Genomic DNA, 107,317 nt, shown 5'->3' with positions numbered 1-107,317 from the left:
CGATGTGAAAAATTGAAATTGAGTTTTTAAATATATACGTTTAGGGTCGAACTTCAAAATTTGGTATAGTTTTAGGCTGACTTGAAATGATATTTGGGCATTTGAAGTATACGAGAGCTTAATTACGTTTATTGCATTAAACGATATACAATTTTGGGTCACAGACTACAGAGGAATCTAAACGTTTCTTTTAAAACTTTTGCTTGTTTTGTTTGGTATATAGTAGAGCTTTGCATGTGAGACTTACCAATAAATATTACTAAGACTAAAAGAGATTTCGTAATTGTAGAACCTCCTGACCCATAAGTTTTCGAAACGACAATACTTGCTGATTTTATACAGATAAACTAATTTATCATAATCGTTTGCATGTTTATTCTTAGCTAATTCTTAGTCATCTTCGTTTGACATTATAAACCATTATTTTATAGCAATTTTACATAAATATATTTAGATATTGTACGCTATTTTAGATCATATTAAAAAAATGCATTCTATTTAAAAATAACCATACTTAAGATTATTTATATATACCGGTATTAATAATGTTCTATAACATCCTACGAAGCATTCAACGAAGATGATTAAGAATTGTGATAACCATGTTAGAAATTGCGAAAAGAACAAATCCGTACCAACCAGAAAAATAAAATAATCGATCGGTTTCTTATATTATGAGAGACCAAACGTTTCAAATTTGTCGGGGGCATATAATCGACTAAAAATTTTCAGGTGCCGCCTAAAAATGGGTAATATATTTATCTAGTCAACCGTTCAGTTTCTATACATGAATTTTAATCATAGTATATGCATTTCAATCTGTAAATTAGTCACGATTATGTTTGACAAAAACAATATTATGTACGTATGAGTATGTTAGCTTGGTTGGTTAGAACTCTCGTCTATAAAGATTTTTTTATTTATTAAATAGTTTATCGTTTTGTACCGATGAATAAAGTTTATAAAAATTATTTTGATTGGTTGTTCGACATCAAGTACCAAGTAATGTAACATTTGCATGTAAAATATCAAAACATATACTACATCATAAGTTTGCCATCGCAAACGCTGACAAAAAGTAGTTTCTTATTTTATTTTTAAATTTTTGTTAAGGGACAAAAAGAAGTTTTAATTTAAAGTATTTTATAGAGGTAAAATAATGTGAAGTGGTCTTTATGACTAAATTTAAACGCAGCAACCAAAATTCTTAGAAATGTTATGTTTTGTTCGGATCTAAACCAACTTTATTCACATGTTTTTAGTATTTGTTAACTCATGATTCTATAGAATAATCTATAACTATATTTTATAAATAAAGTTCTGAAGGCACAGTTGATGGACGCGGCCACACGTAGAATTTGCCTTTTAGATAAAGGTCATCATGCATAATGCGTTATCTCAGTGAATAGATTCGTTCGGTGCACTGAACAATTGGTTTGGTACAGATTAATTCTTCAGATATCGTGAACTACAGGAACACCAGTGTGGCCAAAAGCACTATATAACGTTCACGTACGTCAAAATAATTAACCGATGAAGTTTGGTATGTTAATAACTTAATATAATGAGATATATTATAGTCTATTTTCCGGGTGCTTTCCCCTTTATAATCTGAAAACAGAAAAAATATTACACATATATTTTAGAGTTTAAGCAAATTTTCTCACTTTGGCTGACTTCATTCACACAAATTGGTCTTTTTTTTTTTACTAACACTAATGGTTCTAATTTTTTTCGTGAACACACAATGCATCCAAAACATGGCGCCTTCCATTATTTTCAAAATTTTAACCATTATTATTGACGGGCACATAACACGAATTTGTTGAGTTGCGTTAGACCAAAGAATCCTACGTACCATAGGACTATGGCATTAAAGTAGCTAGTTTGGAGGATTCTGGTGGGTGAAAAAAAGTAAATAAGTGAATAAGAATTGGTTCATAGTGGAAAGAACAACCTATATGACTCATGCGTAGTGGAAAGATAGAGAACAACTTATATGACTCATGCGTAGACCATGATCGTACGATGAATAGATTCCATTGGTTATGATTATAAGTAAGCAAAATTCCAAAACGGAAAAAGAAAATGTGGACCGAACATGCCCAGTGACCACATCACATCCGTTCAATTCCATATTCTTCCATATAAAAAGATAAGGAAAAAGAGACCCAAAAAGAAAAGAACAACCTTATATGCATAATCAAACTTTCATTTGCATTTCTTTTTCATCTTCGTTTTCCTTCGAAATCAATTATATAGTATAGTGCCTTCTTTCTCCATCAAACCATTCTTGTTTTGTTTGGCAACGCTGACATCTCCACTTAAAATATTCGTTTTGGATCAAAGCTCATATATGTTCTTGTGTTGATGATATTTTGGATATCGATTTGTTTGTTAATTTTTGAGCATTTTATTAAGTATATACTAGTTATTAAATATTAAAAAGTACACGAAATTTTCTGATCATCTAACATTGTTGGTATGCTACAATCGCACATTTTAATATATGTTGCGATCAAAGTTTGAAAAGTTGAATAGAAATTTCTTAAAGAAACGATGTGATAATTCTTGTGGTCAGGCACTCACTTTTTTACCTCCAGAGGTTAAGATGATTTTATGAAGGATTAAAATAAAATCTCAAAGACAAATGCAGTTTTTCCCCTTGATCTTATACGAATGATCCATATAAAATCTCTAAAAGTATTTCTTGATTCAGTCAGCAATGTGTCCGAGATCACCAAACAAAATAGTCACAAGATAGTACTTATCTTCACCTGCCTAATATTCTTCATATTATGACCGTGACATATTACGACAAAGCTATCATTCCCTCTTGTTGTATTCATTTTTTTCTAAGTTAAACAAAGAATATGTACAATCGGATAAAAACAATTGATTTACTGGCATGTTCTACTATACCAGGTAAGTATACGCTAAAAAAAAAGAAAAAGAACAAAAAAAAACTATTTTCAGTATATTAACTAAAACCAAATCGAAAAAAACTATGCACTTTTTATAGAATTCTGAACTAGACCATGATTATGCACCAACAAATAATTACAAACAAAACAACACATAGGGAAGAAAAAAAAGATATACAACAATTTATTGGCTTTACAAAAAGAAAAAAGAAACCAGAATTTTATTAATAATTATTTATGTTTTTTCACATAAGCATTCACTTGGAAACTTGTTATTTATATCGTAGTCTAATGAGGAAATAAGAAGGTTATATCATAAATCATAATAATTAAATTATATAGTCAAATTACATGCAGTAACAAAATCTCAAGCATGAGTGATAATTTCAACTATAGTTTGGCTAAAAACATAATTACAAATTCAGTATCCTATAATTCCCTATGTCTCGGATTATAAAATTTTCTAGATAAAAGCACACAGTTTAAGAAACCATAAATGTTTTATGTTATTTTTATAATAGAAAAAAGATTGTAGAAATGATTATAACATTCTAATAAACATAAATTATGTATGTATATTTGCGAAAATCTGACTAAATAAGAAAAAGTCTAAAATATCTAATATAATGGGACATAATTAGGAGTATCATTTTTGAAATCTAATGGTAATTTCTAAAGTCAATATAAAAAAAAAATAGAGTAATATTTTATTTTTTCTACATACAGTAAAGTAACAGCTTTCAATTATTGCATATAAATTATATTCAAAATTTAGGGCCAAAGTTTGGAATTATACTTACTTTCTTTCTAATTTTAAGTATAAGTTATGGATATATATGACCAAAAAAGTTAATATATATCTAGAGAGAGAGCTGAATGCAACTTAGTTCCCTATCACACACTTCAATAACCCACAAAGATAAAAAAAAAAAAATGGGCATAGAGCTTCAGAATCACCAGAGCCACCATGAAGAAGCCAGTCCTGCAGAAGAGCCCATGTCACGGTGGCTGATAAATACGCCGGAACCACCAAGCATGTGGCAAGAGCTTATTGGGTACATAAGAACAAATGTCTTGGCCAAGAAGAAACATAAGAGGAACAAGACGAAGAACTCATCATCAAACCTTGTTTACTCTTGTCTTAAATCGGCTTTCCCTATACTTAGTTGGGGAAGACAATACAAACTCAACTTGTTCAAGAAAGATTTGATGGCAGGTCTCACTCTCGCTAGTCTTTGCATTCCTCAGGTAACTTTATCCACCAACTTTATCAAAAAAAGAAAAAAAACTTTACTCACCAATTGTAATCGGTATATGTCAATATTACCAATTAATGTTGGATTCTTAGTTATAGATACATTTTCAATTTCATGTTGCAGAGTATAGGATATGCTAATTTGGCTGGACTTGATCCAGAGTACGGTCTATGTAAGTCCAAAACTCTAATTGAAATTTGCATACTTCCTTATATTTTTGCAGCGAATATAATCAAAATAATATAAATAACAGATACAAGTGTGGTACCACCTCTGATATATTCGACGATGGGAACTTCGAGAGAGTTAGCCATTGGTCCTGTGGCTGTAGTTTCGCTTCTTCTGTCGTCAATGGTTCGTGACCTTCAAGATCCAGTCACCGACCCAATTGCTTACCGAAAAATTGTCTTCACTGTCACGTTTTTCGCTGGCGCGTTTCAAGCCATCTTTGGACTCTTCAGGCAAATAATTGCATAGAGATTCATATAATATTATAATGGTTGTTTTGGACCAACGACGACGACAAAGGTGTATTAATCTGATAAAAATATGTTATTATGATGTATCAGGTTAGGGTTTTTGGTGGACTTTTTGTCACATGCTGCACTTGTTGGGTTCATGGCTGGTGCTGCAATTGTCATTGGTTTACAACAACTTAAAGGTTTATTTGGTTTGACTCATTTTACCAATAAAACCGATGTAGTTTCGGTTTTATCTTCGGTTTTCCACTCGCTTCACCATCCGGTACGAACCGTTTTTTCTTATTTCTTTTTGTCTTCTTCTTTTCAAGTCTTTTTTTCGTTAAATATTTGTTTTAATTCTTAATTACTTTTTTTTCAGTGGCAACCTCTGAACTTTGTCATCGGTAGCTCATTCCTCATCTTCATCCTCCTAGCTAGATTTATCGTAAGTAAACCAAAATTTGCCGTGCATTTGTAATGTATATCCACTTCACAATAGTTTTACTTTTGAATTCAATTTTTTAATAATGATTTTTGTAAATACAGGGAAAAAGAAACAATAAGTTGTTTTGGATTCCAGCGATGGCACCGCTAATATCAGTTGTATTAGCAACACTAATAGTGTATTTATCCAATGCTGAGTCACGAGGGGTTAAGATTGTTAAACACATTAAACCAGGGTTTAACCAGCTTTCAGTTAACCAATTACAATTCAAAAGTCCACATCTTGGTCAAATCGCCAAAATTGGTCTTATTTCTGCAATCATCGCCCTAACGGTTAGTAATAAATATATGCTCTTACTTATAAATTATTAATCACTGATCAATCAGTAATTAATTGATTTAAAATGAATGAAATAATACAGGAAGCAATCGCAGTGGGAAGATCGTTTGCGACGATCAAAGGATATCGTTTGGATGGGAACAAAGAGATGATGGCTATGGGATTTATGAATATCGCTGGTTCTTTATCTTCTTGCTATGTAGCTACCGGTAAATTCACTTTTCTTTTCGATCTTCTTGTCTTTTTGCGTAACTTAACCCAGTTTAGTAATTAAAATTAGGCATGTCCATTTTTTATAAACGTTGTGTATTAACACTTATGGTGGAATTCGGACATATAAAATTCATTATTTGAAGCGTACATTTATCCTGGTGGTATGGATAATTCGGACATATAAAATTCATTATTTGAAGCGTACGCTATAAATTCTAGTCGGATATTTCATATATTCAAATCATAATCGAAATTTTCACTAAGTTACAACACGTGTTATTAAGTATTTCGGGTAATTATATGTAATTTATAGATAATTTTGGATAAAATATGAAAAAACAGGGTCTTTCTCAAGAACGGCGGTGAATTTCAGTGCTGGTTGCGAGACGGTGGTTTCAAACATTGTAATGGCGATTACAGTGATGATTTCACTAGAAGTTTTGACGAGGTTTCTCTACTTCACACCAACGGCGATTCTTGCCTCCATAATCCTCTCGGCGCTTCCAGGTCTCATTGATGTCTCTGGTGCTTTACACATTTGGAAACTCGATAAACTCGATTTTCTCGTCCTCATTGCCGCCTTCTTCGGCGTCCTCTTTGCCTCCGTCGAGATCGGTCTTCTTCTCGCCGTGAGTTTTTCCTTATCCCTCACTGCTTTTATTTTTCTTGCTTTATTAGATTTTTATCCATGCCAACGTATTACTACATTTTAAATATAATCTTATTTTTTGTAAATAATTACATAGGTATGCCATTAGAAATAAAATTTTAAAGAGTAAATTAATTCATTTCTTTAAAAATAAAAAAGTCAAATACTAATTTAATTCATTAAATTTAACTCAAAAACGAAATACATTATTAATTTCCAAAAAATTAACCAATTAAAATCAACAAATTAGATTTGATATCTAAATTATCATATTAATTTTTTATTAATTATTATAGTTCACCTCTCATCTTTATATGATTCTATTTTTGCGAAAAAATAATATCATCGTTATAAAAAAATAATTAGAATTTTTTCGCATATGCCACAATTTGAATTTTTAAAAACGAATATAAACTGTTCAATACATGAAAAATACTATAACGGGTCAAAAGTAGATTTAAGAATTTTTTTTACTGAGTACTGTGTCATAATTTGAATATTTATATTCAATTTCATACATATTATTTTAAAATTTATAATCTTATATACTACAATAATTAATAACATATTAGATTTTTTAATGTGTATGATGTGATTCAATTTTTAATACAAGCTGAAAAATCCTAGAATTGACGGGTTTAAATCAATATTAATACAAGATGGTATACTACAGGTGAAACTCTAAAATTAACAATCAAAATACAAGTATATAATTTTAAACACTAAACAATATAAATAATATCAACAAAACATATACAACTCGCAGTTTACTATACATTTAAAATCAAATAAAATAATATCATATATTTATAATCAACTTTACAATAAAAGTTTTTAGTTTAACTAAAATATAAGCCTACCTGCTGTATAATGCAAGTTAAAATTATAAATAAGCAGATTACCATCACGATGGATGTACCTTCTCACATACACACCTATCAAAAACTTAAAACCTTTCAAAACCTCTTGGTATATTCAAATTAGGATTCTTCATTCATGGAATCATTATTCCAAGGGTTTTGGGATGTCTTATGAAATGATTTTGGCAAAAGAGGATGTAAATTTTTTTGAATAAAAAGTAGTCAGCAAAACATATGTTTTATTGGGATTTTTTAGATAATTAAATCAGAGAATAGGGCTGGGCATATGAGTAACACATTCGAGTTCGGGTAGAACCCGTTCGGGTTTGGGATTAATGGGTATATGATTTACTACCTAATAGAATAATTCTAAATATTCGGTTCGGGTCGGTCCAGTTGGGTTTGAGTCAGTTTGGATAAAAAGTTTCAGGCCCTAAAAATACTCAAAAAAATAGAAACGGGTATTTTGTATGTAGATAGTGCGTCTCCAAACAAAAAAAACTTTTAAATTTATTAAGTTTTAATAAATTTAATTATATTTGAATATATTTTACTAAATTTTGACAAATATAACAAATAATTTTGACAAACATAACAAACATAACAAAATATACAATTTAATTTATACAAAATATTAATAGCACGGGTTATGATCTAGTTTATTAACTATATAATTGAAACTATTGTTTTTACTCAAGATTGATTGATGCCCTGAGGAAGTCAACAAAACTCTTTATATTCAATCATGTGAATTATTCCTATAGACAACAAAAGCGTCGATATCTCATATATTTTCTAACCAATAAAACTGCTATATAAAAATGCTACTAGGCCGACCAAATTCGCTGTGCATAGACAGACCCTGTACGACAAAACAATCAATAATGTATACTGTTTCATTCAAGTGGCAAATAAGTACACAAAAAATCAAATACATATGTTTAAAGTACCTTTGAAAAACTGGCTGTGAGAATGGATACTTGTGATCGATCTTTATCCTTTTGATCAGCTTAATCAGTTGTGATCTTACACTGTGAATTTTGATGGATAAGACTATGTATATAACAGAGTTATTTGTATATATGTAGGTGGGGATATCGTTTGCAAGAATAATGTTGAGTTCGATAAGACCAAGCATTGAGGCCTTAGGGAGGTTATCAAAAACAGATATCTTCGGTGACATAAATCAGTATCCAATGGCAAATAAGACTGCAGGATTATTGACTCTTCGAATCAGTTCTCCTTTGCTATGCTTTGCTAATGCCAATTTTATAAGAGACAGGTCATTAATCAATATTTATCTTCTTCTTTTTTTTTTTTTTTTGTTCAAACATCATTAGTTACTCTTGTGAAACTCTTATCAGTTTGACAAAAAAAATAAATATTTTTTCTTCTTTCAGAATATTGAATTCAGTTCAAGAAATAGAAGGAGAGGAGAATGAACAAGAAGTTCTAAAAGAAAATGGTCTTCAAGTAGTAATTCTCGACATGTCTTGTAAGCACATCCCACATTCTATCATGATATACTAATTTATAGAAAATGTTTTATTGTATATATAGTAGAGGTACTGAATCTTACATGTAACAAAATATTGGTGAAGGCGTGATGGGCGTAGATACATCAGGAGTATTTGCACTTGAAGAACTACATCAAGAGCTAGCTTCTAATGACATCCGGGTACATCTTTATTTCTCAATCAAATGTTATTCATTCACTATAGTTACATATGTGGGTTCATTGGATTTTCAAATTACCAATATTTGTTTTATGTTTGTGGGCTGCAGTTAGTCATCGCTAGTCCCAGATGGAGGGTACTTCACAAATTGAAGCGAGCAAAATTGGACGAGAAAATAAAGACAGAAAATATATATATGACAGTAGGAGAAGCCGTAGATATTTATGTAAGAGCAAGATCTACGTCCCACGAGTTGTGTTGATATATATATGTAAGAAACAGTACAACTCAAACATATAACCTAGTGATAATTTTATTGTTTTCTCATATAGCCTATAGTTTTTATTTAATGTACACCTGACTAAAAAGTACAAATTTCAATGCATAAGGCTACAAAATATTCTTCTTCTTTTTTTTCTTTTTTTCTTTTTATTTTCTTTTACATCTTTTGGTTTGGCTTACAATTTTTTTTTACATCTTTTGGTTTGGTTTACATTCCTAAGTGTTTTTTTAAGAAAAATAAATAAAATAATACAAGGATATATATAGCAGTGAATTGGAATCAGAACTTACATTGGTGTCTTGGTGAGTGAATAATCATATGAATCTTCCACTTTGAACATCATCACGAACAATTCACAATGTTTAAGCAAAAACACCTTGAGATAGTGTTTAACGGTCGGAAAATATAGCCGTTGAAGGAAAGTCAAATATTTGACCATTAAGTAGATATTGCCGAAGCCTCTCCATATGCTGAGAGAGTAGCCATTGCGAGGTAAAGAGGACTAGTTGACTTTTATGTTTTGTTTTTACAATTAATTATTGACAAAATAAACGATATATGCTGGTTAATCTGAACGTTATTAATTGATCCCAATACTCCTATATGAATTTTCTGTGGCAAAAAATAACATCATATTCTTAATTCGTTCAAAGAACAAAACCCTTTTAATCTCTCTTAATCTCTTCCATACATTTCTAACCAAATCTCTCTTATACCTAACCTCTCCTTCTTTCATGGTTCTCTTTTCTCTCGTCCGTACATCTCTCATATATATATAGGCACTTTTGCCTCCAATGATCAGATTTTCGCATTCCCTAAACCAAAATAAAGAAGAGTCTTTGAGTTTGTTGGTTGCATTGATCGGATATAAGAGACATGGGTCGAGTGAAATTGGAGATAAAACGAATAGAAAACACAACGAATCGACAAGTTACATTCTCCAAAAGACGAAATGGTCTTATAAAGAAAGCTTATGAATTGTCCATTCTTTGTGACATCGACATTGCTCTCCTCATGTTCTCTCCCTCTGATCGCCTTAGCCTCTTTTCGGGCAAAACAAGGTTTTTTGTTGTTGTTGTCTTATAACATTTTCTTTCGGTTAATTGTACAAAACATGGAAACATTCATTTGATCTATATTTATTCGTTAAACTCTTGTCAGGATTGAAGACGTTTTCTCTAGATACATCAATCTTTCTGATCAAGAACGAGAGAAGTAAGCTGACCTTTCAAGGCTTTAATAGATTCTCTAAAGATATTCCACTCATTTGTTCTTAATATTTCTCTTTCATTTTGTTTTAGTGCTCTAGTATTCCCCGATCAAAGTCGACGCCCGTATGTATCTTACTCTTATTCCGATAAATAATTAAACATATAATAACCGTATATTTATAATCATCAAAATCTAATTGAGTTTTTCATATTTTGACAACTCTATCTTGCAGAGATTTCCAGAGCAAAGAGGTATGTAATTAGATTAAGCATATTGTGCATGTGTCATGTGTGTATATATACCTAGCTCCTTTTCAATGAAGGACAATTATACATTTCAGATTATTGATCTCGAAATTTTCTTGTCACGTGACAGTATCTACTCCGGACTTTGCAGCAACTCAAGGCTGAGAATGATATTGCTCTTCAACTTACCAAGTCTCAAATTCTTTCTCTACTTTCATTATTATATAACTACGTTATTTGCAATAATTCGGAAGTTGATTTTCTTTATTTTTCTCTTATTGGATGATTTTAAAAAAGCCCTACAGCTATCAACTCCGACGTCGAGGTGAATCTTCTATTTTTTTCCTCTAGCTAATAACTTTACTTTATGTTATTTACTCTCTAATCATCAATTTTAGGAACTTGAGCATGAAGTTTATAAGTTACAACAACAACTTCTCATGGCAGAGGAAGAACTAAGGTCTTCTTTTTATAACCAAAAACACAGTGAATGTGATACAATGTATGAAAATTTATGTAACTAATACTTATATCCAAATTATATATATAATTAGGAAATACGAACCAGATCCAATCAGGTTTACAACAATGGAAGAGTACGAAACTTGTGAGAAGCAGCTCATGGACACCTTAACACGTGTCAATCAACGACGGGTCAATAATTTAAACTCCCCTTTATTTTTTTCTAAGCATAATGTATTCAACAATATCTATTAGTAACTAAATAATTTCTTGAGACGCAGGAACATATATTGAGTCAAGACCAATTATCTTCATATGAAGCATCTGCTTTACAACAACAGCAAAGCATGGGTGGGCCTTTTGGAAACGACGTCGTTGGAGGATGGCTGACTGAAAATGGGCCTAACGAAGCCCATTTATTCGACGCATCGGCACATTCAGCAATGTATGAAACTTTATTGCAAGGAAGTAGCTCAAGCTCGAACCAAAACAACATTATGGGTGAATCCAATGTGTCAAATCATAACGGTGACATGTTTCAAGAATGGGCCCAAGCCTATAATTCTACTACGGCCCATAACCCTTCGACTCTATTTCCTCCTATGCAGCATCAGGTTCTATATTTTCTCTTTTTCCGAAATAAATTAAAATTGTTTCACTAATTTTTTTTTTTGCTTTTAAATATGTTAGCATGGACTGGTGGTTGATCCCAATATAGAAGAAATTGAAATACCGGTTATGAAGAAGGATGCACAAGCAGACCACGAGGTCTCCGACTATGATATAAGAATGCCTCAGCTCAGTAGCCAATAATCTCAAGGAATTTCAATTTTACCATATATTATTGACATAATTTATACGTTTTTTCTTTTATTTTTTAGAAAAGTTAACAATATATATACGGTTTTATTTATCTATGAAGACAAGATATTACTATATATATGTTTATATAAAACACAACTTCCACACTTAAGAGTTAAGACCTTAACCTTTTATTGACTTGTATATTGTACATAACGTTTCTATTATAAAAAAAACATTTTACTGTTAAACAATGTATATACTATATATTATGTATATAAAACATGAAAAACATGTTTTGCTCTCAAATATGCATATGATTATGTCAATTTTGCTTGTCTAATTTTTTTAAAAGATCATTCAACTTTTGGTTGAGTGAAGATAATCATAATTTTGTTTGGACTTATTTAAGTATAAAACAGTTGAAAGAGAAATTTAACTTAAAACAAAAAAACAAAAAACGGAAAGAGTGATTTTTTAAAATTTTTAGTTTTTTTATTTGATATCACTAACGTACGCGGGTTTAAACGTTCTAGTGGAGACACTATGGTTAGTATTTAGAAAATTATTTTGATCTATCGAATTTTAGTGGGTGCAGTTGCTCAATACTTGTAATACATGCAAATGCATATACCTCTATATTAATCTTTTTTTTTTTTGGTAGAATAGGAGGAGACTATGTCTCTCACCAATTCATTAAAAGAGAATAAAACGCCATACGTATATACGAACATTCTATAAGTGCGCAGACCCACTAATATCCTTTAAAAAAATAAAACAAATAAAATCAGGACTAATAGTAACATATGCATTTTTCTATTTTAAAAAAAAAACACTGGTTTCCATAAATTTGTGTGATATCTGGGAAAAAAAACATAAAATATTAATTTAGGCTTTTTTCTTTTATTATAAATTTTCTAAGAACTTCAAACTCGTATGTGTTATCCACTAATTAAGATGCATTGACAAAAAAGTAGTATCTAATAAAGTCAATATATTCTATAAATAATGGACCAATCAAGAAATTTGTGAGACAATCTTATATATACTTGTGCCCCCAAAAAAAAAAAAAAAAAAAAAAAATCTTATATATACTCATAGAGATCAATTATATAACCTTACGTAGACGATGAAGTGGTATGACGTAAAAACTGTCCTCTATATATGAAAAAAAGAAAGGTTAGTAACTTAGTATGTAGAATTTGAGTTGTATGTGTTAAACAAATTCACAGAAATTTAATAGTGTGTATCAAATGTATTATTCACAATGACTACAAAATAGATTTTGCTCTTGAAGAAGGTAGTTTGAATTTGAATCTGTTATAGCTTAACGAAAAACCGTCAAAACGATGAAACGGATGATTTTTGCATTGAAAGCAATATTATTTTCAAATTTGTCCTCGAAAAAGTGGTCTTATTTCCAAATTTTATTATTTTAAGAGGATATGAGTGATGTAGAAACTTGGCAAAAGCCTTTTAATGAAACACATCCACAAAATCTAGAGAAAGCAATAGAGCTCTGACATTTGGGATTTTCACAATTCAGTGATGACTTATTTTGGTAGAATCCAATCAGAACAATGTACCAATCATTATCTCCAGATTTCTTTCCTCATATATCACACTAAATCTCATTATTTTAAAGAAAATTTAGATTAGACCTGTGAAATACCAAACAATGCTTTTATGTCTAAAGACTAAAATTAGTTATTAATTTCTCCATTTTTGGACTGCCTATTTAAGTTTTTTTTTTTGGTGAGGTAAAGTATAGTTTAAGTCTTAAATGATGATTATATTTTTCATTTTAACATATTTGTTTGATGAGCCTGGCTATTTCATATTTTTGGATGTGTAATACTTAAATAAAATTAAATAGTTAAAAACTAATATTATTTTATCTGAAAATTAATATATAAATTAGAAATATGTTATAATTTAAAAAATATGTATAAACTATAAATGTTTTTTTTCTTCCTCAAAATATAAAGTTTGAAAAACAAATATGAAAATAAGTATATTAATGGCATAACTGTAATATATTAATGGCATAACTGTAATATAGTAATGGTATAACTGTAATATATTTTAACATATAGACTATTTTCATATTTTTATTAGATGATTTATTTTATTCTCTCTAGTGTGTGACATCAGCATTTTATGTTTAGATTTTTCCACCTCATCTTTTAATTTATAAACGATGTCAATCTTCCAATTAGGATAACCTTGTGTTCCGGATATTCGATAAACATGTCTGGCGATATGTTCGATGACCAATCGCCGTTGTTGAGTCCTTTATGTTTTCTTGAATCACCGGAACCGTGTATTCCGTTATTGGTATGCTTCTCTTTTTATCTCTCATGGATTTCATTGTAATTTATTAATGATAAAACTGTTGGATTCGTACAATTTAATTTACAGGATTGCCTGCCGAATTCAACAGTAGAAACCGAAAAACCGTATGTTGACCCTTTTGGATTGGTACCCGTCTCTACAATAGACGAAACTAACCTCTTGTTATCCTCTCAACAATCAAATCTAGTCACATATCAAGAGACATCAACTCTGGTACCAAAACCACTTGAAATGGTATATTACTTACACTTTGACATAGAGCAAGACATCTAAACCAACTAGGCAAATACTGATAGTATACTAATGATATGATTTGTTGTATTTTGTGTTAAAAGCACCAGAATCAGAACCAGAACCAGCACCAACATCAAAACCAAAATCAACATCAACACCAACACCAATACCAGAACCAGCACCAACACCAATACCAGAACCAGCACCAGCACCGTGTTGTACAACAACAACAACAACAACAACTAATCAATTCGCATGAGACGTGGTTACAGGATAAGTTATCAAACATGTTGAATACTATTCAGCAGGAGTCGAGTGTTTTTACAAGGGTAGAAAACGTTCTTTGGAGTGGTTTAATTATTATTTTTTACTATATTATATTTTAAGGTTATTCTTTATTTACTTTTTTTCAGAACCAAACAGAGATTGGTCAACAAGTGAGGCAAGCAAATAATGGATTTGCACATCCAACTGTGACGAATTCTCCACTTCAACTTCAAAACCGTTTTCTTCCAGTACCTTTGTATGAGATTAATTGATTTACAAACACTTCTATCATATAATAGAAAACTCTATTTTTTTTACATAAACTCATACTAATAAAAAAAATGATGAATTGATGCAGGATACCTCAACACCGTTCTAATGCATTTGGATCACTTTTTCCTCAAACTATGGGATCCGCTAGGTACATTATCTAAAATTTATTCCATATTAGTATATCCGCTAAATATAGTAGTCACTACATATCTGAAATGGTTTATAGAGCCTCTGTTTATCAAATACCTTATTGCTTCTGATTGGGAATCTAATTATGGTGTCTGAGTCCAGAGCAATTATGTACCATATAGTCCCAAAAATCTCACTCCAAAATGAGACTAGTACTACTACTCAAATGTAACACTTTGTATGCTTATAACATTGATCTATAAAGTTTTCGTAAGAGTATCATTTTCATGAAATATAGGCCACAGAACTATATGCCATATCAGACGCCTCATCAACAAGTCAGTTCTTCCTTTGGCATGTATCCACAGCAACCGCGCCCACCAGTGTTTGTCCGTAGGCAAAATGAACCTCCCAATATAAGGATGGTTAACAATAATGCTCTGTAAGATCAAATATTCCTTTGACTCCATTTTTAATTTATTTACAAAACAATATAGTATATTTTTACAAGTATAATATATTGGATTCACGCAGGACCAGGATACATCCGTTACAAAATCAAACAAATATGATCCCTCCCTTTAATGCTGTTCCCCAACGTACCATACCCCGACCTCAAATGTCTTCTAGATTATTTACCAGGTAACAAGTTATAATCTAATCGACTTAGCACAAGAGAGAACTTAAGTTTCTGTGTTCTTATATATGTTTTTGATTGCTGCATTTGAAAACTCTAATTCTCTCTTTTTATACCTCATTGTTATAGGCAACATGGCGGTATGCAAACATCGGTGAATCAGTCTCCATTGAGGTTTAGGTTACCCAACATTAACAATCGTCAGGCCCCTGTACGTCCAAACGCAAACGCAATCATACCCCCACAGGTACTATTTCTTTTATGCAATGAATAATGTATTTATATGAAGTTTTCATCAATATTACACAAATGAATACACATGCACTACAAAAGCATTATTGTTAATATCAATGTTACAGGGTGAAATTTTAGGATGTCGACGAAGAAGTTACCCAAGTCGATTTGAATTTGGACAATCATCATCATCTTCGGCTCAACGAAGGGTACACAGTTTTTAGAGTCTCAAATTTTTTTAACGTAGAAAAAATTTCATGAAAAAGAAATTTAAACATGAGTTAAATCAAATAATGCAGAGAATTGTACCAGCAAGCGAAAATGTTGGCTCAACTTCAATCAATCATGGAAATGCTGAACAAAGGTTATTTTTTCTCCATTTTTTTCTATTGACTTATCACACATTTTTCAAATATTTGTTTCATATATATACTCTGCCTTTTTTTTATTTATTAATCTGATACAGTTAACTAGTTAAGTAATCATAGGTAATATATCTCAAAATTATTCTTAGGAACATAACAAGAGCATCCATTTTTCAGGGGCACAAATACTATATACGATCCAAGATACGAAAGCTTCGGTTTATGTATTGATCCACACTTGAGAAAGTATGCTATGACGCTATAACAGGTAATTCGTTCCTTTAAAACCAAAAATTGTTTGTTGATAGATTTAGTGAGTTTTAGTTGATTTTAAGACTATAATATTAATGGTTGTTCAAAAAAACTATAATATTAATTCGTGATTTGTTAATTTTTGAACTACAGGTTGCTGCAGATCTATCCTCAAACCTTAAATAAGTGAGCTTATGATGCTTAATGGTGCATGATGCTCCATCTTCTTTTCTTGTTTTCTCTCTTATGGTACCTGTGATTTCTCGTGGCAACGTTATGTGGACACCTTGTTTTACAGGTTATCTTGTACTTTTTCTTTTTCTTTTCCTCCATTGCTATAACATTTTTGAGCCAATGTAATATCATAGGCTCATAGCAACTCATATTCTGATTTCTTTTCATTTCAATTACCTCTTAAGACTTGAGTTACAAACTGCACAATCTGAAATATTATTATTTGCTATGATAATAAGCAGAAAATAAATTGAGACTTGTTTAAAGAAATAAGCCTCTAGCTAGTCAAACAGGTTTTCAAATCCAAATAAAAATCAACATTTCTGATCTCACTATGACCTATATTTTATATACTGGTTGAAAAAAAACGAATCCATAATGGTTCTAAACATTTTATCAGAAATTTATTGAGCAAGCAGAGTTTTTTAAAACATTGTACACAAAAACCATAATTTGAAAGAGAAGTCGTAGAAGCTTAGGTACATACCCATTTGTGAGATATCTCGTTTATTTTTGTCTTATAACATGCATTCTCTTGCCATCAGGGCTCGACGACGCCTTGCGATTCACCTAATATCATTTTGGATTTTGGTTCGAACTCGAATTACTCCTGCGTAAGAGTAAATCATAGCTGACAGACAAAAAAAAAAAATCAATTATAATTTAAAATAATTAAACCATAAATAAAAAGAAGGTTGAATTAAATTGACCTTGGCTGATTTGAATGATGGGCCGAATTAGCTATCATATGGGCTTGTTTGGGCTCGGGCTCAGGTCCCCAATCCTCGACGATGTCATTTAGAAGGATCCCGTCCATGCTTTGTTGGTTACTTTGTGCTTCGCAGGACTTTCTCAACAAATGTTCCTGCATTTATCAAATTACTCCTATCAATATTCCCTCTCTTACATTGCAATTACATAACAGACATTGTGTTAATATGCATCACCCTTCTCTGGACGACACGTGTCAACGTATTGATGAGGTTAGCTTCACATGCTTCAATCTCCTCCATTGATGTTAGCCTCATTGGATCTGGTTCGAATTTCCTATGTATATTTTATAATCTTAAATATACATATTGATTATAAAAGCGTATTGATTAAATAGGACTAATTGAAGGAAAATACCTGAGTTCTTCCTCTGATATCTGAAGCTGTTGTTGTAATCTACAAACTTCTTGCTCAAGTTCCTTTAAAAACTTAAATATAATTAGAAAAATCCTTGTGAAATTAGTAAAATTGAGGAATTATTGTGAAATTTATACCACCTCGACATTGGAGTTGGTGGCTTCTGGACTGTACCAGAGTGTCATGAGGTAAAGATTAGCTAGCAGATTTTGTTTCTTAAAACATATAAACAAGATGAAACAAATTTATTATAAGGATTAATGAGGAATAAACCGAGGTTCGTTGATTTGGAGAGCCATGTCATCCTCAATTTTGAGTTTTTCCAAAGTCCTTAACAAATACTGTCACACACGAAAAAAAAAAATGCTGATTAAACACTAAAATATTCAACTTTGTTCAAAAAAAAAAAACTTAAATATTCATATGTAATTAGAATATAATCATACACTTGGTAACAGCTTATGGACCCAATATACTAATATTTTTTTTATGGGATTAGTCTCACCTCTTTGTTTTGGATACCTCTGCAAAACAGAGAAGAAGAGTTGAGTAACACAACAATATATGAAATAAAGTATGTACTAGTATATTAAATTGAATTATATGATACTCACTGGCGCTTGCTCTGATCAGGGAAAACTATGGCGCTGAAATTTTATCAAAAAATACAAAAATAAATTACATGTGGATACAGAAATTAATAAACCAAGTACACTAATGCGATGATTATAGACATACTTTTCTCTTTCTTGATCAGGAAGATTGATGTACCTCGCCAAAACGTCCTCGATCCTGAAATCAACTCAAGACTAAGATTATGGAGATACAACATCGTGCATGTGTTTATTTACATATATTTTCATAGATGTTATGTATCGTTGAAGAAGACAGAGAACAAACCAAGTCTTATAGAGAAAACGGTGGGAGCAACCCGGTGAATGAAGGAAAGAAGAAGCTATGTATAAGTAGAATCGGTTGGTTTTCTTATTTTACAATTAATGAAGAAATTGTTTTTCAACTTTTAATTTCTAAAAAACCATATAATGATAAGTTTTATTTGATGGGCCTCACACTGAGTCATTGCATGTACCGATGTCACTGAAACACGACGTGTTTCGTTTTGGAGTGCCACATATAGTACGAACTTGATCGACTAGAGAGCAGAGCATGGCCATGTCGGAATAACAAATAATATACTATTGTAATAGCAAATGGTGAAAATTTATCAAAAAATCCTTCAAAATGTTTAACAAGTGGAAATTTTATATGTTAAATCGACTGGAAAGCTAATATAACACTTGATTTTGTGGTGTTTTCTAATGATTTTTTTTTGTTTATTTTGTAACAAATTGACAACAAAAATTAAAGATTGTTTGCGGACTGTTTCTTTATTTTTTAAGTTCCGGGGCTATTTACAAAGTATTTCGGAACTTTCTCTATTTACCGAAAACATCCGATACCTTTACTATTTACTAAATAACCCCGAACTCTGTTGTTATTTATAGAAAAGCGCAGCAGCGATTTTTTCTATTTACATAAGAAATCCTGAAACTCTTACTATTTTTGAAATGTTCTGCAACTTTTATATACTAAAATCTTCAGTAATATGTAAAAACGTGTCAACCCTCAGTTGCACCTCTAATACTGAATAACAAAGCAGTGGGGGAAAAAATCAAAATTACTACGTAGTACAAAAAATACAGATCCACTATTCGGTGGCTTCCACCAACAATTTTTTTTTTGATAAAAAGAATATATGGCTTGTCCGTTTTGTCTTTTAATCAAATGATATGGACAGTACATGTATATGCAAAACATGGTTACACTTTAATTAAGATGAAAAAGCCTAAGGAGAAGATTCTAGAAGAGCATGGAACGTTCTAGAAGAAGAAATGGACATACCTTGTTTGACCGGAAAAGAGACATAGTCGATCAGAGGGAGAGAACATGAGGAGGGCAAGATCGATGTCACAAAGTGTTGACAATTCATAAGCCTTTTTTATTAAACCTTTTTTACGTTTTGAGAACGTAATTTGTCGGTTCGTGCTCTTCTCTATACGCTTTAACTCCAATTTAACCCGACCCATATCCGATGGTCACTGCAAAATAATCAAAACACAATCTATTATTAGTTGGCACGAGAGAAATTGATCGAATGCAAAATTGTATATTTAAGTAAATGAGTCGACGAAAGGAGAGTTTTTAGGTTTGTGTTAAGAGAGAGAGAGAGAGAGAGAGAGAGAGAGAGAGAGAGAGTTACAAATGGTGAGCGGATAGAATTTTTGATCTTAATTTAGACGAATCTGCCATATGGCTAGGTACATCCCTTACATTTATACTCATTTTATATAATATTTGTAAAAATGTAGTTTACTCTTATTATATAACCAAGTGTTGTTACTTAAAACTTTAACCCAAAAAAAAGATGTATTTTATTCAATGTTCATATTTAACATTATAGGTTTCTTGGCACTTGCCTAAAGGCTCATATATACGTGGGTGCGTATGCGTATGGATAATATATATAGTAAATACATCAAACACATATATATTTCCTAGTCTGCCTCTAATTTTTATATATAGCTTGTTCTAGCTAGTGTGATTTGTACATTGTATATACACTGTGTGTTTTCTCTTCTGTGAAATTAAAGACTCAAACCTTATGTGTTTTCTCTTTTTGTCAATAACATGTACATGTGTTTGAATTTATTGGTAACCCAACAAAACAAGCACAATCCATTACACATTATAATGGTGTGTATGAGATATTAGATGGTGTAAGAGAGACATGATGGGTATACATATAGCGAGTGAAGTTGAAGCTTATAACGAAGGTGCCTCTCGATGAAGGAGCTTCAAAAGGAAGCAAATTAGGTTAGGGCTCTATGGAATAATTCTTGATGTTACCATATATTTTATAGAAATATTGTACATGACGACCACCTGGTCTCAGTTTACGACACGTGGGGGATTTGTTTGTTTGTGTTGTCTCGGTCGTTGTTGTTACGTGCCGACAAGGGGAATGATATTAACATAGAGGGGGAAAAAAGAGAGAGATCTTCAATGTGAAGTTTGCTCTGTGTATATAAATATTTTTACATCTTTCGACTTATTCTATTAATTCTTCAAATCATAATAAAAATTAAACCACTTTTGATTACTTGTTTCTTAATTTCCAAGATAATTAATTATAATTTATCTATTAATATTTGTCTACCAAAATCTAACACTTAAAATTAGCAATTTATCTTAATTAAATAAATATTGTTAAACTTTGTCTTTTGTCACACTAGTCATAACTGAGATTGATCAGTTCGTTCCATTTCTATAGAATTCAACTTATACGTTGAATCCGATAGAAAGAAAATAGAAAAGTAATTTGAATTTTTTTTCATCCACAAACAAAACTTGTTGAAACTTGAAACATTGAATAATCTAATAAAAGTATAAAAAAAAATATAAAAAATATATGTTTACCAATTATCCAATTTATTTCTGCATATTTTGTAAATTAAAAAGTAATTCAAATACGTTTCATGTCGACAAAATGTTGAATGTACAAGTGGTTTATGCTAATTTAATCACTGTCAATTCACTGAAACGAATAAATCGAGTAATTACTTTTTTAATTGACAAATTACAAAACTATAGAAACATTAAGGGCATAATTGAAATTTCCAATAAATTGAAGAGCAAAAACCCTAGAAAATTGACACGGACTATAAAAAGGTGACGAAGCGGCGCTTTTTCGGTTTGGTCATCGTGCTCCTCTTCTCCTCCACCGCACAGATCCAAGACATTTTGATTACACTCCATCGCCGGCGAAAATGGTGACGGAAAAGAAAACGGTGCGCCTTATTCTCTCCCATCAAAGTTTTATCCCTTTTCCTCATCATCTAGATATCGTTTACGATCTCAATGTACTAATATGTTTCTGGGTTTATTGCTTAATTGCAGAAGAAGTCTCATGAGGGTATCAACAGTAGGTTGGCTCTTGTTATGAAGAGTGGTAAATACACTCTTGGTTACAAGTCTGTTCTCAAATCCCTCCGTGGCTCCAAAGGTAATTGCGTCGAACACTTGGTCTGCATACCTAAATGTTTTAGCTTTTTGTAGTTTGTTATTGATTCTGGTTTTTGCTTATGTTCACAGGGAAACTGATTCTAATCTCCACCAATTGCCCACCGTTGAGAAGATCAGAGATTGAGTACTACGCAATGCTCGCTAAAGTTGGTGTCCACCATTACAATGGAAGTAAGTTCCTTTCTTCTTTAGCTCGTCCAGTTTTTAAAGATTCATTGTTCTCTTGTTTTTGTGAAGGTTTTCATTGTGTATAATAACTGAGAATGTATAATCTTAAGTAGATGAAAGTGTTAAAATCTGCTTCTATAGACCATTAAACTGATGATGGAAGTATGATCTCAAGTCGAAGAAACTGTAATGTATATTGACGTGAAGTCTTGATCTTTCGCAAGTTCACGATCGGTTTGAACTGCTGTTGGTGTCTCTGTATGTGGTTATTGCAAATATTGACATGGTTCATAATACCAAAGATTGCTCTGTTGGTCTATGATTTCGCATTGTTAGATTTTGACTCTTAGACAAAACTTGATCTTGCTCGATGATAATACTCGAAGGAGCGTTTTAATACATTATCTTGATGATTTCATCAAAGAAAGTAGATGAATGTTTATTCTATTGAACATAGTTTCATGTTTCAACGCTCATTCATCGGTTATTCCTCTTGTATCTACCACTTTGGCTTAACTGTGTTTTTCTTCTCTCCTTGTTAATGGCTTTCAGATAACGTTGATTTGGGAACAGCTTGCGGAAAGTACTTCCGTGTTTCTTGTCTGAGCATTGTTGATCCTGGTAAAAGAGCTAGCTACTTGCTTATATATTGCTGCTGGTTCTTCATTGATAGATCTACTAATGATTTTGTCTTTCGACTTGTTTCAGGTGATTCTGACATTATCAAGTCAATTCCTGGTGACCAGTGATACAATTTTCAGATTTTATTTTTCCCAGACTTTTTACCCGTCTTTGTATTCGAGTCTCTCAAAATTTTATGAGCAATAGACATTGTGTTTCTTCTTTGTCAAGTTTTCTTATATTGAGGACCGGAAAAGAAATTTCTTTAAAAGCAGCTTACAACACAAGTTTACGCATTTTCTCATCATGGTTCTTGAAAATAAGCCAATAAGTTTGTTTGACAGGAAGGTCGCTTACTACTGAAAACGATCAAATACAAATTACTCCTTTTTCTAAACCTAATACTGGTTTGATTGTAGTCACAATCATGTTAGTTTGAATCTGGATAGTAACGTAGTAGAGACATGTGTGTCATGGTTTTATTATAGTATTTGATTAGTACGGATATGATCATCCAAAAAAGGGGCATGTGTCAAAATACACATCTGACAAAAATGGAGACAAATAAACCATTGTTTTTGTTCAGTTGTTGTTGTCAAGGTGTATAGTTATTCATTTGGTGAAACAAAGTTATTCTTGTTTTGGTCATTTTATCCATTTAACTAATGGATAGATATTCACATGTGTTTCTGTATTTCTTTCCTCTTTTTACGTATTTCTTTCTCTGTATACATCGTTTAGTTTCTCATAAAGAAAACTTCCAAAATGTAAGTAAAAGAATGGATGAATCTAACTCCTATTTAACTCAACCTCACTAACTCGATCTATAGACACAGAGAGAGCTTTCAAAATTTGGTAACATCGCTCTCAGTTCTCACTACCAAGAAAACTCGACCATCGTGATGTCATCTCTCTCCTACAACGGAGGCTACATTGGAAAAGAGAGCTGCTTCAACGCTTTCTCCGACAAGACCGGTGATGTCAAGTTGCCATGTGAGAGAAGAGAGGAGAAAAAGACAGTGGCGCGTGAGATAATGTCACCTCCAATGTTGCCGTCGCACGTGCCGTCGGTGCTGAAGCGAGAGTACACGAGTGATGGTCGGCTTTTACTCAAGGAAGAGAAAGTGTGTCGCAACGAGTATTTTCGAGCTCACAGATCCAACGGTCGTCTCATGATCCAGCTCGTCTCTCTTGATGAAGATGATGATCGGGATTCGGATGTTAAGAATTGTTGATGATCATCACTATCTTGAATGGAGGCAACTTTCTTTCTTGGAAGGCAAGTTACGTTGAAGTTTGAAGCCTTCAACATGTTTAACCTATTCACTAAAATATCATCAATGTTCTGATTTCTCAATCACCGTTCTGTTTAGTTTTGGTGGTTTCTTTTATTTTCATGTTCCTATAATCTCCGAAACTGAAAGAAAGTGGTTGTAATTTACCGGCTGAAATGGCTATTTGCCCAAATTAAGGTTTATAATATGATAATTATATTAAAGATTTGGGTATATGCCCTACTCATTGTTGCTCCGTCTGATTTGCTCTGCTTAGGTCTTCTTGGTCATTGCAATTGATGTTTCTCTGTTCTGTTTCTCAGGATGTATGTATTGGTACTTGTCTTATTTTTAATAATGAACCGTGCAGTGAAGATCTTGTAAATTGTCAAATATGATTATCTACATGTATGTTTATACTACAAGAGAGACAGAGAGGGAGCAAGTACCATGTGCTTAATTACTTGAAGTAGCTATAGAAGCTTCCAAAATGTTTGGAATCTTACTTTGCTGCTTCTTCCTCTTCTGCTTCGGTATCAAGCTCGAGACCTTCTGCTGCTAATAGCTGAGTGATGAGCTTTTTCTTATCTTCCTCTGCTTTCTTTCGCATCAGATCTCTTTTCTTCAACACTAGCGTGTGTCGCTTTAAAGTGCTGTTGAATAACTCTCTCGATGCTTTCTTCTCCTTCTCCAATATCTTCCTTTCTTCTTCCGGATCCACCTTAATAAGTTTCAAGATTCACAACAGAGCAGAAGAAAGTTACTAAGTTGGAAGAACAAGCTCAAAAAGACACATTATTTCTTACTTTAGAACGAGAAAGACGACGAGCACGCAGGTTTATATCAAGCTGTTGTTGCTCAGCCCAAGCGGCAACCGCCATGTCGCCCCTTTGATCAAAAGCTTTACGCTTTTTCATCAACCATTCCATCCAAGCTTGAGATGCCTACACAAACCCAACACATGTCATCCTTAAAACAATTTCAGAGGGAAAAAAGAAAACTTCAAGTTTATGACTCTTATATATACATACCTTCATCGGATTAACTCGGTTATCCATATCATATTGTACTTTCTTTTCCGAGTCCATGAGCAGCTCGTATGCAGCCTGAATCTTAATGAATCTTGCTTCTGCTGTCTCTCCTTCTTCAAGAGTCCCCTTTCCATCATAAACTAGACAAACAAAATACAGAATCAGAAACAGAGTTACAACTTTGTGACGACAAAGTGCTCTAAAGATCCAGAAAAGTACCATCAGGATGATAGAATTTGGCTAATCTTCTGTATGCTACCTTAATCTGTTCTTCCTCTGCATTTCTATCCAACTCTGTTACTCAAATTCATACAACATAGAACCATATCAGAAACACGAAACACAACACAAAGACTTCTTGTCAAATTCTTCTGACACAAGTCACAAACAGTAACCAAAACAACAGAACCACTCCAATGAATCGAATAGAATCACAAACTTGTGAATCAACAACCACATCAAAGGAAACTGTAAGATACATAAAATTCCCGAATTGGTAGAAGAAGCTTACCGAGAGTATCGTAAGGAGATTTCTCTTGGCTCCAATTCGATGCTCTAACTAGAGTCTTCCTCTGATTCAAACGAAACCAAAGATTCGAATTTTTAGACCTAAACCAAGACGAATTCGAACTCTGGTTTCTAAAGGCGACGTTTTTAATCGAAACCCTAAAAAGTGATCGACTTTGATGTCTACTACAACACACAATCGAAGAGAACACAGAGTATGGTCTACAGATAGCTCGAAGATTGCTCATAACTTCAAGTTCCAACCCAGAAACCGATCAATTTCGTAAACCCAGAAATCAAAATTCATATAAATCAAATTCCACCTCTTTATATGAACGAACAAGTAAGCTCACGAAAATGAAATTCCTGAAAAATCCAACCGAACAAGAGACTTCTTCTTTACTCTTTTCTTCAATTGAATTTTCTCATTTTCCTCAGAAAATTCCAACGGAAGTTTTTTTGTGGACGACTGAAGCGCAACGATGGGAAAATTACAATAGTACCCTTTGATTTATTGAGTTTCACATTAGTCCCTTAATAATACATTAAATATACATTCAGTACACATATTATCAAATTGCTCAGATTTCAAACTTATTTGTTGTATCTAAATATATTACAAAGTTTCAACCCAAATTTACAATCTTCTCTGGAGAGATACTTCATAAAGCAAAAACCATAAAGTTCTAATCAAGAGAATCTCACTCTACTTAATTAACAAAGATCTTTTTTAAAACATCCTTCCAAGCTTTGTGATGAGTATGCTTCTTCAAGACTTTTGATTCTGCTGTTTCTTGTTTTTAAAGTTTTAATAAGTTCCTCTTTTAAGTTGGTTCTTGTGGACGAGCTGCCCAAAGAGAACTAAGAGCACGAAGTCTATGAAGATACTCTCCTAAAGCTAGTAAACCTCGAGCCGATTGTCTTGTCGTTAAGATCTTCGCCATTTGTTGCAAAGTTTGTTGCCTCAGATGATCTGCCTGTTATAATCAGGATAGAGATGTTTGAAATAGAATGACACAAACTTTACTTAATTTGTTTTGAGTTAATGTTTACTACTTACTTGATTCACAAATCCTTCTAATGCTTGAAGATTCTCTATAGCTGCAGCCATGTGAGTGGGATAATGCGTGGACTCGATAACCGCATCAATCACAATGCTTTCAGCTAAACTCTGTTGAAGTTTATCAATCCCTTGAGACAGAGCATCCTCTGCTTGTTGTGATGATTGTTGGAGGTTTCTCACTTCCAAGATTTGTTGATCCGTTAATGGTTGAAGATAAGGCATCACAACCTACAAGAAAAGGGAAGGAGAAAATATTACATTTTGAAAATGTTTTTGTTAGAGATTGTAACATTTTGGGTATTTTTACGTTTAAAAGTTCGGATGGACGAAACCCTCCAATCCATTGGAAGAATCTTTCGGTTGAAGTTCGCCACATTCCCGATATCAAGTAGAAAACATCGGCTTTTGCTGCATCGGATTTCATTTGGAAAAGATTAGCGTAATGGTTCAAGCAACTCTCTACTAGCATCTTGAGTTCTATGTCGCTTATATGAGATTGAAGCGCTGTTCGTAGTTCGCTAACTCTTCTGCTTTGTTCTTGTAGCCAGTGTGAATATTCCATCTCAAATGATGCAATCCCTGTGTTAATACTCCCAGATGGTCCTAAATGGCCCTTGAAAGAAAACATTTAGTACTGAGTCAATTACGAAACCAAAACTGATTTTCTTGATAGAGACTCAAAACAGAACATTTTAAACATATCTTTTGACCTAGCTCACCTGCTGCTTAACCTTTTCGAGTTCTTGCTCTAACTGCGATAACTTTAACCGGCTTTCCTCTAACTGCTGAACATAAGCCTAAAGATACAAAAAAAAAGAGGACTTAGTAGCAACTAACTAAACTATATGAGATTCAATAAAGGGACTTGCTTCTACCTTCTTTCTCAAACGACTTTTGCGAGCCGCTTCTCGGTTCTGCGCTAAACGCCGTTTCATCTATTGGCATATGACAAAAGAATATCAATCAATATCACAAAAACCACCATTTTCTATTATGCATGTATAAAAAAGAAAACATAATTAGCTTTGTTTTGATCTAAACCTTATCATGAATCCTGCCATCATCATCTTGATTATCATTACTAGAAGGTTGTTCTGCTTCGATCTGGTTATGAGAAGAATCATAATTTATCTGCACGTGATTTAAAAACCCATTAGTAAAAAAACAAGTAACAACAACTTTCAAAAATCAATGAATCTTGAAAGAAGAAAACTAGTTAACCTTGATGTTGTTGTTGTGATCATCAATTCTAGGATCAACCTGAATAATAGAGGAAGTAGCAGTATTGGGACTATGATCATTGATATCAGATTTGAAAACATTTCCCCAACCGACAATTTGTTGAAATGGCTCATAGATTCCCATGTCTCTTAAAGATGCAAGTTGTGTTGGAGAAGAAGAACTCATCATCTCTATATATATCCTCTACATATCAAACCAATCATAGTTGGTAATTTAGAATCTTTCAAAAACATGCACAAGAATAGATCAAAGCAGAAAGAAAAAAGAAAGTTTTGTGTTGCCTCACCTTCAGTTATAGATCCAATAGCTGGCTCTTAAAAATTGCATTTGCTCTCACTGATACAAACCATAAACAGAATAAACTCTTAATCATTTTTAAAACTAATATAAAGTTTGGAACTAAAAAAAACACACGAGAAACTCCAAATTCTCCAAGATCCAAACGTTTCAAGTGAAAAACAGAGAGGGAGGGAAAATTTAACAAACCTTGATCGATAAGCAGAGATATTCATGAAGAATTTGAGAGCTGAAGAGTTAAAGATGCTTATGAAACACGTTTCTGGTTAATACAGAGATATTTTTCATTCGGACCACAGACATCAAATGGAAGAAGAAGTGTATTTCGTTCCTTTGAACACTTCCTGTCACAAAAAAAAAAAACTTAAAGGTCAAGAGTTCCCATCATGTAAAAGAGAGGAAAAAAGGATTTTTTTTTTTTGTTTTGGTCTTTTTCTATTTCATTTATTTGTGACCATCACGGCATCACCATTAGAGTAATATTTAAGTTAAAGAATTAATAATAGTAATCAAGTTTATTAAGAAATAATCACAATCAATTTAAAGGAACGAAACGTTTAACGACAAACAAAACGCAAGAGAGAGATGCATCTTTGGCAAAGCCGAGAAGGTGACCTTATCGTGCGCTTTAATTTCTGAGGTACGCACGACGTGATGTCATCTACCAAGAGCTGAAATACCTTCCGATGTCGACACGTACCAAGTTCAGTCGATTATTCCGGTGGTGTATAATTTATTTGCATTCCAGAATTGGAAAGAGTCTTATGTTTTAGGGTTCAAATAATAAATAGTTTTAACAGAACAAATATACTTTTCCCCCGTTTCTTTAAATTTTGGTATCGTGGGAAACTTTTGATTTATTGGTTGATCAAAGATTTAGTGCTTTTGACAGCAGCAACAGATTTTCTTAAACTATAGACAAGTTCGAAGTTTATCATAAATGTAGTGTATATAGAACCGTACGTTTTGTAGTATATATATAAATTGAATTGTCATATATGTAAAATCGTTTCATATGTTTCTATGTATGTTACGGCGATTTAAACATGTCGTAAATGATAAAATGATCATGATTTATACTATAATTAGAATATCTAAAGTTGAAAAGATTCATCCTTTTAAATATAAATATATATTCATAATCATAGCCCGAATTATCGTCTAACTGATCATGACCAATCCATAATTTTCGAAACCATTTTCACATCTTTTTGGACATGCACGCTGATGGGTCTGCAAAAGAATCAATGTCTTTTTCCCTATAAGTTAGGTTCATATAGGTGGTACAAAGATGTAGGATTTTCTTTCTTCAAATTTTATTTTATCAACGTTATGTTTTTATTTTCTTTCTTTTACAACTTTAGGTTTATTTTGAGGGGACCATAAGGTTTATGCAGTGGCGTCTTTATGCTTAGTCTCCTTCCCTGACTTAGTGACAAATAATTGGAGCTTTAATGGCCTACCAAACACAAAAGATAACATTTTTAAATCTCTTTATTATTTTAAAATTAGGAATCTTAATTAGTTCGGAACCACTTGTGTAATAAAAATCTGTGTGTTCGACAAAGACAAGCATGTTTGTTTATTTTCTTATTCAGTTTTATTTCCTCTCTTGGTTTTACTTTAATAAAGAGTCCCTCTATATTGTTTTTCCAATCTATATACTATAATAAATATGAATCGGTGCGGTGATACGCAAATAAATAAATACAAGAAAAGCAACAATATTGTATGATCCTGTCAGAATATCAATTGGCATCGCGAAAGATCATATATAGTTTGGCTTGATTTATTGGTAAATCGAAGTTCTTAGAAACTTACCGAGCTAACTAAGCCTTGGTCAAGAACCTAGATAATTTTAAAACTATATGCATGCATTATAGATATCATTGTTACGTCTTATAGTTGATGAAGAAAAAGAAAGTATGATTACAAAAGTTACGTACACACAATTCTACTTTAATTCATCACGAAGACACCGATCTTCCACTATTTTCATTATCTTCTTTCTCCTTTTTTTCGTTATGACTACAAAAGTTATGCATTTTATTGCTTTTCTCGTTATCTTCTCCGTACCTTTTTTAATCTCTTATTTCTTACATTCTTCTCAAGTACACTTTAAAAAAATATATCTTTCAAGATTGATATGGATTGCATTCTACTATTTTCAGACTATATTTTGCACCAGAAATAGTTTCTGTTTGTTTCCCGTTTTCTTGAAAAAAATAGTGGTTAGAAAATACACTTGAAACCAATCTAGGTGAATAAAACATGAAAACTTGTTTTTAGGTTTAAACCGCCGTAGGAAGAATAATCAAAGATATATCGTAACTGAGCAAATCAAAATTTCGAATCTATCATGCCCTGATGAGATTCTTGTGCACGCGAATGATCGATCATCAGACGTTCAAAAAAGGAAAAATTAAAATTCGAATATTTGTAAAATTGCTTCATGAAGAATACATAGTAAATATTCTCCATAAATTACAAAACAAAGAAGGAATATAAGAAAATCTATTAAAGGAGGCATATATATAAATATATATTTATATACTATAGTTCCTTTTATATAAACCGCATGTCGTTCAAAGATTCGAACTTGAACTGAACTGAGATTGATTCTCTTATTTCGCATTCCGAAAAAATGAATACATATTCTTTCATGTTGGTTAAACATGCAGTACAACCACATGATTAGTAATAATAAACTTTTGCTACAAAATCTTAAAATGAACACAGAATTTAAGAGATTAATATCTAAACTCTTAATATTATCTCCTTTGACTTACCGGAAGAGAAGCAAAAATAAAAATAATAATTTTTTTTGTTTCTTTCATAAATTATGAATAATTTAAAAGCAAAGGAAGGTGATGGGCTTCTTTTATCATTGCTTTTGTTCCCATTGTGTGGTATGAAAAAAGGAGCTGATTTTATTTGTTTGGTGACTAAGAATAAAAGGAGTATTTTTTGTTTTCTAATTGATAATTGTTATTGTGGTGTCCTTTCCTTTTAAAGACCAAACAAGCCGGAGGATATTCTCACGTCACACAAGTGCACATGACCTTCCTTCATTGTTGTATCATCAAACTCCATTAGGCAGATCAGTGACTCATAATGTCACCATATTTACTCCATTGCCTGCTAATTTACATAATTATCTGTGTTTCATAATTACAGAAGAAGGTATCAAAGATTTAAATAATAAAGCTCCATATGTGGTTTTTCTAAGGTATCACTAGAATTGAGGATGCCTTGGGTATGAACAAATGACATATCGACAATCTGGGTTCCTGCCAAAATGTATTGTCCTGTTTTCGTGAATCACGGGTATTAAAATAAACGTGTCGATAGGAATTAAAGAAAAGTAGAACTTGTTTACCTTGAAAGGATCAATACTTGTTGGGATGATTAGGTTGACGTGAAGAATGAGGATACTCAACCAAATTCCATTCACCGATAGAGTTTTTATCCTTTTTAACATCAGGAAACTCCACCATGTAGCTTGGATCTCGATTCGGAACATTATAATAGCTACTGTTCCACTGCAAGCCAGTAGGGTTAAGATCAGGACTTCATTTGGAGTATATACTCCATAACTCTAGTGAGAACTAACTAAAAGTCATACCGTTGTTGGCTGAGTATGAGAACTGTTAAGCAAGGTGCTGGAACTTGAGGAGTTCAAATTCCACACGGATTTGTTCGGCTCGTGTCTTTGCTTGTTGGAACTGTAAACGTCAGAGGTGAAAGTATGAAGTGTCTAAATTCGGATACAAAGCTATAGTGGACAGGTAATCTAACTTTTTTTTCTCTGTATATGTCAGTCTCAAGCTGTATAGTCATATGAAACAATGTAATCTGCCGCTTTACCTTGACAGCCCAAGGGAAAGACCAGACTGAACCTCCTTGAGTGAAGATAATGTAGCCAGCAACTTTGCAAATGTTTCAAAAGTCGAGGTTCCGGAAGGAACTTCCAGAGACAGGGACCTGTATCCGTACACAGTCAAGTGAGCCACGCTTTGCTTGAGATGTGCAATTCCTTGCTGCAGATTTCTGAATGTTTCAACGGAATGAGGAGAGGCAGAAGAAAGGCTAACAACGTCAAGGTCAAGGTCATGATAATCTTCTTCTATACTTCCATCTGATTTCAACGAAGTGACACCAAAATTGGTTGTATCTCTACCCGTCCATGAACTTTTCTCTTCAAATGAGTAGTGATCATGGATTGGTACAAAAAGGGGATACCCATTGCTGGCAGAAAAACAAAACAAAAAGATCGTTTAAATCTCTAACTCTAATGGAGACACAAACAGTTCCTGTCATGTCAATGTTAAGATCAGTGATCCTATGTATCTTTATTACTCAATGAACAAAGTCGAGTCCCTACCTAAGACAAAAAGCTCCCAAATATCCACTAAAAAATGGCCAAAGATCTCTAATATCTTATCCTTCCTGTGTATTTTTTTATACTATTATAAGTGCTTATCAGTCAAATATGGTTTACCTTGGAGAAGATGGATAAGAGTTCCAATAAGAATCTCGTTCCCATATTCTTGAACAAGAACCCTGAGACAAAACAATACAGATTTTTTTTTGTAGTCAATCAATCAATTTCCAGATGAAAAGTAATATGTTGTCAATATTAACAAATTATCTCTCAATTTTATTTCCTATGCAAAGATTGCATGCAGGGAGTTTGTGTATGTATGTGCGATTTTCTCAGACTTAGTTACTGAGGCAACTGTTTTCAGCATAAAATTGAGTGAAAATGAGTTGGCATCTACCGCGAAACCCAAGTTATGAAGTGCAGGCACTGAGAGCTTATGGACAACAAGATTCAGAAGCTGCACCATGTACCTGATCCAACCACCAACCATGGGAATGTTAATTCATCAAATATAATAGATGATTATGAGTAAAATGATCTGCAGGAGTAGAAGATGCACTTAGGAGATTGATCTACAGTCTACATATATCTTAAATTATTTCTGTACAGCAAAATTACTGTAAAAAGACGGGGACATGTTACCCTAATGAGGCTGCGAGCTCTTTTGGCGGAACAGAGAGTGGGTTGAGACCTTGTGGTAAGAGAGCATTGCAGATTTGATCATATTGTACACTAGACCCATCTTTGTTCTGCCCCTCTACTGTCACCTGAACATAGTTAGATTCAGTAAAACCATCCTAGAAGATGTGTACAATAACACAGCAGTCTGAAGAGAAATTCCAAGATGGCCTCTGGAAGAAAGAAGATGTGTTTACCAACTTCTTTTTGGCATAGACTCTATACATTAACTATGAAACCTGTATTTTAATAATTGAAGAGATAAGAACCTAAAGTTGGATGTCCTTACCCGGGATAAAGGGAATAATTTGCATATCTGTTTCATAACCAAAGCCTGTTTATAAAGGCGTTCCGAAGTTAGATCGATCTGTACATATGAGATTGGATTTTTTAAAAAAGTGAGACACAGAAATGAGTATATGAGTCCTAGTAAAAGATCTAGTTCAAGCATAGTCATAGAGTTAAAGTATAATGAGATATAGATCTTACATATACCAAGTAGTGATTGCCAATAGTATCTGAATAGTGGTTCTCTAGTTGGTGAACACGGCTCTCCTCTAACTGCAAAAAATGAGACTATTTACATTAACCATAGCAAAATTAATATCATACAAATCCCTTTTTAAGAGAGAAAAAGCAGCAAATGAAAAAAGAAAGTATCACATTACAGCAACGTTAGTTGATTCAATAATGCCATATCTCTCTTTCAGATTGCGAGATAGACTCCGAAATGTGTTTTTGCCTGCATCATCATGAAGTAGGTCTATTTAGACTTATTGTTACGAAGGCGAAAGACGAATTACTTAAGGGCGTATGTTCAGACTTTGCTGCAATTTCTCCACTTGTAGCTGAAGCTTCTCCCGCAACTTAGCAAGCTTCTCATTCTGAAGCTCCTTCCAACAACGTTGACTAATTGCTTTCTCCTGGTCAATAGTGAAGATCACAAGCAAGAATAAGACATCATTTAACACAAGAAAAGCAAATGAATCTCAGATCAGACTTAAAACTCAACAATGAACCTTTGTGACAAGTAAGCCACTTAATCTGAAATACGAAACCTCCCGAAGACTCTTCAACGAGTCCAACTTGACCTTGTATTCGTTTAACCTGCACACAAAGTGCCATCAAATCCGAACTCGTAAGAATTTGAAAGATTCCAAGATCATATCAGATTGTATGAGAACCTGATTATACCCGCGATTAACACAATCTACACAGATTGAGGGACGAAACGACTTGTAGCAAACAGCACATTTGGTAGATTTCTCCATCGATCCTTCGCCGAAGCAGACCAAAATTCCCCAAATTCTTAGGGCTCAGTGACAAATCTAACGCAATGAATCTGTCAATTCAACAATATTCTCCCATCAGAACACCAATCTAAAAGTTCTAATCAAAAGATTGTTGAAATTCCAGGAGACAATGAGCATAAGAGTTTGATCGGAGAGAACTGACCGGTAGAATCCGCCGGCGCCGGGGAAACGTAGCGTCCGGATGACGTAGGAGGAGGATGAAGCGGGAAGAGAATAGAAGAGAAGAAGGAGGATTGAATTTGAAGGAGAGAGTCATTGCGTGAAGATTTAGCAAAGAGCTTAAGGAAGAAGGAGCAATGGACTTTTACGAATTCAAGTTACGTGCACAGAACCTTCCTCTTCTTTTCTTTTTTTCTTACACTTTTTGACCTTTTATTATTACTTTATTACTTTTTGCTCCTAAACTCTTTGTCTGTTTAGTTAATGGTCTTTTAACTCTTTAAATTGCTCAATTCCCCCTTGTTGACATACATTGTTAACTCACTTGACTGAATTGATATGTTTGGCTGATATAAAACAAGTCTGTATCAATTTTGACTACCTGCATACAATATACGATTTTGTTAAATCGGTAAAAATAAAAGCAATGTTATAAGATAAAACATCTAATATCATGATGCATGACACTATCTCAATATAACTAGATTAGATATGCCAACTTGTTACGAGAGAATATATATTTAAGGTAATTTTGTTGTCGTTTACTTTTGCTTTTTCTTCTTTTATTGTTGTTTTCGTGTGTTCTTTACTTTCGTTTAATTATTTTATAGTTAAAGGATTTTGTTTTGGTTGCTTTATTAATGAGTCAGTGGGTTAAATATTTCTTCAAACAAAGCTCGTAATGGATTCATTGAACTGAGACTCTGCCGCCAGTTTAGCTTGTATTTTTTGTGGAATGGTTTTTGAACGACGCAAATTTTAAACATAGATTTTGCCTGACTTTAACGTTAGGTCGTTAGCGTATGCTATGAAATCTAGTGAGATCCACTTAAAAGCTTTTTGATTGGCTGAAAAAACAAACCGTCACGAGCAGAACCTTCTCCTAATCACCCTCATAGATTATTTTTGTTTTGGTTTATTTTTCACTACTCAATATTTTGAACATCCACTAATTTTCTTTATATTCTTAAAACCCCACTACTTTTTCTTTTAAAAGTATTTTCCTATATATTTTATCTTGTTTTTGTGTCTTTGTATATATTTAATGTGTGTGATTTGTCGTGACATATAATAAGAGCGCCAAAATAGTTTGTTTTTATATTTGTATAGCGCCGAATTCATATTTGGATAAATATTGCTACAACCGAATTTAATGGTTTATGCAATATCATGGTTTAAATCTAGATATTCTTTTATGTGAGTTGCAGTTAAAAAAAGAAGAAGAAGATTAGTACAGTTAGTGATAGATTATTAAACTAAAACTATGTCAAAAGTGCCAAATGGTTAACCAACTAAAAACTAAATCTAGATATGTTTATTTTCATATGTTTGTATTTTTGTATATATATATATATATATATATATGGTTTAAAAAACACTAAAAAATAACAATTTTCGATTTTCTGAAATACGAAATATCGTGGCATACAAGTTTAGTTGGTTTGGCATAAAACTTATCAAACTAGCTGTGGTATTTAGGGAATACATCCATTCTACATACATATATAGATTTTCTCATATTTTTGTAGTTCATATTGTACAATGTTTACCGACTATTTATAAAATCACCCAATAAAGAAAAAGAGAAGACACTAGAAAAAGCCATTAAAAAAAGACCAATGAAAATAAAACAAAATAAAGAAAGAAAAAAAAAAAAGGCAAAGAAGAGAAAAGTTTTAATTTCTTCTTCATCACTCAATCGCCATGGGATCCGAAACTTTAGCAGAGCTTTTCTTCATTCCCGGCTTCCCAAAAAACCACCGTCCGAATCTTCTACACCCACCTGACTTCACCGGCGCCTCCTTGAAACTTCCTCCGCCAATCTTTTCATCTCCCTCGCCGGTAACCGTCTGTTTGGCCGGTTTCTTCATACTCTCTCTGTGAAACTTCCTCACCGTGTAAACTTCTGCGATAGCTAGCGACATCTTTTACCGGTTTAGAAAATAAGACAAAATTATGTTTTGAGGAAAGGCAAAACAAAAGTTGTTGTTTGGTAAAAACTTATATTGGGAAAGATGAGTGTTGTTGCATTTTTGGGGGAGAGGTTTGGGGACTTATTTATAGATAAATTTGGTGGGTTCCATTTTACTGAATTTAGTGGGTTTGTTTGCCACCATATGCTGTAGTACTACATCTCTTTTTCATAAATATAATATATCTTGTTATGATATATGTTATATTAAATGTGTATTTTTTAAACAATTTAATGATAATTTCGTTTAGGAAAACAATTGAAGATCTGAGAAAGAGTTAATGCTGTTAAGTAAAAAAAGTTGAAAGAAAAATCTTTGATTGTGTAAGGACAAAAGAAGAATCGAACTCCAAAGAATTTACTTACATGAAATTTTTTTAACATAACATTCGTTCATGGCTATGACATGAATTTAATTATCATCTACTTTATCGTTTACTAATTTGAAACTGAAATTCTCAGTATCCATCAAATTATTAAAAAGTGAAAACAAAATATTCACATACTAAACGACAGAAAAGTTAATGATGAAATTTTGATTATACTTTAGTCTTTTTTTACTGTATCTTATGCTCGCATGCTGTAGCTGTTATGACTTCTCTAAAAACTTTTATTTTCTTAATGGACCGATGACCGATCAATATTTCCTTTTGTCTACAGATCAATCCAAAATTATCTACTAAAAAGATGCAAACTAATCTCGAAGGGATAATCAAAATTGTGAAAAGGGGCACAACAATCAGCAATCGACGTAAAAATAGTTTCTTTAAAAACAACTACACTTTGTCTTAGAGATTTTGAAAGCGCATACACACTTGATTTTAGATTTTGGTTCAGTAATATAAAATAAAGTACAAAATAATTTTTATAATTTAACAAACGATATGGATTCATAACGGTAATTAACTAAAAATTATTTGATCGTAGTAAAGTATGATGGCTATTAGAAAGTTTCAAAACAATTAATAAACAAAAAGTGATCAAGATTCGAGTGATAATCCAAGAATGTATTGGAGAAGGCCTGAGAGGAATCTGACTCGGCCGCCAATTTAGCTTCCAAATGATAATCGAATCGACCACAATATCCATAAACGTGTCCAAATTAAGAAGCCAAGAACATATAGTTTTAATTTAAGTGTATACCTAAAATATATGCCAAATCTTTATTCTATTTTATATCTATCATATTTCCGATTGCTGGTAGTGGACTTCACACTCATCTAATATAAATAGCATTTCTCACTCTCTTTTTTTTTTTTTTTGTCTGAGATTTGTTTGTGTTTTTAGTCACGTTTCTTATTATGTGGTTCCATTTCTGGATAATGCAGACAATTTTGTTCTTGCATAATCTAATTATTTGAGCGGTTATATTAGATATTGTTCGATATATTCGTTATTCATTTTTTTTTTGAAAATGTCAAAGATCCGATACTAACTCCATTTTTGTCTTTCGGCAAAAGAGCAACATACAACAGTATTCGACATTTCGGTTTGTATTCACCACGTGTGTCAATGACAATTCATAATCATTTTGACGCTGAAAATAAAACACAAAACACTTCCACATACTTTTGTTGGTGTTACAAATTCCACATCGAAAATACGATGAGATTTTTGTGAAAAATCATGTGGAACGAAGTAAGTTGTTATCGATAAGAACAACATAAAGCAAATATTTCTGTAGATGTAGGAAAAAACGTAGTACAGTAAAAGGAAACATCAATATAAGAAACAACATTTTTAATTTGTAACACAAATATTATTAACGCTTTTGAATTAATTTGGCATCTTTGAAAATCGATTGAAGATCAATGGACGGTTGAAAAATGTATGTTATTAACGCTTTAAACTATGCAAATTACAACTTAGTTTATATTAGTATAGAAGGTACTCTCCAGCTTCCTTCAATGTATATATAAACATAAAATTAAAGGGTGAGGGAATAATATTGGCCTATAAAAGTTAAGTGTAGAATAACACGAGGACTCGAGGAGGCTGCCTGGCTGCGCCAAGATCTATATATAACAATTACAACGTTTTATTCTATTAGTAGAGAATCATTTTTAAGTCAAAAATAATCGTCCAAGTGAATCAGGCAACAACACACTAAACAACTTGCATTTATAATATTTTCGCAAATCATAACATTGATAGACAAAAAGGTAGTTTAATACTACTTTGTATTATTGTCGTTATTGCATCAACATTTAAATTCTAACAAGCATAGTACATGTTTATGATTGAATTAAAAGTACAAAAATATCTAACATGGGGTCACTTCTAATCATAGTGCTAATCTACTTTATTTATATAAGATCTTGAGTTGAATAGTACTAATCCTCAGTGTTTATAGAGTTAATATATATAGTCATCTAATTCGTTTTAGTTATGTCATCATTTATTAGGTTCCAAAATCCACTTTCGAATGAGCTACAGCCAGTTTTAATGCAAGTATTCGTTAACTATACTAGATTAGTATACAAAGAGAGTGATTATATAATTGTAGACCATTTCTTTAAAGTTATATAATGTGGGTGTTTAAACACGTAAGGCGTCGTGATGCAGAGGCAACTACGAGAAAAAAGAAAAGAAAACCAAACTTTAGGATCAAAAGAAGAGAATCCTTATCCCATCGTTCGTACCATATAACATATTTCACAATCTATTTAATATTCTCTATATATTTAAAAAGAGAAAAAAAAAACTAAAAAATCCGGAAAAAAATAGTTTATTTTTTATGATGTTTAATATCCAATTACTTTTTGGTTGAAAGAAAAATATATATAGTAATTAAAGTGTGCGATTTAATAGCTAAGAAATAAAATACAGTTATTTTTGTACTCATAATTTCATAACAAAAAACAAATTTCAATTTTACCTTTACAAATGAATTAACTATTAATTTTTAAATGATATAAAAAATTTTAGTAACATATTAAATTTAATAAAACTCTTTGGAAGTGAATTAAGAGAGTGGGCTTGAAATCACCAAAAAAAAAAAAGAGAGTGGGCTTGAATCAGTTAAAAGGCCCATTGAGAACCATCAGAATCCCCGAAATCTCGTTCTTCTCCAATTGTTTTTTTTTTCGTAAAAAGGCTTACGATTTAAATTAAATAAAAGAAAAGAATACAGGCCCAGCCCAATAGCATTTTACTGACCCAAATTGTTGAGATTAGCGAAATAGAAAAAAGCATTTGTCGGAGAAGAAGAACTGTGTTGGTCGGTGACTGCCAGAGGATCAAGTCGTCGGTGAAGATGAGGAAGAAGAAGAAGAAGATTGTGTTGAGTAGCACATCTGAAGCTGAAAAGGTTAGTATACCATATCTCCCAGACGATCTACTCTTGAATTGCTTAGCACGCATCTCTAGATTGTACTACCCAACTCTCTCGTTAGTCTCCAAGAGATTCCGCTCTCTTCTCGCTTCCACAGAGCTCTACGAGACCCGACGGCTTTTAGGTACCTCCGAGAGTTGTCTCTATTTCTTTATGACTGAGAGGCGCAACGACCATGAGGTTTATGGGAAAGTTGAGTGGTGTCATGTTGTGCATACGTTGCCCCTATTCAATTTGTCTCGAGCACTATCTTGTTACCACTGTTTGAGTCATTGCTTCCTCATGATCATATATATCATTTTGTTTTCTATATGATGTAGGATTTATGGTTTGAATATGATTGCATAATGCATACAATCGTTTCGAGAACTTGCCATAGCCAATTCTTGATTACATCATGTTGATTTACTGACTTGTGGTTACTAGTTTAACTAGGCTGGAAAAAACAGAGAATTAGGCACTTGAAGGACAAAAGCAAAAAAGGGGTCATTTTCAGAACTAGTCATCCATAATAAACTTAGTGTACTATATAGTCATCCATAATAATCTTAGTGTACTATATAGGTTGATTGAAAGCAACTCATGTTATATCATATTGTCATGTCATACCATCATTTTCCTCACCCATTAACTGATAGTGGACCTACTCTCCATCTTAAGGCCATAAAATGGTGTCCCTTTCTAATCAAAACTTACCCTACAACCTTCCACAATGCATGTGCTGATTTAGTAGATCTGTATAGTCAGACCAAGCTTCCAGATAAATATGCTTAAAGAAAAACACAGTAATTATTTTATCATCACTCAGTTTCTGAAACTCTTGCAGCTCTTTCTTGAAGCAAACATTGTGATGATGAAGTATAGAGCCATAAACAATCTAATTGAGGAAATGCTCAAGCTTGTGTGAAGATGTAGTGATCACAACAGATAAAAGTTGGAGCATTTGTTACTATGTGGATGGATATACATCTCTAAGTAAATATTGTAGTGCTCTAAAGTTATATATAACTAGTTATCTTCTTGTGTTATAACAGGTCCTTTCAAGCAACTCATATTTGCTTTTCACTCATATGAACAAATTTTTACATAATACCTCAATCTTCAACAACACAGTAATTTTTCTTAAGCCATTTTTGATAAACAATGAAGAAGAAAAGGAAGGAAGAAAAACCAAAATCATTCTGGTAATGAAGATCCATGTTGAAGACTTTAAGATATGGAAAGTTTTTTCCAATGGAATAAATTGTATAAAGGATCAAAAATCTCTAAGTGGAGCTACAAAATGCAGCATACACAGTGACTCTTCCTTGGAGGATCATTCTGCAGTTTCTCTGAAGAAACAAAAGAAAACATAAAAACAAAGCTTTGAGATATACAAAATACACACAAAAACACTCAAGAATTGAAGAGAAAATGTATAGAAATTACCTTTTTTCTTCTCAAAGAGAGGAGGACGAAGAACAACATGCATTGTAGTTACAATTCCAGGAAGTTCACCAATAGTTATTAAGGACCTTGCTTCAGAAAGTGTTTTGTTGTTCTCAAGTATCTTCCCACCATTGATGAGCTTAACCTCATTTATCATCTTTGGTGCGTTTTCTTTGTCTGTCCACAACAAGATTTTCAACTTCACCTTTAAACAAATAGCAAAACTTTTGAGAAGAAACATAGAAAATGATTTACCTTTAGGCCATTGAGCAATGATTTTCTCCTTGAGAGATGCAACAGTCATGAATTGACTATATTTGCTTGGACCAATGTCGGTACCATCTGCGAGTCTGAACTTCAATTCTATTAAATCTTCATCTCCCATCTTTAAATTATTACCTCAAGAAAAGATCTCTAGAAAGAAGAAAAGCAGAGAGTTCCGTTGTCTTTGAGCAGAGCCAAATTTAGAAAATAACAATAATTGGGTCTCTTACTCTCTTTCTCAACTTATATAATAACTACCAGAAATCTCAAGATACAGTCATCTCTCCATTTACATTTATACAAATCTGAATTTACCTTTTTGGTTGACTATATACGATAAATTTGCAACGTATATTTAGCATACTAAGTACTAACTATAAATGATTTGGATTATATGATGATATATTAACATAAGCTTTTATGATCACTTGTCATATTAGACGCCAACCAAAACCAACCGTCACGAATACATGAATCATTCCTTGCGTACATTCCACAAACACGATACATTCTTTGCTTGAAAATAGTAATTAATAATGGCTTAATGATACTAATCTTTTTATATGTTCACTGAATCTTTTTTTAATAAAAATAAAATACAGAATCAAATGCGTTGAAAAAATTAATCCAGCTATATCTTTTAAAATTTTGATTTGAGTTTAATACAAATGATAATGACGTGTATAGTAAGCGGTACACGCGCTCTAAATCAATTCCGAACCGGATCGTGAAACGGTTAGCGTTCGGTTTGCTCTCCAATAACATTTTCCCGCCAATTTCTACAAAGTATAAAACAACCCATTCGTCATCATCCCCTAATTTCTCGCTCACCTTCAACAATGGAGGTTCCTACAGAGTCAAAGACGACGCAGATCGATGAAATCTCTCACAATCTCTCGTTTACCACTTCTAACGCCGGCGATTCTAGCTGGGACAAGATCTCATTCTTCCGTCACCGTTCACGGCAAATCAAACGAGACACTTGGCTTGTCTCCGTCTTCGTTCTTCTTCAGATCGTCCTCTTCGCTGTAACTATGGGCGTCAACGATTGCTCCGGGAACTCTCACGGTCACTGCTCCGCTAAACTCCTTGGCCGATTCTCTTTCCAGTCTCTCTCCGAGAATCCTATGCTTGGTCCCTCCGCCTCAACGTAAGTAGCTCTCTCCGGCGGATTTCGCTTTTGGTCTCTGCTTGTAACTGATTTTGGAATCGATCTCTAATTGAATTGTTAGATCCTTTAGAGATGGATTTTGGATGCTTCGTTGCTTAGACCTGTAATTTTGGATGTTTCATTCTGCTCATCTTTTGGATCGGTAACGATAGGTTGCTGAAGTTTGTTGGATTTGGATGATACTAGTTTCCAAGATTGATGAGTTTCAGCTGATTCATAGTGTCTCAATCTCTGATTACAGTGACAACCGACAAGTTCTTGTTTACAATTCTGTGTTGTTCTAGTGTGTGTGTGTGTTTATTTGTGTGGCTCTTGGTGCTACATTCTGTTGATGAAGCAATCTAATTCAAGTGGTGGTTCTTGTGAGAGCTCTATGTTTCAGAAAATTAAGGGAAATAGGGGTAACTTGAGCTATCAAATGACTGATTATAAGCTATGGACTACTTATTTTCTTGTGAGTTTGCAGGTTAGAGCATATGGGAGGTCTTTCTTGGAAAGCTCTGACGGAGAATCATGAGATTTGGCGTATTTTGACATCTCCATGGCTGCACAGTGGATTATTTCATCTATTCATAAATCTTGGGAGTTTGATTTTCGTAGGGATATACATGGAGCAACAGTTTGGACCATGTAATTTAGACTACTTGACTTTTGATTAGTCTGTTTTGGATGGAATCTATCACCTTTCTAATCCACCTTTCTTCTGCTTTTGCTTTGGTTTTGTAGTGAGGATTGCAGTCATATACTTCCTCTCTGGCATTATGGGTAGTCTGTTTGCTGTGTTGTTTGTTCGGAACATCCCATCAATCTCTTCTGGTGCTGCTTTCTTTGGGTTGATTGGAGCCATGCTTTCTGCACTTGCAAAGAACTGGAATCTATATAACAGCAAGGTCAAGGATTTCTTGTGGTTCTGTTTTGTCTCTTGTTATCTTCTTCTCATAGCTTTTCTGATTGTATTTTCTTTTGCTTGGTACAGATTTCAGCCTTGGCGATAATATTCACTATCTTCACTGTGAATTTCCTGATAGGCTTTCTCCCTTTCATAGACAACTTTGCAAATATTGGTGGTTTCATATCAGGATTCCTCCTTGGATTTGTGCTATTGTTCAAACCACAACTGAGACAGATGCCTCCATCTCATAAGGGGAAATTGTTTGAAGATGATATGAACAGATCCACAAGGCTTAAAGAACAGTTTGACAGACCGGTATTAAGGATTATATGCCTGCTCGTGTTTTGTGGAATGTGAGAATTTACCTCAAATCTCTTTTTGGTCTAGTTTTTTTTGTTTTATCTACGCTCTTGTGACATGAAAAAGCTTTCCATCTCTGTTTAGACTTGCCGGGGTTCTATTAGCAGCATGCTGGGGAGTCAATCTCAACCGTCATTGCCATTGGTGTCGCTATGTTGACTGTGTTCCAACCAAAAAATGGAGCTGCAGCGACATGACTACTTCCTGCGAGGTATATTCATCTAAACCATAACCTTTGTTGTGACCCTGAAACTAGAATCTGAGTCTATATATATGCAAATTCTGAGTCTGATTAGTGATTACAACATTGTAAAAAACTATATGTGAATACGACAGGCAATGGTGAGTGATGCTCAGCTAACACTAACGTGCATGGCAAATGGAAAGTTCAGGATATTTCCTTTCACCAATATCTCACAAGCCAGGACAGAAGACCTCTGCACACTCGTATGCTCTTAAAGATGACCAAGGCTTCAACTCCTTCATAGATCTAATATACTCACTCCCACACTTGAATAATTGCATATACCAAAATCACAAATCTCGTAAGATTCTTTGGTCAATTCTGGTAACTTTTGTTTGTAGCCTATAGCCTTAACGGATAAGTGGTAAATGTTTTGTAATGAGACTAATGTTTTGGTTCTATGAATGTAAATACTAAAGTCTACGAAGTTTGGTCCCATATGAGAGGACCCAGTAGCCACATTAGTTTCTTACACAATCCACATCATATCTACGCACACATGACACACCAACAAGTAAGTATAATATTGAGCTTCTTCATTTTTTGTTCTTTCATTTATTTGCTTTAGGAGGAGTGATGATGATAAATAGGTGTGGCTTGTGGGTGTAGTAGAATGAGAAGAAAAGGGCCGGCCTTGACACAGAGATATATATAGATAGGGTCACTAAAATTAATTACTACTATTTTCTAAGGGAATTTTGAATAAATAGAATTGAGAAATGTGCTCATAAACTATATTAAAATATATCAGAAGAAGCCCATACTGTGGACCTAAACCTCATTAAGCTACTCAACTGCCTACGACATCTCTACTGGTTTCATTACTCTTAATGTCACTAAATATGCATTTTACTCAAATGTTTTTGTTGTTTGTTCTATACTAATATTCCTTTTATGTTGCTACAACATATTTAAGTCACTCAATTTATGTCAGTTTTTTCTTCAGTTAGCCATCTTTAATATGTAATTTCGCATAACAATTACAATTACTAAGAATTAGTCTAGATTTTTTCCAGAACTCGTTTTAAATTCAGTTAAGTGGTCTCTCTCTGGTGTATAAAAGCGAAGACCTACTCTGTTTTGTAATCAGTTGACTTTATAACTTTATCCGGTTAATAGGGATGTGAAGCCAGAATTAGAGCGGATGGTGGTTGGGGAAAATTTGGTTTGGCAGCTTTATATAAAGTGTTGTAGTATTTTGGAAATTACCCACAAACCAACACAAGTTTGGAACTCCATCTTCTTCAGATTTTTTTAGCATTTACATACAAAGTCAGTTGATCAAAATTCTTGCATTGTTGAAACAAAAAATTTTAAGTTATGTATGTCCAATATGTATATAAAAACACTTGTTGTGTTCAATGTATAAACAGTACAACTTTCTCCAATCGTTCTTTCTTTTAGTTCATACTATATGATTAAGATCGAGAATTTGGACCACATCAACAAGTAATTAAAAAACAAATTACAATTTTCATGTGCATCAATGATAAGTGGAATATTACAACCACAAATCTCTACCATTTAACGTTGATATGGCATATACCTTTGCATCCTAATTTCGGCTCAACACTTTTACTTTTCTATTTTAAAAAAATATTGAAATCAATCAAACGTATCTTAAGTAGCGGTTCTTGACCCTCTAAATAATCAACTCTTCCATGTATCTCCACCGTCCGATTAGATGATTAGTGGAGTGCTTATCAGTTATTAACTTATCAACTTTTCTTTTCACCCTTTAAAGGTTCTTTTGACCTTATAAACTTGATTACTAGTGTTGATCACATAGCTTTTGGTTTAGGTAAATCGGGTATACTACAATAAAAGTTACAAAACTTTTAACCGCTGTTATAATCTTGTTTTCCCAATCGAGTTTTAACAAAGTCGTAGACGACTCTATAAAGAAAACTACAGTCGTACATATTATTCTCTTTTCAAAATGACTTATCTTAGAGTTCAAAGTCTTGAACACTTACTACTATAAATATATATATATGAAAGACTAAAAGATATATATATATATATATATATATATAAACATTCTCAAATTTCAACTGGAATTCAATGGGAAAATGAAGTGAAGAGACTAATAATGTAATATGAAAATAGGAAGATCAATTTCAAAACGGCAGACGGAAAGAGAAGAGAGGGTATGGACCAAAAACAGTTGTTTCCTTATCTCAAGCCATTACTGAGAAAACGAAACATTCTCACAAATCTACTAGCACTCTTCTCTTTTGCTGGATTGATAGCTATTTTATACGTACATTGTAATTAATATACATATTATTACTTTACATTTGACCAAAACATGTAGATTTTTTGTGATTTACATTTTTAATATAAATATTCCTACCAATAATACAATATTCTAGACTTGCCGAGTTTTTTAAGAATATTATTCTGATTTATTGGGTTTTTAGTTCTCTGCTATCAATTCATAATACTTTTGTCTGTTTGATTTGTTGACAAAGAAATAATACTAATAAAATTGTGACCCAAAAAGATGTCTAAGAACAAAATAAACAAAGGTAATTAATGGCGAAACAAAAATTATTGAGTCGCCCGACGCTTCCATTAGATTTGATGGCCCCCTCTCTCCCACACACTTCACCACTCAATTTTTCACACACTAAATATACACACACATCCACAAAGAAACACATGCGTAATTAATATGGAGTCACTAATTGTTGACCAAATAATTTTGGATTCTTGTTTTATTGATTCGAATAGAAACAGTTTTTTCCTTGTCTACTAAGGGAACATTATATATATATATATATATATATATTATATATTTAAAATTGTTTTTGATTTTGTCCAAAACTATTTAAGGATTTGGCCCCGTGGTTGTTTTTCCCGATATGACGTATTTATTCTTGATCATCCTAACCGAAGAACCAAATTTGTATATTAGTGATAATTATTGGTGGTTAATGGAAAAAAAAAAAGGTTTCGAAATTTAAAAAATTTATAAATGAGTTGAGTATAGAATACGCGCCGGCTTGATAACGGGAATAAAGCAACTTATTTTCCTTTTGCATTAACTAATTTTAGTTTTGTTAAATATTCCACTGCGTCATTTATATGTTATATATATAATGTCTTTGACCAAAAAAAAAAAGTTTTTTTAAAATAGTACTACTTCTTTTCTTGGTATCCGCCGTCGAATGGGTCCGAAATACCACTTTGGAGGTATGAACTTGATTGATTTTTCATTCCTTGTATACTTTAGTTACAGTATTATAATATGAACGAATCTAAATGTTTATACAACATTATCTTATCTATCTCGATTCATTGAGCCATTAGTATATGAACTATTAATACAAATCATCACACAATCAAGTTTGCTTGATGGTTTCATTTGTTAGACTAAATTAGGTAATTATGGTTACAGAATATTTGTAACTTATACCTATGTACAAATTTATACATTCAACTTTTGTTTGTGCTTCAAACTATTTTTACACAAAGCTATACTAAAACACACACACACAAGGTTCAGAAGTTCTGAACTAAATGATAATTGTTATTCAATTTCTTTGTTTTCTGCAGCGAGTTATAACTCCTAAATCATGAAATGGTATTAGATGCCTTTGTACAAAATCTAAAAATGCTAAAGTCGTATACTAAATTACTAGTAATATTCGATTATTTATGTATTGAAAGCATGATCATTATTCGCTCTACTAATCATCAACTACTAGAGATTTTATTCGGACAAAGAATCTATCTAATAAATCCCAAGCAGAAAAAAAGAAAGATATGATATGAGTAACTTCTAGACAAAAAAAGAGTTAATATTCTAATTTCATTTATGTCTCCGATGTACCAGAAAATAGATGACAAATTTATATGGATTCCATGAAAAACCAGTACTTTTCCAATTCTCAACTCTTTTTTTCTGAATAACAATTTCTTTCCATAATAAAATTAAGTTAAAAAGATATGAAAAATTGAGATATTGGTATTAGCATATACCAATGATCATTTTCCTCCTCTATAGGAAACAACCATCATTGCTCCAAACAATCACTTTCATCCTTACATAATCTCTGCTTCTTCTCTTCTTCTTATTATTCTCTTTCTCTCTCACTCTCCTTTTCATCTATACATACACATCCAAATCTCTATATAACCTTTTAATTCTCTCCTTCCCAAATCTCTCTCCCTATAATCTCACCAATAATCAACCAAACAAACCAACAAACACCAAATATTTTTTAAGGGTCAATAATGGATCAGTCTTGTTCAAACTCAGTAAACGGATTCTACTCGTTTCTAAACAGATCAATGGAAGATCTCGAAAGGGTTTATATCTCCAACAACTTCATGTCCTTACAGTTCCTACAGAGAGTCATCTGTCTTCTAAGAACCTCTCACTCTCATCTCACACTTCTTGTCCAGAAACTTAACCTCCCTGTCGGTGACAAGTGGCTTGACGACTACATGGACGAAACTTCCAAGCTTTGGGACGTCTGCCACGTCATCAAATCCGCTATCTCCACCATCGAAAGCTTTTGCTCCTCCGCTATCTCCATCACCTCCACCCTCGACGGCCACTACCACCACCGTCGTCTCCTCTCCCCTCAGATTTCCCGGCAGGTATATACACGAAAAACAATGTTATTTTTTTGGACTGTCACAAATTATTTGTAAGTCCTAGTAACAAAAAATAATAATATATATTCAACATTATTTTGGTTTGTTAATAAAAAATCAAAGTTGAATTAATGAAATGTTTTTTTTTTTTTGTTATGTTCTTGAAAAGTTGGAATATTTTTGATATGGGACAGGTGATACGAGCGATATCTGGATGTAGGAGAGAAGCGGTGGGGATAGAAGAAGAAAACAGAGCATTAATGGAGAATCGTATTCAAAGGTTTCCTTTTTGGTCGGAGCAAGTTACTACGACGGGGATGGAGTCTTCCAAGATACAGAACGGTTTCAGCGGTTTCAGAGGAGTGATGAACACTATGAAGAACATAAACTCGTTACTTCTCGTGATCTTGATGCAAGGTCTTGTTTATTACATTCCCGGAGACACGACGGTTCCGACGGGGACGATGATGAGGTTAAAGCAGAGAGTGGCGGCGGAAATGGAGAGGATAGGGGTGAGGAAAGGAATGATGATGTACGAGTATAGGAGAAGCAAGACGGCGATGGAGGAGCTTAAGGTGGAGCTGGAACGGCGGTGTTGCGGCGGCGGAGGAGAGGAGGAGGCGGTGGAGAAGGGGTTGAGAGAGAGAATTGAGAATTTGAAAGGAAGTGTTGGGAGTTTGAGGAATGGAACAGAGAGTATTGTTGCTCAGATTGATGATTTCTTTGATGATATTGTTGATGGTAGGAAAATGCTTTTGGATTATTGTAGCCACAGGTGATGAATTAAAAATGAGTGTTATTAGGTTTTAATTAGAGATGAATCAGATTGTTAATTAATGGGAATCTCCTCTGGTTTTATTTGAAGTTTTAAAATATATCTAATCAAAATATATGTTTTATTACTATTGTTGTTGTTGTTGTTTAAATTCAGAACAGAGAGTAAATATGGACTAGTACTGTTTGTAGAAGTTAAAATGTGAAAGTTAAAAAGGTTTCTAAGTAAAAGTATTCCATTTGAATCTTCTATTACACTTTTTTGGCCGTTGTGGGTTGCTTTTTGAATAAAAATTGACTGCGAAAGAGAGTAGCTTGTGACAGTTGTCTTTTCTATACGGAAAAGAGTTGCAGGGGAGGTAATAAAATGAATTTGGTCAAGACAAAAAAAAAGAAGCAAATGATTAAAAACCTGAGGATTGGACTTGATTTGACTTAGATGCAAGACAGAGTGATCCACAGAGAGAGTGAGAAAGCATCTCGTGCTCTACTTTTTTTATGATGAGTTTTTTTTTTTGTTTGATTTTATTTCTCAAAATATTATTAGCAATTTTCTTGTTTTTTTCTTTCTCTCCAATATTTATCTTGTTTATTTAGTATTATTTGCTCTGTTTGATGCGTTTTCATTCATTTGTTTTGTCCAATCCACATCAAATTATAAGGATATGGGAGTCGGGAGATAGAGAGAGGACAGCATCATCAAATATCAATTAACAGGAAACCAAAAGTATGATAATAATAAAAAAAAAAAAAAAAAAATGCTATGTGGAAAGTGTTTTTTACTAGAAAACTTGAGTCAGGCTTTGCCTCTTCCGCAGAGGACACCACTCCTCTTCTCATGTTCTTCTTTCACACTTTTTACCATGCAGAAACTTCACCCACTTGCTTCTTTTTATTTTTATTTTGAAATTAACATTTTACATTTTTTTGCTCAAGTTGAAATAACATTTTGTAGATCAAATAATTACATTTAATAGTTTTTTGTCCTTATGTACTACTACTACTACTTCTTTTATGCAGAGAGTATGATTGAAGTCAGAACCAGGAATGATTTGTGTCTCCTCAACACATAACCATATTTCTGAAATTTTCTTATTTACTTTTGTTGTTGTTGTCCTTATTTACACTCTCAAGTTTGCGTTACAGGCTGTAACTTACAGCTAATTGTCCAAGAACATATACGTTTATATTTTTTCATACTATTACCACTTGAGGAAACTTAAATTAAGACCTGCAGGGCCACTCTTCCCAAGTACACATAAACATTGAAACAATCTGATGTTGATCTAGTTTTACCAAATTTATATAATGTAGTACTCCTATTACCGTGCAAAACAGTGAGAGACATGGAGCCAAGTCTCCTCCAATTGTTTAATGAGATCTTCAAATCTCAAATGTCTTTTTATGCATAATTCAAGTCGTCGTCTTAATTGCTAATCAAACCAACCTAATATATTTTGTCTCATTGGTAGCTATTAGCTAATCAAACCAACCCTAACTTACTGACAAATTGGAAATGCTATAGCTGATCCGTTAATGAATCACAGAGAACAGAACATAAAGGAGTCAGAAAAGTGTAGGAGGGACCTCCCTTGAGCTTCTTTTATTTATTAGGAGAATAAAAATGGTCCGATTTTATTATTGGCAGTCTTTTTATTTATTAGGAATATTAACTAAAAGCAAAAAACAGTTAGTAAAACTCTCTGGTTGGCGCCGTTAAGTTAGATCCATTGCATAGGGATTGAATAAAGCATTAAATTATTTGCTGTTTTCACTCTGCATAAACATCAGTCTTAAAACATGTTTAGGTAAGACAAATCCAGACATTTACCCCAATAAAAATAGTTAACGATTAGATGAGAGCGAGATGTTCATCAAATGTGTCTGAGAAATTGATAAAAAAAAAAGAAAGAAAGTAAAAAACGGAATCGTCACGTGGCAAAGAAAAGCCAGAGAAAAGTCAATTGCAGAAACAACAGAATTATATATAATAGTACTACTACTACTACTTAGGACTTGGAGATTCCAGCAAAGATCCACCACTTCTTTCACTTTTTAACCTGTCAAAACACACACAAACAGAAGAAAAGTACAAATCATTCCAAGCTTCAGGATCTTCCAACATTATAATCGTCTATAAGCAGCAGCTTCAAGCTTTCTGCAAATCAAATTTGTAATGGAACCACATAATTCTTCATCTACTTGTACAGTAATGTCTAGTTCAGATGGATAAAAGAGCCAATTCTGTGTCCTTATTACCGTTAACGAGACCCAAAAAAAATAGCAGGAATAGTAAATATCAGCAGTAATAAAAGCATACCAAGTATAGTGAAACATATATGATGAAACAGGAAAGCTTATGCTATTGAAAAGTTAAAATCCAAGTAATGTTCAAGTTCCAAATTCCAATTACCTCAAGGCGACTGATTACTGAAGAGATATATAGATAGTTTTCACAAGTATCATCATCAGTCAAGTCATATCAGAAATCATGATTGTGTTTCCTACTCTACATAATATAGTTCATGGGAAAGGAAGAGAAATTGCCTTGTGCAAAACAGTAATAAAAGCTTATAGCAACTGATTCAATTGATTATTGTACTTGAGAGAGATCGGAATATACCTTGGGAGCTAGAACCTGCGTTGCTGTTGGAATGTTTAGGCACGCTTGGAGGAGCATGTGATAAGGACAACTGTGTCTCATTGTCGCTGGACTCTTTGCTGCCATCCTCTTCACACAAGCCAGACTCTGCAGGACCGCTCTCAGAATGCTCCTCCACGGTAATGATCTTGCCAAACAACTGAATCGAGTTAACTTTCTTTGAAAGGGGGCCTCGGTTTCCAACCAGGTCATTTCCAGAGGACAGATTAGTGGTGTTGCTATTAGGCGATAAGTTATCTGATGGCGGACTGCCAAAGTTCATCATCTCAGTCGACACTTTTCCCAAATCAGGAAGCGGACTTAAGAAGTTATTGGTGAATAGCTGGGGAGGATTTCCTCCAATGAATCCGGTTGGATTGAAAGACCCAAAATCATATTGCCTGGCTCCCTGCATGCCAGCAGGAAATGTAGAATACGAGAACATAGAAGGACTTGGATCAGGTGCTGCTGCACTAGACAGTCCACTTTGAGGATAAAGGATTTCTCCATCATCTCCACTCAAGAACCCTCCTCCGGGTTGTGGATACTTCAACCTCTTTGCTGGAGGGAAAGGGGTATGCAGTTGAGTTGCATGTGCAGCAATTTCCACTTGCCATGGATTCACCCTCTTCACGTTTTGCAGAATCTCAGGTTCATCCCATGTGATCTACGCAAGTTAAAAACAAAGGAACTAATCAGAGGAAGTAGAATATATTGGCAAAAAAGGAGTATCTCATAAGACTAATCAGAGGAACTCTAGTTTAACAAACACAATGTACAATGCGTGGCCAAAGAAGGATAATGAAAAGCAACTCTACATCACGGACGCTCAACACAAACAATACTAAGCCAAATCTTCCAGTTTCAATTCCATCTTATAGAAGATGAATCTGAGAGAGAACATTCATTTTCGTATGAATTAACTTATCCTGTTTCCAATATTTACCTTCAAAACAACAACACAGCAATCAAAACAACATTCAAAACCCAATTGACATTTGAATAACCAGGATGAGACTTAAACTACTCATGAAAGGCTTGCACACAACAGATACAAGATCGATTCTGAATTGTTCCATTAACGCAACATTATAGAGATAAGAAGAGCAAAGACCATTTCAAAAACATCATATACCTGAAGCTGCTTCCATGGAGATCCACGCCATGGACCGGTCTCCTGATAAGTAGAGGAAACGATGCCTTGAAACCATGTGATCCGAGAAGAATCTTCAGTCTCCATAGCCATCTTGACTCGAGTCCCAGGAGTCCAATACATAGACATTGAAGACTCAACATCTTCAGCTCTCACAACAAACTCAGACCATCCAGCAGCCGGATAAAACACCACCTCAAATGGTAATCCCTGAGACGCTCTATTGATCGCATCCGTCACAGCCTCAGCAGTCAACTTACCATTCCCAGATCTCCTAAACGTCTTCTTCGGACTCCCATCATCTTCCTTGGCAACGCTACTCTGACTGTAGTAACCGTTATACTCATCTCCTCCGTAATAGCTACTTCCTCCGTCGCTGCTTGAGATCGGAGTTCTCCTAACGCCGATGAACATCTCATCTGCAGATTTTCTCATAAACACCACCGAATCTCCAGCGATGAGCTTCTTGCTATTGACGAACTTACTCCATCCCGTTGTTAGCAAGTGACGCCTCGGTGTACCGCGATAGATATGCCTGAAATCCCAAACAGCTCCATGGATATCAGTGACGTAGAGCTTCTGAACCGGTGGATCGATTTGAAAATTAAGCAGAGGGAAGACGGAATCAGCACAGAAACGAGGAACGGAGAAGCCACCTCCATTGTTAGCATCAGAAGGCGTGAGAATTTTGGCGAAGGTAGTCACCTTGTTGTTATCATCAACATCGCCATCGAATCTGCCGAATCGTGAATAATTAGTCGGAGTAAACTGCTGCTGCGTCATCGGTTGAAGAATAAGGTGAGCAAAGACCTCGTCGGTGACCGGATCGGCGAGCAACTGAATTGAAGTGATGATACATGGAACCGGCGAGGTGGAGGAAGGAAGAGTAGAGAGGAGAGGGCAACAGTGCTCAACGTGACCTTGTGGAAAGTAGTAAACCCTAGAGTGAAGGACAGGGATCTGGACGGAGGCTCCAGCACAAGCGCGCCAGATCGTCGGGTCTACTTCACGGTGGTTGATGTCACCGGCGGTTGCCGACGGCGGTGACATAGGTATTTGTTTTCAGTGTAAACGAAGTCAGCGAATGAAGAAGAAGAAGAAGAGGTAGGTACTGTTTTTATAGAGAGAGACCGTGATGTCTTAGAAGGAATTGAAACGGGCAGAGAAGGGAAGCGAAAGCGGAGGGTGAGGAGATAATAGCGAATTACTGTTACGATGCTACGGGATTTTGTGTTTGATTTTATTTTTTTTGTTTGTGAGAAGGAAATTATAGTTTTTGCCACACGACAACAAACTTTTAATATCTCTCTTCACTAACCTGATTCTATTAACCGTTCGATCTTTAGCGCGTGCATCTTACTCTCTATCTTTTTGGTTTTTCTTCTCATTATTTTTAGGTTCAATTAATGATGCTCTTTTTTTTATTATTGTTATTAAAACTCACTGAATTATGAAGAACTAAGAAATGCATTTAAGAAAGAAAAAACTGAAAAGGGAATATTCCTGTAGATTTTTAGAATGATTAGAGAAACATTAATCATGTTTTTGTGCTTATCCCTCGTTAGCTAGTATTTTTTGTCACAACAGAAAAGAACACTACGGAACTTATCATTATTCAAGACAAAAAAATTTGAAATAGGTTTGTTCAAGTTGGGATGAGTTATTGAATATATAATAGAAAGACAAAAAAACTAATTTATGTTATAATAAGACCATTTTCAGGTTTTGGCGAAAAAGATGTGTTGAAATTTTCAATGTCGATTTTTTTATAATCACATTAGTAGATAAAAGAAAAATACCACTTTATTTGTTTGTCATTATCACTTTTTATTTTTTATGTGTGTGTTTTTACGGTACATTTTTTGTTTTTATACAAAAGCAATTTGTCAATTTTTCTACAAAATCAAAGAAAATCCAAGTGGATCCGTTTCAAAATTATCTTGTTTGTTGCGGTTGCCATTAGCAAGCTGTCTTACTTTTAATCTTTTTTTCTGTTTTAATTTAAGAACAAGATAAATTCAGAAAAAGATCTAAATATCCAAATGGAAGAAAAAAAACAGGATATTGAAATAGATACATGATTCCTTTTTTCTGTTAATATATTTGTTTGTTGCAATTCGATAATCGAAAAAAGCTTTAAGTTGTTAACACTAAAAAAATACATTTTAAACCGGTTGAACCAACTTTATTAAGATGTCAGTAATTTTTATTTGGTTATCCATTCTACTTTTCACAACATATAAAACATACCGACAATTTAATAAGGAAAATAAAGTACAATTTCGTCTGCTTTTATTTTGTACAGATGTAAGAAAAGCTTTACATCTTTTTTGTTTTTGTTTTTCTTGGTGAAAACATGTTTTTTTGTTTGTCACAATATTTGTTTTTCTGTCCATTATGTTTTACCCAATTAAAGTGTAAATATTTCGATAAATTTAAGTGACAACCCTAAAAACTGGGACCATTTGTTTTTAAATTTGGATTGTTGTAAATCAGTAAATGGCAAGTTGTCTTCGGTTTACCTTTTCCACTTTAATCCCTTAAAATCTGTTAATCTTAACAATACACAAATTATCTATCAATAAATAAATGTAAAAATCAATTTCGCTATTATTATTATTTTCCTTGGCGCGTGGGAATAGCAGATAGATGGGTGGGTCAGTTAAGAATGTTTGTTGTGAATTTTTAAATATCAATATTATTTTCGACGGCACATCTATCAGTTAAAAAAAAAACCTAAAAACAAAAGACAGAGAATGCAATTTATTATGCTCCGTTGAAACGGGCCTCTGCTTCTGTTTTTCGCATGTTTGTTGATCTAAGGCCCACTATCACATCATGGTTACGATATAATATATAAAAGTCAATGACCAATGAAACCTTCTTAAACATAAATATTTCCCAAAGTCGTCAAAACCAAATCCAAACGAAGACAACTTTAATAGATGATGTTTCTTTATAAGAACACAGCAAAAAGATTTAAGAATTCTGAAAACTGACGAAGTATTATAAGAAATGCCGCAAAGAAAAGTTAGGAGGGAAGAAAAAAGTGACTCAATCCTCCTCTTCGGACTCAGACTCAGCGCTCTGAAGCCACTCCACAAAAGGCTTAACATTCTTCCAAACCGGCGAGCTTTTGTCAGCTCCGGTGAGACCCTTTTCGTACCAATCCAACACTACCTCTTCCTCAATGATGTCTTGGTCGTACAATGCTTTAAGAACCAGAGCCACCTCTTTCAAAGCTTCTTCGTTTCCATTCTTTCCACAGAATGTCCCAATCGAATTGAGCAGATGCATCTGTGATCCATCCTCTTGCATTGTTGCAGCAGCCGCTAAGTAATTCTTCTTCTTAGTCACTTCTTTGGCGAATCCCTTTCCCACACCATCAAAGAGAGCATTGAAGAGTGCGTCCATGATGTCTTGAGGAGGTTCAGAGAGAGACGAGATGAAACTTTTGAGCGCGCTTATTGGTGACCCTTTCTTCAGATACTCTTTCATATCCTGCACGAGATTCTTCTCTTGCGGAGGAGGATTCTCAGTTTTCACAACGTTCCCGTTAGATTTGCTTTTGGGCGCCTTTTTCTCTTCTACTTCCATTGCAGAGAGCATCACCATTTCGGCAGTTTTAGCACTCAACTGTTCCATCATTCTTTTCTCAGCAGCTTCTCGGGAAGTATCAGTTTGCCACTCGACACCATCATCATCATCTTCATCCTCATCCACCTCTAGAGCATTCTCATCATGCTTCGGGCTTATATCCTCATCAGAAGAATGGTTCTTAGACGTCTTAGAATCCTTGCCGTTAGACAATGCTTTCTTCTTAGCTTTCAGCTTTCTCTGCTCCTCATCAGCTAGCTCGCCTTCTTTAAGCCTCTCCTTCTCAGCTTTCCTCATTGCTTTCTTATCCTTTGACACCTTCTTCTGCTCAGGTGGGTTCTTGAGAATGAAATTAGTCAACTTATCCCTCATGTCGACCTCAGAGATAAACCCACAAGCAGCACACTTGAGATTCACCATCTGCGTCTTCGTAATAATAATCTCAGTCTCCGGGTTACCACATCCATAACACTGAACAAACTTCTTAATAAAATTCTCCAAAAGCCCAGCAAGCTTAGACGTGTTGTGAGCTCCATTCACAAGCGACGTCCCAGTCTTCTCATCAAACTTAGACTGCGCTCCAAGCTCACAACCAAAGTACTTGGTCGTATAAGAAGGCGGTCTAGCCAAGGCTTTGGCAATCTCAACATTGTTGATAATGTTGGTCTTAATGCCATTACCTTTGCCTTCGGTTTTGGTAACCATCTTAGGCATCTTGTACCTGTAGAAGGCATCGTTACGGTTGGAAGCACCAATGTTCTGCAGCGCCATTCTTCTTAGCTAAAAAAGTGGAGAGAAAGAGGAGGGATCTCCGGTTTGAAGATGCGAGACCCTAAAGTGATGGAGGAACTAGTAGTAGTCCTTAATTCTGGATGTAGGACTGTGTTTTCCAAGCAACCAGATTGACAACAAAACGGAGATATCTTGTCAGACATAAAAGAAAGCTTCAAAATTCGATTCGTCTCTTCCAACTCTAAACAAAAAACACACGCTGCAGAAACAAACAATGAACCCAGGAATCAGCAACGATATCGATATACCACAAAAAAACTGATTCAATCACCATTAACGTTACAAATACACATAAACAGGTACAAATTTCCGATTATATGTGAAAACCTAATCAATCTATAAGATTCACGAATCCTAAACGCAACACAGACTTGCGAAAATTCATCGTTACGAAATTTCAATCGTTAGCTCAAATCATATAATCAAATCAAACAAATCACAACAAGAGCAAATCTCAAAGAATAAAGCAAAATTCGTAAATACGACTACGGATCTGGAGAAATAAAAATACCTGTTTGATGAATCGAAGAAGACGAGGAAGCAAAAACTCTCAAGAGATTGACAAAGGAAGATATTGGGAGATTTCTTAAGAGAGGCGTTTGGTTTAAATAAGAGGAGAAATTAGGTTTAACTTATGAATGAATTTAGGCAAATACCCCAAATATTTATTTCTTTTTTGTTATTTCCTTTTCTTTTTTTTTGCCTTTACTTTTCTATTTTTCCGTTTCAAAGTGTATTTCCTTCTCCGCAAGTAATTTATGGGAAAACAAACTTTTGACACATGCCTTGTCATATTTATTTAAACCGTGTCAGTGGTCAATAATTTTATTAATTGTAAGACACTTAAATAATCTTAAACACAAAAAAAAACTGTGAAAAAAAAAATCTCAACACTTTTTATTTTGTTGACAAATGTAAAATAATAGTATAAAAAAATCTGTGACAAATGTAATACATAAGAATTAATTTTTGTCACTTAGATTGGTATATTATATATGCTGGTCATAATTTAGTTGATAGAATCATCAATCCAAGAGACAAGCAATTCATTCTATATCAACACTTTTTAGTTTTACTTTTTGTGATTAATCTAATTGAATTAAAAGATAAACAAATAATAAATTTATTACTTGTATATACTTTATTTATAATAATAGCTACAATGATTTATTATACTATTATATATAATTATTATTCTTTAGGAAAGTAATTAAACTTAGGCATGGCTATTATTATAAAAGGGCACAAAAAGAGTCAATTAGACTTGTATAGTTTGAACAAAAGAAAAAAAAAAAACAATAAGGAGAGTAATTATGAAATCTCTTCTCGGTAATCTCAGGCTTTACAAGTTTGATGTGCCTTGTGAGTCTGATGTCGGTGTTGTATTAGTAAGTTATGGAGGTACTAATGGTTGGCACACATGTGAACGGTTTCGATTGACGCGATACACAGGACAAGGACGAGGAAGAGGTTCAAAAGCTGGATTGTCCAAAGCATTCGTAGATTTGGTCGGTTGGTCTTTCATGATGCAACGCGAGTCCAACATAAGTAATCAGATCTTCGACTATATTGTCTCCAATTTTTCATTCAAGGATCTTGATATCGTACCTCCCGCGTGTCCTGTCCTCGTCTTTCACTTTCAAATTAGAGGGTTTGGTCAAGATCGTACAGACCTGTACCAATTGCTCCACCAACGACGGAGATCGTAGATTGTTACCAAAGTTCGGAATCTTGTTGTCTCTGTCAAAAAGGGTATCCGAAAGAAGACGAGATTGTTCATAAAACAAAATGCAATCATATTTTTTACGGAACTTGTATCTCTCGTTACTTGTTGCACACTCCTCGATGCCCTGTTTGCTCCGTTGAGTTGCCACCTGTCGACATCCGAACTTTTCTCTTCATCTAAGATTTAGGGTTTGTCTTTATTACAAAAAACAAAAAGATTTAGGGTTTGTATTGGAGATTTGTGGGGTTTTAATGAACTTTCAAGTATTTGCTAGTGGTGTAAAAGAGTTTTTTTTTTTTGGAGATTGGTGAGAGTGGGTAAGATTTTACTATTATAATTTTAAGTGTTTTGTGTAATGTCACTGTGGTAAACAGTTTGCGCAATGTCAATGTGGTAAACTATCAATTATATTATTGCACATGTTGTGGAATGAGCTTTATATTGTTTCTGTGATTAAGTTTTTTCTCTTATTATTTCTTCTTGTTGGCAGCCCTCTGTTCTTAGTAATTATTAGCATCAAGGAAACTGTAGTTTTCTTGTTTTGTTTCTTTCGTGCAATTTCAAGAGTTGATTCCAGCTGATATTGATTACTCTGCTATCAACAATCATTAAATTGTATTGCGGTCACCTGATCTCCACATGCAAGCTTCACGGCAAATTATGCCTCACTAGAGCATTCATGTGAAAGAAAGAAAAAAAGATATTTGATAGTTACAATACATGTTGCAACTTTTTACTCTCATTTAACCATATTGTCTGCTTAATTTAAGCTTTCCTTTTTCTGATCCTGTTTATGCCAACTAGAACTCTTCCCAATCATGATCACAAGTGTCAAGGAGATATCCAGCCGTTTTTTTGGAGGATAGAGTAAAATTAGAGTGGGCAGAACATATTCTATCGTTGGAAATTTTGAGTAGGAATTTCATATAATTAAGAAGCTAGAAAGACACACTACTTGTTCAAAGGAAAGTATTTAACCATTCAACTTCTCATTAGGATTCGGCTTTTGAGAAGCAAAGAGACTCTTGAGAGCATTCCTGCTCAATTTCCCCATTCGACTTATACCTGATTGTAAATATCCAGTGACTACCAATTGCCTTCTTTCCAGGTGGAAGATCAGTAATATCCCGAAAACATGTATTTAAAGGATAAATAGAGAAAAATGGAGTAAAAGTGTGGTGGGGATTGGGGATTCGAATTCAGGGTTGGGGAATATCAAAACCTTGGAAACTATCAATTGTGATGTGGATACTTAGATGGAATTTCATGCAACACAATTTTTGATATTTAGCTGTGGTCAAGTGACCCCCCTTGTTTATATAATACTAAACGACCAATCAAATTAAGTTTTAATTTCTAGACATGTGTTTTTAAGTAGAAATAAAATCTATAAGATAATAATTGAAGTAATTATGAAACTTCTTTGTGATCCGATTTTTAGGGAATTTGAAAAGTAGTTACAACTCTTCTCAGATGGAATATGAGTAGACCTTCGCTATTATAAAAAGGGTACAAACTAATTCAATTAGACTTAACTTTGGAAGAAAAAAAATAAAAAATTATTAGCAGAGTAATAATGAAATCGCCGGGTGAATACACTCTAGGGCAACTCGAGTATGTTGGAAAATATCGAGCTACATAAGTTCTCCACCGGCACCAATGGGATGGCGTAAAATAATATGATTGTTGAACCAAACTTCCCCAGGATTTGCCATAAACGAAACTATAGGATGACCAAGAATAAAAGAAATGTGGCAGATAATGACTCTGTTTGACCAAATAATGACTGATCCAAGAAAATCCAAAATTTTGGTATATAAAAAAAGGTAGTAAATTTCTCTTATATCTATCGTTTCAAAATTTAAAGAACACTCTATTAGACTAAAACAATATTTTCATAAAAATAAAATAAATTAAAAAGAATGATATAGGAAGATCAACAGTTCAATACATGTTTACCAAAGATTGTACTAAATTAAAATGTTCAAATTTGGAGGACTCTTAATAGTTTTAAGTGTGTTGATTTGGTTAATTGCTAAGCAAGTTGACCGTTGCTCTCTAACATGGCAGGAGTCACCCAAGGTGTGTTGATCTTGAGAGTTAAGATTTGTATTTACCACAAATAGTTTTTTTTCTTAATTATTGTTCCATGATCTCGAGAGCTAAGATTTGTATTTAACATGTTATCAAGATGAATAATATACTTGGAGTCATTTTTGTTGTGTTTTCGTGTTTATTCATAGGTTCTAGCTTCTTCATAAGAAAAAAAAAGTTTTACGGAGGCAAAATACTTGAAAATTTTAGTATAAATTTCAAATTTCTTATAAGATTTAAGGTGTTCAATCAGATTAATCCTTTTTTCCTATTGTTTACTTGCAATGATCATGTGAAAGAGAATGTTTTGGCAAAAATTAGCTGATTCGTTTAGAGCCTACAAAAATATACGAATTTGAATAAAATATCGAATAACATTCCTATTATTTATTAAAGTATCGATAACAGACAATAATCAAAACATGGCTAATCGATCTATGAACACTAGTTTTCTAGGGCTTGATCCATGTGTTCCTGAAGTTTTCGTTAAGTCTTTTGTTTGTTTGTATGTTGATCCCTAGATTATGAATCTATGATGATCTCATAGGTCATGATTCTCGTAGGTTCAATTCCATCTGCACTAGGACTCTAGGAGTTAATCAGCAAATCATTAATAGAACAAAGAAGCTATAATAATGTGTTTCGTGTTATATTAATGATTTTCTAAATAGATTAAATTGTGTTGAATTGGGCCTAATTGGATTGAATAAAGGCCTGAAAAATCCTATAAACCACACATCACGGCGTGCGACGTGAGTGTTGCGGTCAATGAACGACACGCATTCTTCCGCCTAACCATCTTTGACGGTCTCTAATTACTTTTCAATTCAAAATTCCTTATTGACAATTCGTCTCTAATTAAGACATTCGTTTAGACCTTGTTGTTACTAAAAAAATAGAAAAAAAGAAAGATTAAACTATAGTATTATATTTTATACCATCATTGTTCTATTTATTGACTCCTATCATTTTCATTAATTCATTTTGGTCGTTACTATACAATCTTTCTTTTTAAGTTAGCGTAACGAAAAAAAAAGTGAATATTATTAAGGTCCGTAAAATCACACGTTCTCACCATTTGTCGTAGATGTCGAAAAGATGCTTCTGGTCTGATTCTTCCACCTATCTTCTCGTGGTTTCCCAGCAACTCGTTGAAGTCTCCTAATATGAACCATGGTTGACCATTTCTGTTTACTGCTAATCTTTCAAGACGTTCCCATAGATTGTTACGATGACTTGGGTTTGGATGACCATATACAAAAGATAAGTTAAAACCCACTTCATTACTTTGAACATAACAATCTACAAGATTAGGAGAATTGAAAGAAACAGAAATATGAACAGAAGGCTTCCAAAGTACAACCAAACCCCCACTTAAACCCATTGATGGGACCATTACAAAGTTACTAAAACCCAACTCACAGCACGTGTCTCGCACATAGTCATTGCGTTGTTTTGTTTCGGAGAGGCAAATTACGTCCGGGAGATATTTCCGATTTATCTCCTTTAGGCGTCGAACCGTCAAGTCTATGCCGAGTCCTTGACAGTTCCAGCAGAGTGCTCTGGAGAGTGAAATTCAAGCGCTAATCATTTTAATGCAGCACTGTTGGAGTCATGGTTACAAACGGGTTTGCTTTGAAGGAGATAACAAGATGCTGTTTAACCTAATTAACGGATCCAAGGTACATTTTGGCGTTCACAACTGGATACGGGACATTCATTGGTGGTCAAGGAAGTTTGAATCAATCCATTTCAATTGGATAAAAAGACATCACAATACTCCAGCTGATATTCTTGCTAAAGCTCCTCTCCAAAACCAATCTTTATTTCTGAATCATTTATGGGTTCCTAATGTAATAACCTATGCTATACATTGTAACTACACTGCTGATTTATAAATCAATAAGAAGATGATGACAAAAAAAAAAAAAAGTGAATATTATTGTCAAATAAAAAAATTTAATGAAATTTCTTGTCTGTATAATTTGTTTCTATTTTGTTGTTTTCCCATTAATCATTAATTTGTTTTATGTAAAATTAATGACGTGGCATTTTCGACGGTGTGAATAACATTAAATAAAAGTCAAAAAGTTGTAATGAAAAGTTATGTTCGGAAACTTACTAATTTTAATATCTCACATCCCATGAATGAAATGTTCTTGATTGTGTTGTGTCTCTTTCCCCTTTAAATCTGGACATGTTCTAATCTCACACTCTCTTTCTTCTTTGAACCTCTCCACCACGATGAAGCACAAAGTCTCCAAACGAGTAATATCTCTGAAATGGGTTCCATTTCTCTGCATCTCTTTCTTCGCTCTCGGAGCAATCTTCACCTCCAGGTCTCTAACTTTTCATCTTTCTCTCTTTTACTATAATCTTTCAGACTCTATCCTTCTTCTTGTTCTGCCTTTTTTTTTTTTTGCTGTTTGATTTTTCTTAATGGGGTTTTGCTTTTGTTGCAATTGGTTGGAATTTGTGGATGTCAGGTCATGGGAGCCGTCGTCAGATTCCGGAAGTCAGCTAATTTCACAGCATCATCGTGATCATGAACTTCAGATTGTATCTGACGATTGTGCTCATAATAAAGTACGCTTCTTTATTCAATTTTGTAGAATTTCATAAATATTTGTTTTTTTTAGTGTTCGTTAAAACCAAGATTTGGGTTTTTACACTTATGTTTCTTCTTCTGATTTGGTCAAATGTAGAAAGCTACACAAGAAAAAGATGTAACTGGCGAAGTTTTGAGAACTCATGAAGCTATACAGTGAGTGAGACAATCTTGAGTTTGTTTTTTGTTTCTTGTAAATCAACTTGCTTTCTCTATTTATGTTGTAGCTTTTTTTCTATGTCTTTGGAGGGATGACAGGTCGTTGGATAAGTCAGTTTCTACACTTTCTTCTACAAGGAGCTCTCAAGAGATGGTTGATGGCTCGGAAACAAACCCGAGGAAGAAAGTGTTTATGGTAATGGGAATCAATACCGCATTTAGCAGTAGAAAACGGCGTGATTCAGTTAGAGAAACATGGATGCCTCAAGGTTTTGTTTTAAACTTAATGATCTTATATAACTACAGCTTCTTGCATCTAGTTAAGAGCTGTGGATTTTTCACAGGTGAGAAGCTTGAAAGACTGGAACAGGAGAAGGGGATTGTGATCAAGTTCATGATTGGACACAGGTGAAGCTTCCTCTCTTTCTCTCAGAGGTTCATGTATTCTATAAATTTCATGTATCTTAGATTGAGATTGACTAGTGTATACAAATGTGGTGGCAGTGCGACGTCAAATAGTATATTGGATAGAGCTATTGATTCAGAAGATGCTCAACACAAAGACTTCCTTAGGCTGGTGAGACGATTCTATATTTCTATGAAAGGATACAGTTTTTCACTTTTCTTCCTGTTTAAAATTCTTACTGGTTGCAGGAGCATGTTGAAGGATATCACGAACTCTCAGCAAAAACCAAGATATTCTTTTCCACTGCAGTAGCCAAATGGGATGCAGAGTTCTATATCAAGGTAGATGATGATGTTCACGTCAATCTCGGTAAGAAAACCTGCTTCTCGATTCTTTTGTTTGCATCAATCTCCTTCAATGGGAGCAATGAAAAACTTTGTCTTTCAGGTATGCTTGCTTCCACACTTGCCCGTCACCGCTCAAAGCCGAGGGTTTATATTGGTTGTATGAAGTCAGGGCCTGTTCTTGCTCAGAAGTAATTCCATTTGCTTGAGTCAAGCTTAAAGTTTCTCTGGTTTTACTGGTTAGATTATTGTTGAGTTAGTTTATTGAACTGTTTCAGGACAGTAAAGTACCATGAACCTGAGTATTGGAAATTTGGAGAGGATGGTAACAAATACTTTCGACATGCTACAGGACAGATCTATGCCATCTCCAAGGATCTTGCTAATTACATATCCATCAACCAGTACGTACTTCTGCATCCTTTTCATAAAGAGCCTTCCATCAAATGTTTGTCCTAAAAGGTTTACAACTTTGTATGCAGGCCAATTTTGCATAAGTATGCCAATGAAGATGTGTCTTTAGGGTCATGGTTTATCGGTCTTGAGGTTGAACATATTGATGACCGCAACTTCTGTTGTGGGACTCCTCCAGGTAAAGCTCAATAACATCACACAAAGCAATCTTCCTCTTATCTCTCTTGCTTCTAATGGTTATGTTCCATTGGATTCACATACTCACAGATTGTAGATGGAAGGCAGAGGCGGGCGATGTTTGTGTGGCCTCATTCGAATGGAGCTGTAGTGGGATTTGCAAGTCCGTAGAGAGAATGAAGATAGTGCATGAAGTTTGTAGTGAAGGAGAAGGAGCTGTTTGGAATACGCTTCTGTAAAAGATCATTTCAGTTCCCAATCAGCCAAGTGGTTCCAATACTAAACATAACTTTGATAGACTGCTACAAGAAAGGGAAAGAGAGAGCAAGAGAGGAGAAGGCAAATTTTGTAAAGAAGAACCAAAGGTATACAAATCATATACTTGAGAATATATTTGCTTAGTTGTTGTTGTGTGATTGGCTTTGTTGTTTCTTCTACTTGAGTTAGATCATGTTAGTATAATCTTGGACAAAAGGGCAAATGAGCTAAAAAATGCATAACTAAAGAATTTTCAGACAACTATTATTCCCTTGGTCAGATTTTAGACACAATTGATGAATATATACACTTATGCAACCCTTTTCTTTTTTTTCCGCTTCTTTATACAAACAGAATTACACGTGACCGATCCTTCTTTATATGGTAATAGGGAGCTTTTTTCTCACTTCCCTGAATCCAATCTGAAGCCTTTTTCCTATAGAGATGTTACCCTCAAATCTCAAACATTACCAATAGGCACAGTTTGTATCGAGTACCCAAAAGCTTCACAATAGCTTTTTTTAGCTGATTCTCAGTTGCAGCCACAGCTCTTTTGTAGCGCAATACCATCTGTTCTTTTGCTTTAAGCCAGTTGGTGAATCCTGGTTAGGGCGCAGAAGACAATGTCCACCAATAGCCAGTATCTAATTAAGGTAGGAGCAATGAGCCAAAATGTGTGTTCTCAGCTTTTACCCGTCGTCTTTACCTGACTGATCACCTGAAGATGTCTTCTGGTTCGCTGGCTTGTCAGATGAAGCCAGCTTCTGGTTTCCCGGTTTGTCTTCCTGAAGACAATCAACAGGAACATAGAAGTATCCCTTTGGGAGCCGCCGGTTCTTGAAAGAAGCTTCATCTGATGTCATCACCAGCTCTTTTGCAAATGTTTCTACATGCTGCTATTATCAGTTATCAAGACAAACAAGTGTAAGATCCTATGAATGTGCTGAGTTGGGGGCACAGAAAGAGTCGGAACTTAACAATCCATGTAACTTACGACAAAGTTAATCTTCTCACCTTCTTGGGCTTTGACCCGTTATCTCCATCCTCTGAAACACTAGGTGACACTATACAATGTTTGCGGGGAACAGTTTTCCCAGATAAGATCTGTCTTTCTGTTAGTTTACGGGAAAACCGACTCTTGGAAGTAGCACTGTCATCAGTTTTCTGATCCGTGTCCATTAATAAGGGACCTTTGCCTCTGCGCTTATCAGTGACTGTGCTGTCAATAGTGATATCATCTGACCTCTGTATTGCTTCACTGCCAGATATATTACTATCAGGATGGCCTTTTATTGATGTTGTAGCTGAGTCCGACGAAACTTCTGGAGGAGAAAATGGATTACGGACATGTAATGGCCGTGCAGCATGATCCCTTTTGGCAGCAAGTATTTCATGTGAGGAAATAGCCAACTCTCGCTGCAAATATACCAAACCAGTAACAGGTCAAACCCCCATGTGTTTCGTTCAATAAATGGAAAATTTTGGGTTTATTCTGTAGTTTAACATATACCTTTAATTTCTCCCTCTTGACTATCCGCTCGCACAGAAGGCGTAACCTCTCAAGTTCAACCTGGAGGAGATTTAGCAAAATTCCAAGAATTATAAATTACTTGATAAGAGATAGAAAGGAATACGCTTAACAAAGCAATGGCAAAAACATTTTGACTTCGCTAAGAACTCCTACCCTATAATGTTTGAGACTTTTCAGCTCCTCTGCACCATGTTTCTGAGATTCGGCCTGCAGAAATAGTCAGACAGATATAAGCAAGCTTATAATCTAAGTAGGCCATAATCAAGATGGCGAAAGAGATAAGAGATAAGACCTTTGCCTTCTGCTCCATGCTGTGCTTCTCACAGTACGCCTTATGCGGATGTTTACCACCACCAGTCATATGAAAACCCGCGCTTCTGGCACAGGAGGGGTGGAATGTCGTCTGGCAGTTACCATAACTGCACTGTAAAATGACAAAACATAAGCTTCTTGTTCAATCTTTGTCCCAACACTTGAAATAGATGTATTCAGATAAAAAAAAAAAAAAGTAAAGAAACGGTGACTACCTTAGTGCATGCACCATATATCCGTTGGCATACACAACAATTATCCGTTTTCTTGGCCAGAGACTCCTAATAAGGCACCATACATTGAGCTTTAGTACTTTTAAACAGCTTAAGCATCACAGTAATTCGGTATAATAATTATATAAACCCACCATTCCCTGCACAGGATTTATTTGTCCCCTTCTGAACGTTGACTCCAAGGACCACTGCCAGAAATTATACACCAAGTTATTTGCAATGTTCAATACTGAATATAGTACTCCAGATCCTGCTAATAACTGCTGCCGTAAAGGAAACTTCACCTCAGCACAAAACGCATGTACCCATTGCCCATTTGTGGTTTTCCTAAAAGCCCCAGTTGTGCCACCACACAGAGTACATTCTGTAGAAGAATTCGGTTTTTCCCCAAAATTGAAAGAAGGTTCTGAAGATGACTCCGCACATAGCTCACAGTACCAGGGACCAGTAGATTCTTTAGCACATTTGTAGCAATCAATGTGAACAGCAACCTGTAATTGGAGCCATATTATATACCGTACAGTGCATAAAAGTGGTCCCTAAAAGAGATGATCATGCCTTGATCAAACATTAGAAATAAATCACAGGAAATGTCTTTCACCTTGCAACTAGAGCACACTACAATCAGGTTCCATATAGTTTCGGAGCGCCTGCAGATGTCACAAGTTCGTGGATTTTCTACTAAAAAGTCTGGTGTGTGATGATCAGACCGCTTCTCGGATGGTGGCCCAGAAACAGCCATCTTTAAAAGTGATTCCTTTGTCTGTGGAACTAGGTGAGAGCTGCCAACAACTTTACGTCTAGAAGTGCTCATCTGTCCGATTTATAACCAGTAAGAATAATGGATAAGAAATATGGCACAACTAAAATAAATACATGGAGGCAAAAAATCAAAATGTAGCAACAACAACCTCTTGTTGTGCAGGTTCTTCTGACATATCTTTCCTAAGCGATGTATTCCTAGAAGATGTCGCCGCTGCAGCAGTAGCAGCAGCTAGAACAGCCTGGGCTTGTTTGTTTCTTTGCTCTTTCCTACCTTGCTTTCTTGCTTCCCTGACATCATGGAAATATTTGTTGACCAGAACATCATCCCATCTTCGTCCATGTTGTTCATCAATTTCCAGAGGCAGCTTTTTAGCAACTTCATAGACTAAATTGTCTGTTAAGGACCAACTATTAGAATACTATAACAGAAATAGTGTAGAAAACATGAAGAATCGGGACCATGCAATTAAAAATGGATCATCAAATCACCAGATAGTTGCTTTCTTGAAACTGCAGTGCCAAGTAACTGAAGCTGATAATATAGAAGTTCTCCTTCCAATTCATCTTCAGGAGACAGATCCAGTATGCCCAATTTCCTAGCTTTAGATAACTGAAGAAATGTCTCTGCACCCTGCAGATGTTTGTTTCCTTCTTCAGAGCCTGCCAAATGAGTTAATGTTACCAAATGTCCTAAAAGTTGTGGCATGAATCATTAAGTCTATACCATCAAAATTGGTTGTCATCCTAGCCACATCAGAATCCGTGCTGCTTTTCAGGGTTTGTTCCTTGCCAAGTTCTGACAATTCTTTGTGGATATAACGATGAGGATTGAAACCAGGATATGCTTCCTGATTGCTGCATGATCATATATTAAAAAAATGATTTAGAAGACAGGATATTTATGTTAGCCGAGAGAACAACAGAAACTGTCTAACAATTGCATTTCTGGCGCTTACAAGAGATCCAAGATAATGGGGTTTGGACAGTTCAAATTTCCACGATTCTGAGAACTATTTGGCCTCAAGGAAAAGGCATTCTCCATCATGACTCCAGAAGAACTGGAGTTTGATTGTTCTCCATGATCATCTACTCAAAAGATTAGAAACAAGTTCAGCAGCAGCTATCATCAACTAAGAAAGGAATAAAAAATATTAAATTAACTCTAATAAACATCGGACCAGAAGCTTATAGGACAACTATATGGGATATGGAAGAAAAAAAATTAGTGAAAAGTTAAAACATACCAGAAGGAATAACTGAACTTTTCCCATGATGAACTTTCTGATCAAGCACTATTGAATTCTGTATATGAGGAACAAGGCACAACAATCAAATATCTAATCCAGAGGTCCTTGTGCATAAAAGACTAACGACCACACTTGCGTTTGGCCAAACTTGATGTCAGATCTAACAAGCCTTTAAATAACTAACTAGTAACAACTATTTGTGATGCAGCTCATGGGAAAGCATCTAGAATTTAAGGAAAAATAATCACAACATAAGAGTTAAGATTTGGTGATTACCTTTTCTTCTGGAGAATGATCAGGTGCCAAACTAACACTTCCTTCTTTCTTCAAAACTGATCCATTAGCTTTAGCTTCCACAACCACAATACCATTACCAGTACAATTTTCAGTTAACGTACATCTTGTATTATTCGTCGTATTATTACAAATGTTGATTTCATGTGTTCGCTCTATAGAAAATGCCTTTGCTACAGCAGGATCTAAGATGTCAGAATCTAGCATCACTATGCCTTCAGTACAGATAGCTGCCCGACGCTCAGATTTAGTAGTGGTCTTACGTTTTAAATTTTTGCCTTTATCCGAAGAACCCATGTGTGCATGCTGGCTAAGCCATTTAACTACTTTGCCTAGTAAATCAGGTAACAAGTCTCCGTCCTACAACAGAAATTTTTGAAATCAATACACAGAAACTCACAATGAGAGCATAGAGGTTTGAAGCAGGTAGATGAGAAGTTTTATGCGTTACCGTAAGTTTAGCCCTCAAAGCATCAGGATTAATCCCAATCTCTGCAGCCACATCCTTCACATCCACTTTACCCAGGTCGATCAACTAAAAAATGTGAATCAGTGAGCACGAGATTCAACAGGTATAGACAATCCAGCTAATAAGAATATACAAACCTTTTTCAGAATCAATCCAAAACTAAGAGACTTGGACAGAGTTCTTTCATCTTCGTTGCTTCTCCCAGTCATCCCTGATTCTACATTGTCTGTTGCAGACAAGTTAAATTTTGAATGTGGTGATTCTAGCTCTTGTAAGTCACTGTTTCTCGAAATATCAGAACCTGTACCCGGTGTTCCTACATCAACTCCCATCTCATCATTACTTAGGTGACCTTCTCCAACAGATTCTGATGGAAGATGACATATAGGAGAACGACTTTCAGCTGCATTACTTTCTCCTCCCTCTACTGACTTTCCACTTTCTTGAATATCTGAATGCTTCGAGCAGAAAGCTCGCAGTTCAACCTACAAGGTTTTCTTAAATTATTTATAGAAAATTCAGCACTCACTACAATTGCATTCTGTAGATGAAACTTACAGTATCACACCCATGTTTTCCCCAGACCTCTAGCCTATTCCCTGCCTCCCTTGCACATATAGGATGGAAAGATGTTCGGCATGTTCCTATGATCAAGAGATTGTAATAACGTATCAATTACTAATCTTATATTCACCAACAAATGGAGACAATATAAATTGAATCAAAGAGAAGTGTGACAAGTAGTAAGAAAATGAAACACTGCCAAAAAGAAGAAGAAAATAAAAACACTGCATTGTGATAATAAATGCCAACAAAGCATTTTCCAGTGAAAATAATCCAGACAATTGGGTTATCTGGCATAGACAAAGTAAGGACAACGACTGTGAGCACAGCAGTAAAGCCAAATGAACCCCAATTTGAGGTGACAAACTACCCATGCTCAGAAGTAGACTGGATGCACAGAAAACAACAATACATACCATTACAACAGCGAATGCAAGCACCAGATTTCACCTTGCACAAGTTACACAATAACTTCCTCCGAGTTTCTTTTATCCCAGGAAAATTCAAGATGGGCTCCATTTTTTTCAAGTCTTCTATATACACCTCAGGCATCCACAGAGAACAAAACAGATGAGCAAACTCCGCCGGCCCACCATTCTCAGTTTTTGAGAGAACAGGTTTAAGGATGCCACCCTTTTTTGGACAAAGCAAGCATGGTCTTTCAGAATCAGCACGACCATTCTCCAGCTCACACCAAGAGCACAACCAAGGTTTACCTGAATCTTCAAGCAGGCCATAGCATTTTTTGTGAACTGTAGCTTTGCAGGAAGTGCAAACAATCAACTGATGATGACCAGTGCAGCAAAAATCACATAACAACGCATTCCCTTCACAAGGAGCCGCAACCATTAATTTCCCCAAACCTGCATCACTACCAAGAAGCTTCCGCTTTTTGGAGGGCCTTTCTGATGTCAACAAAATCCTATTTCTATTACCTAAAACCCATTCTAAACTACCAGAATAGTCTGACCCAGAGGAGATTCCATTCCCTACATTGTCAACACCCATTGGCTTAACAACATCCTCTTCTTTTCTTACTGTGCCTTCAGATATATCTTTAGTGAGAAGGTTCTTAATTTGTTCCAGAACAACGCCATCTCCACAAACAACATCCTCATTCTTTGCACTCGCATCAGTTTCCCTCTGTTGAATATCAATAGAATCGTATTCCACCGATGGAATGGAAAAGCAATTTCTAGAAGATAAAGATCGTAGAGATGCTAAATCAGACAAAGTTTCTAAATCAGGAAAATCTAAGCGCCTAAAGTAGTCCTCATGTTCAAGCCAGATACTCCCACTTCTCAACTTATCCCCTTGCCTAGAAGACTTCTTCTTCTTCTTATCCGCACCAGAATGAGACTTCTTATGCCGTTTCTTATTATCCGAATGGTTCTTCAGCAAATTAGCTAAAGCAATAGGTAGAGTAGGCACACTTAACACAGAAGTAGAACCATCTTCAGGAACATCAAAAGGAGACCTCTCAGATAGATTTTTGCTAGCTTGAGCTAAGAAATCGATTTCCAACGAACCCATATCCTCATACCCATTCTCCTTATCTAACGCAACCCTACGAAATGGTCGATAAGGCTTCTCTTCAGCACCACAACCTCCGTCCACTCCCCTACCCATCATCTTCTTCCGCCACTGGCATTGGTCAACGTTCATAACCGACACAAACCACCACCATAAACTCCCACACCTCCCATGAAAAAACGAGAAAACACTTAACCCTAACCCTAAAATCCCAAATCCTCCAATACAACTCCGCCTTTCAATTTCACCTCCCAAACCACAGGAGAAAGAAACAGCCAATAAAATCAAAACCCTAACCCTAATTTCCCGAGCCTAAAATCCTAACCCTAGCCTAGCTCCGCCCGTACCAATCTTGGCGCCTCTCAGATTAAGAACGAAGAAAGAAGAAGAAGAAGAAGATAGAATAAAAGCGAGGCTAAGATTAGGGTTTCTTCTTCAAATTTCTCTGGTTCATCTTCTTTCGGATCCTTCCCACGACTGGTTCGGTTTCTTTTATTTTATTTTTATTTTTTCTCAGAGAGATTTTCGCGTTATTTGCAGGCAACAGAGGAACGGTTCATTTTTGCCAGAATTTTTTTTTAATTATTTTTTCAGCTTTTTTATTCAAGAGAATATGATAGAGAGGTGTGAGGCGTAGGCTAGTACTCGTGCACCTCCTTTGTTACGACACGTGTTTTATTTTTACTCGTTGGATGACTCACGAGATACGACCACGTTAATTCATTCGTACGGATAATGCTTTTTTTACCTCTCGATTCTTTAATTATTTATTGATCCTTCTTTTTTGTAGTAATTGGAGATTAGGTCATTACTTTTTTCAGAAGTTCATTTAGATCCAAATTAGATTTTCTTTTATTTTAGTTTTTAACTTTCTGTTTTTTGGAGCCTTCTTATTGTTTATGATGATGATACCACTCTCTCTTTTTTATTGTTAGATTTGCTCTATATTAGTTTTTAAAAAAATATTGCTTTGATTATGATTGATTGGCAGAAAGAGAATGTATGTATTAATTACATGTGATGTACATGTTCTATATTATTATGAAAATGACTCTTTGTGCCCACCAATTAAACTAGAATCCGTTGTTTACAATGTTTTGGCTTTAAAACTATCGAGTAGCAAAAAAAAAAAAAACTAGATTAATTGATATAATTAAGGAGATCATGATGTTTGAATTATTTATGGATGTATTAATGTATAATGTTATTTCAAATGTTTTTTTGTGAAATGATAAAACTACCGCATTAATACCTAATGATTTACGAAGCTGGAACCTCAAAACTTGTGGAAATCAATTTGTAGAATGAAATTTTTGTCTTGATTTTTAATACCTAAGCATAACTCTTGCACAAAACGACAAATTAGTAAACAATTGAAATCTTGATCTAGTAAACAAATTAATAACTTGTTAACTTTCTTAATATATCGCCGATTGATAGAATGTATTTGAAGGTGATTAATTAAAACGTTTTTACCAAACAGTTCTTCATTTTTATAGGGGATGAACTTCACCTGTAACTTTTCTTCAGAGGTAATTACGTATTTATGCACACAATGTAAAAATAGTGAGTAAGTCCTATGATCTAAAGAGTTTTCGCAAACCACCAAAAGAGAAAACGTTTAACCCAACCCAAGTGGCATAATAATATGATGTTTTGGTAAACAAAAAAAAAATGGTTGATCATCCATTAATGACAAAGCTGTAGCACGAATTTGTATAGTTTATCAGTTGCAAAACTAGGTACACTTAAATTTCATTTAATGGATAAATAATTCATGCTTGAGAGCCTATTATTATTAGAGTAGTAATTACGCATGCTTCCTAAAAAAAAAAACCACCCTTAAATACATTCCACATTCACCAATATTAAGATCTTCAAACATACACAAACACAATAGAATAATCTCGTATCAATTCTCTCCTAAATAGTTCATTTACACGCACCATACATCAATGGATTCCAAACTAATCCGTTTCGCTGTTGTGATTATGCTCCTGTCCATCCAAATCTTTTGCACAGCGGGTAAAAACTGATTTATTGATTTATTTTGTTTTCATCACAATTAACCTCACAATAATAACAACAACAAAAACTCAACTTTATTTAATCAATCTATGTTTAAATTAATAAAAAGCATTATCTCATGGTTTGATTTTCTTTGGATGTAATCTGGTTCAGTCTAACTCCGTTTTTTGGAAACGATTAAATATTTTAAACCAAACAATAACCGAGTACGGTTTGATTACTATATTTTGTGTCCTTCTAGGTGTTGCAGGGGACATCACCGGAGATTGTTACGGCCGGAACGGCAACAATCTCCCAACGCCGGCAGATACAGTTGCTCTATACAAAAGCAACAACATCGACGCAATCCGTATGTACGAGCCCTTCGCAGACATGCTCGAAGCGCTTCGTGGCTCAGGTCTCTTAGTCGCGTTTGGTCCACGAAACGAAGATATCCAATCCCTAGCTCACGATCCAGCCGCCGCAACAAATTTCGTCTCCACCTGGATTACACCTTACCAAAACGACGTTGCAATTAAATGGATCACAATTGGTAACGAAGTCTTCCCCGGAGAAATCGCTCAATTTGTTGCCGCCGCGATAAAAAACGTCAACGTCGCGCTAACGAATTCCGGCGTCACAGGAATCTCTGTCACGACGGTTTTAGCTATGACCGCGTTGACCAATACATATCCACCTTCCGCTGCAACATTCCTCCCAGATCTAACCGAGATCATGACGGAGATTACATCGATACTCTCAGAGACGAATTCGCCTCTCATGACGAATATCTACCCGTACTTCGCATACGCGTCAGATCCATATCACATCTCACTCGATTACGCTAGTTTCAAATCCAATACACCGGTAGTGATAGACGGTGATTTGTATTACAACAATATGTTTGAGGCGATGGTTGACGGATTCAATGCGGCGTTGGAGAAGATCAACGCCGCAAACGTGGTGGTGATGGTGGCGGAGACGGGATGGCCGACGGAGGGAAATCCACCGCACACGAGTGTTGATAACGCGAAGGCCTATAATATGGGGATTCGAACATGTGGGAGATCTGCAGAACGGAAGCGGACGCCCCGCCGGCAAAACACGCCGGTTGACGTGTTTCTATTCGCAATGTTCAAAGAAAATCAGAAGGATGGTCCGGTGGAACAGAGTTTCGGAATCTTTGCACCTGATATGACTCCAGTCTACGATCTTTTTTGTAAATGGCGTTAATTAATTTTCCCGCTTAAATTTTTAAAAATACGTTTGTCCATTTTACTTATTTTTTTTTAGGTCTGAGCATGCAATAATTAAATTTATTTATTATTTACTTTCTGTAAGTAAAACTAAAGTGAAAATAATTAAAGTTAATCAATTGAGCGCATAGCAAGAGAGAAACAGAGGATCGAATCGTCTAATTCAAAGCACAAAGTTCAACTTAAAACCTAATTCAAAGCATAAAGTTCAACGTGGGGTTAACTGTCAGTAGCTCTGGACAAAGATACTAAAAGTAGCAATAATGGTGGTCTCTCTTATGAGAGTCCGTAAAAACCAAAATAATAATAATATTTTAATGTTGTTATTATATTTTAGTTTTTTAATAGAATTTGACTACTAAAAGAATTACACGTGTATATTTGGGGTTGAGATTGTCCCTTAAATAAGGGTTTTTAGAGCTCCTCTCTCCTCTGTCCCTTTCATTTTAATTATTTTTCTTTATTTTTATTATAAGAGACTCATAAGAGAGATCACCATTGCTGAGATCACCATTGCTGCTGCTCTAATGTCTTTATAACATGACGTGGGGTTAAAAGTTTTAACTTAACAGCAAAGCATGACAATAATTGCATATCATGGATTCGATTTTTTTGAAGGATCTAGTTTGAGTGTATGACGTGTGTTTGAGTCTCCCTAATGTATATTTCAAAAAGAAAAAATATTCAGAGATAATCTTAACATTGTGCAGATTTTAAAGATATTTTAAAAATAATTATTTTTTATCTTTTAGAACAAACAAATAAAAAAAAGAAAAGTATGAAAATTAAAACAAACTTTTGCAAGATTTCATCAGGGTATTGCAACTAAGCTTCTTACTGATGATAACATTTCAAAATTTGTTCATATAAGAGAAAATGTGCTAAAGATTTTCCAAAGTATTAACAGGTTTAGACACATCACACATGCATTAACCCACTTACATTTACCATTAATTGACATAAGATTGAGCAATACACACTTTCTAATATTACTTACAAATATAAGTAAAAAATATGTCTACATAAAACACAAAACCTATATACATGGAGAGACAAACACTTTGACCAGAAAAAAACAAAAGAGAGAGACAAATTAACTCTAACATATGCATGCGGACTCAAAACATGAGCAACTCGACAATGTTCCTCATAGCTACGCTTCTTTTTCTTTCAGCCAGATTAACCACCGCCGGAAATATGAATTCCTTCGCCGGAGTATGTTATGGAAGAAATGGAGACAATCTCCCATCTCCAGCCAAAACTGTGTCTCTATACAAGAAAATAAACGTCGGTGGGATAAGACTCTACGAGCCTTTCCCTGACCTCATCGTCTCATTACAAGGAACTGGTCTTCTTGTAGCCATCGGACCAAGAAACGAAGCAATCAAAACATTAGCCGAAGAATACCAATTTGCCTTAAATTGGGATAAAACATTTATAGCACCATACAAAAACGTAGCTTTCAATTGGATAACCGTGGGAAACGAAGTGATAGAAGGAGAGATCGGACGTTACGTGCCACAAGCCATGAAAAATATAAAAGCTGCGTTGACCGAAATCGGAAACTCAAAGATCCACGTCACCACTGTCATATCCACAGCCGCACTCGCTAACTCTTACCCACCATCAGCCGGAGTATTTAAACCGGCAATAACCGAACTTATAACCGAAATCGTATCGATTCTTAGCTCTACCGATTCACCGCTCATGGTCAACGTTTACCCTTATTTCGCTTACGCATCAGACCCTAGCCACGTGTCACTGGAATACGCAACGTTCCGTTCGACTTCACCGGTAGTGACCGACGGAAAATACCAATACACAAATATATTCGATGCAACGTTGGATGCTTTCAACGTGGCATTAGAGAAGATCAACCACGGAAGCGTGAAGGTCTACGTAGCGGAGACCGGTTGGCCTACTAGAGGGAATGATCCATACACAAGCGTGGAGAACGCTCGTGCTTATAACCAGGGGTTGCTTAAGAAACTAACCACAGGTAAGGGTACGCCAAGGCGGCCCAATGTTCCAGTGATAACTTTTTTCTTCGAAATGTTCAATGAAGATTTGAAACAAGGAGCGGTTGAACAAAGCTTCGGATTCTTCGATCCTAATATGGCTCCTGTCTACGATATGTGGAATATAGCTAGGACAAGTAACGCTAGTCCTAGTTGGGTTATTTGGACTAATTGGGTTATTTGGACTATGCTCATAACTAGATTGTTTTATTAATTTTGTTTTATTTAATATATTAATTAATGTGCAATTAGTTTTTTTAATTGGTGATTATCCAGTAAAAAATATAAATGTGTTTCAATTCAAATATACAGAACATATATTGTTATATTATATCATTCTGTCGTTCCATTTTTTATTTTATTTATTTTTACATATAAAACGAATGTGTAATTTCGTCTCTCTCTAGTCTCTACAAAATCTGAATTTATTCTAACAAACTAAATGGGCTTACGGCCCATTATAATAAACAGCAGTCATATCGTATGCGCGAGATATCACCATCGATAGGAGAATTTGGATGAGAAAAACGGTTGCGTCAAAATGACGACATATAGGAATCCAACCGCAAGTTTAAAATCAAAAAGAAAAGAGTCTTCTTCTTTGGCTTTCTTTGCGTACGTCAATTTGTAGAAGCAATCTCACTTTTTCCCTTTCTCTGTACATCATCATCCTTCAAGCTCGGAGCTCTCTCTTCCCGCCGGCGATCTCCTCCGCTTCTCTCCGGTACTGTTTTCCGCGCCTTCTTCCGCATCGTTTAATCTCTTATCCTGTTGAAATTCGTCATCTCCTTCTCTCCAAATTTGAGATTCGCTAAAGGTCTCCGATTCTTAAGTTTCCGTATAGAGATCTATCTTAGATTCTCGATTAGGTTTCCGTTTAAGCGAGATCTCAGGTCATTGTTTTTTGTGTTATCAAACATTGAATTGTATGATTCGTGGATCGATAAAATCGTTGCTTACTTTTGCATGAATTTTGGATTTAATTTGCCAGAATTTCTTCACAGATCTGGAATTTTGCATCGTCTTTGGATCTGTAATTGTGAATTTGCTTGCGATTGCCATTTGCGGATCCGGTTAATACTCACTCTATTGGTTAAAATTAGAACTGTATAGTGTAGTTTATCTGGTAGCTTATGGATAGTTTCCTGAATCAGAGATTTGGATCAGAGATTTGGTAGCTTATCTGTAGTCGGAGATTTGGATCCATGGTCAATGGACATCAAAGAGCTTTGCTTTTGTTTGTTTTTATGAATTGACATTTTTCCAATCTGTGGTCAAACTGGTCATTGAGAGTGGTGATTTTGCTTGGTGGTTACTACTTTGCATGAATCTTACAATTGAGTTTTTTTTTGTGAATAGATTTTAAGTCGATCGAATGGGGAAAATCAAGAAAGTGAATCAAAGGGGTCATATTGCTACACCGTATCCATCACCATGTTGTAAGAAAGAATGGGCTGGCTCAACCTGTCCAGTATGCTTGGAGTCTCCACACAATGCGGTTCTTCTCCTGTGTTCGTCTTATCACAAAGGATGCCGTCCTTACATGTGTGCTACAAGCAGCCGTTTTGCCAACTGCCTTGATCAATACAGGAAATCCTACGGTAACGAAAACTCAGGACAACCCGAGCTTTTGTGTCCACTGTGTAGAGGTCAAGTGAAAGGCTGGACTGTTGTGAAAGATGCTCGGATGCATTTTAACTCCAAGAGAAGGACTTGTATGCAGGATAACTGTTCCTTTTTAGGAAATTTCCGAAAGCTCAAGAAACACATGAAGGAAAAACACCCACATGCTTGCCCAAGAGCCATTGATCCAGCTTTAGAAACTAAATGGAAGAGGCTTGAGAGGGAAAGAGACAGAAGAGACGTGATAAGCACGATAATGTCATCGACACCAGGTGCTGTTGTGTTGGGAGATTATGTGATAGAGCCGCATAACCGAGGTGTTTATGATGAAGAAGACGAAGAAGAAGATTACAGCTCAGATGACTCTCTAAGCAACGGGATACTGGATCTAGAATCATCATGGCAAGGACAAAGCCATCATATTCGGTTTCTTGATATGGAATCAAGTGACTTCGCATCCTCTTCCAGCTCCCCTGCTTCTCCAAGCCGTTCGCTTCACCGTTTGCTCTTTCCAAGGAACCAGAGAGGCGGCAATAGAGGTCGGTAACTTTAATTTAACCGAAGCAAATTCATGATCAATGTCCTCTGCATATTTCTCAACCTCTTTCCACGATTATAGTTGACTTAAAAATTGCAGGAGCAGTATAAAAAGGCTAACATGACTAGCCAATTAGCCATACACAGGGAATTGGAAAAAAAAAACTCGCAGTCGTCCCTTTCTTTTATTTATTTTCATGTAAATTATTGTATTCTGTGTAATTGTATTATTGTTTCTGCATTGTTGTACTTTAATGAGGAATGATCTCTTATGCCTCATTTCATAATTTCTCTTTTATTTCCACTTTTTTTCCTCTGTATTGATATGATCTTCATCTTCCTCAAGTTCTGGAAGAACAATAAAAAGGTTATGTGAAAAGAAAAGAAAAGAAAAAAAGCTTTTCTCACTTCTTAACGAAATTCAGACAACATTCGATTTCTTGATTCTTGTTTAGTTCATCACGAATCTCTTCTACTTCGTCCGCAGCCGCGTGATAATCCTCCAACCATATGTTTTAGCTTATTCTTCATTCAGAAAAACATAGAACAATCTTTAGTAAGAAAAGTATAAATTAGAAAAACAGAAAGAAAAAGATGAAGTACCCAAATATCTGAGTTGTGTTTAGCTTTGCTCCTTGCATCTCCTTCTTCTTCATCTGGATCAAAATGTCTGTATCTCCACGTTCTATTTTTCCGGCGAAATGGCCGAAGAAACGGTAACCGGAACTTACTCATCATTCTTCTTATCCACCTTCTTTTCTTCTTCTGCCATTTTTATCAACACAGACAAAGTTCAAATTAATTAAGACATTCGAATTTTGCTGGTTTAAAAGAATAATATACTTTTTTTTTTTTTATAACAATAATATACTTATTATTACAAAGAAAAATACTCTGTTTATTAGAAAAGATAAGGTTTAGTCGTAAAGCTACTCTTAGCCGATATCATAGTCAACGACTCAACATCACTAATCAGATTATTCAGACGCAACTGCTTACTTGCTCTTTAATCTTTGCGTAAACTAAAAACGCAAGTCAAGATGAACGATAAGTCATGGCCCATATCTGGCCCAATTAAATTGTAATATCTCATTAAGAAAACCAGAGAAACGTTACCTTCGGACTCGGACTCAGCCGTTCAGGCTTGTTGTCACTCTCTACGACGTCGCATTTCGAATCTCCGGTGAGACTCTCGGCCCTCTTCTGACGAATATAAGCTAACAGATTCGCTCTCCGATCATAACCGCGTATCTTTCCGATCCCACGCTTCCACGTCCGTTCAATGAATCTCTCCCCTTCATCATTCTTCTGTCTCCCTTGAAATGATCGGACGGTCGTCGTTTGACGATCAACGTACACGGTGATGATCACACCGTACATAGTCCTTGGATTTTCATATCCCATTTGCATTTCTTTGATAATTTTTTTTTTTTTGGAGTTTGGCTTCTTCAAACTCGACTCAAGATTTTGATGTTAATTAAGAGGAAACAAGCAAGAGAAGATTTCTTACTTAATCGGAATGAAACGTGTCATCATCTCATTCGGCTCTTTCATTTGTAAATCTAACTACTCCACAGTCAACGATCAAAATGCTGACTTCCCCATTTACATGTAAATCAAAAATGTGTCTAATGGGCCTGTGGGCTTATGATAACAAATCTTCTCTTGAACTATTTTGGGCCTAAAATAGATACATACTATTTTTGTTTGTTGCCAACCAATAATACACTTATGAAACATAATCAATTACTAATGACTAAATTTTGCACTTTGTTTGATTTTCTATAGTTTAAGATATATGTACTACTAGATTTTAACCCGTGGTACACCGCGGGGACAATTAATTTTTTAATATATATAAAAGTTTGCAAATTGTATCTATATATAAAATATTTTTATTTTAAAGTTTACAATTGTTATTAAGTAACGTCCTGCCAAACCCGTCCCGTAAAAAAAACTATTTATTTATTAATGTTGATCTTATTTATGATATGTTTATAAATTATTGTATAAATATTTTATAATTTTGTAGTAATTAACTGCTATCAAATATTTCTGCGGTTTGATGCTTATAATCGAATTGTTATAGTCATGAAAAAAGCAATATCAAAAATGATAATTTTGTAGTGTTTAAATGATATTAAATATTTTGGAAGTTTTATTTTAGTAACTAATTGTGTAGTTAATGTGGAGAGATTTCGGGAAGATAGTTAAATGTCAAATATTTAATTCGAAGATTTACTTTCTAATTATCAAAAATAATTATTAAATGTCAGTGGCAGCCACTGTAAATAAGTCTCAACTTGAGGATTTATTTCACAAAGTGGCTGCAAAAATGTATATATATATAGATTCGAATGATAGTAAAATGCTGACAAGAATCTCACAATTATCCATTATAAAGAAGAAAAACATTAAACTAATTTGACTTAACAACAACAATGTTCCAAAACTGTGTGATTATTAAAGAATTTGCATCTTTGTGGTTAAATAAATAAGAATTCAAAATGTAACCCACTGGACCACCGCCGCTTTGTCTCTATGATATGTTTTTAAACCAGCAAGGGTTAACTCCAATTATAGTCCATCAAATTTAAACACTAAACTAATAGTGCTTTAATTGATTAATTAAAGAAAAAACATAATTAGTGTTTGTGTGGCATCTTTCCACTTCTTCACTTCACTGTCTTCAGGATTCACAATAACGAAGGAAAAAGGAATAAAAAGATTTGTTGCAATGGAGTAGTATTAAAATATGAATAAAAACAGTGAACAGACACGAAAGGGAACACCTAGGGAAGGCTATATGCGTTTATATGACCTTTGCTATTGCGAATGTTATATAGCTACCTATCTCGGATCTCTGCTCTGATTTTCATGCAGAATTTATTGTTTTTTTTCGACGATATTATATACTAATATTTTAAAATGTTCTTTTGATGCATCTTCTAGTGTACCTTTACGAAAATACCAGAATGCAGGTGTATTACCATTTGCGTCGTCAAGTCATTCAGGGCGGTATATTGACTCGAAATAGTTGAACGTTTTTTCAGTGGACATTTTGATGTAGTGAATATAGCTACACATTATTCACATTGTATCGCCACAATCATTTTTTTTAAGACTATTTTAAAATATTAATATAGGAAAATATGTGGTTACTTCTTTTAAAATGTTTGTCGAGATTGAACTTAATGAATCTTAGATCTTCCACTAAACATAAGAATGGTTTCGTAACATTAATATTTTGTTTCCTATATATAATGAAATGATATTACTACTCTATCATATTCCATAACATCTATTTTTTTAAAGTGAGTTTTTTTTTCACCTAGTTTCAGTTGAAAAATAGGGAAGATACTACTAATAAGATTCAATTTCATGCGTACAACTTTTGTAAGTGCCATATTTTGAGTACCACACTGACTTTGACTATAAACAGTAAAAGTGTCCAACTATATACCAATATGGCAAATATCATATGGTTAAAAAAATATAGCCGCATGTGTCAAGTGGTTCATTATTTCGTTATATGAAATGAAAAGTGCTGCTTAAATATGTTTATATGATAGCAAAAGTGCTGCTTTTAGACAAAATCAACATGAGAATTTTAAAACACCACAATAGGGATTAGAATTATGATTATCTCCAGGATAATTGTGTTTAAATTGACGGTGAGCTAATGTTTGGGATATTCTGGCCATTGCTTTGTATGTATGATAACTATTGGATACGATAAAAACAAAAACAAATTAGTAGAGAGACTAATTAATCTCAAGATACAGTACACGTACAAAATTTACATACTTACTTTGTTTCCATCAAATTATTTTGTGCAGTACGACATGGTTGTTTTCCATATATTTCAAGATAAATACATACTAAAATCTATATACTTATTTGATTTGTGTCGTCAATGTATATTTTTATATAGTACGACATGGTTTGTGAATGCATAGTACATGTTAAAAAGGAGAATATGTATATTGTAAGGAGAAATGAATAAATGTAAATGTAGTGAAAGTGGCTCAAAGGGTCACGAAAGGGTCGTCGTTGTTTCCCTAACCGCATCAAGCTCCCCCAGTTGCCTCCATTTTATATTCCCATTAAATTATTTAGATTTCATTTTTCTTATTTGTCTGTAGTAAAATTAATTTCAAAAACAAATCTAAAATGGTAAAACATATGAATTTCGTTTAGTTTAGAATAATTTTTTTTTTTTTTTGGAATTAAATTATTCTTGGGGATTCAGTGGTTTACCGTTCATGATTCGTGATCACGTGTAACAATTGCCAAATCTCCATATCAAATTTAGTGGTCGCCATTACTCTAGCTAAATGAGGACAAGCTTGAAGCTTATATACGCATATGTTGGAGTTAAGCTATATGTTGCCGACGTCAAAAAGAATTAAGCTATCTTGTCAATTTAGTTGTGAATTATGGGGCAGAAAATCAGAAAACAGATATATATTGTGCATTCTCTGATTCATAAAAAGAGTTTTTCGGATCTTATATATCAAAAAGGGTCAAATACTCCTAGATCTTTGTAGACAAGCATTTAATCAAAAAAAGTAAATTAATATGTGAGAAAATTCTTGTATTTGATGAACAAGTGGACGCATCACAAATGAATGCGTAGTCTTTGGACTAAATTTCGAGAGCTTGAAATTCATTTCACCTCCCATTTGCTTATTAGAAGCCAAACGGTTTTGAATAAGCTCCGCCCTTTCCATAAGCACATGCAGCTTACTTCTAAGTTTCCGGCTTTTCAGTGAGCTCACGCTTTCATTTAGCGACACATGGCCGTCGACTTCATAAATTTTGAGGTCACGATTTTGGTGTTAACTTCGGCGTTTTATCCATTTTTCTTGGATTTTTTTGTGGGTTCATTTTGGTAGTTCGGGTATATAGTTCACTTTAACATGACTTGCAAGATAATGCGCTACTGAAAATGTCGTTATGACATGATAATTATAAATTCTGTGCAAAGTTGATTATTACTTACTAGCATAAAGGCTTAAAACCAAAATTGACTCTTGAATTTATTTCATTACACCGGATGCAAAAGATAAAAGTTAGCGGGTCCATACGTTCTTACACATGTATCATTTATAATTAATAATCTAATAATCGAAAATCCATTTTAGTAGAAAACAAAACAAAACAGAAAATCGAAAATTCAAACAAGTGACAAAAATAATATTACGACCCGTCCCTTTGTTTGGTTGCCCCGTTCGTGTATTTGCTTGGCCGTTGGTGTTCCCATGCGCCACTTAGCCTCCAAAGTCTTCTCTCTAAACTCCTTTTTTATACCATAATCTCTGTTTAGTTTATACTTAATTGCGCTTTATCTTCTTAATCGTCATGTAATCCATAAAAATCTTCGAGATATTTACTTTCTCGACTTAATTAATTAATACAATTTCTCTATATTAAACTAGTCAACAATATGCTCAATATCATATCATACATATATGTTTTAGCCCACAGGATTCTCACTCTCCATTTTCTTATTATTACACTGACGTCTAATTTGACGTTGATTTTAAGAAATTGAAGTCAATATAGACAAAATCTATCTGTGAATATGCTGATTAATACCCTTTTATGTAATATGTATGTACACGTGATGTACTTTTAATCTTGAGTCATACATCTATGATATTTTGCATTCATTAACATACAATTTCCCAAAACTATGAGCAAGTTTACGTGTTACTTTTGTCTTTAATCATCATTCAATATTATCGAAAAGTTCGTTGCCATATCATATATTTGTGGAATAAAACTAGGTAATATTGTTCTTGTTTTACATTAACTAATGCATTTTTTTTTGGGGGGCACACATTAACTTATGCATATTCCAAATAAATAAACTATTTTGTCGCCGTGACACATTGATAAAAAAAACATTCTAGTGCTTCGATTGAAAATTCAAGTTTCTCCAAAATTTACTCTCCGCTGCATCCGCACTTTACAATTGTAAAAGAGAATACCCAGTATTTTGCATAGACAAATCTATTTTTTTTTTTTTTGATGGGTATTTTTTATATCTATGTCGTAAGTACGTTACGTTAGCTAGCTAGAACATTCCCTAGCAAGAACTAGTAGTGAGTGAGGAAGAGAAAAAAGAACTCAGCATTGCTTATACAAGAGTCCATGTTTGTGGATCCAAGGGAAGGTTTATCTCAGCTTTTTTTCCTCAAGAGAAAGGTGTATCTTGCCCGTGGTTACTCGATTGTTGTTCGTATTCAATTTATTAAATTTTATAGCTTCAAGGGAAGGCATGTGTTTCTTCTTTTTTAAGTGCAATATTTTTGTTTATTACATAAAGTACTTCCTGGAAGTTTCGTATAGACTCCAATAGGGTTTCTCTGACTTTTCCAATTTCAGTGTCGGAGTACATTAACTCTAAAGAAATAAACATGCATGAACATGCTTTTTCATATTCTACATATATTTTGCAGTCTATAATTGGTTTTTCCACTGTGGTTTACGCTAAAATAAATAATATGTTCTTGTTAAATGGCCACAAACAATTCCGACACCATAAATGTGAAACTTTTAACAAAACTATATTATCAATAACTAGCTAAATTATGATCAAGACCAGTAAACATTTCAACACTTAACGTAAAGAAATGAATTGGCTATTGACGATATAATTTTTTTCCATAGAAAACTATGCATATGTTTGTCACAATTTTTTTCTTTCTTTGTATTAAAGTTAAGTGTTGAGTGAGAGAGGTATCATAATCATAGTACCCTCCCACGATATTGCCCACGGATCGAATCCTTAGACCCGCATTTTATTTTTAACTTCATATCGCATTAGTATTTAAAAGCAAATATATATATCCTATGAAATAAAAATCTCCCGCCTTAAAGGCCAAACCTTAGGATCTAGGTAGGTGGGTCCCTCTACTCAGCGACCACACAAACTCACATTTGTCAATTTCTCCTCTCTCTTAATTTATTAATTATTTTATTTACTCATCTCTGTAACGCCCCCTATAAATACAACCTCTCATTTACTCATTCAGAAACCAAAAAATTTCACAAACCAAACCAAAACCAAAAAAATAGCTTATCTCTCTCTTATCACCGGTTCAATCACTAAACCATGGCGACCTCCGTCGATAACCGCCATTATCCCACCATGAACGGCGTCGCTCACGCCTTCAAACCTCCTCTCGTTCCTTCTCCTCGCTCATTCGACCGCCACCGTCACCAAAACCAAACTCTCGACGTCATCCTCACCGAAACTAAAATCGTCAAAGAAACCGAAGTCATCACCACCGTCGTAGACAGTTACGACGACTCCTCAAGCGACGACGAAGACGAGAGCCATAACCGTAACGTCCCTTACTACAAAGAGCTGGTTAAAAAATCAAACAGCGATTTAGAACCGTCGATTTTAGATCCGAGAGATGAATCAACGGCTGATAGTTGGATTCAACGTAACTCATCCATGCTCCGTCTCACCGGAAAACATCCATTCAACGCCGAAGCACCTCTTCCTCGTCTTATGCACCATGGATTCATCACTCCAGTTCCACTCCATTACGTCCGCAACCACGGTGCAGTTCCCAAAGCGAATTGGTCAGACTGGTCAATCGAAATTACCGGACTCGTTAAACGTCCGGCTAAATTCACCATGGAAGAGCTAATCTCCGAGTTCCCCAGCCGCGAATTCCCGGTGACACTCGTCTGCGCCGGTAATCGCCGCAAGGAACAGAACATGGTGAAACAAACGATCGGATTCAATTGGGGATCCGCCGGAGTATCTACTTCTCTATGGAAAGGTATTCCGTTAAGCGAAATCCTCCGTCGATGCGGGATCTATAGCCGGAGAGGAGGCGCGTTAAACGTTTGCTTCGAAGGAGCGGAGGATCTTCCCGGCGGCGGCGGATCTAAATACGGAACAAGTATTAAGAAGGAGATGGCGATGGATCCGGCTAGAGATATTATCTTAGCTTATATGCAAAACGGCGAGCTTTTAACGCCGGATCATGGGTTTCCGGTTCGGGTCATTGTACCGGGTTTCATCGGTGGTCGGATGGTTAAATGGTTAAAGAGAATCATCGTCACGCCTCAAGAATCTGACAGTTACTATCACTATAAAGACAATCGAGTCCTTCCTTCTCTCGTTGATGCTGAGCTGGCAAATTCCGAAGGTAAACTATTAACTTACCCTTGTCTTCTTTTACATTTTAGTTACCGATGCTAATATTATTTACTTGTTTTTGTTACAGCTTGGTGGTATAAGCCTGAATACATAATCAACGAGCTTAATATAAACTCGGTGATTACAACACCTGGTCACGCAGAGATTTTACCGATTAATGCATTCACTACTCAGAAGCCGTACACATTAAAAGGCTACGCTTATTCTGGTAATTTATTTTAACTTTGCTTTAGTTAAAAGTTAAAAGGATTCTTTACTATGTAATTAAAATCCTGATCGGTGTATTGATGAAATAAACAGGAGGAGGTAAGAAGGTAACGAGGGTTGAGGTGACTCTAGACGGAGGAGACACGTGGAGTGTTTGTGAGCTTGACCACCAGGAGAAACCGAACAAGTACGGTAAATTCTGGTGCTGGTGTTTCTGGTCACTTGACGTTGAGGTTCTTGATCTGCTCAGTGCTAAAGACGTCGCGGTTCGAGCCTGGGACGAGTCTTTCAATACTCAGCCTGATAAACTCATCTGGAACCTCATGGTAATAATCCTCTCTCTTGATATTTTTAAATTATAGAATTAATTAGTTTACTTTATTCTTTACTATATGATTTAAATAGTTTAATCTTGTTTTTGAGTAAACTATTCGATTTTGATATTTGTATTCGTCCTACAAAGTTGGAACTACTGATGATATTTTCTTTTGAACGTGATACCTACCAATACTAATCTTACGGAATCTTTTAATAGAGCACTAATCAACATGGAACTAAAGACCAATTCTTTAAGTGTCTCTGTTGTACAGTTCATTTTAGTAGTGCGTTTAAGTATTATAATCTCCCTTCATGCGGGGCAATTATGTAGATTAAAATCGAAATTATATAAAATTTACATAAGTCTAAGTCTAGGGTCTCCAGCTAATTGTTATTTTTTTAACGATGTTGACTAAAGCAATAACGACGTTGACTTGTGTTAAACAGGGGATGATGAACAATTGCTGGTTCAGGATTAGGACCAACGTGTGCAAGCCTCATAGAGGAGAGATAGGGATAGTTTTCGAACACCCGACCAGACCCGGAAACCAGTCGGGTGGGTGGATGGCAAAGGAGCGTCAGCTTGAGATTTCCTCAGAATCCAACAATACCTTGAAGAAATCTGTCTCATCTCCTTTCATGAACACTGCCTCGAAGATGTATTCAATCTCTGAAGTTAGAAAACACAACACTGCTGACTCTGCATGGATCATCGTCCACGGTCACATCTATGACTGTACACGTTTCTTGAAAGATCATCCAGGAGGCACAGATTCTATCCTGATAAACGCAGGTACAGATTGCACCGAAGAGTTTGAAGCCATTCACTCTGACAAAGCCAAGAAGCTTTTGGAAGATTACCGTATCGGTGAACTCATCACCACTGGCTACGACTCTTCCCCTAACGTCTCAGTTCATGGTGCCTCAAACTTTGGTCCTTTGTTAGCTCCAATCAAAGAGCTAACTCCTCAAAAGAACATTGCTTTGGTCAACCCACGTGAGAAAATCCCGGTTAGGCTCATTGAGAAGACTTCGATCTCGCACGACGTTCGTAAGTTCCGATTCGCATTACCATCAGAAGATCAACAGCTTGGTTTACCCGTGGGGAAGCACGTTTTCGTTTGCGCCAACATAAACGACAAACTCTGTCTCAGAGCTTATACTCCCACCAGCGCCATCGACGCGGTTGGTCATATCGACCTCGTCGTCAAAGTTTACTTCAAAGACGTTCATCCAAGGTTTCCCAATGGTGGACTCATGTCTCAACACTTAGACTCGTTACCAATCGGGTCAATGATAGATATCAAAGGTCCACTAGGGCACATCGAGTACAAAGGCAAAGGCAACTTCCTGGTCAGCGGCAAACCTAAGTTTGCCAAGAAACTAGCAATGCTCGCCGGAGGAACAGGCATCACTCCTATCTACCAGATCATTCAATCTATATTGAGTGATCCAGAGGACGAAACCGAGATGTATGTGGTTTACGCAAACAGAACCGAGGATGACATTCTTGTGAGGGAAGAGCTAGAAGGATGGGCTAGTAAGCATAAGGAGAGGCTAAAGATTTGGTACGTCGTTGAAATCGCAAAGGAAGGTTGGAGTTACAGTACCGGGTTTATAACTGAAGCTGTGCTTAGGGAACATATCCCTGAAGGTTTGGAAGGCGAATCGCTAGCACTCGCATGCGGACCACCGCCTATGATTCAGTTTGCGTTGCAGCCAAATCTAGAGAAGATGGGTTACAACGTGAAGGAGGATCTCTTAATCTTCTAGATTTGCTCAAGTTCTGTGCTATTGGAAATTCGAAAGTTGATAACAAGTATCGCTTATGTGTGTATATACATGGTTATTTGGGCACTTTTGTTATAGTTGTTGTTTATCAGAGCTCCAAATTGTATATTGTATAAAATTGTGTTTAATTATGATCTATGTTGTTGATGATGATGATGATAAATGATGAACTTATTGTAACTCAAACTTCTTGTGTCTTGATATTATCGTTTTTTTTTTGTTATTGCATGTCAGGACTCATGTCACAACATCTTCTATTTGAGTTATTATGCTTCCATAATGTGTCGTGTCATCTATTACTGGTCGTCTAATAAGTTAGTTATAGTTCACATCAAGTGTTATTCATTTAATCACGCCTGGTAAACGTTTTGTCGTATAAGACTAATAGTTTTAAGTTAGTTACCACTTGTGGTCGTGTTGCTTTCAATCGTCAGTGACAACAAAAAAAGACAAACATGCATGAAAATAAACGTTTAATGCAAAGATACGCATATCATTATGTCAAAGGGAGACGAATGATGCTACAGTATGCGTTCGATACAAAAAATGGAAAAAGATCTAAAATGGATTTTCGTTTCGGCCCCACAAGATTCGTGGTTCATACGCATTTTACAAGTAATAATATTATGGAGAATGGTGATATGTAAAAAACATTGGATCTTTTTTTTTGTCACACAAGACTTTCATAGTGAGTAACGAAAGTTAAAAATGAAGGTATCCATGATTCCATATTTAATTATTAATTATAAAGAGAATTCAAGATCCACAGTGAATAAATAATAAGAACGGATTCGGTGATATTGCAACTATATAATGAAATTGAATACTCTGATTCATCGCTTTGTATCAAGATCGAATCTCTAAAAACATATACTCTATAATAAATATCTGCAGTCGAATTGTGATATATTGTAAGCAATCTGAAAAGAATAAGTGGGATATATAAACAACCGGCGAAAGTACAAGTTCTACCTTTTTTTGGCATGGAACCATGTTTTTAGGATTTACTTTGTAATTCCTGAATCTTTCATTTCTTGAATTGATATTTACATTTTTATCAAAAAAAAAGTACAAGTTCTACCAAAGCACAGGAGTTAAACAACTTGTGTGTCAAATGCTAATTTAAAGCCTAATCTTATGATTTCCCTTTTCTTCACGATATATACTGATATTGATATGCACCCATTTGTTTGTCATTAACTTCCCACTCTATACATCAGTATCTCAAAGTCGAATAACAATATCCATAAGAAGTGGTATATTGTGAAAAAAAAAAAAAAAAGTGGTATACTGGTATATACAATACCACGGTCTCGAATTGCCTCAACAATTTCTAGGAGAAAATGGACGTGTCTCTTTGGTTTTATTTTATTCTTAATAACATACTCTATATTTTAAACACTTCGATGTCTCGCTTAAATTTCGAATGTGCCTAAATTTCTCTAATCATAAATCGTAAAGAAAATTCGTCGAAGCCACAGGGACATGCATAGGGCACGTAGTTACCTTTAAAACCATCAAAAATATATTAATAGAAAAGGAAACTTCCTAAAAGAACAATTTAATAAAGTGGATAAAAAAAGATAAGAAGGTAGGCAGAAGAAAACGTATGGCCGCGACTCGTAACAAGGGACGTCCCGACCACTGCGGAGACGGCGAGACGCTGACTGATTTTTTCTTTTTCTTTTCCTAAAGAACGTTGTTTCGTGCTTACAAGGGTCAAAACCATATCCAATTGTTCTGCCTATTATTATATAACTAAAGATCCCCTCTTGTGCTTTGTCTTTATTCGTGATATATAATCTAACTTAAATTAGTTCTAAAATATATATGTCCTACCTATGTTTCTACTGACCTCAGTCCCTAGTTAGCTATATGGACATATGTGAAAATGACGCCCAAAATTTGAAGAGTTCCTCTTCCTGCAACTAACTCTTATCTTACTCATTGAGCTATGTTAAATATTGAATGTTGGCACTCTCGTATTAAATATGCCAGTTGCACCTAGATAAAAAAACATGATAGACATTTAGTTTAAAACTTGAAATGTTATTTGAACTCTTTGGATTACGTGGATTGTTGTATGGATTAAATTTTGAAGATATTTATATATTGAAGATGTTTATATATATTAGAGTTTATATAGCAGAAAATATTGATGTAGATGTTGTCCTTTTGTAGTTACTCTTTTTTGTTGCGTAGTCCTTTCTCCTCATCCTCCTATGAAGAAAAATCCAAATAGTTTAAGGAAATTTTTGTGTAATTCATAGTCTTTTTCGTAACCACAGTTCTATGTAGCTATCGTCATCATATTCCTCTTTGCAACAACAAAAAAGATCGTTTTTGTAAAATTTAGTAGGGCACTAAAGTCGTCATTTGTTGTCCTGTCGAAATCTAGCGTTCTGTCATCCACAAATAAGTTGTTTGATTCGAGCTTCCAAGATTATAATCTTTTTTAGATGGGTCATGAAGATTTCTAACTTCGTATACGAGTGTATCCATATAATTTCTAACATATACGTCTTGTTTTTGGTAGGCTCTGCGTCTTTTGAGACCACCCCCTTGCTAATGTTTTGTTGCACCTTAGACAATCCATAATACGTTACGTGAGTCGAAGTTGCACCAAAATGGTCCAAATATAATTTAAATTTGGCCACAAAACAACATTTTACAAACAAATTCAACAAACATGCATCGTTTCAAATTTTATTTATTCAATGGCGTTATTTGTTCATTGTAAATATTCTGTTTAACTCACTGACGAATTTTTTAATTTTTCAAAGAAGAACATTTTTGATATAAATAACATTTTATGGAACCACCGGTTAAGCTCGATGATTTTGAGTTTTAGTTTTGTCGTTTTGTGAAATCATTAACGACCTACATTTGATCCCTCATTACTTTAATAATTAGGAATCAAACATGATGATTAAGTTCACCAAAGACGTCTCTTATGGCTATTAAGAGTCAGACGCAAGGATGACCGGGGTCATTAAGACGTCTTATATTCAACCATTACTCCACTAATTGCTAATTAATCAGATTAATTTGTTTAATACGATAATGTATTTTGATTAAGTAGCTCTCAGCCAACAGGCAAAGGATAAATTTTGGATTATTCAAAGATTTGTGGGCTTCCAAAAGCATAGGGAATGGCTCCAACTACATTGGGAAATATATTATTTAAATCTCCATTCCCATTTGCCACAGTCGTTGGAGTTTATTTTTTTTTTCCAAGTGGAAGAATCAATTATAATTGTCGGAATTTCTAAATCCTACTTGTTGGAAAACAAACCCAAGCAAAATTAGTTTAGAAATGTACGGAAATCTACTATAGAATTATACTAAACATATCAATATAGCTTTGACTTTAAAATTAAAACAATTATTGTGGGCAATTAGTTAGATATTTTACCAGGGAAATAAGCAGCACTGTTCATGCACTCTCTTCTTAATTACTATACTTTGAAAGAACTTATATGTCACTGTATTGCCAGTTGCCACTAATATATAAACAACATTTCACTTGTTGACATCGCTGTAAATGAAGTTTGGAACGACCCTCTTAACAACTAATAGGGTTAATTAACCACTAAATTTTTCCAAGTTGTCATTTTGTCTTAATGTGAGACGTAATATCTAATACGTCGGTCTAACCTAAGAGTTGGTTCCGATCACAAATTTTTGAGAAGTACCTTTCAATAAAAAATTTGTTGTTATAATTTCACCGTGTTAAGTAAAAACTTAATTAGGAGCTATTTTCTATTTGATGTGAATTTGAAAATGTCTTCATAAAAATAGTATGGAAAAGGGAATGTAATTAATATAGACCACAGATACAAAAAGATGTCCCGTGCTTAACACGTCTGAGTCATTGTCGTACCCTTTTGCCAACTTTTTCAAGTTTCTTTCGTGAAAATGACTACACTTTTTAAAATAAATTGACAGATGATTGTTGCATGCATATAATATTCGCAAAATGCCAAATTCTACCCTTAACCAAATAATGTGGTAATGGATATAAAATAGTTAACATAAACAAAAATTTGGAAATTTTGAAAAATAGAGAGTAAATTGATTTTTTTTAAAAAGTTTGAATTGAAGTGAAAAAATATATAAATAAAAATAATAAACCTGTAGTTTGATATATATAGTTAGATAGCTCAAGTTTGAGTAACTTGAAGTCTTGAATTACTTTATATGTTTTTCTCACAGATTATATTATTTTCGTTCTATCCCAAGAATTGGGATAATATTCTCTATATTCGAGGCCTCTCTCTTAAGAAGTCGGTGTATAATCTTAAGCCCTTACTTGACACAAGGCCTCTATTAAAAAGCCCAATAATAATTTTTCTTTTCAAAGCCCAACACGTCAAGAGGAGAAAGAAGTGCGTTTGCGTTTGGATTGAAAACGTGGCGGGCGGTTGGAAACTGAATCTTAAACCCTTCACTCACATTCATCTTCACCGTCAAATCTCTGAAACTGAGCTTCGACGATGTTGGGTTTACGAAGATCTGCGACGACCTTGTTCGACATCAGCCAGTCTCTGCTTCGTAATGTTACGGTTAGTATCTGTCTAACACTTCAGCGCCACATTTGGGTTTTACGATTAGGGTTTCAATAGATCGAATCGATTCATCTCTCTTGGTATTAGATTTCATCAAATTCAAATCTATCGTCACCTAAAAATCTCTCTTTCGGTATGTAGTATTTCCGGGGTTGTTTCAAAGTCGTCTTATTGCTCTGTGATTTTGGCTTCTTACCCATTTTCAACAGTGCTATGTAGAAGAAAGAACAAATCTTTGAAATCGAAAGGTCTAATGTATAGTTCAATGTCTACATTATGAGATTGCCATGATATTATAGTCAAACGATTCTCCTAAAGCGTTTACTTTTGTGGAGCATTCTTTGTTAGTTCTATGCAAATAAAGTTCTAGGAATGATAATTCTTAAGGAAGCATCTCAAATGTTGGCTAGTTCTTGTCTCAGGTTAAAACAATGTTTTGCAATTTGCTTTTAGTTAGAATTGTTGACTTGCTTAGCTTTTTGACTAACTCTGTCTCTGTGAAGCAAAGTTTGATCAAACCCATTACCTTATTTGATTTCTCTCTTTAGATTATACATCAATTTATGTATTTTCTTTGTCTACAGTTTCATGGGTTACGAGTCCAAGGAATTCGTGTGGGAAACGCAGAGGTTCCAAACAATAAGCCACTCAAAACCGGTCTTCAAGAAGTTTATGGAATCGGCCGCCGTAAATCTCACCAGGTTCTCTGTCACCTTGGAATCACTAACAAACTTGCCAGAGACTTAACTGGAAAAGAACTCATTGATCTCCGTGAAGAAGTTGGCCAGCACCAGCATGGTGATGAACTGGTATAATCCTTTTATCCAATCACATTTGACTTTCTTATCATGGTCTTAAATCTATTCCATCTCTCAAACCGTTTTTGTTGTTCGATTTTAAAGAGGAGGCGTGTTGGATCGGAAATACAGAGACTGGTCGAAGTAGATTGCTACAGAGGTAGTAGACATAGACATGGATTGCCTTGCAGAGGACAAAGAACCAGTACTAACGCTCGCACCAAAAAGGGCAAAGCCGTTGCGATTGCAGGAAAGAAGAAAGCCCCTCGCAAGTAAACCTGTCTTTCTATCTATTCTCTGGGATTCATAAGTTGTAATCCATGTCTTATTGTTTACAGACATGGCTTTGTGTTATTTTTGGGATGAAACTGATCAAATAAGTAAAACATGATTTGTCCAGTCTTTTTTTGTCATTGCCATTGCCATTGCCATTGCAGAGGAAGAAGAATGCTTCAAAACTGTTCTGCAATACTCTCTCTAGCTTCTATAGTCTCTCTTTGTGTGATTTGTTATCCTAAAAACATGGATTGAAATTGAGCCCAGTTTCAATTTCTTTTTTTGGTTTTGTCAACAAGACTAATTCCAAATTTGTCTTCAGCTTATTGTGTAATTCACATTTGACCTTATATTAGTGGCCCATCGTAAGAAGCCCATGTAATTATTTTGTAGCCCATTAACAATTCGTGTTGGATTCAACAATGCTATAACGTCAACATATTACATAAGTTACATCAACAAAATAGATACCCAACTTCATTATTTTTTTTTTTTTTTTTTTGCTCTGATAAAATATACAGCAAAGATATGATACGGGTTGGGACACGAATCATGGGGAACAAAATAACGAAATCGAATTGGAATCACAAGAAATGAGACCAAGTGACTTGAAATTGATATATCAGAGAGATAAATTTGGGAAATAGACTAATCGGAAGCCCTACTAGACCCGATCACATTTATTTACCAATGATCGCATTTCCTCTCCACTCATTTGTTTGTCTAAATGATCCTCCACGTAATCTTTCATTTTCTAGCTTTTTGAACAATAACTTATGTGGGCCTTGAAAATTATATGGGCCTATTTTGAGTGACCCACAACCATGTGATTCATCTTTTTTTTTTCTATTTTTTTTTTTGTCTAAATCGTAATTGCACTCGTGATAATACACTCCACTTTCCACTACTTGACAAGATATATGCCCTTACGAGACCTTTCATAGAAAAAGGAAAAAGAAAAAACAAGATACTATCTTTCTTTCCTAGAAAAATCCATGAACTATAGTCGACAAATATAGATGAAATATGTGGCAAGTGCTTTAGATATCGTTTTGAACGTATATATACGAAAAATATAAGGTATAAAGTGGTTAAGAAACAGAAAAAGCCAAACTTGGATAACTACCACAGAATGGAACAAAAAGAGAGAAACAGAAACAAAATAAAAAGAAGTCTCATATTTTTCTTTATTCTGTCTATTGTAAATATGAAAAGTATATAGAGTCCCATGATGACGAGCTTTTGTGTAGACAAATAAAATAAAAGAAGCGTGAAATATCAAAGCATTTTGGGGTAACATGGAAGATACCCCACCAAACCACCGCCAATTAAGAAGTTGCCTCAAACCCAAATATGTTCAATCTCTTCAAATAAATATCATCCTTATATATCCACTCAAGATTATCTTCCTTCAAAAAATAAATCAACCGTGTGTATTATTTTTGCATACATATTTTATATAATAAATTAATAACCAAAATGGCTGTCGTTATAGGCATGAAAATTCGTCAATCGTCATATTGATCGATGTTAGAGATCGAATCTTATATATTATATTTTGATATTAGAAGTTGTAAGCGACAAACACTCGTAACAAATTTTGTAGAATAATTTAAATATTGGTGCAAGATATATACTTAAAAGTTACAAAACAAATTTTCCAAAAGCAAAGCACATGAAAACGGTCACGATCAAATTTGGTATTATACGTGGAACTTGCAAAGTTGATAAGAGTTACATGGAGTACGTATATATGTTGATGTCGATTTTCATTACATCGTTACATCCAAACAGTTGTCTAGTCCGGCAAGTTTTGTGTTGATCTTGTTGCTTTTGGTGGTCAATTTGCATATGGTCTTATGAAGATATTGATTTGTTTTACTTAGTAATAAGTTTGGTCCGTCCATATTGACAGGTTTGCTGGAATCCTAAATAGAGAGAATACAGATAAAACAACATTAAGTTTCGTTTTTTTTGTTGGTCCATTTAGCGGTTTTCCAAAGTTCGTTTTGTATCACGAAGAAGAAATGATGAAAGGGAAAGTTTGTTAAAGAGAGAGAAGATCTTATTCATTTCTTCTCTTACAATGTACACATTGCTTTGTTTATATACAGCTATGGTATAAACACTAACCAACTAAACCGACTAAATACAAATGACTAAACCGGCCTATTTACAATCCAATATTTTGTTCCACTTAATAACAAGATCGGTCTGAACATGGTCCGGTCCGTCCATTTAGTTAAATGCAGCTATCCTAATTAGAAAAGAAAACACACACACAAAACAACATTAAGTTTCTATTTTTGGTGGTTGGAGACAAAGAACGATACGCGCCAACATGTATCACGATGTTTTCTTCAGTAGGAGAAGACACCATCATTAGCGTTAGGTTGATGTGTCTAATTTTCTGTCTAGCTGCTGATTTCATTAATGGGTTTTTTTTCTCTAATTATGTGAAAATTGAAAATATACTAATATTAAAATAAGAATCTAATCCTTACTAGTATAAATTTCGAGTAACAATGTCTTAAATATGTAATCTAATCCTTACTAGTATTAATCATATTTGTTTGTCTAATGTATGGTAAATGAAACTTAGCTGGGTTTTTTTTTGATAAAAAATACCAGAAGTATACAAGAATGATAAGAAAGGGATGATTAAGAGAAGGTGTCCCCTTGTAGTGGAACCTTATGTTGGAATGTGAAGTAATGTGCCTATTTAAAAATACCAATGGCCACACTTTATGGCTTTTCAATTTCAGACCAACTTAGTCCCAAAATTGAGACCACTTAAATTCCCATATTTGTTGTCTATATTTTATTTTTGCCTCAAATGTGTCAAATTTGAGATCTCATGCTTTGCCGTTGTAGAATTTATATAGCAATAAATATTTAGTTAGGATTAATTTTTGTTATAGTTTAAGATATTTGAAAGAGAAAAAAAATGTTATATATTGCCTTTTGGAGATACTAATAAGTGAGAATAAAGCCTATAATTTATAGCTCAAATTATTCAACAAGAAAGGTGGCTAATAAATTAAGAATTGGTGTTTTTTATGTATGTTAATAGGTCAGTAAGTAGGCTTGACTTTCACGTTGATCCGTTTTCCGATAATAGACTCCAAAAGTTTCCTCGTTCCTCATTCCTCATTCCAAATTTCATAATTCAAATATGTTGTCGAGTACGTGTAAAGAGACCTTTATTTTATCTGTATACAAAATTTTATATGATTAATGTCAAAATTAATTGTTATAAACAATTACCATAAGCTTTAAACAATTAGCTTATTTTCATTGAGTGTGCTTTATAGTTAAATTCATTGGTCTACCTTCGTTAACAACTTGGCTGGTACTTGAACTTCGACTACTCTGTTCATAAGCCAATGAAATAAATGAATTAGACTAAGATCAACTAATTAAACTAATACTCCTTTTAAAATATAAATAGTTGGGAACGGGATAACAAAAGTAGCAAAAGCGTGGTGAAGAAGATTTATCTGGATTCGGGTTTTGTTTGTATTACCGTGATAAAATATTTAGTTGGAAGACACAAAACGTTTTTCTACCTGATTACATGTCTGGCGCATATCGACGTGTATATGTACTTAACACACACACACATGAATGTAATTATTACAGAATCCGTGAATGATTTTTTTTTTCATGTGCATTACACGTATGAAAAGACTAATTTTCCAATAGATGCATTCATTTTTGTTGTCTTAGGTTACACATCTTATGACGAAAAAAAAAAAAGAGGTTACACATCTTATTAGGTTAACTAGAATGAGAACTAATTGTTTCTAACATACATCTTAGTGGTCCACATACCGTTTATCGTCAAATTTCAAGGAGCAGATTTTAAGAAAAATAAAGCAAAGAACGGGATATTTCAGAATCTAGTTACAGTTATCCGTTGAAACAGTAACCAGCTAATGTGTGTCATATTTATTTTTTTTAGCCAATGGGAATCATATTTCTAAATTCAGTTTTTAGATACAAAAAACAACAAAAAAATTAAGAAAAATTGTTCACAAAAATAAAGATGTAAGAAATATAAAAAATATAATATTTTTAGGAAGAGATAATATGACAAAAGAAAACAAGACAGATCGACAGACCACTCATAAAATCAGATCTTACCGTATCTTCGCAAGCTTATTTCCCAAATCAGTAAATCAGATGTATTATTATTTTTAAAAATTGTAACATGAGGAAAACAAATTCTGGAAAAAGAAAACAATATTTGATAATAACCTACGAGTACGAGTAAGAAAATTTAGTTGATATTTGTGACATTTAATTAAAGGACTTTTTAGGCATGCAAGTGTTTGGCAGACCTAGCTACTGTTCAAAGCTCTGCCTTTTTCCTATTTTCTCGTTTAGATAACCCATTTCTTCTCTCATTTTATTTACATTTATAATTAATTCATTCATGCAGACAGTAAGTGAGGTATTCACTTATGATATGTTTTTCTTTTTTTGTCTCTCTGTTTCGAGAAAACTGTAGTGAAGATCAGTAATATTTTTTTGGCTTTGTTAATCGGGAATTTGAAGATTTGTACTTTATAATGAACACTTGGGTTTACTAGCTTTTTGGAATAATAAAATAAATGATACTTTGCTTTGAAAGAGAGATTTATGAATTTTGTGACTTGTCACCTGCCTGTGGGAAGGGGCTTCATTAGATAATAATGTAGCAGAAAAAACTCAAAAAGCCTCGTCTATTTATGTGAAAAATAACAAAGCAGATGGAGTAAAAACAAATTCCACAAGAAACATTCAGTGCTTCATATACTAGATTAATCATTAGTCAAGAAATGTAACAATTCATAATTACTCGGTTTTTCAGATGATATTTTAAAATAGAATGTTCCTCTTGGGAATTTGGACTCTAGGATCTGAAGAAATGGGCACATAATGGTTTTTTTTTTTTTATATATTGGAAATTTGACTTTGTTTACACTCCCTCCATTGGTTGTCGGATTTCATCCTCTTTTACTACAATCTCAACTCCCACCGAAGTAGATTGTGTTTTTATCTGTACTGTTATCGAGTTACTTTTAGTGGGTTATACTATTTTAAATCCGTATACATACAAAGAATTGAGTTTAAATTTTGGATGATGTCCCCAATGTGACAAACAAATTACCTATTCGGACTAGGAGTTTTTGGCAGACATTGTTCATAGAAAACTAAGCATGTAGTAATTGGTAAGGAGTATTAGTAATAGACTAATAGTATTAACGTGTACTTGTCTATAAAGACAAGCCTTCAAGGAGAAAATAGCTTTGAATGTTATATAAATGCGTGTTATAAATTCAATCGACAAAAAGAAAGAAAGATCAAACTACAAAAAGACCAGACGACCCAACTTAGTCCTTGTTGAAAGATACATGTTGTGGTAAAGACTTACTGATTAGAAGATATAAATAAGTCAACATACACATCAATATTTTACTTGCTCATCAACAAAACCCATACTCTAAAATTATATAAAATTAAGATTAATTAAATATGAAAAAGTAAGGGTAATGTGAGATGTTTATAAAAGAATACATGTGGTCTTCTCTCTTTGCTTTCTCTCCTTTTCATGGGAAACACAACCTCAATTCCAACCTCTCTCTCTCTACTTTTTTGACCATAGTATATGTTTATGTACTTTTTTTTTTTGTAAATAAATCATAGTAACATCATGTCAAATCCTTAATATATCTAACATACTACTATTCTTTTTTCTTCCTATATATTTATGTATAGGCATATCAGTGGTCGATTTATTTTCCACATATGAACAACTATCATCAGAAATACCTGATTATTTTCCATATACAATTTGAGAAATTTTATACTACTACATACCAAATATGTTAAACACAAACATGTGACTAAAAATAGAGTTTGAATAAAATTTGGCAAAGTATCTTTAGACGTGAAAAGGATGGTGAAGAAGAAGAGGGATCCCATGGGAATATGGGACCTCTTTTGATAAAATCTTTAGCTTTTTCTTTTGTCTCAATTTTAAAAAATACTTCATCCATCACAAAATGAACTCTAAACAAATAAAAAGACATTGGGAAATTATATAGCAAATGGGAATAAAATAAAACACCCATCCTATTCATTAATCTTGTACACTTATCTTATTCCCAATGCATTTCCAAATCTGCCAAACCCATTTTTTTTTTCTCTAAGCCTATGTACTTTTCTTCTCCTTCACAAATCTATATTCACATATGACATATATCTTCCTCTCACCCTCCAAAACAAAAATAAGTAATCCCCCACCCAAAATTTGTTTGATCAGTTCATTCTCAAATATTATAATTGAAAAAATCCCAAATCAATTTCCGCCCTTCTTCAATTACCCTTTTGCCCCTAATGCCGCAGGGTCTTCAAGCCTCTTTTTTATCTGAGGTATAAAGCGAGGAGCTTAGGTTTGACCTTTCAATGATGGGGCTAATATAAGTAGACCTTCATTTTAGCCGTCTTCGATGAAGATTCTGCTGATGAAATCTCTAAACCTTCTTGAGTATAGTTTGGGATCAACGGCAGAGATTGAAGCCGGGTCAGCTTGTAGAGACTTGTAAGCATGCTCGATCTTCTTGCTTATGTCGTAATCTTGTAAAATGTCAATGATTCCAAAATATAGAACCACTTCGTAGACCTCTCCATGAGATTGGTAGTTGGTCCCTCCTGAGGAATACTGATCATAGTCGCTTCTTCTCGCCATTCGTTCTGCTCTTGCAGGCATGTTTGCGCCTAATCGAATCAATGGTTTCCTGCAAAAGCAATCAAATTTTCAGCAAAACGTTGAGAGTTTTAACTATGGATAAAGAGTTGATTGATCTCTAATAACTAGTTTAATTAACAACAAAAAAGGACCACATGATCTGTCTTGCCCCCACAATATCATTGTGTTTTTCTATTCAATTGAGAGCCCCCACAAGATTGCCAAGCAACTTTTTAATACAATAATGCTTAGAGATGTAAGGTAGTTCTCATATGAAATCACACCTACACGATTGAACCACTCTCTGTCACAGCAATTACCAATGACTATGAGTTGTTAGGTCAACTTCTTGTGCTAGAGATTAAACCTGAGGTAATGATTGGTGAGAATAAATATTCACGTACCTGCCAGCTAAAATGCGGTCCATGTCTTGAAGTTCCGCCTCCAAGAACCGACAACCACGCATAAATTTTTCGCTTTGGTATGACTCTATCTTACCTGCACAATACATGAATGAATATCATCCAAATGGGCGAGTTACACAGAATAATACTTGAGGAAGAACGAGAAGTTTAACTGACCAGATCTCAATACAAATGGAGATAACCCCATTTTGTCTCCTGTGTTGTCATCACGGAAGTGAACGCCAACCAAAAGACTATAATCCATTATTCTTTCAGCTTCCAAGAACTCACAGTCGCGTTTAATTTGCCTGGTAAATGAAATCCAGTCAGCTGAGCAAAGTGTTTGCACTCAAACAGCCAAATTAAATAAAGAATAAGACTAGATGGAATTTGGCAGCTTACGTCATAAGCTCTTGGTACCAATTTCTCTGAAGACGGAAAGCAAAATTGAGATCAAGGTCCTTAAGAGTAGTGGTCTCATCAATTTCCCCTTCAGGTTTGGAGGTATACCGTCCATGGGAAGACCCTTTAAGGTCAAACCTTCTCTGGATTCTATATTCGGAGCAGAACAAGTTCCCCATAACGATAAACCGAGTCTGGTAAGATGGCAAACAATATGAGAAAAATTGTCCATTGGAAACAAAGAGTCTTATGAAATGTAGATGAACAACACAAACCTTCTGGCCACCAACAGGTTTGATACAATGCACACCATAGAACCTAGTCACAAGTGTATTTTCATACTGGCAGACGTGTTTGTAGTAACTTGGAAGCATTCGTAGAAGCACCTGGATAAAGAAAACAAAAAACTTCAGGTCAAAATTATTTAGGTAACCACACTTAGTGGACAAAATGATTAAGAATGTAAAGTGAAAGCTAAGAAACAATAATACAAAGGAAATCAAATAGGACAGAAGAAGTCAAGACAAAAGCCAACGACTAACCTTGACTTCAGATTTCTTCACCGTCTTGATCATAAATCTGTCATCTTGAGTTAAGTAAAAAAAGCTTCCACTCTTTCCAGGCGAAGACAATTCCCTAAGGGCATCGTTTCCACAGATAGCTAGCATGTAATCGGCAGGATCCACCGTGAATAGCTCCCTAAGCCGTCTAACAAAAGAATAAACCAAAGGAGACATATTAATCCCAAACCCAGATAGTGTGCAGACATCACCAAACTATGCAGAATCAAATAAACAGCATATAAATGAAAAGATTGAATACCTAAACACCAAAGGGCAATAGTCCTTCCAGCGGAAATCCACAGATAGATGCGGTGGTGTGGTCTTAGAACCCTCCGGTGGGAACCTTGTCCAGAACTTTTCACTTGGGTCAAAATCACTCTGTTTGAGATCTCGAACAACGGAAGCGTGTTTGCCGACAGAGTACCTAAAAATTCACAACTTGGTTAGAAAAACACAGATCCAGAAACTCTCCAAACATTGGGATCCTCAAGCTTCTAAGAAGTTACCTAATTCCATGCTGCAGGTTGAGCATCAAATCATATTTCTTATGCCCTTTAGATATCGTCTCTCCAGGTTTCTTAGCCTCACCGCTGAAACAACAAGGATTCTTCCTAAACTGACGAAACCCATCTTTATCAATAGAAATCCTATCTCTGTATATCACAGAAGCTTCCACATTATCAACAATATCACAAGTAATATCCCCAGCTTCTCCATCAGACTCCCAAATACATATCCTAGGGAAAATCTTCTCCCCAGTCAAACTTCCAGCGCCACTATCAACCGAAGATCTCTTCCTAGTCGCAACAATCAACTCATTCTTCTCAATCCCATCAAAGAAATTCCTCATGAGATTACTACTCTCATTCCAAGAACCAATCCACGAACTTCCATCAGCCCAAGTAAACACACCACTTCCTTTAGGAACACCATTTTCCCATTGACCTTCATATCTATTCCCATTAGGCCAAGCAAGCACACCTTTACCACATATCACACCATTTCTCCACTCTCCTGTATACTGATTCCCATTCATCCAAACATATCTCCCTCTCCCATCCTGAAGATTCCGCCGCCATGTACCTTCATAGTAATCTCCGTTGGCATATCTCTTCTGACCATGACCTTGTTTCCGATCAGCAACCCAAGAGCCACGATAAGTATCACCATCAACACCAACAAAAGTCCCAGATCCTTCCATTCTCCCAGATTTGAACTCTCCTTCATAAGTCGCACCACTCGGCCACGAAAACTTGCCTTTACCACTCGCTTTACCACGTTTCCACTCGCCTTCGTACATACACCCATCCTTCCACAAATACTTACCGGATCCGTTGGGAAACCCGCCGGAAAACGTTCCCATGTAGAGATCTCCGTTTGGTAACGGTTTCTCCACGTCAACAGGAGGTGGCGTGGGAGTGACGCGCCGAGTAGTTCCTTGAGATTTCGATCGTACCATCGGCGTTAAAGCTAGTAACAACAAATCGTCTCTTCTCTCTTCCGTTTTTTCTTCGTCTCCTCGTCTCTTACACAACTTCGTCTTCTCCACTAGTAAAACTTCAGTAGCTTCTTCTTCTTCTTCTTCGCTAACAAGCGGTTCACGCATCATCTACTCATCAGAGAAACCCTAGCTTCTTAGTCTTCTTCTTCCTCTCTACTCTTCAACACAATCTTCGAAATGGCATTCGATTACGGATTAGGGTGAAGGAAGAAGCGAAATCGAAATGAAAATTCTTCAGATAGAGAAGAAACTTTCTAAATCTGAGAAGAAACCTAAACGTTGGAGAGAGATTCCTAGAAACGCTACAGAGGAAAAAAAAGAAAAGAGAGAATGAAGCATCAAAAGAAAAAGGATAAAGAGACAGAGCAAAAGAGAGAAGCAGAGAAATAAATAAAAAGCTTTAATATTGGGTAGGGTAAAATAGTAAAATTCAATTAAAGTTGCAGTAACCATCGGGAAGTGGACACAAAAAGCCCACCAGCCCTAAAAATGTTAATACTAAACAGATGTTAACTTTAATCACATTGTTATGACCAATGTTTTGACTTCACTAAACAGATGTTAATACTATAATAGAACAGCATTCAAAATTTTCTTTAAAATGGGTAAAACTTCCAAAATCTTGAAAAAAAGACAGTAATCACCTGACCGGATTACTATATGTGTACTTTTCAGTTTTAGTTTAAATATATGTAATCAGAGTAATTAGGAGGAACAAAACTATTAGAATAGGGAAATTTTCTTTTTCCTTGTGGTTATATATGGAAATGAATCATTTGTTTCACTATTTTCTGCTGAATTTGTTTTTACTCCTCATTTTCTTTATTTTGTGATAAACATAGAGGAAATTCAATTAAAAGGAAAAACAAAACTTTAATAGATCATAAACAACTTGTCAAGGGCCAATATCTTCTTTCCACTAAAAATCTTCATATTTGAATTTAGAACAAAAAAAAAGAAGTAACACGATTAGCCACATATAAATAATCAAACATGTATATTGCGTT

General features: G+C 34.5%; 28 protein-coding genes, 4 long non-coding RNA genes, 1 other non-coding gene and 1 pseudogene across 61 annotated transcripts; 18 read left to right on the top strand and 16 right to left on the bottom strand.

Moving 5' to 3' along the window:
• Nucleotides 1-3,691: 3,691 nt before the first annotated feature.
• On the bottom strand, nucleotides 3,692-4,639 carry AT1G77992. The gene is made up of 2 exons (NR_139961.1): nucleotides 4,452-4,639; nucleotides 3,692-4,189 (listed from the first exon to the last, which is right to left on the bottom strand). It is a non-coding gene; the product is annotated as an other RNA (long non-coding RNA).
• Nucleotides 3,698-9,283, top strand: AST56 (STAS domain / Sulfate transporter family). The gene is made up of 12 exons (NM_106448.4): nucleotides 3,698-4,172; nucleotides 4,304-4,352; nucleotides 4,434-4,641; nucleotides 4,750-4,924; nucleotides 5,021-5,086; nucleotides 5,188-5,418; nucleotides 5,508-5,634; nucleotides 5,981-6,267; nucleotides 8,236-8,429; nucleotides 8,548-8,642; nucleotides 8,749-8,825; nucleotides 8,933-9,283. The coding sequence occupies exons 1-12, from the start codon at nucleotides 3,801-3,803 to the stop codon at nucleotides 9,083-9,085; spliced, it is 2,034 nt and encodes a 677-aa protein (NP_565165.2). The 5' UTR covers nucleotides 3,698-3,800; the 3' UTR covers nucleotides 9,086-9,283.
• A 580-nt stretch (nucleotides 9,284-9,863) lies between these two features.
• AGL66 (AGAMOUS-like 66) lies at nucleotides 9,864-12,209 on the top strand. Its single transcript, NM_106447.4, has 10 exons — nucleotides 9,864-10,167; nucleotides 10,268-10,321; nucleotides 10,408-10,440; nucleotides 10,551-10,569; nucleotides 10,694-10,755; nucleotides 10,861-10,888; nucleotides 10,962-11,023; nucleotides 11,118-11,217; nucleotides 11,307-11,639; nucleotides 11,716-12,209. Exons 1-10 carry the CDS (start codon nucleotides 9,983-9,985, stop codon nucleotides 11,836-11,838), a joined length of 999 nt encoding a protein of 332 aa, NP_177921.2. The 5' UTR covers nucleotides 9,864-9,982; the 3' UTR covers nucleotides 11,839-12,209.
• Nucleotides 12,210-13,478: 1,269 nt separating this feature from the next.
• AT1G77960 (repressor ROX1-like protein) lies at nucleotides 13,479-17,029 on the top strand. 2 transcript variants are annotated; one of them, NM_106445.4, is made up of 13 exons: nucleotides 13,479-13,586; nucleotides 14,046-14,163; nucleotides 14,248-14,415; nucleotides 14,517-14,744; nucleotides 14,829-14,938; nucleotides 15,041-15,103; nucleotides 15,383-15,526; nucleotides 15,619-15,726; nucleotides 15,851-15,968; nucleotides 16,081-16,164; nucleotides 16,255-16,319; nucleotides 16,498-16,588; nucleotides 16,726-17,008. In NM_106445.4, exons 2-12 carry the CDS (start codon nucleotides 14,077-14,079, stop codon nucleotides 16,583-16,585), a joined length of 1,263 nt encoding a protein of 420 aa, NP_177919.2. In that variant the 5' UTR covers nucleotides 13,479-13,586; nucleotides 14,046-14,076; the 3' UTR covers nucleotides 16,586-16,588; nucleotides 16,726-17,008. The 2 variants fall into 2 exon arrangements, with proteins under 2 accessions (NP_177919.2, NP_001319399.1); NM_001334808.1 differs by lacking the exon at nucleotides 13,479-13,586 and having other exon boundaries at nucleotides 14,025-14,163; nucleotides 16,726-17,029.
• Nucleotides 15,856-20,226, bottom strand: AGL67 (AGAMOUS-like 67; the record flags this gene model as incomplete). Of its 4 annotated transcripts, none has more annotated exons than NM_001124144.1 (11): nucleotides 15,856-15,930; nucleotides 17,294-17,437; nucleotides 17,517-17,671; nucleotides 17,754-17,853; nucleotides 17,935-17,996; nucleotides 18,075-18,102; nucleotides 18,208-18,275; nucleotides 18,440-18,458; nucleotides 18,549-18,581; nucleotides 18,673-18,726; nucleotides 19,837-20,021. In NM_001124144.1, 10 exons carry the CDS (start codon nucleotides 20,019-20,021, stop codon nucleotides 17,383-17,385), a joined length of 759 nt encoding a protein of 252 aa, NP_001117616.1. In that variant the 3' UTR covers nucleotides 15,856-15,930; nucleotides 17,294-17,382. The 4 variants fall into 4 exon arrangements, with proteins under 4 accessions (NP_001117616.1, NP_001322358.1, NP_001322357.1 ...); NM_001334807.1 differs by lacking the exon at nucleotides 15,856-15,930 and adding an exon at nucleotides 16,843-17,014 and having other exon boundaries at nucleotides 19,837-20,145; NM_001334806.1 differs by lacking the exon at nucleotides 15,856-15,930 and adding an exon at nucleotides 20,195-20,226 and having other exon boundaries at nucleotides 17,135-17,437; nucleotides 19,837-20,033.
• A 1,412-nt stretch (nucleotides 20,227-21,638) lies between these two features.
• On the top strand, nucleotides 21,639-23,186 carry AT1G77940 (Ribosomal protein L7Ae/L30e/S12e/Gadd45 family protein). Its single transcript, NM_106443.5, has 5 exons — nucleotides 21,639-21,782; nucleotides 21,892-21,997; nucleotides 22,087-22,188; nucleotides 22,738-22,806; nucleotides 22,894-23,186. The coding sequence occupies exons 1-5, from the start codon at nucleotides 21,762-21,764 to the stop codon at nucleotides 22,932-22,934; spliced, it is 339 nt and encodes a 112-aa protein (NP_565164.1). The 5' UTR covers nucleotides 21,639-21,761; the 3' UTR covers nucleotides 22,935-23,186.
• Nucleotides 23,187-23,479: 293 nt separating this feature from the next.
• Nucleotides 23,480-26,079, bottom strand: AT1G77930 (Chaperone DnaJ-domain superfamily protein). 3 transcript variants are annotated; one of them, NM_202437.2, is made up of 6 exons: nucleotides 25,623-26,050; nucleotides 25,331-25,405; nucleotides 25,112-25,251; nucleotides 24,887-25,024; nucleotides 24,530-24,801; nucleotides 23,480-24,125 (listed from the first exon to the last, which is right to left on the bottom strand). In NM_202437.2, the coding sequence occupies exons 1-5, from the start codon at nucleotides 25,864-25,866 to the stop codon at nucleotides 24,583-24,585; spliced, it is 816 nt and encodes a 271-aa protein (NP_974166.1). In that variant the 5' UTR covers nucleotides 25,867-26,050; the 3' UTR covers nucleotides 23,480-24,125; nucleotides 24,530-24,582. The 3 variants fall into 3 exon arrangements, with proteins under 3 accessions (NP_974166.1, NP_565163.1, NP_001321982.1); NM_106442.3 differs by lacking the exon at nucleotides 23,480-24,125 and having other exon boundaries at nucleotides 24,338-24,801; nucleotides 25,623-26,079; NM_001334805.1 differs by lacking the exon at nucleotides 23,480-24,125 and having other exon boundaries at nucleotides 24,338-25,024; nucleotides 25,623-26,079.
• AT1G77932 (FANTASTIC four protein, putative (DUF3049)) lies at nucleotides 23,531-24,334 on the top strand. Its single transcript, NM_001124143.2, has one exon. The coding sequence runs from the start codon at nucleotides 23,709-23,711 to the stop codon at nucleotides 24,039-24,041; it is 333 nt and encodes a 110-aa protein (NP_001117615.1). The 5' UTR covers nucleotides 23,531-23,708; the 3' UTR covers nucleotides 24,042-24,334.
• A 25-nt stretch (nucleotides 26,080-26,104) lies between the features above and the next one.
• TGA7 (bZIP transcription factor family protein) lies at nucleotides 26,105-28,807 on the bottom strand. Its single transcript, NM_106441.4, has 9 exons — nucleotides 28,410-28,807; nucleotides 28,210-28,259; nucleotides 27,903-28,106; nucleotides 27,723-27,812; nucleotides 27,557-27,616; nucleotides 27,401-27,478; nucleotides 26,989-27,294; nucleotides 26,679-26,909; nucleotides 26,105-26,595 (listed from the first exon to the last, which is right to left on the bottom strand). Exons 3-9 carry the CDS (start codon nucleotides 28,089-28,091, stop codon nucleotides 26,443-26,445), a joined length of 1,107 nt encoding a protein of 368 aa, NP_565162.1. The 5' UTR covers nucleotides 28,092-28,106; nucleotides 28,210-28,259; nucleotides 28,410-28,807; the 3' UTR covers nucleotides 26,105-26,442.
• A 1,391-nt stretch (nucleotides 28,808-30,198) lies between these two features.
• Nucleotides 30,199-30,536, top strand: AT1G09767. Its single transcript, NR_139688.1, has one exon. It is a non-coding gene; the product is annotated as an other RNA (long non-coding RNA).
• Nucleotides 30,537-30,642: 106 nt separating this feature from the next.
• AT1G77910 (uncharacterized protein) lies at nucleotides 30,643-30,912 on the bottom strand (the record flags this gene model as incomplete). Its single annotated transcript, NM_106440.1, has 1 exon — nucleotides 30,643-30,912. One exon carries the CDS (start codon nucleotides 30,910-30,912, stop codon nucleotides 30,643-30,645), a length of 270 nt encoding a protein of 89 aa, NP_177914.1.
• Nucleotides 30,890-34,975, bottom strand: AT1G77890 (DNA-directed RNA polymerase II protein). 5 transcript variants are annotated; one of them, NM_106438.4, is made up of 14 exons: nucleotides 34,738-34,975; nucleotides 34,477-34,624; nucleotides 34,302-34,389; nucleotides 34,106-34,205; nucleotides 33,951-34,024; nucleotides 33,772-33,843; nucleotides 33,572-33,649; nucleotides 33,247-33,371; nucleotides 33,002-33,074; nucleotides 32,722-32,783; nucleotides 32,088-32,468; nucleotides 31,846-31,945; nucleotides 31,600-31,762; nucleotides 30,890-31,510 (listed from the first exon to the last, which is right to left on the bottom strand). In NM_106438.4, exons 2-13 carry the CDS (start codon nucleotides 34,551-34,553, stop codon nucleotides 31,610-31,612), a joined length of 1,383 nt encoding a protein of 460 aa, NP_177912.2. In that variant the 5' UTR covers nucleotides 34,554-34,624; nucleotides 34,738-34,975; the 3' UTR covers nucleotides 30,890-31,510; nucleotides 31,600-31,609. The 5 variants fall into 5 exon arrangements, with proteins under 5 accessions (NP_177912.2, NP_001117614.1, NP_001323212.1 ...); NM_001124142.2 differs by having other exon boundaries at nucleotides 33,572-33,616; nucleotides 34,738-34,960; NM_001198494.1 differs by having other exon boundaries at nucleotides 31,274-31,510; nucleotides 33,778-33,843; nucleotides 34,738-34,860.
• A 1,149-nt stretch (nucleotides 34,976-36,124) lies between these two features.
• AT1G77885 (uncharacterized protein) lies at nucleotides 36,125-37,177 on the bottom strand. Its single transcript, NM_202436.2, has one exon. The coding sequence runs from the start codon at nucleotides 36,677-36,679 to the stop codon at nucleotides 36,446-36,448; it is 234 nt and encodes a 77-aa protein (NP_974165.1). The 5' UTR covers nucleotides 36,680-37,177; the 3' UTR covers nucleotides 36,125-36,445.
• A 2,682-nt stretch (nucleotides 37,178-39,859) lies between these two features.
• On the top strand, nucleotides 39,860-41,148 carry AT1G77880 (Galactose oxidase/kelch repeat superfamily protein). Of its 3 annotated transcripts, none has more exons than NM_001161002.2 (2): nucleotides 39,922-40,036; nucleotides 40,887-41,148. In NM_001161002.2, exons 1-2 carry the CDS (start codon nucleotides 39,983-39,985, stop codon nucleotides 40,965-40,967), a joined length of 135 nt encoding a protein of 44 aa, NP_001154474.1. In that variant the 5' UTR covers nucleotides 39,922-39,982; the 3' UTR covers nucleotides 40,968-41,148. The 3 variants fall into 3 exon arrangements, with proteins under 3 accessions (NP_177911.1, NP_001154474.1, NP_001322390.1); NM_001334802.1 differs by having other exon boundaries at nucleotides 39,922-40,184; nucleotides 40,887-41,123; NM_106437.2 differs by lacking the exon at nucleotides 40,887-41,148 and having other exon boundaries at nucleotides 39,860-40,544.
• MUB5 (membrane-anchored ubiquitin-fold protein 5 precursor) lies at nucleotides 40,710-42,087 on the bottom strand. Its single transcript, NM_106436.5, has 3 exons — nucleotides 41,744-42,087; nucleotides 41,489-41,665; nucleotides 40,710-41,391 (listed from the first exon to the last, which is right to left on the bottom strand). The coding sequence occupies exons 1-3, from the start codon at nucleotides 41,871-41,873 to the stop codon at nucleotides 41,336-41,338; spliced, it is 363 nt and encodes a 120-aa protein (NP_177910.1). The 5' UTR covers nucleotides 41,874-42,087; the 3' UTR covers nucleotides 40,710-41,335.
• Nucleotides 42,088-42,569: 482 nt separating this feature from the next.
• KOM (Rhomboid-related intramembrane serine protease family protein) lies at nucleotides 42,570-44,888 on the top strand (the record flags this gene model as incomplete). 2 transcript variants are annotated; one of them, NM_001334801.1, is made up of 6 exons in its annotated part: nucleotides 42,570-42,902; nucleotides 43,390-43,553; nucleotides 43,650-43,813; nucleotides 43,900-44,168; nucleotides 44,260-44,386; nucleotides 44,512-44,888. In NM_001334801.1, the coding sequence occupies 6 exons, from the start codon at nucleotides 42,592-42,594 to the stop codon at nucleotides 44,632-44,634; spliced, it is 1,158 nt and encodes a 385-aa protein (NP_001321009.1). The 2 variants fall into 2 exon arrangements, with proteins under 2 accessions (NP_001321009.1, NP_177909.2); NM_106435.2 differs by lacking the exon at nucleotides 44,512-44,888 and having other exon boundaries at nucleotides 42,592-42,902; nucleotides 44,260-44,407.
• On the bottom strand, nucleotides 44,861-45,064 carry AT1G09763. The gene has a single exon (NR_139687.1). It is a non-coding gene; the product is annotated as an other RNA (long non-coding RNA).
• Nucleotides 45,065-48,418: 3,354 nt separating this feature from the next.
• AT1G77855 (BPS1-like protein) lies at nucleotides 48,419-49,967 on the top strand. Its single transcript, NM_148664.3, has 2 exons — nucleotides 48,419-49,030; nucleotides 49,222-49,967. The coding sequence occupies exons 1-2, from the start codon at nucleotides 48,662-48,664 to the stop codon at nucleotides 49,804-49,806; spliced, it is 954 nt and encodes a 317-aa protein (NP_683505.1). The 5' UTR covers nucleotides 48,419-48,661; the 3' UTR covers nucleotides 49,807-49,967.
• A 1,575-nt stretch (nucleotides 49,968-51,542) lies between these two features.
• ARF17 (auxin response factor 17) lies at nucleotides 51,543-54,976 on the bottom strand. Of its 2 annotated transcripts, NM_106434.2 has the most exons (3): nucleotides 53,578-54,976; nucleotides 52,425-53,109; nucleotides 51,631-51,861 (listed from the first exon to the last, which is right to left on the bottom strand). In NM_106434.2, the coding sequence occupies exons 1-3, from the start codon at nucleotides 54,643-54,645 to the stop codon at nucleotides 51,857-51,859; spliced, it is 1,758 nt and encodes a 585-aa protein (NP_565161.1). In that variant the 5' UTR covers nucleotides 54,646-54,976; the 3' UTR covers nucleotides 51,631-51,856. The 2 variants fall into 2 exon arrangements, with proteins under 2 accessions (NP_001322496.1, NP_565161.1); NM_001334800.1 differs by having other exon boundaries at nucleotides 51,543-53,109; nucleotides 53,578-54,845.
• Nucleotides 54,977-56,349: 1,373 nt separating this feature from the next.
• Nucleotides 56,350-58,714, bottom strand: AT1G77840 (Translation initiation factor IF2/IF5). Its single transcript, NM_106433.4, has 2 exons — nucleotides 58,496-58,714; nucleotides 56,350-58,183 (listed from the first exon to the last, which is right to left on the bottom strand). Exon 2 carries the CDS (start codon nucleotides 57,961-57,963, stop codon nucleotides 56,650-56,652), a length of 1,314 nt encoding a protein of 437 aa, NP_177907.1. The 5' UTR covers nucleotides 57,964-58,183; nucleotides 58,496-58,714; the 3' UTR covers nucleotides 56,350-56,649.
• Nucleotides 58,715-59,297: 583 nt separating this feature from the next.
• Nucleotides 59,298-59,890, top strand: AT1G77830 (RING/U-box superfamily protein; the record flags this gene model as incomplete). The annotated part of the gene is made up of 2 exons (NM_106432.1): nucleotides 59,298-59,599; nucleotides 59,635-59,890. 2 exons carry the CDS (start codon nucleotides 59,298-59,300, stop codon nucleotides 59,888-59,890), a joined length of 558 nt encoding a protein of 185 aa, NP_177906.1.
• Nucleotides 59,891-62,781: 2,891 nt separating this feature from the next.
• On the bottom strand, nucleotides 62,782-63,387 carry AT1G77820 (annotated as a pseudogene; the record flags this gene model as incomplete). Its single annotated transcript has 1 exon — nucleotides 62,782-63,387.
• A 12-nt stretch (nucleotides 63,388-63,399) lies between these two features.
• Nucleotides 63,400-63,702, top strand: AT1G77815 (ribonuclease H superfamily polynucleotidyl transferase; the record flags this gene model as incomplete). The annotated part of the gene is made up of 1 exon (NM_179587.1): nucleotides 63,400-63,702. The coding sequence occupies one exon, from the start codon at nucleotides 63,400-63,402 to the stop codon at nucleotides 63,700-63,702; it is 303 nt and encodes a 100-aa protein (NP_849918.1).
• A 228-nt stretch (nucleotides 63,703-63,930) lies between these two features.
• On the top strand, nucleotides 63,931-66,429 carry AT1G77810 (Galactosyltransferase family protein; the record flags this gene model as incomplete). Of its 2 annotated transcripts, none has more annotated exons than NM_001334799.1 (11): nucleotides 63,931-64,143; nucleotides 64,291-64,390; nucleotides 64,510-64,568; nucleotides 64,662-64,840; nucleotides 64,916-64,979; nucleotides 65,076-65,148; nucleotides 65,226-65,346; nucleotides 65,425-65,512; nucleotides 65,600-65,725; nucleotides 65,804-65,913; nucleotides 66,003-66,151. In NM_001334799.1, the coding sequence occupies exons 1-11, from the start codon at nucleotides 64,049-64,051 to the stop codon at nucleotides 66,149-66,151; spliced, it is 1,164 nt and encodes a 387-aa protein (NP_001319398.1). In that variant the 5' UTR covers nucleotides 63,931-64,048. The 2 variants fall into 2 exon arrangements, with proteins under 2 accessions (NP_001319398.1, NP_974164.2); NM_202435.2 differs by having other exon boundaries at nucleotides 64,020-64,143; nucleotides 64,671-64,840; nucleotides 66,003-66,429.
• A 3-nt stretch (nucleotides 66,430-66,432) lies between these two features.
• AT1G77800 (PHD finger family protein) lies at nucleotides 66,433-73,718 on the bottom strand (the record flags this gene model as incomplete). 7 transcript variants are annotated; one of them, NM_106429.6, is made up of 21 exons in its annotated part: nucleotides 72,002-73,683; nucleotides 71,809-71,902; nucleotides 71,580-71,628; nucleotides 71,159-71,506; nucleotides 71,004-71,087; nucleotides 70,816-70,912; nucleotides 70,535-70,608; nucleotides 70,256-70,313; nucleotides 69,968-70,097; nucleotides 69,736-69,866; nucleotides 69,501-69,671; nucleotides 69,158-69,405; nucleotides 68,848-69,060; nucleotides 68,531-68,737; nucleotides 68,381-68,434; nucleotides 68,229-68,294; nucleotides 67,994-68,125; nucleotides 67,855-67,908; nucleotides 67,681-67,740; nucleotides 67,185-67,586; nucleotides 66,433-67,066 (listed from the first exon to the last, which is right to left on the bottom strand). In NM_106429.6, the coding sequence occupies exons 1-21, from the start codon at nucleotides 73,248-73,250 to the stop codon at nucleotides 66,860-66,862; spliced, it is 4,128 nt and encodes a 1,375-aa protein (NP_177903.5). In that variant the 5' UTR covers nucleotides 73,251-73,683. The 7 variants fall into 7 exon arrangements, with proteins under 7 accessions (NP_177903.5, NP_001185422.1, NP_001321109.1 ...); NM_001198493.1 differs by having other exon boundaries at nucleotides 66,433-67,063; nucleotides 72,002-73,654; NM_001334794.1 differs by lacking the exon at nucleotides 71,809-71,902 and having other exon boundaries at nucleotides 66,860-67,066; nucleotides 70,535-70,912; nucleotides 71,580-71,665; nucleotides 72,002-73,718.
• On the top strand, nucleotides 71,675-72,024 carry AT1G09757. The gene has a single exon (NR_139686.1). It is a non-coding gene; the product is annotated as an other RNA (long non-coding RNA).
• Nucleotides 73,719-75,073: 1,355 nt separating the features above from the next.
• Nucleotides 75,074-76,358, top strand: AT1G77790 (Glycosyl hydrolase superfamily protein; the record flags this gene model as incomplete). Its single annotated transcript, NM_106428.1, has 2 exons — nucleotides 75,074-75,143; nucleotides 75,388-76,358. 2 exons carry the CDS (start codon nucleotides 75,074-75,076, stop codon nucleotides 76,356-76,358), a joined length of 1,041 nt encoding a protein of 346 aa, NP_177902.1.
• A 1,163-nt stretch (nucleotides 76,359-77,521) lies between these two features.
• Nucleotides 77,522-78,750, top strand: AT1G77780 (Glycosyl hydrolase superfamily protein; the record flags this gene model as incomplete). Its single annotated transcript, NM_106427.2, has 1 exon — nucleotides 77,522-78,750. One exon carries the CDS (start codon nucleotides 77,522-77,524, stop codon nucleotides 78,611-78,613), a length of 1,092 nt encoding a protein of 363 aa, NP_177901.1. The 3' UTR covers nucleotides 78,614-78,750.
• A 149-nt stretch (nucleotides 78,751-78,899) lies between these two features.
• AT1G77770 (forkhead box protein, putative (DUF1644)) lies at nucleotides 78,900-80,976 on the top strand (the record flags this gene model as incomplete). Of its 3 annotated transcripts, NM_106426.4 has the most annotated exons (3): nucleotides 78,900-79,123; nucleotides 79,759-80,561; nucleotides 80,660-80,976. In NM_106426.4, exons 2-3 carry the CDS (start codon nucleotides 79,775-79,777, stop codon nucleotides 80,668-80,670), a joined length of 798 nt encoding a protein of 265 aa, NP_177900.2. In that variant the 5' UTR covers nucleotides 78,900-79,123; nucleotides 79,759-79,774. The 3 variants fall into 3 exon arrangements, with proteins under 3 accessions (NP_177900.2, NP_974163.1, NP_001320636.1); NM_202434.3 differs by having other exon boundaries at nucleotides 79,759-80,845; NM_001334793.1 differs by lacking the exon at nucleotides 80,660-80,976 and having other exon boundaries at nucleotides 78,900-79,216; nucleotides 79,759-80,569.
• AT1G77765 (uncharacterized protein) lies at nucleotides 80,769-82,275 on the bottom strand. 4 transcript variants are annotated; one of them, NM_001124140.2, is made up of 3 exons: nucleotides 81,676-82,275; nucleotides 81,163-81,324; nucleotides 80,769-81,084 (listed from the first exon to the last, which is right to left on the bottom strand). In NM_001124140.2, the coding sequence occupies exons 1-3, from the start codon at nucleotides 81,967-81,969 to the stop codon at nucleotides 81,019-81,021; spliced, it is 522 nt and encodes a 173-aa protein (NP_001117612.1). In that variant the 5' UTR covers nucleotides 81,970-82,275; the 3' UTR covers nucleotides 80,769-81,018. The 4 variants fall into 4 exon arrangements, with proteins under 4 accessions (NP_001117612.1, NP_001031295.1, NP_001117613.1 ...); NM_001036218.1 differs by having other exon boundaries at nucleotides 80,813-81,084; nucleotides 81,163-81,321; nucleotides 81,676-82,000; NM_001124141.1 differs by having other exon boundaries at nucleotides 80,813-81,324; nucleotides 81,676-82,000.
• A 1,834-nt stretch (nucleotides 82,276-84,109) lies between these two features.
• Nucleotides 84,110-84,523, bottom strand: AT1G09955. Its single transcript, NR_143550.1, has 2 exons — nucleotides 84,371-84,523; nucleotides 84,110-84,282 (listed from the first exon to the last, which is right to left on the bottom strand). It is a non-coding gene; the product is annotated as an uncharacterized misc_RNA (transcript).
• Nucleotides 84,524-87,565: 3,042 nt separating this feature from the next.
• On the top strand, nucleotides 87,566-91,329 carry NIA1 (nitrate reductase 1). The gene is made up of 4 exons (NM_106425.3): nucleotides 87,566-88,736; nucleotides 88,815-88,955; nucleotides 89,048-89,280; nucleotides 89,720-91,329. Exons 1-4 carry the CDS (start codon nucleotides 87,683-87,685, stop codon nucleotides 91,043-91,045), a joined length of 2,754 nt encoding a protein of 917 aa, NP_177899.1. The 5' UTR covers nucleotides 87,566-87,682; the 3' UTR covers nucleotides 91,046-91,329.
• A 3,993-nt stretch (nucleotides 91,330-95,322) lies between these two features.
• Nucleotides 95,323-97,060, top strand: AT1G77750 (Ribosomal protein S13/S18 family). The gene is made up of 3 exons (NM_106424.4): nucleotides 95,323-95,628; nucleotides 96,216-96,440; nucleotides 96,534-97,060. Exons 1-3 carry the CDS (start codon nucleotides 95,560-95,562, stop codon nucleotides 96,702-96,704), a joined length of 465 nt encoding a protein of 154 aa, NP_177898.1. The 5' UTR covers nucleotides 95,323-95,559; the 3' UTR covers nucleotides 96,705-97,060.
• A 5,563-nt stretch (nucleotides 97,061-102,623) lies between these two features.
• Nucleotides 102,624-106,701, bottom strand: PIP5K2 (phosphatidylinositol-4-phosphate 5-kinase 2). Of its 2 annotated transcripts, NM_106423.2 has the most exons (9): nucleotides 106,476-106,512; nucleotides 105,316-106,455; nucleotides 105,069-105,233; nucleotides 104,789-104,954; nucleotides 104,522-104,632; nucleotides 104,247-104,440; nucleotides 104,022-104,152; nucleotides 103,845-103,938; nucleotides 102,830-103,489 (listed from the first exon to the last, which is right to left on the bottom strand). In NM_106423.2, the coding sequence occupies exons 2-9, from the start codon at nucleotides 106,416-106,418 to the stop codon at nucleotides 103,189-103,191; spliced, it is 2,265 nt and encodes a 754-aa protein (NP_177897.1). In that variant the 5' UTR covers nucleotides 106,419-106,455; nucleotides 106,476-106,512; the 3' UTR covers nucleotides 102,830-103,188. The 2 variants fall into 2 exon arrangements, with proteins under 2 accessions (NP_001319397.1, NP_177897.1); NM_001334792.1 differs by having other exon boundaries at nucleotides 102,624-103,489; nucleotides 105,316-106,701.
• Nucleotides 106,702-107,317: the final 616 nt, after the last annotated feature.

This window comes from Arabidopsis thaliana, assembly GCF_000001735.4.
Source record: "Arabidopsis thaliana chromosome 1 sequence".
Classification (NCBI taxonomy): Eukaryota; Viridiplantae; Streptophyta; class Magnoliopsida; order Brassicales; family Brassicaceae; genus Arabidopsis; species Arabidopsis thaliana.
This window is presented reverse-complemented; position numbering and strand designations above follow the sequence as displayed.

Coding starts and splice junctions, on each gene's coding strand:
- AST56 (NM_106448.4), top strand. CDS start 3,801: ATGCAACTTAGTTCCCTATCACACACTTCAATAACCCACAAAGATAAA. Junction 5,087..5,187: donor TCCTCCTAGCTAGATTTATC/GTAAGTAAACCA, acceptor TTGTAAATACAG/GGAAAAAGAAACAATAAGTT. Junction 8,826..8,932: donor TAGCTTCTAATGACATCCGG/GTACATCTTTAT, acceptor TGTGGGCTGCAG/TTAGTCATCGCTAGTCCCAG.
- AGL66 (NM_106447.4), top strand. CDS start 9,983: ATGGGTCGAGTGAAATTGGAGATAAAACGAATAGAAAACACAACGAAT. Junction 10,322..10,407: donor TCTGATCAAGAACGAGAGAA/GTAAGCTGACCT, acceptor ATTTTGTTTTAG/TGCTCTAGTATTCCCCGATC. Junction 11,024..11,117: donor ATGGCAGAGGAAGAACTAAG/GTCTTCTTTTTA, acceptor ATATATAATTAG/GAAATACGAACCAGATCCAA.
- AT1G77960 (NM_001334808.1), top strand. CDS start 14,077: ATGTCTGGCGATATGTTCGATGACCAATCGCCGTTGTTGAGTCCTTTA. Junction 14,745..14,828: donor AGTCGAGTGTTTTTACAAGG/GTAGAAAACGTT, acceptor ACTTTTTTTCAG/AACCAAACAGAGATTGGTCA. Junction 15,527..15,618: donor ATGGTTAACAATAATGCTCT/GTAAGATCAAAT, acceptor GGATTCACGCAG/GACCAGGATACATCCGTTAC.
- AT1G77940 (NM_106443.5), top strand. CDS start 21,762: ATGGTGACGGAAAAGAAAACG. Junction 21,783..21,891: donor TGGTGACGGAAAAGAAAACG/GTGCGCCTTATT, acceptor GCTTAATTGCAG/AAGAAGTCTCATGAGGGTAT. Junction 22,807..22,893: donor TCTGAGCATTGTTGATCCTG/GTAAAAGAGCTA, acceptor GACTTGTTTCAG/GTGATTCTGACATTATCAAG.
- AT1G77932 (NM_001124143.2), top strand. CDS start 23,709: ATGTCATCTCTCTCCTACAACGGAGGCTACATTGGAAAAGAGAGCTGC.
- AT1G77930 (NM_106442.3), bottom strand. CDS start 25,866: ATGAGCAATCTTCGAGCTATCTGTAGACCATACTCTGTGTTCTCTTCG. Junction 25,406..25,622: donor ATCTCCTTACGATACTCTCG/GTAAGCTTCTTC, acceptor TTTGAGTAACAG/AGTTGGATAGAAATGCAGAG. Junction 24,802..24,886: donor GTCGTCTTTCTCGTTCTAAA/GTAAGAAATAAT, acceptor AAACTTATTAAG/GTGGATCCGGAAGAAGAAAG.
- TGA7 (NM_106441.4), bottom strand. CDS start 28,091: ATGATGAGTTCTTCTTCTCCAACACAACTTGCATCTTTAAGAGACATG. Junction 27,479..27,556: donor AAAGTCGTTTGAGAAAGAAG/GTAGAAGCAAGT, acceptor TTGTATCTTTAG/GCTTATGTTCAGCAGTTAGA. Junction 26,910..26,988: donor GTCCATCCGAACTTTTAAAC/GTAAAAATACCC, acceptor CTTTTCTTGTAG/GTTGTGATGCCTTATCTTCA.
- AT1G77890 (NM_106438.4), bottom strand. CDS start 34,553: ATGGAGAAATCTACCAAATGTGCTGTTTGCTACAAGTCGTTTCGTCCC. Junction 33,844..33,950: donor TTGAATCAACTAACGTTGCT/GTAATGTGATAC, acceptor CATTTTTTGCAG/TTAGAGGAGAGCCGTGTTCA. Junction 32,784..33,001: donor TTCATAACTTGGGTTTCGCG/GTAGATGCCAAC, acceptor GTTTTGTCTCAG/GGTTCTTGTTCAAGAATATG.
- AT1G77885 (NM_202436.2), bottom strand. CDS start 36,679: ATGTCGCTAGCTATCGCAGAAGTTTACACGGTGAGGAAGTTTCACAGA.
- AT1G77880 (NM_106437.2), top strand. CDS start 39,983: ATGAGGAAGAAGAAGAAGAAGATTGTGTTGAGTAGCACATCTGAAGCT.
- MUB5 (NM_106436.5), bottom strand. CDS start 41,873: ATGGGAGATGAAGATTTAATAGAATTGAAGTTCAGACTCGCAGATGGT. Junction 41,666..41,743: donor CATTGCTCAATGGCCTAAAG/GTAAATCATTTT, acceptor TGTTGTGGACAG/ACAAAGAAAACGCACCAAAG. Junction 41,392..41,488: donor TCTCTTTGAGAAGAAAAAAG/GTAATTTCTATA, acceptor TTGTTTCTTCAG/AGAAACTGCAGAATGATCCT.
- AT1G77855 (NM_148664.3), top strand. CDS start 48,662: ATGGATCAGTCTTGTTCAAACTCAGTAAACGGATTCTACTCGTTTCTA. Junction 49,031..49,221: donor CCCCTCAGATTTCCCGGCAG/GTATATACACGA, acceptor GATATGGGACAG/GTGATACGAGCGATATCTGG.
- ARF17 (NM_001334800.1), bottom strand. CDS start 54,645: ATGTCACCGCCGTCGGCAACCGCCGGTGACATCAACCACCGTGAAGTA. Junction 53,110..53,577: donor CTCCATGGAAGCAGCTTCAG/GTATATGATGTT, acceptor TAACTTGCGTAG/ATCACATGGGATGAACCTGA.
- AT1G77840 (NM_106433.4), bottom strand. CDS start 57,963: ATGGCGCTGCAGAACATTGGTGCTTCCAACCGTAACGATGCCTTCTAC.
- AT1G77765 (NM_001124141.1), bottom strand. CDS start 81,969: ATGCAAATGGGATATGAAAATCCAAGGACTATGTACGGTGTGATCATC. Junction 81,325..81,675: donor GGCTGAGTCCGAGTCCGAAG/GTAACGTTTCTC, acceptor TAAAAATGGCAG/AAGAAGAAAAGAAGGTGGAT.
- NIA1 (NM_106425.3), top strand. CDS start 87,683: ATGGCGACCTCCGTCGATAACCGCCATTATCCCACCATGAACGGCGTC. Junction 88,956..89,047: donor AAAAGGCTACGCTTATTCTG/GTAATTTATTTT, acceptor TGAAATAAACAG/GAGGAGGTAAGAAGGTAACG. Junction 89,281..89,719: donor AACTCATCTGGAACCTCATG/GTAATAATCCTC, acceptor TGTGTTAAACAG/GGGATGATGAACAATTGCTG.
- AT1G77750 (NM_106424.4), top strand. CDS start 95,560: ATGTTGGGTTTACGAAGATCTGCGACGACCTTGTTCGACATCAGCCAG. Junction 95,629..96,215: donor CTCTGCTTCGTAATGTTACG/GTTAGTATCTGT, acceptor CTTTGTCTACAG/TTTCATGGGTTACGAGTCCA. Junction 96,441..96,533: donor ACCAGCATGGTGATGAACTG/GTATAATCCTTT, acceptor TCGATTTTAAAG/AGGAGGCGTGTTGGATCGGA.
- PIP5K2 (NM_001334792.1), bottom strand. CDS start 106,418: ATGATGCGTGAACCGCTTGTTAGCGAAGAAGAAGAAGAAGAAGCTACT. Junction 104,441..104,521: donor AACCTGTTGGTGGCCAGAAG/GTTTGTGTTGTT, acceptor CCATCTTACCAG/ACTCGGTTTATCGTTATGGG. Junction 103,939..104,021: donor TCCATTTGTATTGAGATCTG/GTCAGTTAAACT, acceptor TGTATTGTGCAG/GTAAGATAGAGTCATACCAA.